A 144,179-nucleotide genomic window follows, 5' to 3' on the forward strand; every position below is an offset into this window, starting at 1 on the left:
AACAGATTTCCAGGAATTTCACAGAACTTCTGGAACACATATATGTATACTAATATAACATAAAGAAGGCTTAGTGTTACTTCTTATTTGGCAATGTTTCCCATGTAATTTAACATATCAAATAAACCTAATTAGTTTAACATCTCTCTTTTTAAAGGAGAGAGAACAAATCTTTTGAGATGTTCTAGGGGCCCTGTGGGAAATCTCAAAGTTGGTTCAAGGTCAAAAAGAGTTTGTTTAGAATTTGATTTTTGTCAAAAACATCAAAAGATTCAAAACAACTTGGTCAAATAGGATCATACTTCACAGTGAAACAATACTTATTTATCCATTTAACCAAAGTAAAAATCGAAGACTTCACAGACAAATGCAAAGTTAAATAGTTGTTATTGGAAATTATTTTGGTAAAACACATAATCTTTGCTTTCTAAGAAAAATACCTAAAAGGTAAAGAAACTTTCACAATCTGTTATCAAAAGAAGACCAAAGCTGAGTAAAACTTTGTCCTTTTAACAGAGAGAAAACCAAATTCTAATTTTGTACCAGCTTACTTTTGATATTAAAATTTATTTAACTTCACTGAGTTCATTCTAATCTTAACCAAGCTGAACGTGCATAAAATTTCTTTCTCAAGATTCCTTTTCCACAAAACGTTTTTTGTTCTATGTTTTTCCTTTTCCCCATTCTGAAATACACAGTATTACTTTAGGACAAAATTACTTCCTTTTTTCTCAAGAAAAATGCATCTCCGTTCTTCATAGCTTTTCTCTTATCATAAATAACACCTTAATTTTTAGTAGAAATAAGGAAGTAAACTATTGTGAACTGTGTTTTTTATTAACATTCTGCAGTTTGACAAATCTATAAATGCCTTATGTAATTTCTAGAAACATATGAATTCTCATAGTACATTTTTCAGTGTGGGACAAAATTATTTATTAGTAGACCCAAGTATCTTTAGTTCCTTTGTAAAAGTGGATGAACCTATGTTCAGTAATGGATGTTTCAGTATTTTACCTTATTTGAAAATGACCTAGATATTTCATGATTATTCATCATTTATTTTAACTTTGCATAATTTTAAGGTTTCAGGTTACAGAAGAATTGGGGAAATTATTTTTTTAATTTACCTAAAATTTTTTATCCTGCTCATATCTATTTAATTTACTTGCTCACAACAATTATGTTTAGATTATTTATGAAAATTTCATCATACCAAGTCATTTTTCTTTCTTTTTTTTTCTTATCTTTATTGGAGTATAATTGATTTACAATGTTGTGTTAGATTCTGCTGTATAACAAAGTGAATCAGCTATATGTATACATATATCCCCATATACCCTCCCTCTTGAGCCTGCCTCCCACCCTCCCTATCCCACCCCTCTAGGTGGTCACAAAGCACCGAGCTGATCTACCTGTGCTATGCAGCTGCTTCCCACTAGCTATCTATTTTACATTTGGTAGTGTAAGTATGTCAATACTACTCTCTCACTTCGTCCCAGCTTCCCTTTACCCACCCTTCCGTGTCCTCAAGGCCATTCTCTATGTCTGCATCTTTATTCCTGTCCTGCCCCTAGGTTCATCAGAACCATTTTTTTTTTTTTTTTTTTACATTCCATATATATGTGTTAGTATACGGTATTTGTTTTTCTCTTTCTGATTTACTTCACTCTGTATGACAGACTCTAGGTCCATCCACCTCACTACAAATAATTCAATTTCATTTCTTTTTATGGCTGAGTAATATTCCATTGTATATATGTGCCACGTCTTTATGCATTCATCTGTCAATGGACACTTAGGTTTCTTCTATGTCCTGGCTATTGTAAATAGTGCTGCAATGAACATTGTGGTACATGTCTCTTTTTGAATTATGGATTTCTCAGGGTATATGCCCAGTATTGGGATTGCTTGGTCATATGGTAGTTCTATTCTTAGTTTTTTAATGAACCTCCATACTGTTTTCCATAGTGGCTGTATCAATTTACATTCCCACCAACAGTGCAAGAGGGTTCCCTTTTCTCCACACCCCCTCCAGCATTTGTTTGCAGATTTTTTGATGATGACCATTATGACTTGTGTAAGATGAAACCTCATTGTGGTTTTGATTTGCATTTCTCTAATGATTAGTGATGTTGAGCATCCTTTCATGTGTTTGCTGGCAATCTCTCTATATTCTTTGGAGAAGTGTCTATTTAGGTCTTTCACCCATTTTTGGATTGGGTTGTTTGTGTTTTTGATATTGAGCTGCATGAGCTGCTTATATATGTTGGAGATTAATCCTTTGTCAGTTGCTTCGTTTGCAAATATTTTCTCCCATTCTGAAGGTTGTCTTTTCGTGTTGTTTATGGTTTCCTTTGCTGTGCAAAAGCTTTAAGTTTAATTAGGTCCCATTTGTTTATTTTTGTTTTTATTTCCATTACTCTAGGGGGTGGGTCAAAAAGGATCTTGCTGAGATTAACGTCATAGAGTGTTCTGCCTATGTTTTCCTCTAAGAGTTTTAAAGTGTCTGGCCTTACATTTACGTCATTTTATTAAAATTAATTAATTAATTAACTAATTAATTTTGGCTGCTTTGAGTCTTTGTTGCTGCACGTGGGCTTTCTCTACTTGCAGCGAGTGGGGGCTACTCTTCGTTGTGGTGCGCGGGCTTCTCATTGAACTGGCTTCTCATTGTGGAACATGGGCTCTAGGTGTGCAGGCTCCGTAGTTGTGGCACATGGGTTTAGTTGCTCCACAGCACGTGGGATATTCCTGGACCAGGGCTCGAACCCATGTCCCCTGCATCGGCAGGTGGATTCTTAACCACTGCGTCACCAGGGAAGTCCCTACATCTAGGTCTTTAATCCATTTTGAGTTTACATTTGTGTATGGTGTTAGGAAGTGTTCTAATTTCATTCTTTTACATGTGGCTGTCCAGTTTTTCCCAGCACCACTATTGAAGAGGCTGTCTTTGCTCCATTATATATACTTGCCTCCTTTGTCAAAGATAAGTTGACCATATGTGTGTGGGTTTATCTCTGGGCTTTCTATCCTGTTCCATTAATCTATATTTCTGTTTTTGTTTCAGTACCACAATGTCTTGATCACTGTAGCTTTGTAGTATAGTCTGAAGTCAGGGAGCCTGATTCCTCCAGCTCCATTTCCCTTTCTCAAGATTGCTTTTGCTATTCGGGATCTTTGTGTTTCCATACAAATTGAACAATTTTTTGTTCTAGTTCTGTGAAAAATTCCATTGGTAGTTTGATAAGGATTGCATTGAATCTGTGGATTGCTTTGGGTAGTATAGCCAGTTTCACAATGTTGATTCTTCTAATCCAAGCACATGGTATATATCTACAACTGTTTGTATTGTCTTTGATTTCTTTCATCAGTGTCTTATAGTTTTCTACATACAGGTCTTTTGTCTCCTTAGGTAGGTTTATTCCTAGGTATTTTTTTTTTTAATTTTATTTATTTATTTATTTATGGCTGTGTTGGATCCCCGTTTCTGTGTGAGGGCTTTCTCTACTTGTGGCAAGCAGGGGCCACTCTTCATCGCGGTGCACGGGTCTATCACCATCGCGGCCTCTCTTGTTGCGGAGCACAGGCTCTAGACGCGCAGGCTCAGTAATTGTGGCTCACGGGCCCCTTTGCTCCGCGGCATGTGGGATCCTCCCAGAGCAGGGCTCAAACCCGTGTCCCCTGCATCGGCAGGCAGACTCTCAACCACAGTGCCACCAGGAAAGCCCACTGTTCCTAGGTATTTTATTCTTTTTGTTGCAGTGGTAAATGGGATTGTTTCCTTAATTTCTCTTTCAGATTTTTCGTCATTAGTATATAGGAAAGCAAGAGACTTCTGTGCATTGATTTTGTATCCTGCTACTCTACCAAATTCACTGATTAGCTCTAGTAGTTTTCTGGTAGCATCTTTAGGATTCTCTATGTATAGTATCATGTCACGTACAAACAGTGACAATTTTACTTCTTCTTTTCCAACTTGGATTCCTTTTATTTCTTCTTCTTCTCTGATTGCCATGCCTAAAACTTTGAAAACTATGTTGAATAATAATGATGAGAATGGGTACCCTTGATCTTAGAGGAAATGGTTAGTTTTTCACCATTGAGAATGATGTTAGCTGTGGGTTTGTCATATATGACCTTTATTATATTGAAGTAGGTTCCCTCTATGCCCACTTTCTGGAGAGTTCTTATCATAAATGGGTGTTGAATTTTGTTGAAAGCTTTCCCTGCATCTATTGAGATTATCATATGCTTTTTTTCCTTCAGCTTGTTAATATGGTGTATCACATTGATTGATTTGCATATATTGAAGAAGCATTGCATTCCTGGGGTAAACCCCACTTGACCATGGTGTATGATCCTTTTAATGTGCTGTTGGATTCTGTTTGCTAGTATTTTGTTGAAGACTTTTGCATCTATGTTCATCAGTGATATTGGCCTGTGATCTTCTTTTTTTGTGAAATCTTTGTCTGGTTTTGGTATCAGGGTGATGGTGGCCTCGTAGAATGAGTTGGGGAGTGTTCTTCTCTTTGTTATATTTTGGAAGAGTTTGACAGGGATAGGTGTTAACTCTTCTCTAAATGTTTGATAGAATTCACCTGTGAAGCCATCTGGTCTTGGGCTTTTGTTTGTTGGAAGATTTTTAATCATAGTTTCAATTTCACTGCTTGTGATTGTTCTCTTCATATTTTCTATTTCTTCCTGGTTCAGTCTCGGAAGGTTGTACTTTTCTAAGAATTTTTTCACTTTTTCCAGGTTGTCCATTTTATTGGCATATAGTTGCTTGTAGTAATCTCTCATGATCCTTTGTATTTCTGCAGTGTCAGTTGTTACTTCTCCTTTTTCATTTCTAATTCTATTGATTTGAGTCTTCTCCCTTTTTTCCTTGATGATTCTGGCTATTGATTTATCAATTTTGTTTATCTTCTCAAATAACCAGCTTTAGTTTTGTTGATCTTTGCTATTGTTTCCTTCATTTTTTTTTCATGTATGTCTGATGTGATCTTTATGATTTCTTTCCTTCTGCTAACTTTGGGGTTTTTTTTTGTTCTTCTTTCTCTAATTGCTTTTGGTGTAAGATTAGGTTGTTTATTTGAGATTTTTCTACTTTCTTGAGGTAGGATTGTATTGCTATATACTTCCCTCTTAGAACTGCTTTTGCTGCATCCCACAGGTTTTGGGTTGTTGTTTTTCATTGTCATTTATTTCTAGGTGTTTTTTGATTTCCTCTTTGATTTCTTCAGTGATCTCTTGGTTTTTTAGTAGTGTATTGTTTAGCCTCCAATTTGTTTTTATTTTTTACATTTTTTTCCTGTAATTTATATCTAGTCTCATAGCATTGTGTTTGGTAAAGATGCTTGATATGATTTCAATTTTCTTAAATTTCCTGAGGCTTGATTTTTTACCCAAGATATGCTCTATCCTGAGGACATTCCATGAGCATTTGAGAAGAAAGTGTATTCTGTTATTTTTGGATGGAATGTCCTATAAATATCAATTAAGTCCATCTGTTCTAATGTGTCATTTAAAGCTTGAGTTTCTGTATTTATTTTTATTTTCGATATCTGTCCATTGGTGAAAGTCAGGTGTTAAAGTCCCCTACAATTATTGAGTTACTGTTGTTTTCCCCTTTTATGGCTGTTAGCATTTGCCTTATGTATTGAGGTGTTCTTATGTTGGGTGCATAAATATTTACAATTGTTATATCTTCTTGGACTGATCCCTTGATCATTATGTAGTGTCCTTCTTTTTCTCTGTAATACTTTTTATTTTAAAGTCTATATTGCCTGATATGAGAATTGCTACCCCAGCTTTCTTTTGATTTCCATTTGCATGGAATATCTTTTTCCATCCCCTCACTTTCAATCTGTATGTGTCCCTAGGTCAGAAGTGGGTCTCTGGTAGACTGCATATATACCGGTCTTCTTTTTGTATCCATTCAGCCAGTCTGTGTCTTTTGGTTGGAGCATTTAATCCATTTACATTTAAGGTAATTATTGATATAAATGTTCCTATTACCATTTCCTTAATTGTTTTGGGTGTGTTTTTGTAGGGCTTTTCCTTCTCTTGTGTTTCCTGACTAGAGAATTTCCCTTAGAATTGGTTGTAATGTTGGTTTGGTGGTGCTGAATTCTCTTAACTTTTGTTTGTCTGTAAAGGTTTTAATTTCTCCATTGAATCTGAATGAGATCCTTGCTTGGTAGAGTAATCTTGTCTGTAGGTTTTTCCTTTTCATCACTTTAAGTATGTCCTGCCAGTCCCTTCTGGCTTGTAGAGTTTCTGCCGAGAAATCAGCCGTTAACCTTATGAGTGTTCCCTTGTATATTACTTTTCATTTTTTCCTTGTTGCTTTTAATAATTTTTCTTTGTCTATAATTTTTGTCAGTTTGATTAGTATGTCTCTGGGTGTGTTTTTCCTTGGGTTTATCTGGTATCATACTCTTTGTGCTTCCTGGACTTGATTGACTACTTCCTTTCCCATGTTAGGGAAGTTTTTGACTATAATCTCCTGAAATATTTTCTCAGAAGTTTTCTTTTTCTCTTCTTCTGGGAAGCCTATAATTCAAATGTTGGTGTGTTTAATGTTGTCCCAGAGGTTTCTGAGACTGTCCTCAATTCTTTTCGTTCTTTTGTCTTTATTCTGCTCTGTGGAAGTTATTTCCACTATTCTATCTTCCAGGTCACTTATCCGTTCTTCTGCCTCAGTTATTCTGCTATTGATTCCTTCTAGAGTAGTTTTAATTTCATTTATTGTGTTGTTCATCATTATTTGCTCTTTAGTTCTTCTAGGTCCTTGTTAAACATTTCTTGTATTTCTCCATTCTATTTCCGAGATTTTGTATCATCTTTCCTGTCATTACTCCGAATTCTTTTTCAGATAGACTGCCTATTTCCTCTTCATTTGTTTGGTCTGGTGGGTTTTACCTTGTTCCTTCTTCATCTGCATATTTCTCTGTCTTATTTTGTTGAACTTACTGAGTTTGGGGGTCTCCTCTTCATAGGCTGCAGGATTGTAGTTCCTCTTATTTCTGGTGTCTTCCCCCAGTTGGTGAGGTTGGTTCAGTGGCTTGTGTAGCCTTCCTGGTGGGGGGGGGACTGGTACCTGTGTTCTGGTGGCTTGGGTTGGATCTTGTCCTTCTGGTGGGGAGGGCTGCATCCAGTGCTGTGTTTTGGGGTGTCTGTGAGCTTAGTATGACTTTAGGCAGTTTCTCTGTTAATGGGTGGCATTGTGTTCCTGTCTTGCTAGTTGTTTGGCATGGGGTCTCCAGCACTGGAGCTTGCTGGCAGTTGGGTGGAGCTGTGTCTTAGTGTTGAAACAGAGATCTCTGGGAGAGCTCTCGCCAATTAACATTACATGGGGTTTGGAGGTCTCTGGTGATCCAATGTCCTGGGCTGGCTTTTCTTCCTCAGAAGCTCAGGCCCAACACCTGGCCAGATCACCAAGACCCTGCCAGCCACACGGTATGGATGATAAGGAAGAAAAAAATACCCAAAAACCAAAAACAACAAAGCAAACAAACAAACAAAAAACAAACAGACAGAACCCCAAAACAAATGGTAAAAGCAAAACTAAACAAACAAAATCACACAAAGAAACATACACACACACACTCGCAAAAAAAAGAAGAAAAAAAAAAAGGAAGAGCACATCCATACCAGTAAACAAACCAACAAGTGAAAACAAACACTAAAAACTAAACTAAGATTAACATAAAACCAGAAAAAGATCAAACTCAGAAAGCAAACCCCAAGTTCACAGTTGGCTCCAATGCCCACTGCCTCAATTTTAGGAACACTTATTATCTACCTGTCTACTTGTATTCCACAGATGCAGGGTTCACCAAGCCAGTTGCGGGGATTTAATCTGCTGATCCTGAGGCTGCTGGGAGAGATTTCCCTTTCTTTTTTTGTTCACACAGCTCCTGGGGTTCAGCTTTGATTTTGGCCCTGCCTCTGCATGTAGGTCACCCTCAAGCATCTGTTTCCTGACCCGACAGGAGGGGGTTATAGCAGCGTCTGTTTAAGGCCCTCTTGCTCACTCTAAAAATATGTTTATTTTAATTAAACCATGAAAGTTAAACTAGCTTTTATTTACTAAAAATTACCTTAGATCATGTGAACCTGTAAAGCATTTAGGTTTGTTTTTATTATATTTATAGGAAGTTTATGAATATGTACTGTATATAAGTGCTTAATTTTCTTTAGGCCAATTACATAGAGCTTTTTTACAGAATAATTTTAATAATACAATCCAGATGTGGAAAATATCATACATCTACAACACATATATTAATACCTAGACACAAAAATATAAAGATATATGCAAACAGAGACATTATAGCTTCTCTTTTAACATTTTAGCCATGAAATCAGGTAGTTATAAAAGAGGTTTGGATCCAAATTACATTTATGGAAGATGGAATAATTGAAGGCTACCCTCCTCAGATGGCTAAAGCTTTTTATTAATATTTGTGAAGAAGACACTTAAGATTTTTTATTTGCCTAAATTTCAATATAACCTTTGCCCCTTTTGTTTTTCTTCTGATGAGAATTATCTCCCCAAAGTTGGTATTTTAAAGAGATGACCTAGATAAGAGTTCCTGGAGCCACATTTCTGGTTTTTCAAAGATTTGTAAGATAAGGACAGTTGCTTTTAATTCCTTAAGGAATTATTAGGTTGCAACTTAAATGACATCATAAGTTGATTTATCCATAAATCCTTTTACAAGGGCTTTAGAAGATTTTTTCCCCCCTCCCTCTGGGTACATAGTTTTATTTTAGCTTAGAGGAGAAGTGCTAAAATCTTTTTTATAAGACTCTGTAATTTGGCCAATTTCTGACCACAGAGCTACTGTGTTGTTTCTAGCTGGGACAAACAGTAAATATTTCTGGCAGTATCGAACAACCCCTTTGACTCAAGAGGCATCACCAAAGGGTGCAAAAGATATTTTATTTTCCTCTATTTATTGGATACTACAGACATAGATTCAAGAGATGTGACTCTAATAAGAGTTCTCACCCTTAGCCAGCTTTTGACACTGTTTCCAGGATCCCATCTGCAAGCTCTGAGTGGAGTTTAAAGTAGGCAGTGTAGCTCTATTATGGCAAGGTTTTGTATTAACTTTAATTTTAGTTTCCCTTGGGTGTTTAAGGGAATAACATAGCAGTTTACTAGAAATCTCTCAGAGTCTCCTCAACTCTGGGAGGGGCCCTCCTTTGATGGTAGATATGGAGGTGTCTGTAAGGCCACTAATTGGCATAATTTTGTTTATGGTCCTGTAGTTTCTTGAGAGTGGAAAGACATTCCAGAGAGAAGATTAGTAAAATTAATACTCAAATAAAAGAGTGAAGCAGTAGGAGTTATGTCAGTCTTATAGTCTTTTGTTTTAAGTGTGTTCTTTATTATTTCATTAGCCTTTTTGCAATGAATCTTTCAATGAAGCTATTTTGGAATATTGAAGCTTTTGGAAGCTTCCACATACCAATTAAATTAGGTACCCCAGGGACTTCCCTGGTGAGCCAGTGGTTAAGACTCTGAGCTCCCAATGCAGGGGGTCTGGGTTCAATCCCTGGTGAGGGAACTAGATCCCTATGCCACAACTAAAAGATCCTGCACACCACAACTAAGACCCAACACATCCAAATAAATAAATAAATAAAATTTAAAAATTAGGTATCCCATTCTTGTTGATTAGGGAACCCTTATTTTCAAGTGCACTTCTTAAATGAGTGATCTTGTCTAACTGGAACATTCTCCATAATGATCATTGTAACTCTAGGCTGTTTTTAGTATAATTCTGCCATTTTTTGTAGTGACCTACAGATTCCAGGACTATAGTTTTTAGAAATAAAATAAGTGGGTGTGCCTGAAGGTGGCATGCTCAACTCTTTCAAATTTAAAAATCCCATTATTTTAAGTCTCTGGGTCTCTTAGAGCCAAACTAATACCTAAAGGGGATTTGCTACTGGGTTGAAGACTGTGGTGTTTTGCAGTTTGCCTCATTATACTGAAAGTTTCTTGAGGTTGGCAGGTGACCTAGTGTCAAACTAACCTATTCTATGACCAACTTATCCTAACGTGGGAATCTGAGTTAGTTGGCGAGTATTCTAATAGCTCTTAAGTGCTTGACCCATGCCCACAAAGTTTTCTGGCTTTTTCGCTTCTGAGATCCCCATTAGCAATAGGCCTTATCTACACAAAACAAGGCAAATATGTGCACCTTAATATATGGGCAGTATCCAATAGATGTTACTATGTCCTGGCCAAGAGAAGGCTCTGTGTGCACCACCAATGATACCTACCATGGAACCTTGGACTGGAGAAAGGATTGAAACAGCACACCTCAACAAATGGGGACTATGAACTAGACTGGGATTCCAAACAAATGGGGAATTGTGGACTGGAAAGTCAATTAGATCAGGAGATCGAGACAAAGAGAATGAAGCTCAAAACCAAGAGAAACTTACCCACAGCCCTCAGAAATGGTGAGAAATACAGAGAACTGAAAAGGTTCATGGATACCATACCTGTGTTCCTCATTTTCCCTGAAGCAATCAGAAGTTCACTTCAGATCCTTCCACCGCCACCAAATCTGTTAAAAAACAAAATTCAACTTAATAAATTTTTAAAGATCTTATTGGCTTTTTTCAACAATTCATGAATCAAGCAACATCTCATCTAGTAAATAGAAAGAAGCTCCAAAGAACTGACCAAAATGGCAGACTTTTATAGGCAGAGGGGGTGGGGACAAAGAAAGAACAAATTACTTCATCTTTCTTTGTGGGTGGAAGGGATTTATCAGGCAAATTACCTCACCATTGCTGACCAGGAAATTCCAGATAGACTGGTTTGAGATTATATTCCTGGGAGAGGTTGAAATTGCAATTAGGTTAGGTATAAAGTCTTGGTTTGCTGATGTGGGGCTTAGTGCAAATGTTTCTATTTTGGGTCTGTTGTCTCTTAACAGTACATAAATTTTATTAGCTCACTGCTTCTATATCTTCTGATGTAAGACCTCTAGCCCCTGAAGATTTGAAAAACAGGGGCTGTGCTATATTAAAAAAAAAAAAAAATCTCTATTTCCCTTTGCAAACTATTCCTATATTAGTAAGTTACGTTCATTGTGCCTTCTTATTTCTTTTTTAAAGATAAATTCTCTTGTGAAGGCTCTTCATTTTTTCTTCTAAATGGGTTTTTGTTTGGCTGATCCTTAGACTTGCTTGACATGCCCAGATATGTTTGAATCCCAGCAGTGGACACAGCTGGAGTTATTTTTCGGAAGACTCCTCAGAAAATAGACTTCAGCTGAGCCTGTCTCATCAGTTCATCCGAACATGTCCAAACGTGTCTGAGCCCCTAGCTGTTTCTGGCTATGCACCTATGATCTGGATTACATTTTCTGCCAAGATATATACAAAATACAATAGAAAAAGTTCTGTAAGAAAAGAGAGAGGGTAGAGGAACTAAGTTTGCCTGTAGAAGAATGGAGAAAGCTGGCAAGTTAGGCAATAGGAAAGTTTTTGCAGAAAAGCATGGACCTTGAAAGATATGTGTGATTTTGCCAAATGAAGAAAATGGGTAGAAAAGGCTTTGTAGGTACAGGGTACATGAGAGAAACCATGGAGTCATGAAAGCATGTGATATGTTGAAGAATAAACAAATAATATTATTCCTAGAGAACAAAGATGACCAATGTGATGAAAATAGAAAAATATGTTTAGTCAGATTGTGAAGAGCTTCTTATGTTGTGCTAAGAGGCTTGAATTTTATTCTATAGGTAGTGGAGGCATTATAGTTTTTAAATTTTTAAAATTTTTTCATTGAAGGTTTTTTGAGTTGGGGAATTGCATTACTGAGTATTTTAGAAAAAATAACTGAATACTGTTAAACTAAGGGAATGTCAATGGGATTGAGAAAGGACAAATGTAATCAAGATCCTTGGAGGCAGCATTGACAAGGTTTAGTGACATAGACTAATTGTTTGTAGTTAGTGAAAGAAAAGTAGGCATAAAAGTTGATTCTGAGTTTCCAGCTTTGTTCACCTCTCCCTATAGAAGAAAAGCTCTTTTCTGCTTGACCTTTGAGACACTTGCAGCATTCAGACCAGACTCCCTATTGTAATTGCCCTCCTCCCCCATTGCAGTAGTCCTTGTTGTCCCTCTTGCAATACTCCTTTCGAATACAGTCTCTTCTTCCCCAAGTCCAGGTTTATTTTTTATTTGATACCATAGCACCCTGACACTTATCACCTTGTGATAAGTTGTTTCATGTCTGTCTTACTATAAATTCCATAAGAGCAAGTACTATGTCTGTTATTTAGCAGGTAGCATCAAATAGGAGCTCAATAAATATTTAATAACAGAAGAGTACGTGAGTAGATGCTGTAGTAAGAATGTATGTATAATTACAAATACTTTGAACAGAGTTTTAGGATTAAGTGCCATATAATGGCTCTGTTATCAACTAAAAGTTTTCAAGAGAGCAGGTAATAAGTAATGGTTCTAGTAATTTCCTTTGAGAAAGTTTGGCTTTTTATGTAACTAAAGATGACCAGAGACTGACAATATTACCTACCCCCCTTTCTTGTAGAAAGATGAAGCTTGCCATTGTAGACTGTAGGAGAGGAAAAACCTTCTCTCTACCCTTTTAGGATAAATGGCTCAGGCCTGCAAATTAAATTGATGAAACACAGATTAACAGACTAAAAGACATGCAATTTTGATTGATGTTAATATTTTTATGTGCCTGGGGGTTTCACAGAAAAGAAGTAAAAACCCAAAGATGTGGTTACACTCAAGAGCTTATATACCATTTTAACAAAGGACAATAAATTATGGAGGAGTGACTAGACAAGGAAAAGGGGATTTGGGCTTCTAATGGTGACAATTTGTGGGAAAATTGCTAGGAAATACATAGGGTAACTGACAGAAGATAATGGTTATTTTGGTAAGCACTGTTTGTGCACACTTACCTTGACATCAATTCCCATCTTTGGTGATGAGTTTCTTTCCCCTATTTGGCAAAATAATCCATTTGCCAAAGTGGCACATTTTGGGGTGGCATATTCTGATTCCCATCAAAATCCTTTCAAAAGACAGAATTTGGACATTTATGTTTTGAGATATAGTTTGCTATTGCTTCTTTTAATCAATGAGAAGATGTTTTCCAATTGTTTGTGGATTTAAAAAGTAAGCCAAAAAGATAAAATTAATTTTTTTTCCTATTGTTTCCTGGTAGAATAGACTCACACTTAACTGTATGCTTTGTAAACTGTTCAGATTAATCCCAAAGATTATATTTAAGGTAAAGAGCTATTTGCTGAGTATTTAAGAGCCCACTAAGCTCATTGATCTCATTGATATCATGGCTCAGTTTTCAGAATGAGCTTGGTCATTAACAATGTAGATGACTTGCTACTGGCAAGAACTTTGTGTGTTGCTATGCTGGCTTTCAGCTCCCTTTTTAAGAGAGCTAATCAGATTTGCATACTTTTTTCATTGTGAAGACCTTTATTGCTGTCTATAAACTTTTAAAATATGTTGGGCATAGCAGCAACTTTGCTCAGTTGTTCCTAGTCTCAGTTCATCCATGCTTTAATTGTTAAATGAAAGTAGTGTTGCTGAACAGAAAAGGAATATCTCAATTTGAGGAAAAAGAAGGACATTTCTATTTTGAAGGTAGTCAAAACTGAAATATTGTAAAAGATTTACAAGCAAATGGAATGACACTACTTTGTGATTTAAACAGTACAAAGGATAGGAACTAGAACTATTCAATATGACAGTCAAGTTCAAGAAGCATAGTGTTCAGTTTTTTAACTGGATTACTAGTGAACAAGGCAAATTTAAATGTAGCCCGGTTAAAGGACAGGGGGAGAGGAGATTCACAGAAAGCCCCACACTGTATTTATAATCACAACTGGGACTGGTGACCTAACCTCTAAACCAGTTACTCAGCCGCTATCTATTTCCACATGAACAAGATGATAAAGATTACTGAATATATTTGATATGCACAGAACGAAGCCAATGGGTTCATGGCAGAGGAATAGTTTGGGCTATGTTTAACTGTTTTGGCAGAAAAATGAAAATGATAGCAGAATTTGAGTGGTAGTTTCAGACTTAGTTTTCCTACTAAAATGTGCCATTGAATATATTTTATTAGTACATCACAATAATTTCAGTGTAATTTTTCATGACATAGCCAATCATGGCTCAGGTAACTACAGTGGTTTAGGACAGACTGTGGGATGCCTAGACCTTCAGGCAACTGAGTCAGCTTCAGGTTTTGCCAGACCTCCAAGCAGAGCTGAAACTACAAAATATAGCATTGTATTCCCAGAAAAAGACTCAGTAATGGAGAAAGAGAGAGAGAATGGGAGACGGATTCAAACATGAGATAATGGGATATACCAACAGATGATCAAAACACACTGATGCGAGTTACATTGGAAGATCAAAGAAGCTAGAAGGTTGACGGCATTCCAGGAAATCTGCCAGAATGTATAAGGTTCTAGCTACCAAGCTAGGGTTTAGGGGAAGCAGGCAAATCCCAGGGATGGGCATTACTGGTAAGAAAAAGAGGGCCCCAGTCCTATAGAGATCTAAGTATTAGGCATATTAACAAAACAGGAACTCAAAGTGTAAGCAGCTCCTTTGCCCCTTTTCTGTTTGTTCATCCCTGTTTTCCTTAGACCTTAATCATAAAGATGAGATCATTAGGCAACATTTAACTTAGCTCCTGATTTCTGCTTTTCTAAATGTACACAAAACCTTACTTAACCTGTTGATTCCTTTCCTGGATTAGAAGGAATAAGAATGAAGAATTAAGTAGTTAAAGAATGATTGACTCTCTACCTCTAGTTTTCCCTTGGTAAATTTGCAGGTGGACCACACGGGCAAGAGAACATCTAATAGAAGGTGGACCATGCAAGCAAGACAGCGTCCCAAGGAAGATTGGGAGAAGTCAGCAGGCCTGCACGCAATGGAAAAAGGATGAAGAATCTGACCTCCTGCCTTAATGATTAACTGAGATTTTTTCCCTTTTTCCCTTTAAAAATTGTCATGGCTGAGCAAAATCTTTGGAGTTGGTCTCTGGACGTTAAGTCCACCTTCTCCACAGATTGTTGGCTTTTCTGAATAAAATATGTTTTTTCTCTACCAAAGTTTGCCCCTCAATTTATTGGCTGCTGAGTGGTGAGTGGCCGAACCTACATTCGGTTACAAAGAAAGAGCAGAAGCTTGTTTTCAGAACAGGCTTAGGCTGCACAAGTGGAAAGATCACTCACAGCTAAGTGATGGGCTAGAAAATCTTCATTTCCTCTGTATTATGGACAAGATTGGTCCTCTACTGTAGGCTATAAGGGTCAATCAGTGAAGTTGTGGGGAAATTAAGGCCAAAAAAAAGTGGGACAAGGCCAAGTCTGACATTCAGAACCAGAAAACAAAAACTCATCAAGAATGCAGAGTAAAGTCAAGTAAAGGTGGCTTTAATTTGTTGGATTTCACCATCTGGTATTTCATGAAAGTGATGTGAACACAGTGAACATATGTAGAGGACAGCCCCTTTCCTTGTACACTCACTTTCATTCCTCCTTATCAACTCAAGGACTATGCAAGTATCTCTTCCCTTCCTTGTTTCGTCTGTTTCTTCATCATTACTGTATCATTCCCAACAGTATGTACATATGTGGCAATATTTCCCACCTTGACACAGTCTCTCTTGATGCTATATCCCTTCAAGCTACTATTACCTTTCTTTGCTCCTGCCTTTAACAAAACTACCCTAAAATTGTCAGTTGTCACTGTCTACTTCATCCTCTTCTGTTCTCTCTTGAACTCACTCCAGTCAGGTTTTTATCTCCACCACTCCTTTGAAGGAGCTCTTGACAAGTTTACCAATGATCTCCATGTTCCTAAATCCTACACTCAATTCTCAGTCCTCATATTACTCACCCATGAGCTGCATTTGACATAATTTGATTACTTCCTCCTTGGCTTTTGGGAAAATGTTCTCTCTTTGTTGTCTCTGAAGGGTAGCAGAATTTGCCACACTAAAATATGCCACTTTGGCATAAAGATTATTTTGAGCTGACTGTAACTGAGAAGAAGCAGATACAGGAAAACCTCTCTGCCTTCCTGTATTTGCCTCAAAGGAGGACACAAATTTACAAAGGTGTCCCTTCTCCCCTCTCTACCAGGGAGGACAAAACTTAATCGCTGGAGAAAATTTTAGACCCTTAGCCTAAAGAAAGTACCAGGGGAATACCAAACTTTACTAACTAGGCTTGATCTACCATTAGTTTCCCATATATTTGCCTTCCCACAATTTGCCTCTCTTAGGAGTCAAGGTTTTTTCCTTTGTCTTGTCACTTCTCTAAAAACTTATCTTTCATTAAGATACAATATAAACCCAAGCCCTAGCTATTCCTTTAAATTACTCATCCCTGAGTTTCTCCTCTATATATGAGCTATATATGTTAATAAACTTTTGTTTGTTCTTCTTTTGTTAATCTGTCTTTTGTTACAGAGACCCAGCCAAGAGCCTAGAAGGGTAGAAGGAAAAAACATTTTTTCTTCTTTATATCTTCCTATTTATTGACTGCTCTTTCTTGGCATACTTTGCTGGATCATCCTTACCTTCCAGATATCTTAAGTGTTGGAATGCCCCGGGGCTCAGTTTTAGTATTTCTTAAGGCATGTGACTTTCTGCTTGAGGACTTTCTCTGGCCACAGGGGTGTGTTCCACCTCTAACTTCAGCAGGCTGCCCCTGGAAGTTAACACCCCTGAGAACAGCCTTTAACAAATTAGTAGGAATGAGTGATTAAATACCCCCATTTCCTCACTTCTTGAACAGGACAGCATTAAGGCATGTTCTACAGTTTCTCAGAATTCTCCTTCAGCTGGATGGGCCTCAGCTGTCCTCAGGAGTAACCTGCTAATGAATGTACCCTGCTTCTCTTCCCTGTCTCATTTCTCCACTTTCCAATTGGTGCTTCCTGGGCTCCTCAGTAAACGGACTGTGAGACAGAGATGTGTATACAGATTTCTTTCTTTTTTTAAAATAAATTTATTTATTTATTTATTTTTGGCTGTGTTGGGTCTTCCTTGCTGCTCACGGACTTCCTCTGGTTGCGGCGAGCGGGGGCTACTCTTCGTTGCAGTGCGTGGGCTTCTCATTGTGGTGGCTTCTCTCATTGTGGAGCACGGGCTCTAGGCACGCAGACTTCAGTAGTTGCAGCACGTGGGCTCAGTAGTTGTGGCTCGTGGGCTCTAGAGTGCAGGCTCAGGAGTTGTGGTGCACGGGGTTAGTTGCTCCGTGGCATGTGGGATCTTCCTGACCAGGGCTCGGACCCGTGTCCCCTGCATTGCAAGGCAGATTCTTAACCACTGTGCCACCAGGGAAGTCCCTGCAGATTTCTTGAGCAGTGCTCTCAGGAATGACACCTGTAAGGCTGTGAGAAAAGCAGAATTGGGCAGAGGGAGAAATTAAACTGCAATGCAGATTCCCCATAGCTAATTCTATGGGCAGCTCTATAACTAGGATGTCCTTCAGAGTTGTCTCCAATGGAGACAAAAGTGATCAGGATGTTGGACCCTGAATAAACCAGTGATTATATGAAGATTGCCCCTGGGGAGGGGCTATAACCCAGGCAAGATAGCTCTTGACTGAGGACAATCCTTACAGAGGGACTCAGCTGTGTGTCTTCAGTAACAACACTTCTGGCAGCTAGGGGGAAGGGATATAAAGGCTCATCACAGAATCAACTACAGTCTACCCCTTGTGCTGCTTGAATTCACTTGTTTCATATGATTTTTGCCCATCTGGGAAAAGCTCCTCCAGGATTCCAGTTGGTTTTATTGGTATAATACAAAATATGTATGGTCTTTGTACCCAGTTCCTGTCACAGAGCTCCCCAAACTCTTAGAATTTCCTTAGTGACAGGGATATCCTTTGTTATTTATAATGAACCCCTTTCAACCACAGACAACACCTGAGTTTATGCTAATGAGGTGACTCTCGGTGGGACACCAAGATAGCTTTAGTCTGGGAGCTGGCCATGAGAAAGACTAAACATGAGATTAGAGGGTTAGAACTTTCAGGCCCATGACCTGAAATCTGGAGAGGTGAGGAGGGGCTGGAGATTTTCTATCAAAATTCTTGAACAATGAGATTCAGAGGGCTTCTGAATTATTGAACACATTGAAGTGCTGGGAAATGGCACACCTGGAGAGGGCGTGCAAGCTCTGTGTCCTCTCCTGCCATACCTTGCCCTATGGATTTCTTACATTTGGCTGTTCCCAAATTGTATCCTTTATAATAAACTGATAAACATTAGTGAAGTGTTTTCCTGAGTTCTGCGAGTTGGTCTAGTGAATGATTAAACCTCAGGAAACGGTTGTTGGAACCCTAGAATTTATAGCCAGTTAGAAATATGGGTGGCCCCTGGGACTTGTGAATGACATCTGAAGTGGGGGCAGTCATGTAGGACTGAGCTCTTAACCTGTGCGGTCTGTGCTAACTTCCAATGTCAGTGTCAGAATTTTTTTTTTTGGGGATTTTTGAATTTTATTTTTTTTTATACAGCAGGTTCTTATTAGTTATCTATTTTATACATATTAGTGTATATATGTCAATCCCAATCACCCAGTTCATCACACCACCCACCCACCACCACTTCCCCCCTTGGTACCCATACGTTTGTTCTCTACATCTGTGTCTCTATTTCTGCCCTGCAAACCAGTTCAGTGTCAGAATTAAATTGAATTGTTGCACACCCAGGTAGTGTCAGAGAATTCACTTTGGTGTTGGAAAAAAACCCATGTATTTGTTGTCAGACATAGAGTCAGAGAAAACACCACCACAATCTCTTTTCTTTGAAAAACTTAAAAAAGGAAGGTTAGTGGTACAAGCTCTTGTTGCTGTAGCTATCTTGAAACCACAACTGATACTTCTTATCTCCCTTCTCTTCTATATTTTCTAGAACCCCTCACCCTCAGCTAGTTCCCTGCTTGTCCAGAGGGCATAACTGGTGAGATGACTCATAACCTCTACTATGAATTGAATTTTATTCCCCCCAAATTCATATGTTAAAGCCTGAACCCCCAGTGTGACTATATTGGAGATTAGGGCCTTTAAGGAGGTAATTAAGGTTAAATGAGGTTATAGGATGGGGCCCTAATCTGATAGGATTGGTGGCCTTATACGAAGAGGAAGAGGGAGAGAGAGAGGTCTCTCTCTACCTCTCTATGTGCATGTGCCTAGCAAAGGCCAAATGAGGACAAAGTAGCTATCTATAAGCCAGGAAGAGAGCTCTCACTGGAAACTGAACTCTGACTGACCTTGATATGGAACTTCTAACCTTCAGAACTGTGACAAATAAATCACTATGTTGTTTAAGCTACCCAGTCTATGATATTTTGTTATGGCAGCCTGAGCAGAATAATACACCTTCATCCCCAAGAGATATGAGTTCTATGCCACTATGCCTTTCTCATTCTGTGACTTCTGCCCTTGTTTGTTCATTATCAAAATTATCAGGGGAGTACAATGAAGCAGTGGATCAACAGGGTGCTCAAATATATTCTTCCCTGTCCCCATTAGTAATAGTAGTCCTACCTCCTCCAGATAATGAAGGTTGAATTCCCCTGCCAGTATGGTAACTAATTTTCTTGCCTGCTGGTTTCTTGGTGCAAGGAGCCTAAAGTAACTGGAGGGCAGCTGTAGCTTAAAGTTCAATGAGGTTTTTACTATGTCCCTGGGAACCAGGGCTGTTAGACCCCTAAAAATATCCATGCTCTAATTCCTATTATCTGTGACTATGTTATTTAACATGACAAGTGGGACTTTGCAGATGTAATTAAGGATACTAATCAGTTACTCTTAAATAGGAAAATTATCCTGGATATCCAATTGGGCACAAACTAATCACATGAACCCTTAGAAGCAAGACAATATTCTTTAGGTGGCAGAAGAGGAAGTCAGAGGTTTGAAGCACGAGAAGGACTCATCGTGCTGTTGCTGGTTTTAAGATAGAGGAGGCAACATGACAAGGAATGTGGACAGCCTTAAGGAGTTGAAAATGGTTTCCAGCTGACAGCCAGCAATGAAATGAGGATTTCAACTCTACAACCATAAAGAACTGAATTATGCCAACAACCTGAAAAGCTCATTTGTAGATTCTACCTCAGAGACTCCAGATAAGACCCCAGGTTGGCTGGCACTGTAATTTTTGTTTTGGGAGACCCTAAGCAGAGAAAGCCAAACAAGACTTCTTACCTACAAAACTATGAGATAATAATTTGTGTTGTTTTATGCTGCCATGTTTGTGATAATTTTTACAGCAGAAATAGAAAATGAATGTATCCAGAGTCTGAAATTGTGGAGATAGGGAGCACATATTGCCCAAGTGGGTCATTGAGGGTAATGGTAAGCAAGGCAGTTCTTACTTTCACCCTTGGTTCTCAGAGTCATATATATATATTACACTTATTGAGGGCTTAGTACCATATAATGGTCATTGACTTAGGTTATATACTATATCCTAGAAGATGGTATCACATCCTTGTAAGAAATGGTCTCAAGCTGGTGTTTCAATTGATTCATTGAGAGCTACTCCATCACCCTAAAGGCCAGCAGCATTTAGACTGTGCAGTATGTTATGGGATCAGTGAACAGCATGGGCATGGCCCTACTAATGAACCTGCTTTTTTGTAAAGTTGGTCCCTTGATCTGCCACAATACCATGTGGGATCCTGTTGGTGCAGAAAACACTCTGTGAGTTCTCAGGTAGTGATGCGTACTAAGGTGAGAAAGGCAAGCCCATTCCGAGGATACATGTCAATGGTACTCATTAAGAATTGGTGTTCCTTCCAGGGTGGAGGGCATCCAATGTAATCTCCTTGCCATCAAATGGCTGATTGGTCTTCTTGAGGGAAGGTGCCATAATAGTGACTCAAATTTGGTCTCTTCAGCTAACTGGTTATACATTCAGCAGCAGCAGTAACTAGATCAGCCATGGTTAGTGAGACTACACAATATTTAGCCCATACTTAGCCTCCATACTTGCATTCTGGGCTTCTCCATTCATGTGCCTATTGTACCAGACTGGAGTAGTCTAACCGATCTAGCTGTGCTTTTCTGTTTGTTATCTAGTGACTCTTCCATGTTGGATGCTCTCTGGCAGCTGTTAAACTGCAAAATAAATATCTTCCCATAGGTACATCCACTGTTGCTTTCACCGAACTCTTTTTCTTGTTCTTTTAATCTCTTTACTTCTAGGCCCTCGAACAATCAGCCAAGCTCTTTTCTACTGCCCAGGAATCTATGTATATTCTAACCTTGGGCCACTTCTCTTTTCTCATGAAGTGGATAATCTGGTACAACACATGAAATTCTGCACGTTAAGAAGATTTTCTCTGATGGCTGTCTTCTGAAACCACCCTTGGGTAGGGCGCTAGTGCAGCCAGAGTTTATTTAAGCTTCCACCCATATACTAAGGTGGTCCAACCATGAATTAAGTTCCTCCTTTTCCTTTCTTGATTAGCTGATCATAAGGTACCTCCCCCGTCTGACCAGAGGTATGAAGTTAGGGAGAGGGACTGGTGTAACAGTAGTGAATATTTTGGGGGTACGAGCCACCTGCTCATGTAGCTTGCATGTGACTCTGGCTCTGCTGATCCTGAATGTACCACCTCCAAATAGTGATGGACTGATCTTGGTCCTGCCTGACCTTAAGATTTGGTTGATCTGAAAGAACCCAGGTTATCATGAGCAGTTTTTAATGCATATGCATCTTTCAAAAGTTATCCTCAGGTAAGGTACTGGGCTGTGAGGTACTGGGCTGTGGGAAAGGCACAGCAGCTGACCACAAACTTCATTAGTTTATTTTCTACATAGCTGCTAAGGATGTCAAATTAGGCCACTTCTCTGTTCAAAACACCTCAATGACTACCCATGCCACTCAAAATAAAATCCAAAGTCACTGCAATGACCTACAAGGCCCTTGTGTGATCTGGCACTTTCATACATCTCTGCCCTCATTTGAAACCACTCTCCTCTCTCACTCTGTTCTAGCCACACAGGCCTCCTTGTTCTTTGAATTTACCAATCATGCTCTTATATCAGGGTGTTTGGACTTAGTGTATAATTTTCCCAGAACATTCTACCCCCAGACATCTGCATGGCTTACTCTATTACCTCATTCATATTTCTGGTCAAATGTCTCTATATCAGAGAGGAATTGCCTGACCACCTTAGCTAAAAAGGTACTTCCCATCTGTGCTATGAAACATTTCCTTAGTTCTGCCTTAGATTTCTACAGAGCATTTAGCACCACCTTTTGTATCATATAATTATTTGCTTATATACATTCTGTTTTCTCCTATTACGTTATAAGCTACAGGAGCACAAGAATTTTTGTTTGTCTTGTTTAGTATTGCATTCTAGCACCTAAAAATGTGTCTTGAATATTAGGTCTGCAATACATATTTGTTGAATGAATGAATAAATGAATGAATGCATTTGTCATTCTTTTGGGCTGCCTACATAGCAGCCAGAGTTACCCCATTAGAATATGTGAGATCAGGTCACTCCACTGCTCAAAACTCTCCAATAATTTTCCATCTTAGAGTGATAGCTGAAGTCTTGTTCTTAGTCTATAGGGCCCTACATAATCTGATCTCATTTTTCTTGCTTACCTTCTTTTAGTCATATTTGCTTTTCTTTGAACATCTCAGGTCTTTTCTGAATTCAGAGCCTTTGGACTTGGTGTTATATCTCCCTGAAATGCTCTTGCCCAGATAGTTGGATACCTTTTTGCTGCCTTACCTTCTTTGGGTTTTTACTCAAATGTCACTTGTCAGGAAAACTTTTTTTGGTCATCTTACTTAAAATTACAATTCCTCTCTAACTTTGACTATCCCTTTTACTCTGCTTTATTTTTCTCCCTAGTAATTATCATCTAATATACTATATATTTTATTAATCTGCTTATCGTTTCTCTCCCTTCACTGCACTGTAAATTCCATAAGAGTGGGCATTTTTTTCCTCTTTACACAGCTATGTTTTCAGCACTCAGAACATTGCCTCGCATATGGTAGATACTTATTACATATTTATGGCATGAAGGAATTCAATTTCTAGAGACAACAGTGTCAGTCTAGTGGCATAATCCAGCATCCTGGGTGTGTAAATTTCTGTATTTGTTTCCAGTGGCAGAGGCAATAGCATTGAGAGTAGTAGTGGATTTGTCACTGGACCAATTCTGTGGCACAATTTTTTTTTCTACATATTCTTCATTACAGATTATCTAACTCTTTTGAGGATTCTGAGAACTGCTCAATATTCTTGAATAAACTTCTTGTATGCTTAACTAGCCAAGTTGGTTTCTGTTGCTTGCATCTGAGAAAGCTAACTGATATAGACATCAAGATTATTCCAGCAAAGATTAGTTGCAGCAAAATATATTCTAAGAAATATGGGAAATCTGGAATTGGTTCTGTGTTTGGTTGCAATTGAAGGTAGTGAACATCCAGATAGTATTTAGAGATGGGATCCATTGTTAAGTCCAAAGGTAAAATTATTCCTCCATTGGGTTTTAAGATCTCTATGTCAGCTGAGCCCAGAGTTGTAGGGCTGGGAGGAAAAAAAATTATAAAGGGGTCCAGAGCAAATGAAGGCTGCAAGGCGAGTTGCTCTATCACTTGGAACATATAACCCAGAATAAAGGTACCCATGGCAAGTTGAGATGAGAGACGGATCCTGGGATAAGCCTTTTGTAGCAAGGAGAACCACAATGCAGACCCAACAGGTTTTAGAATAAAGCTATATTTTCTTTTTCAAATCCCCTTTCTCCTTTGAGAAATAGCTCCTAGCTTGCTGATCTGGGCTCTGGTAGAGACTGAAAACCTGACCATGGACATCAAGTACCTTATATGACCTGAGCAAGCCATCATGAGCTAGGTGTTATTTGATCCACTAAGTCATAAACTTGGGCATACAACCGCATTCCACTATTCAGAGGAGGTAGTATACACAATATTGGACTTGAATAAGTCCTGTAGGCATAAGTAATTTGTGTGAGTGGATGATTCACACTCCCAATATGCGTATTTTGGTTGCACTGTCATCCTTCTTATAAATGACACTTTTGACTTCCTGGAGACTTGTTGATGACCAGCTAACTGAATAAAAAAGAATGAGCCTGGTTTATAGATGGCTCTGAATGATGTGCTGACACTAGGCAAAAAGTCGACTACTGCAGTATTACAGGCTCACTTAGAGGTTACCCTGAAAGACACTGACAAAGGGAATTCCTTTCAATTGGCTGAAACTCAAGCTGTATATCTCATCGTCCACTTTGCCTGGAAGGATATATGACCTGAGGTGTGGATCATTACTTATTCATGGGTAGTGGCTAATGGTTTGGCTGGATGATCAGAGAATTTGAAAGAAAACGATTGGAGGATTAGTGATAAAGAAGTTTGAGCGAGAGGCTTCTGCATGAACCTCTCAGAATGGGCACCAAGTGTGAGAATGTTTGTGTCCCATGTGAACAAAAAGCTTTTATTCCAAGGATGTCCCTAAAAGTCATCCTTGGAATAAAAACTTTTCAATAATCATACAAAAATAATCTTACCTTATAATAACAGTAAGGGTTTTTCCTCCAGTCTCCCTAGTGCTTGCTCGCAGGTTATTATAAGGTGATAGCCATAGTGGCAGGAATGGAGTTTTGGCCTGATATCAATAGTATTAAATCTCTCTCACCAAGGTTGGCCTTACTGAGTGGCCAATTTGCCTACAGTAACAGCTGAGCCCCAATACAGTCAGCCACCTAGAGACACATGGTTACAGTGGACTCTGTCATGAAGAGGGCTGTGTTTCCCTTGCTGGCATAAAATATTTTGATATGTTTTCCGTGCCCATCATGCTTCTTCTAGCACCATCATTTTTATACTGAATGCCATATAAACATTCATAGTATCCCACACAATATGGCCTTCAATCAAAGAACTCACCTTTTATAAAAAGAAGTAAGGGAATGAATTAGCTGATTCCCATATGATTCACTGTTTTTTCCATGAACTCCATCACCCAGAAATAGATTGATTTGTGGAGCAGTATGCCTTCTTGGAGGCACAGTAACTGTGCCAACTGAGAACTGATCATGTGAGATTCAGGTACTATTCTATGGGATGCACAGAAGTATTTGATATGAACCAATGATCAAGGTATGGTACTGCATCTCCCATACTCATATTACACAGCTCTGGGAACCAATGGGAGAAAGTGGGAATGGTATTTCACCTAATAAAGTACTTATATAGCAACTCTAGGGTTTGTTGATTGAAAGATCTCAGTACTCAAAAGAGGAAAATTTCTACCAATAGAGTTTACACTGAATTGAAAAGTGAAAGAAATATCAACTGGCCATAGAGTAAACAGGCCAAAAATGAGGTTACGTTATTAACTCGAATAAGGTTGTCATTACAAAACTGAGGTAGACAGAAGTAGCATCCATGAAGGAGGTTCTAATATTATTATGTCCAGTGGCCAGTGATAAAACAAAATATAGGGATCCTGATCAGTCAGAACCACTAAGCTTAGATCTTTCACCTGACCTGGTAAAGAGCCCTAGCAAGTAGAGGTGCTGAGAAAAAAGGGAAGATTAATGGCCAGTAGAGCAAGGAAGTAGTTAATACCATTTGTGGCTTTGTGATTAGATGCAGAAAAGAAGATTACAGCATTGATCCACCTCATTTTCCTTACTGTGCTATATGCTTTTGCATAGTTTAACTAACCTCTACCTCCCCAAATATTTTTCAGGTGTGTTAATAATTATTAAAATTATGGGGTGTCTTGGTTATCATTAAATTTACCAATTATAATATTGAGAAAGTGTTGTGATGCAAAGGGAGGAACAAGGGCCATTACCAAGACATCATGGATTTAGAGCTGCATGAAGTAAGTGATAAGAACTTTTGGTTGTCCAAAAGTTTTGTCTTAGTCCACTCAGGTTGCTATAACAAAATATCACTAAACTGGGTTGCTTATAAACAACACAAATTTATTTCTCACGGTTCTGGAAGCTGGGAAGTCTAAGATCAAGGCAGTGGGAGATTTGGTGTCTGCTGAGAGCCAGCTTCCTCAGGATGCCTGTCTTCTCACTGTATCCTCATGATGGATAGGGGCGAGGGAGGTCTCTTGAGCCTCTTTTATAAGGGCTCTTCCCTCATGACCTAATCACCCCTGAAGACCCCATCTCCTAATACCATCACTTTGGGGGTTAGGATTTCAACGTATGATTTGGAGGAGGGGCATAAACATTTAGTCCATTGCATATCTTTTGGAGAGATAAGGCAGTTTTGGTTGTATAAGGAACAATTATGTTGTATTACATTAGAATGTGGTATTATACAGTGGTTTGGGACCTTGAGAAAATTAATCTTTTTTGACCTCAGTTTTCTAACTCATAAAATGGGAAACATAGTACTTACCTGATATGGTTATAGTGAAAATTAAATGAGTAAATATAGAGTCAGTCCTCTGTATCTGTGGGTTCCTCATCAAGTGCATATGAAGAGCTGACTGTACTAAGCCATTTTATATAAGGGACTTGAGCACCCACAGATTTTAGTGTCTGCAGGGGGTCTTGGAACAAATTTCCTGCAAATACTAAGGGACAACAGTGAAATGCTTAGACAAATACCTAGCACAAATTCAGAGCTATGCAATCCTAGATAAAATAAGGTATGGAAAGAACAGTGTATGCTGATGTTAGGTAGTTGCAATAGTGTATCTTAGTGGTCATTTGTCATTGTGTTTTGGCCACTCAGGATCTAACCTTATCTTCTTATGTTTATGAAATCCTCCACCACAGGAGACAAAGCTAACATCCCATTTACAGAAGCTGAAAAGTCCAGGTACTTCCTTTCCCAGCCTCAGTGTAGCTAGGACTTGGGCACATAACTTAGACATTGCTAATCAAATGACCCTCCCTCTAGCTTTTGAATAGGAAACAAGTGATGTAAAAAAGGAACTGGGTGGAAATCATCTTGGCAGGGGTAGAAGTGATGACAGCTTCACTCAGTCATTAGAGGCCCAGAGGCAGTGAGTGCTTCTAAGAGAGACAACCCAGTGCCTTCCTCAGTGGTCTGTCTGGGCCCTTTTGCACCAGCAGAGATGTCTTCACTAAGTTAACTCTGCAGTGTGATTAAGGGCATTTTTGTTCATTGCACAGTATGCACACCCAGTTTTTAGGCTCTTTCAGAGATACTGAACAAATAATAAAATATATTTTTATTTCTCAATAGAAATAGTTTTGTTTAGACAAAAAAATTTTGTTTCTTACAATTCAGATCATTGGCCTATAATATATTTCAGTTGTTCAACTTAATGAATATCTTAGAATTAATAATTTATTTTGCCTTTGAGTAAATATGATTGGAAAAAACATACTGTTTGAGAAGATATTTACCTTTATTAAATTAAATTACAAAATTTTATTTCTTGTGTTTGAGAAAATTTGGATTTGCGTCATTACTGGCTGAATATGTGCCTAATAAATAAATGTGATTTTCTTAACAGCATTCCTAAGATGTATTCATTTTATAGAATTATTTTCAGAACTACAGAAACACTGCCATAGTGTGAAGACCAGAAGATGTTTCAAATGTATTTAAAACACTTTTATAATGCCAAGATTTTCATAGTCGTGCTTGTGAATTTGGCTCTTGTCCAAATGTATTTTGATAAATAAAATATTCTCCATGGTCTAACTGATCTTCTTCTATTCCATTCTATCATGAAATCATGTCCAGAAACTGGGACACTGAAAGAAAGAGAGTATAATAAATGAAGGGTTATTTTGACCTTATTGCAAAGTCTAGAAGAAAGCGAATGTTACTGAGAGAGAAACATCAGAACAACAAAAAATTGTTGGTTAATTAATAGTTTCATCTTTAAACATTCTTTCTCTTCAGTTTTGCCTCATGTGAAAATCCCCCATTAAAATTTTACTGAAATGTTAATATCTCTTGCTGTGAAAATTCGTTTTAAACTGTCCTTAATGATTCTAATGTGAGAGCGAGAGCTCCTAATATATCTTAAAACAATTCAAGACAAGGACAGCTGCAAATGATAAATTTAACTTACTTTAAACTTTTCTTTTTATTTATTTAACTATTTTAATTAACATTTGACTTTTAGGTGCTTGAAAAACAGGACAAAACACTAAATAATTATTCTTATCAGTGCTATTCAATTTTCCACTTTCCACTGATGACCTTTTATATTAGGCAAATTTATGAAAGGCTATGGTGTAGTTTTTCCATGATAAAATATTGTATTAACCTTAATTTTGAAAAGAGCACATTTTTTTGCAGGAGGGAAATATGTAAGCATGTGGATTATTTTTCTTCGTTTATAACTAGCAATTTGTTTCTGTGGGATTTGTGTTGCTGTTGGAGTACTCAGTGCACCTACATTCATCTATTTTTTGTGCTGACACATGGTCATAGGCTGACTATAAATGGAAAATAGGCTCATGCATTCTTATTTTGCTAAAATGTAATGTTTACTGACTTGTTTTCCATCAATGCCATAAAAGGGGCTTTTCACGTGGAAATATAAATACCCTTGCCCTCTTTCTTTCAGCTCTGCTCCAGTCTTAAAGTCAGTAAAACCCATGTTTACTATCTTCTCTAGTAAAAATAATGCAACGGTGAGAAAAAAATATAATTGCACACCATTCACTTTAATGCCATCATTACAATAAGAGTTTAATTTGCCATCATTTGATGTTTAGTAGCAAAATGAATATAGTTCACTTTGACACTGCCCTGATTGCAGATATCCTAATGAATAGTTCTATGATTGATTGGCTTGATGACATCAGAACAATTATAGGCCTGTACAAGCATTAAATAGCCAAATTGTTGGGGGGAAAAACACACCAAAGCCTGGAGTAGAATGTAGATGGAGTTGGAATATAAGGAGTACAATAGAACCCTTCTTTATGGAAATGTGCTTGGAACAATTTCACAGGAAGCAGTTGCTGTTAGACACTATTGCTATAGCTGAAAGAACAATTTTCTCTTTTGTAACAACAACAACAAAATGCACTCCCCCAGCATCACACCCTCTTAGTTTAGGCTGTCAAGGGAGGTTTTTCCCAACAAGATCATCAATTCTATAACACAATTATTTTTTCTGATATTATAAATTAAAAATCAATGCATTAACAGTCACTACCTTTGAAAAATAGACAAAAATCCAAAGGCAGGAGTTACGTGTGCCTAACTGAATGAAATACAACTTGATTTCATCAATGAATTATGCTGTTCTTTATTCATCACTATTCCAGATGTGAGCTTGAAGAAAAGTTTACAGTGCTTCATTCTCAGTCTCTCTTCCCCTCTCTGTGTTTCTCCCCTGCTCTCCCTTCACACACACACACACACACACACGCTCACACATGTGTGCACACACACACACCCTACACAATTAGTTAAAACCAAACTAAATAATTTGGGTCAAAGCTTTCTTAAGTTTTTGAAGTTCTCTCAGGATCATACTCAAATGTTCCTGCCATAGCTTGGATACACAACAGCTGGAGGTATGGACTAGTGGAGCTGTATTGAAGACTAGGTCATCATTTCCGTAATTCCAGCCCTTAATGGGTTTCTAATTCAGCTGTGCTAGAGCACAATATGTGCTGATTTACATGTCTTCAGTTGACACAGACATTTCATGAAAATAAAACACTGGATATGTATTACAAGGCAGCTTCCAATGCAAAAGATTAATCTTCTGTAAAAAATGAGATCCACTCTTCAAAAGGCTAGATATAACTCATGTTGTACATTACATATCTTAAATCATTATATGAAAGATCAGTAAAAGCACAATAATGTTATTCAATTATTTTTTAATTTCCCAGAGAATGGCTCGACCTGCTATGAGTTGGAGATATTGGAGACAGTACAGTGGAGGCTGAGTCCTGGAAAATAGTACAACATCATTACCCCTTACTATATTTTAGTTGACACCAATGATATACTATATCAGTGGTTTCCCACACTTGGATGCTCATCAGAATTAATATGAGAGCTCATTAAAAATCAGGATTTCTGGGCTTTACCCAGACTTACTGAATCAAAATCTTTGGTGTCATGTGCATGGAATCTGTATTTTCTCCAGCACCCTCAATCCCCAATGATTCTGACACAGCCAGAAAGACCCATGCTTGGGAATTTCTCTTCCTGAGATTGAACATCTAAGCCCAGATCCTATTCTTGGCAGCAAAACTGATTTGGTGTCCATGCTCATAATACTACTTATCTTCTCCATACCTCAGTTTCCCCATCCCAATGTGAAGAGATACTGCTAAATACAAATAACCACCTTAGTACTCTGGGCCTAAGAACATCAGAAAGAGTCTAAAAATTATAGTACATTTAGGCTATGTTTACCAAAATGAAAACTTCTCAATATAGGGGCTTGATTATAGTTTTTAACATTATGAAATATACAGGTTGGTGAATTTGGGCTTGTTTAAACAAATCCCATAAAAATTAGAGCCAAGAGCAATATTGCAGTTGAAGATGGCTAATTTAAGAGCAAATGAAGATCTTTTCATGAAGCAGGTAGTAAATCTATGAAAGTAATTAGAATGATAAATGACTAACTCCAAAACATAAATACATTCAAGAAGAGTTTTAATAAATTGTGGAGGATAAATCCATAATGATTTGTTATGGAAGATAAGAAACCTTTGAGATGACCCATATTAAAGCAAATATGGGCAGCAATGGAAGTGCAAATACATGTTTTTCAGTTTGATAAAAATTCTCAAGACCAAACCACAGGGGGCTAAGATATAGTTAGACTACTTTTAAATCAATGAATTTAAAGAATTTTGAGATTACTGAATATTATCTTTCTTCTACTACAGAGTAGATTGATATACAAATCAAACAGTCTCATTGATTTTTAGAACTCATTTAATGATTTCAGTGTGGAAACTGAAGGGAATGCTAACAAATTTCAGAGGTATAAGTGCAAACTGAAATGAAGCAGCTCAATTTTACTTCTTGCGTAATGCTGCGTCATCAAAATCAGACATATGAATGGATCATTAGGTTATTAAAGTTGTGCCTTTTAATTTGTTCTGGTACCTGGTGTTCTGGTTAACTTATGATGATTGGTAAATGTACTGGTAAAGTGCCTTGGGTCATCTGCATAAAACTTGGGGATGTAGATGATATTTAAGCTAGCAGTTTTAAAAAATATACTTATGCAGTCAATCTGACTTCTATTTAAATTTTGGACAGAAAGTAGGTATATATTTTTTTATTAATTCTAAGCAGTTCAGTAATCCATATTGTGATCATGGGTATGTGTGGTAAGTACATGGTATAATGTCTGCAATACTGACCTCACACCTGCCTCTTTAGCCTTCAGCATTTCTCTGCATCTATAATTCAAAGTAACAATAACATTTTTTGAATATGTATCTCAAATCAATAAATCACATTTCATCTCTAAATTCCTGGAGTGCAACAGACTCGACTTTGGTTCTCCTGACCCCCAAATTGCTTCCAAATTTTGCTGAAAATTCCTTTCACATTTCTTTAACACTGGTGTTGACTTTTAGTTCTGGGATTATGAACATAACCTAAAATGAATAGAAAGAATTTATAAGGAAGACAAAATGAACTCTTTGTTGTCTCCTACCTTATACTTTTACCAAACTTTTTTCCTGAGGATAAGTCAAGTATAATTGGAGTCTTTTTTTTTTTTTTTTTTTTTTTTATTTCATTTATTTATTTTTGGCTGTGTTGGGTCTTCGTTGCTGCGCAAGGGCTTTCTCTAGTTGAGGAGAGCGGGGGCTACTCTTCATTGCCGTGCGCGGGCTTCTCATTGCAGTGGCTTCTCTTGTTGCAGAGCACGGGCTCTAGGAACACGGGCTTCAGTAGTTGTGGCTTGCGGGCTCTAGAGTGCAGGCTCTGTAATTGTGGCGCACGGGCTTAGTTGCTCCGCGGCATGTGGGATCTTCCTGACCAGGGCTCGAACCTGTGTCCCCTACATTGGCAGGCAGATTCTTAACCACTGTGCCACCGGGAAAGCCCCTTTTATTTTTTTAAATTTATTTATTTTATTTATTTATTTTTGTAATTGGAGTCTTGATGGTTGGTTATCTTTTTTTCTTTGCTGTGTGTGTCCTGAGAGTTAGAGTAAACTGAGAAAATGATTAAGTATTAAAATATTTTTCTAAATAGTTTTTCTTGATTTCCTATGGATCACTGTGAAGGTCAAGGCTGTATGTACCAGTAGAGTTAATCTGGCTCTGCAACTATACAGTAATATTCAACACAAGAAACTTCTGTGCCTGGTGGATCTCCGACTCTGCCAGTTGCTGGGAAATGGTGGATTGAAGGACTTTCAGAGTGGTTCATAACTTTGAAAAATCAATTATCAGTTAATAGGGCCTTTAGAATACCCTAGTTTCTAAGCATGGCATTCTGCCACAAAAACACTCAAAAACTTTTTGCTGTTATAGTTAAATTGTAGACAAAAATCCATTCTAACTCCTCCTGTTAATCAATGCTGGGACAAAGCCTAGGATTTTGTTCACTTAGAAGCAGACACATTTGATCTGGAAATGCCTTGCTATAAATGTCCGGGTATGTACCAAACTTCCAATTTTGATTAGGTCTTTCACTTGGTGTAGTGAACAATGCTCATATTTTCTTTTACCCTATGAAAAAAAGCAGGTGAAAATGTAAGGAAGAGTTGATTGATACTATAAATTAACATATAAATGAATATATACATATGATACATATATATATATAACTGATCTCATATATATATTATGGTTACACGTTTGCGTATGTGTATGATTTATGAAGAATTAAAATAGATCCTAAATTGTTAAAATCAGGTTCTTGATGGTAAAACAAAACTTGTTAAAAAAAAACGTTTCAACTATAAATTTGTTGTGAACTGGCCTACATACAAGAATTGAAAAAAGAGTTCACAATGACTATAATGATGGTATGTGTATATAAGAAGAGAAACAAATTGATAAAGGTGATAAGAGCTGTTACAAAAATTATCAGAGTTAGATTGCCTCCCTCCCTCCTGCCATCCCAGTAAATGCAGTTAACTCACTAACGGTAAAAAGTGGTCCTAACCCGTGGAATCCTATCTTATACTCTGACAAAAATTTTTGTCAAGATAAGACTCAGTGGCATTTAATGTCACTGACTGTCCTCTTCTGCCTAGGATTGAAAGGTTTCCCCTGTTGTGGGAGTTTCAGTGCTAAAATTGGGACAGGCCTGGGCAATCAGGGATGGTTGTTCACCATGGGTCTGAGGACGTCTTTTCTGTCTCTGAGCGGGAACACATCTCGAGGGATGGGTCTACAGATCTGTGGATATGTTTAAGACCATGTTACACTCCATAAAATGCATTATCTGTATTTGAAATCTTAAATGATTACTTCTCTCCCAGCCTCTGACTTGCCCAGGAGGCAAGTTAAAAGAAACAATAGAAGACCATGATTTGGGGTCAAACAATTTAGTACACTTGGAAAATGCTTACATCATGTAGAAGTGACAACAGAGTTGGAAGGAATCTTTAACATCTTTTATACACCTGATTTGATATGAGTTTATTACAGGGCTGAAGGTATACTACTGGCTCAGCTAAAAGTACCAAGAATTATTCAGTCCCAAATAATTTTTTTTAACATCTTCAGAGATAGCAATATCATATTAATGAGCCCAGTGGCTATCTTAGGGGTGAAATCTATAAATACATGATTTTTGTTCATGTTCTGGGTTTTTATTGCTTGAATGACAAACTAGAATTAATGCTACATAAAGATATTAGCAAAGTCCCGCAGCATCTAACATCAAAAAGGTGGAGAAAAATAATGAAGACAAACCCCATTGCCTAATAGATATCTCTGGATCTCCAGCACCTAAAATAGTTCTTGGCACATACTAAGGCCTCTCTAAATATCTGTGAAATGAATGAATGATCAACAGCTATGACACCAAAACACATAAATTAAATCTATCAACAGATGTTATTGAATTCCTGCTAAGTGCAAAATCTGAAAGTCCATTTGTTTTGCTTATCCGTTCCTCTCTATTATTCTTTGATCATTTTTGTTTATGTATGTCAAAATTCTGATCTGTTTGGAAGTACAGGTATAATCTTTTAATTTCTAGCCTAACTAGTAATGATGGTGTTAAAAGTCTCAGAAGAGTCATTTTTCTAAAATTCTGGACTGGAAGCTTTGAACCCCTAATTATTATATTATCTAGATTTATGACACTTTCTAAACATGATGCTAGAGCCAACTGTGGTCCAGTTTAATAGCTATATAGTTCATACCACACTTTCCCATTTCATTGATGGTTATATTAGCAGGGTGGAATTGAAAACCTCAAAAAAAAAAACCCCTATTTTAGTCTATTGAATCTGCTGCAGAAAGAGGTAAGTTTACTCTGATAGGATTTGGTTTTCACAAAGCTATTATGGCTTTTAGTTCATTTCTTTTCCCATTTAATTTGCCTACAAATAGATTTGAGGGCAAATTTTGAATGTTTTAAAAATATATATACAGGTAAAGAAGTTAAACTTAGATGCCTATCATTTCTAGTATCATCATTTTCCTCTTGGAGAAAATGTATAAATATACTACTGGTATGGTCCCACAATAACTTTGACCTAATTTTTATAGAAACCTGGAATAAAAATCATCAGGGTCTGCAGATTTGAATACTATGTTTATGTCTGAAAACTGTAGCACAGTCAGCATAGTCATTTTGTTTCCTCTGACAGTTAATAGCATTCTACAACGTGACTGCTTGTTAAAAAGAAAAACAAGGTTTGCATTTGGTCGATCCGTTTTTCTATAGAGTAGCTTTGTAGGAAATGGACTTAAATAACAATGAGCCAAACTTTCTAACCACTGGGTTAAACAATAGTTCTAGGTAGACCCCTGAAGCACTGGCAAAAGAAGATCTACTCCCTGCTATTCTTGAAAAGAGAGTATGTGTTTCCTGTCATACAAAGGGAGACTCATGGTAATATGTTTCCCAGCTTTTCCTATCATCAAACCCAAAAGCACCCAAGAAAAACATTTTTCCTTTCACCAGTGCCTTACTAGATAATTCTCGCTACCAACCTTTTAACGTACCTTTGTCTTTGAATTGTGTATTAAGTATTCCAGCATTATGATTTTACATTCCTTAGACATTTACCACCCTATGCTTTTGCTTTGTATTATAGCTATTTGGATGCTAGTCTGTCAAATCCTTAATAAAGGGGAAACAAAAACGTGCTTTAACATCATCATTTCATTGTCCATGTTGCCTAGCACATGCAACCTAATCAAATGTGAAAGACCATTTGTCGGTCCAATATGCTGTGACTCACTGGCCTAGTTCCAGAACAGGAAGGAACCAAACCAGTCACTTATATGACTATCTTTATATATCATGGCAGATTAGAATCATCATGTGTTCTATTCAGGCTTGAATGACTTTAGAGAACCAGGAAACAAAGGGAGATAGGCTACCTGAGTAGAGAGTATAGAGCATCTAAGAGCTCAGGCTGTGTAATCAGGGCAACTTGGGTTTGCATCCCTTCTCTTCAACCTGCTTACTGAATGACCTTAGAGTGACCTAGACTTATGTTAGACTTGATCACAGAACAAATGTTAACCAGCGTATCGTTTGTCACACAGTCTACTAGTCCAACAGCAGAAGAGGTTGAAGAGTGGGGATATAGACAGAGCTAAGCTAAGGTTATGTGTGAAAGGAGTCATTAGTTTGTTACATGAGTTTTGACTGAGCTATATCCTTTCCCTCTGATTGAGTTGTACTAGGGAGAAACCAACTGAAAATACTAAGAATTAATTATTAAGTCATGTTTATATATTTGTATCTTTCATATATATTCATCTATTTAGTTAATATTTAGTGCTTTAATTATTAAGCTGTTTTTGAACATTGTTTATGGAAGAATATTCTTTGGCAGCCAAAATATATTCTCACGTATTACCATCTGACCAAGAATCAGAGAGTCATAGAAACATGAGAGAGCCTCCATCTCCTGAATCACTCGTGGTGTTTTTGAAGTCAAAGTCCTTAAAACCGGTAAGAGGACAGAATACTTTGCCTACTTAAAATGTCAACATGTAATTCATTCCCTGAGCAGTTTAGTAGATGATTCTATATCAGAAAGTCCTTCATTTCAGTCCTGGAAGAAAAAATAATAAAAATTCTCCTGCTATTCGGAAAGGTATTGAGAAACTATCAAAAGTTTTACAGATTTGAGATTAATTTCATATGAATAGTAATGTGAAGGACTGGATGAATTAAAAGGACTTGAGGTCCAAAATATTTAGAAAGCTTTGTTATTGGACTGCCAGGAAGTATAATGATGTTCAGAAGGTTTACTGCTTGATTTTAATCATGAAAGGGGTAAGAAGGACTTATTGACATATTAAAATGGACTCAACTTTGGTCTCATCTAATTTCTTATCTAATTATTTGATACGGCCTGTGGTTGGAAAGAAAGTAGCATTATGTCATTTACATTTTGCAAAACTGAACTATCACTGGGTTACTTTGGAAAGGCCTGCTGCAGAGTTTCCTTTTCTCCACTGAAGATTGTCCACCACCCCATCAGCAAATTATGTTGAATTAATTTGTTAGGGACTAAAAGAAATAAGAAGAAAACACTGAAGGAACATGGAATTCAATCCCATTTCACATTTAATGAGCTTCTACAATGCTCTACCTGTGAGCACCCAGGAGATGCCATAGTAGATAAGTACTAAGGATCCAAAGTGAAGAAGACATAATTCCTGCCTACAAGAATCTTATAATCTCAAGTTAGAAGGAGAAAGCAGACTACATAGTGCATATTTAAAGTATATTTAAGTAGATAAGTTGAGTGAGAGAGTGAGAGAGAGAGAGAATTTGGCTGGTGCACTAATCCAATTTGGCTTGTCCACTAATCCATTTAGTGAGCAAGGCCCTATAATTAGTATGATAATGAAAGACAGGAAACTGCAATTCCCTCAGTGTCGGTTCCCACTTACCTCTCACAGTGTGAACATCTCTCTGTGCTGTCTGTGATTCTCAAGTGTAAGGGTTATATTTTTTATACAATTTGGTCCCTACATGCAAGGCAACTAACTATTTCACCTACTATTCAGCCTGAGGGATAACCTTCCTAAGACATTTATTTTCAAGGTGAATTTGAAACTAATGTGAGGTTTTCTTTTTTTCTTATATTTTTAGGCTTCCACTCCCCACATAAGGTATGATTTCATTGTATAACTAAGTAGGAATATGATCATAAAGGTACACAAAGAGGGAGTAAATTCTTCCCAAGCATGGGAGCAATGAAGGCTTCAAAGAGGATGTGGCCTATGAAGGAAAGATCTCAAGAGCATGATAAAAAGGAAGCCGATTATAGGTATAGGAAGGAAAAACTTTTCCTTGATCCTCTTAGGGTCTGGGGCTGGACCTGAAAATTAAACTGACAAAGACAGATTAACAGGAAAAAAGCATACAAATGTATTTAATATATGCTTTACATGACACAGGAGCCTTCATAAGGAAATGAAGACCCAAAGAAACAGTTAAACCTGACCATATTTATACTAAATTTGATGAAGGGTAGAAAGTCATGGGAAAATGCGGTAGGACAAAAGAGTATTGAGGTAAGGATAGTAAACTGGGGGAAACAGTAGGGCTTGTGTCTTCAGATTCTCATCTTCAGAGATAAGGATGCTCCTTTCCTCTGGGTATGGAGAGGATACCTCACAAGAGGGTTTTATGGCCTGCTTCAGCGAATAAGGGGAAGTTAGAGAGTCCCTGTACCTGCCATTTCTCAAATTCCTTCACCTTAAAATATTCCATATGCCAAGGTGCCATATTTTGGAGTAGCATATTCTGAACCCCATCATAGGCAAAGTGAGTAGTTTACTATTATGCAAAAATATAAAGCACTCAATGCATGACAAGTTTGGGTACTATGAGTATACTGGGCTTGGTAGTGGATAAAGCAGTTGAGGAAAGTCATGAGAGACAAGGCTGAAAAGCCAGGTGGAGTTAGATTGTGATGGTCCTTAAATGCCATGCTTGAGAAGTATAGCTTCTGCCCTGAAGGTGATGACTGTCAGTAAGGGCTTTTAAACAGTAGAGTGATATTACCATATTTGTATTTTAGAAAGGTAATCCTTACCTGCCACCTCATACCTCTGGCCTGGCAGAAGCTGCTTCTCACAAGTAAGATAGAAAACCATGAGAAGAGAGCATCTTTTGGGAACAGTGAAAATACGGATACCTGAGTATTCAATGGCCAAAAAGGATGCAGGTGAGCACAGAATTTAGATATTTTCACCACACTTCCTGGGGCAGGGGATAATAGTGACATTGGCATTTGAATACTTCTGTGAAAGGATGAGACCTTCCTGGGCGGAGGTAGTAGGTATCAGCTGCTAAAGACAGAAGCCTAGAATCATAGATTAGCATAGCTAGAAGGGGCACTAGTGATTATCCAGTTTAGAAGTAGACAAACTATGGCTTGCAGGCCAAATCTGGCCTGTATTTTTTTATGACCTTTGAGCTTAGGATAATTTTTACGTTATTTATTTATTTAATATGTATTTATTTAATTTATTTATTTGGTTGCCCCGGGTCTTAGTTGAGGCATGCGGGATATAGTTCCCTGACCAGGGGTTGAACCCCGGCCCCCTGCATTGGGAGCACAGAGTATTAACCACTGGACCACCAGGGAAGTCCCGGATTTTACATTTTAAAAGGGTTGTAAAAGGGGGAAAAAGAAGAAAAATGTGACTAAATATATGACCCACAAAGCCTAACAAATTTTCCATCTAGTCCTTCACAGAAAAGTTTGTCATAGTCTAATTCAACCTCTTTGTGTTATAGGGAAAAACTGAGGCCTATTTATTCATCATATACCTACATACATATATATGAAATGGCCTTCTCTGAAAGATCAACCTTATGCCACTGACTAATTTTATTTTCAAAATATTTAGGTTCACATTTTTTTTTTGAGGGCATCAGGGAGGGCCAAATTTGAATGTCCTTGAAAGGCAGGCATGTTCTATGGTATATGGTACACATTTGTTACATTTTCTAACATAGACCAACACCACCCCTACCCCTTTCCTATTCTTTGGTAGCAGTGTCTTTAAATAACCTGGGGGAATTATTGATTTTCTGAATAGTTTGTGTAGAGTTGATCCCACCCAAGCCCCAGGTACAGGAATATGCTATTGGCCTAAGCCAATCAAGACATCTCATGCCTCTGGTCATAATTATTGGAATAGGGATGGACACAAGATCTAGCTCAGAGTACTGATTATCAGTCCCAGTACTTTATGTTAACAGTTTTAGAAAGAAGAACACTCATTTTCTTTTCTGCTATATTTGAACACGGAAGAAAAAGCCCTAGAAATATGAACAGCCATCTTAACACAATCAGGACATGAGAATCCAGTCAACATGAAGGAGAGGAGGATTGAGAAACTGAGAGACAGAGACTGATGACACTGTTTGGAACCCCTGGATCAAGCTATACCTGAAACATATATTCCTGGACTCTTGTTTAGGTGAACTAATAAATTCCTTTTTGATTAAGTTGGTTTGAGCTTGTTTTCCTGCCATTTACAACCAAGAGTCAAATTATGTGATTGGCAATCTAAAACCCATTGACAAGACCTAGCTTACTGCCTATTTTTGTACTGCTTATGAGATAAGAATGGTTTTATCCATTTTTAAATGATTGGAGGACTTCCCTGGTAGCGCAGTGGCTAAGACTCCACACTCCCAATGCAGGAGGCCTGGGTTCAATCCCTGGTCAGGGACCTAGATCCAACGTGCATGCCGCAACTAATAGTTTGCATGCTGCAACCAAGGAGCCAGCGATCCGCAACTAAGACCCGGTGCAACTAAATAAATTAATTAATTTTTAAAAATGATTGTAAAAAAAGAATATTATTTTGTGACACATGCAAACTCTGTGAAATTCAAATTTCAGTGTCCATAAATGAAGTGGTATTAGAACGCAGCCATGCTTATTCATTTATGAATCATCTATGTCTGCTTGTGTGCTCTAACAGTAGAGTTGAGTAGTTGTAACAGAAACTGTATGACCTACAAAGCCTAAAATATTTACAATTTGGCTGTTTACAGAAAACGTTTGCTGACCTCTGGTTTAACTAAAATGGTGATGTCCAAGAGTTCTTTTTATTTAAGCTTCCTATTGGTCTCCTAGGGAGATGGTAATGGGCTCATTGAAATTTATGGTTCTATCTAAGACCAAGAATTGAAGTATAGGCTGGAAGAGAGGGGTAAGGGGTCACTTCTAACCACTGAGGGAATAATTCAGTGGGTGAGGAATTTATTCACTATCCTGTAAGAGAAATTGTCTTACAGGAAGAGAGAAGAGAGAATTTTGAGTAAGTTGTTAAATATCATTAGGTGAATGTTTTCTGGCCTAAGCCCTGGAGAAGCTGTTTTACATTTCCATCTTTAGAGGGATTGAGTGAAAAGTTGACATTTATTCATTCTCTACAATGTTAGATATTGTGCTTAGGTTTTAGTCTCATATTATGTTTGATTCATCCTCAAAATAATTATATGAGCTAAGTCATATTATTATTCCCACTTTTATGATGAGAAAACTGAGACTTTACCCTGCTCTACTCAGCTAGTAAGTACCAGAGCTGAGATTTGAGCACAAATCAACTGGGCTCCAAAATCTATGCTCTTTCTGCTGTATCATGGGGTGGACAAATCTGAATGAACAAGACAAGCAGAAGAATTCTAAAAGTCTGGGAACTGTAAGAAACTGAGTTAGACTGTTCTATTTGGAAGCCTTATTGAACAAGAATTACAAACTGATGGAAGAAAGTCCATCTCCAATAAAAAGTAGCACTTCTGAGAATGAAAGGGGACACTGTAAAAAATTTTGCTGGGTCAAGAGAATTAATCTGAGATTGTCTTGGGCTAACCAGGATGTATAGTGATCCTAATTAGTAGTTACAACAGCCATATGGTTGTGGGAGGAGTCCTGAAAATCAGGCATTGATAAACGACCAGATTATACCAAGGTCAGCTGAGAGCACTGGAGTAGAGGCTACATTGGGATGGAGCAGATAAATGCACACTAGCAGCTGCTCAGGACAATTACAGTGCTGATCCCCAAGAAGGCTTTGCTAGGTGGTAATGGAAGGACACAAAGGGATGGGGTATTGTCAATTTTTATTGAGCTCAGAGTCAGAAATGACTGTCATTGTAACTCAAACCCACCTTCATTAGAGACCTCCAAGCTGGGGAAATGTGGATTAAACTTACCACGAGGAATACTCCCTTCCCTCTATTTTCAAGAATGATGATAAAGAGACCAGTGTAGGTTTCCAGCTTTTAGCTAGCTTGCAGGTAGCTATTGTGAGGATTCCTCTGAGACATACCTGGTAGGGCTTCTCTGAAGGAATAGCCGAACAATGATAGCAATTGTCAGCTTGCCATCCTTCTAGTCCCAGACCTACTTGCCAGGCTGTTCCAGTCCTGTGCCTTTAAACTGAATTACAGGCTCACCACCCTCTCACATGTTTTCCAAGACAAACAAAAACTGTTTTTATTTAGCCTTTTCGCCTTTCTTATATTTCTTTCCTCTTTTGATGGTGTCAATTTTCTTTCATTCATTTTTAGCCTCTGCCCCCATTCTTGTCCTGCTGTCTGATCTCTAATACAACTGCTTTACAAGGGGTGCCATTTTGAAGATGAGGAAATGAGCTTTTCTATTTTTCTGATAATGTACTCGTAACCAAATAAGGTAGCAACAGGAAGAAAGGCATTCTCTTCACCTGTGTGTTCCCTCCCATTCAAGATTTTTTTTAAATCCGTAAACATTTCTTATGCTATCAAAACCCATAATAAATTTGTAGAACTTGACAGCTGCACATTTATTGGCAAACACCACTTTGAAAGGATGTGTCCCTAGAGGATCAGTCTTGACAGTGTTTTTAACCAACATGCCTTGAAACACTGGTACAGACATCAGTCGATGAAAGCAAAGCTCTGTTCATGGATTGTGTTGATTCTGCACGCCCATTCACCCTCCATGCCAAACCATCATTTGGTTATTCATTGCAAGTCCCACCAGCCTGCACACTGCTTTCCTAATGGATTTGAGATACCATCTTATATATGCCAACATCTTGTATAATACGCAGATTTGATATGCCTTTACCCCTAGACTCCACGGCTTGAGATTTAAATGTGACAATGCTATTATGTTACAGTTTATCTTGAAAAACCACATACCTCTGGCTAGGCAAGACAGGCAATCTGGTACCAAGGGTATTTGGGGGTTTCTTTCAAGCACATTATCAGGAGATACTGCAGGAAAAAAGTAAAGAGCCAGACCTGATGGGGTAGAAAGTCAGTCCTCTAGGCAAACAAAATTGCTTGGTCTTTACCACTGAATGGCGTTTTTCAAGAACACACAGAATAACAGCCAGAGCAGATACATAGGAGACTTTTCATAGGCAACATAAAGGATAGCCAAGAGAAAATCATGATTCTGCAACTATCATACTACTTAAGATGGAAGGGAGTAAAATGCTGCTAAACTTTATAAAACTCATGTTGGTTGGCTTTCTTTTTCAAAGGAACCACAGAGGTTCCTCTTTCAGAAGCACTTCCTTTCCCTTTACTTTAGATGCCTTAGTAATGTGCAGTAAGGGAGTTGTGTGCATTAATGATATTCCTACTTCCAATCAAATTGTGGTTTCTAGATTACTGCTTCCTCCTCGATTTCTCTAATAAGTGGCATCTATGCTGCTTAGCAATTAGATCTAAGAGCCTCAGAATGGTTTGCAGGTTTGCCTGGCCTGAAGTGTGGAGAAAGGATTGTAGATAGAGTGCCTTATGCTATCTCCCAGTATTTTTGTCTACATGCCAAATTAAACGAAGTTGAAAGCTTTGTATTATTAATTTGAAGAAAACGGCTTTGTGATACAGTGTACTCAATGTCTGAAACATTTTAAATATATTAGTACCTACTATAAGCTATGCATGTTAAAGCCTAGTTATTGAAAAAAATGACCCAAAATGCTTGAATTTAAATGATTTAAAGGGTCCAAGAAAGAATCCCATTTGGCTGTCCCTGATTTGATAGTTCAATAGGTGATGGCATCTTCCTATCCATTAAACATCTTATCAGATTTATTCGTGTTAGACGATAATTTCCCAAATATATTGAAACATCACCACTATTTTTAGTGATGCATACATAATTTAAGGAATCTTCTTAAAAGAAAGTCAATTAATCTTTTGATAGCCAGGAAATTATGTTGTGGTAAAAATTAACAATTTTAATGTAAGTAGAGAGTATAATTTTAACTACAACCTTTTACCACCACCTCTCTTAGCCTTTGCTTGTCACTTTCTGTGAGTATATATAAGTTGTTTGATATTCCAAAAGCGTATATGTGAATGTGCAAGGGACCTATTAAATGCTGTTCTCAGTTAACCACAGTGATTTGTATAAACAATAACAAATATAGAAACAAAAGAGTAAAACAAAAAATGTGTTCTTATTTCTTAGAGTTTGTCTGATAATGATGCTTTCAAAACTTCTAAAACTGTCAGAAATAGTTATGCTTTACTATACATGTGTGAAATTGCAGTTTAAAAATATGGAATTGCTTTGGTCTTTTTGATTTTGCCCAGTATAAAGAAATAAATACATTATTTGAATGAAGGTAATGATATTTGCAAAGTCATGGAGAAATAAACTTCTATAGAATCTATAATGGGCATTTTTGCTTTCTATGGTTAAACTTTTATTATGTCAAGGCCCTACATGAAAACTTAAATGTTCTTTCTGCCAAGTTCAAGAATATTTTTTATATGCCACCTGTCAGTTTCAGGACATATAATTGGAAGTCAGATTTTCTATGGTTACACACCCAGTTATTCTGTGTATATGGTAGCTGTTTTCTGAATACATAAAAATATCTAGATATTGTTCAGTATTTTCAGTTTTCATTGGGGTGTTTGGTATCACCTAGATCTAGCATGATTCTCCAAAGATGCCAGTTTAGATATTTACTTAAATAGAAACTACTAAGATTTGAAAAATACAGAAACTTTTTTTTCAATTCATTTTATTGAAGTATAGTTGATTTACAATGTTGTGTTAATCTCTGCTATACAGCAAAATGATTCAGTTATACATATGTATACATTCTTTTTCATATTCTTTTCCATTATGGTTTATCTCAGGATATTGAATATAGTTCCCTGTGCTATACAGTAGGGCCTTGTAGTTTATCCATTCTATATATGAGTTTGCATCTGCTAATCCCAAACTCCCACTTCATCCCTCCCTCACCAACCGCCTCTGCCTTGGCAGCCACAAGTCTGTTCTCTATGTCTGTGAGTCTGTTTCTGTTTTGTAAATAAGTTCACTTGTATTACTTTTTTTAGATTCCACATATAAGTGATATCATATGATATTTGTCTTTCTCTTTCTGACTTACTTCACTTAGTATGATGATCTCTAGGTCCATCCATGTTGCTGTGAATGGCATTATTTCAGTCTTTCTTTATGGCTGAGAAGTATTCCATTGTGTATTTGTATCATATCTTCTTTATCCATTCATCTGTTCATGGACATTTAGGTGGTTTCCCTGTCTTGGCTATTCAAAAATACAGAATCCTAACTTAAAATATCACTGCATAACTTTACTTCCAAATAGTCATCGAATGTTATGGGTACAAATTATTTGACATTTGCATTTCTTATTTCTCAACAGTCCTGCAAAGAGGTTAGTGGATAATCCACTTTACATTTAACATCTGAGGAGGCTGAGACCCAAAGAGATACAATTGCTGGATTCACCAGACATTCAAGTAACTATTCTACAGAAAACAGCATGAATAAAACTGTAATTCCTTCATTCACTCAACAGTTATCAATTGATTGCTTATTATGGATGAAGCACTATGAAAACTGTGAATCATACAAGGAAGCAGAACATGTTCTTCATTCTTAGAGCTCTGTTTGATAATGGTTAACTCAAAGTTTCTTAGGGTGTCACAAACAGATACGTTTTATCATACTTGTGTAGAATTACTGTTTCTAGAAGCATAGAGTAAATTTAAGTTAAATACATTTACAGATTATAATGTATTAACATTTTAAGGAATAAGGTGATTAAATGCAAATGGAAGGTACAGGCATTAAGTAAATAATGATTTAGTCAAAGAGTATCCTCTAATTTCAGCTTCTAATCCATAGGCCTGTTATGAAGCTCCATCTCAAGAAATCTTAACTGAGATAACTTCCCATCTTCTCCATATGACAAAGGTGTTCAACATTTTCAAACGTACTGGCTATAATAATAATAATTTGTTTTATCTCCAATCTTGTAAATTTCCTGTGATTTTTGACTCTGCTGGTTTTTGTGTCCTTTACTAACTGAACTGCCAAATGCTGCTATTTCATCTCTCTCTCTCTCTCTCTCTCTCTCTCTCCCTCCCTCTCTCTTATTCTCTCTCTCTCTCTCACACACACACACACACATACACACACACACACACACACACACACTCACAGACTCTCACCCTGTGTTTTCCTTTCTCTCCCCCTGCAGATCAACTTAGTTTTTGGACATCTCATTTAACTATCATACCTTCTTCTCAATCTTTAATCTCTTCTTTAACCTTTACCAACATTATATTAACAGGGACCTTGATGGCTCATTTCCTACTCAAATCTGAATGTATAATATGATCTTGGAGATCTACACCTATTCATTACATCTCATCTTCAATTCTGCCCAAGTAACCTCTTATTCACAAATTGTTTGCTTTTTTTTCCCTGTAGTGTATCTAAATTTATTTCTAGGTTTTAACCATCTTAGAACATTTTGTTGATGATTTCTGTCTCATAAAGAAAGGCCATAATCCATGTACCAGAGTAGAATGGATTCATCTATTCTTTCTTTGATCTTAGACCACAAAGTCCTGGTGTGGTAAATTGTATTTCCGTTGAGAATAAATTGACCCCAATCTGTAGGAACCATCCATAAGGGATTTCTTTGCTCCATTGATACCAGCATTGACCATGTGACTTGCTTTGGCCAATGAAGTATAACTCTCTTCCAAGCAGATGCTTTATGAGCCAGCATGCGTTATTCTATGCTCACCTTCTCTCTCTACCATGAGATCAGAACTATCCTAGAAAGGGACTTATCTATTAATCTGAGTCCCAGAGTAAATACATCATGGAGCATAGCTGCAGCTGGCCATCAGTAGACCTGTAGTTTGAATGAAAAAATAAATTTTGGTTGTTTTAAGCCAGTGAGATTTTGTGATTGTTTGTTACTACAACACAGAGTAACTTAAGCTGACTGATAATATGTGCTTATTATCTGTAATTTGCCTGTGGTAGTTAGAGTGGCATCATGAACCTGAAAGTAAACAACATGCATGCTGCAATACCTGCTCCTTTTCCTGATGTCCAACTTTCTGTGTCTTTAGTTATCCAGGTGGGAAATCTTGCTATAACTTTTTATTTTCTTCCTGTGTCCACCCACCATTCCTTCCTTAGTTATGATCCTGTACCAATAAACTTTCTGAAAGCCATATGTTCTAATTTTAAATAGTACTCAGGTCTCTTGCTCCTAACTCTTTCCAGGAAGTAGTAGCTCCTGACATGGGTTAAGAGTTACAATTAGAAAAACAACACCTCACATCAAGTAAGCATGGAAAGGGCTAAGTACCAACATTGCCTTGTTTAATGATAGCAATGACACTAAGCTTGGTGTACTATTGCTATTATAGTCCCTATTTTAAACATGGAGAAACTAAGTCAGAGAGAGCTGTAAGTATTTTGTCTAAAGTCACACATAAGTGTCGGAAATAGGATTTGAACCCAGTCGGGCTGGCATCAATGTACCATCATTTTCACCATTGCTCTAAACTCTTTAGTAGGATTTGTAGGGGATGGTGCTTCTTCTAGAAAGAGGAAAAGGTATAGCAAAAGCTTTGCCTTCTCTGGGAGCTTCTCTGTCTCTGTCTCTGTCTATCTCTCTGTCTCTCTCTCTCTCTTTGACAGAGGACCTTCTCTTCCCCAAACTGACCCACCTAGAAGGCCCACCTTCTGATTTTCCTTGGAACTTGGCCATTTTTCTGTGGTACAATGGGTTGACTCTGGTTTGGGTGGGGCCCAGGGGCAGAAGAGAAGGAAGTAGGTAGTTCTCCCCGAGGTTGAGAAAGGAGGGATTTTTTTTCAGCATTTTGTGCTTCTCACAGTGAAATGGTAGAATCTAGAGGGGTAGGGTCAGAGATTCTTTTAGGGACAAAATCAAGCTTTTTAAGATTCACATATGGCCCATTCCTGACCCCAGGGAAGGAGTTTTGGGGTCAAAACTCTGACCAGGAGATCTGCATGCATTTGGTTGGAGTGTTCCCCGTACATTTAATCTTCAGGAAACTGGCTCCAGCAGAAAGCTAGTTGAGGATTTAGGGGCCTGAGGACCTTGCAAAATGTTCATCAGAGACAGGTTAATACAGTAGTCTTTTTCTGTTTTTTTTTTTTTTTTTTTTCTTTCCCATTGTCATTCTAGTCTGGGCCATTATCTCTCATCAGGTTATTGTAATAGTTTCTATTTTCTGGTCAGATAACTTCACCTGCTTCCTGCTGATGATTGAAAGCATTCTAAAGTACTTTGCTTGGCTGCAACCACCCCTTTCTGTTTTACTTCTTACTTTTTCTTTCAACACTTTACATTCCACACATGTTCTGTATTTCCTGCTTCAGTTTCTTTGTAGAAACTGTTTCCTCTGCCCAAAATGCCTCCCCTTCCCCCCTTCCACATATTCAAATTCTCCAAATGCAGATTCATCTCCTCCAGGAAGACTTTTCTGATTCTTTAGCCTAATGTAACCTCTCATGCCTCAGAAATCCAACAGAAATGGTCCCTTTTTCTCTCATGGTACCTATCAATTATTACTTTGCAGTTAATGAGCTATGTTTTAGCTACTTCATAGTAAGATTATACACTTCTTGAGGACAGGGGCTACTTGGCATTTATCTTTATATTCCCATAGCTCTTAGCCTTTGTTCCTTCACCCACTCATTTATTTATTCAACAGCAGCAAACAAAATAGAGACGGTGCCCGTGTTCATGGAGAGAATATGAAATGCATTAAGTACACATAGTAAGCCTTCAAATACTTGTTGAGTGAGGGTTAATCACAACTGATATATTTACTGGTCTCTATTAAAATTAATAGGCTCTTAAGTAAAAAGAAATATCATGTTTATATTTAAAAGTACCTCAAGGTGAATACAAAGGTCTACAGGATTCATTTAATGTTTATAATCCACAAGGAAGTTTAAGACACCATAAATTCAATGAAAGTTGATAGTAACAGATACTTTAAAACATTTAAAATATTGTTTTATTTATTAAACCTGTCTTTTTTTTTTAAATCCATGTATGAGGGATCTATTATGAATTCTGATCAAACGTTTTCTCAAGAATTTGTATCTAATAGAATCAGGGTCTCAAGATTCAATCAGCCATACTCAGCACACAAAATGCTCTCGATTAATTTTACTATTAAAATGAAATGGTATATTGGCCCAGGGATTTTGCCATTTAAACATTAATTCTAATGGCACAAAAGACAGACCTAGCAGTCTGACAGAAATTAGTGGAGCTCTGGTGTGATATGCACAAATTATAAAAACAAGAACAACACAAAGGCAGCCAACTTAAAAAAAATAGTATTTTAAAGACAACTCCTGTCTTTCAGCCTAAACAATCTTGATTACTTTGAGAACTACTCTTCTAGGTTATCTGGGATAATCCCCACCACTCCTTCAAAATGAACCATAAAAAGCATCATAAAATGTAAAGTTTGCTGATTTTAGGATCACTTGACCCACGGACCCTGGCAAATCCAGTTGGGAATCCTAGGAACAAGCAACTCTCATGTAGCCAGGAAGGAAGCAGGATTGTCACCAAAGTATTACTACTATTGACCTTCAAAGCATCCCACCCCTGATCACCTTCCCCACTGATTAATTGTTGTTGTGAGCTAAATGTCTGTGTCTCCCCAAATTCATATGCTGAAACCCTATCCCCCAATGTGATAGTATTGTTACCGAATTGGTCAACTGGACCCACACTGGGGTCCTAGCCTGGGCCAAGACATCTTTTCTTGGCCAGGGAGGTTCTTTTTCTGATCAGATTTGAGCAGCCAATAAAGAAACTGATGCTGAGACTGGAAAAGTGCAAGCTTTATTCAATGGCCAAAGGATGGAGAAGTGGGAACCTAGTTTGCAAATTAACTTCTCAACCCAATTCGGGTGGAGATACCAAATATATAAGAGAATCGAGGTAAAAGGGAGGGAATTGGAAAGAGTGGGAAGAATATTCATGACTTATCTGAGAACAGGGATGTAGTTTGGACATGGAACTGATGTGACTCTCCTTTCAGTCCCTTATGGGTTTTTCCGGTTGTTGGCATGGCAACTGCCAACTGTTATGGTGCTGGTGGCTGTGTCATTTAGCATGCTAATGTATTACAATGAGTGCATAATGAGGTTCAAGGTTTACTGGAAGTCAAATGTTCTGCCATCTTGGGTCTAGTTGGTTTTAACCAGTTCTTATTTTTTTCTCTTTGCAGCTTCCTCCTGAAACTTAGATAAGAGTAATCGGTTTTTATTCGAGGGAGGGGCAAGGGTTTGATTCTGAGGCGACAGACTTGGTAACAGTGTTAGGAGATGGGGCCTTTGGGAAGTAATTAGGATTAGATGAAGTCATGAGGATGAAGCCCTCATGAATGGGATTAATGCCCTTTTAAGAGTCACAGGACCACTTTCTTCCCCTCTCTGCTCTCTACCATATGAGGATACAAGAAGTTAGCAGTCTGCAGTCTGAAAGAAGGTCCTCACTAAAACCCCACCATGCTGGTACCCTGACCTTAGACTCCCAGACTCCAGAACTGTGAGAACTAAATTTCTGCTGTTTATAAGCCACCCAGTCTATAGTAGTTCGTTATAGCAGCCCAAACAGACTAAGACAGCTAGTGATTAAAATTTCTTAATTAAAAATTCAATTTTTTCCTTTTTTAAAAATAATGTAAGTATTCCTGGTGTGGCTAACAGATAAAAACCTATCTGTCATTTATGGGAAAGTGGAATGGTTCTCAAACATCAGGGGGCATTGAAATCCCCCGGAGGTCATGTTACCACCCAGAATGCTGGACTCCATCCCTAGAGTTTCTGATTCAGTCAGTCTAGGGTGGGGACTGAGAATGTGAATTCTTAACAAGTTCCCAGCAGATGCTGAATTTGCAGGAATCACCCTTTATTTGAGAACCCCTGGTTTAGTGTAAATGAGCTATCAGATAGTTTCCTGAGGGCAGATTTTGAAAGCTAAAGAGAGAGAAGGAGAGCATGGAAGGGGGAAGGAAGAAAGAAAAAAAGACAATCAGAATCACTCTAAGACAAGCTTCACTTTACACATTTCCGAAGGCCTGAACTAGTGAGCAGAAATCTTTGAACTGCAATGTGTAGTTGTGGAATTGGCACAGTGCACTCACCTGTAGAATAGAAAATACAGCTTCCTAAATACAATATGCTTTACACCTTAAAAGGGGAATTTCAATAAATGGGATAAATGCTTATTTAACAGTTTACAAATATAGCATGCTTTTCCAAGTCATTTGGCCTTTAAAAAGTGTGATTGCTTTTTTTGTCCAACAATAAAAGACGACTTTGTGCTATTTCCCCCATGAGTACTGCTGTTATTACTTAATATTTATTAAGTAGCCACCATAGTGGCTTTATTCTTACAAAAGGGGTTTTTCTTCTTTACATTTGTGTGTTCAATAAGATTTTCCTACTGCCCATCAAACTGAAACCATATTAAACAATACAGAGCAACTTGAAGCAGACTGTGGTATAGGAATTAATGTCCACGTTTCTGTATTTAGAAAAACTGAGAACAACAAACCATACATTTCCTCCTTTTAGCTTGAGCCTATTGTATCTATTAGGAATGCAGCTGCAAATGCATCCAATCAATTAAACAGGTCACACACTGATGAGCCTTAAGATTTATTGGTTAGAAACAAAATGTAGGAACATATCATGTCAAAGGAAGTAGGAGCCATAGTTTAAAGGAAGATAAATTAGACCTCAAAGGTAATAATCTTCAGAAAAGTCATTTTAAAGAGACACTGTACATGTTGGATCTGATAACTTGTAGAGAACAAGAATTATAATAGTGCTAAAGGGTGAAGTTGAGAATTTAAGGACTACAGAAAATTTAATAAAAAAGAGTCATGCTTTATAATGTCGATTAGGAAACTGCAAGGATAGAATTCACAGTCCTTAATTCTAGTTTTTGGAAAAAGAAAAAATCTATTTCGTGATAAGACATGATAACAATTCTAGCATCTCAAAATAATTCATCATTTCTAGTTCAAATGTTGTAAAATGAATCACAACACAAAATATATCTTCAGACATATAGAGCTTTCTTTTCCCTTTCTCCTTGGATTTCTCTCTACCAAATATGTGAATGTAAAAAATATGGAAGAAGAGACTAAGATAGAGAATCAGCACATAGAACAAGTTGGAGAAAACATCCATTAGGTTCTGTTACAGGTTGAATTGTGTCCCCCCAAAAGGTATGTGGAAGTCCTAACCTCTGGTACTTTAGATCATGACCTTATTTGGAAATAAGTTCACTGCAGATGTAATTATTTAAGCTGAGGTCATACTGGATTAGAGTGGGCCTTTAATCCATATGACTTATGTCCTCATAAGAAGAGAAGAGACACAGATACATAAGGAGAAGCCACGTGAAGACAGAGGAAGAGATTGGAGTGATGCATCTACAAGGCAAGGAATGCCAGGGATTGGCCACTGTCACAAGAACATAGCAGAGAGGCATGGAACAGAGTTTCCCTCGGAGCCCTCAGAAGGAACCATTCCTGCTGACACCTTGATTTTAAACTTCTAGCCTCCAGAACTTTGAGTGAATAAGTCTCTGTTGTATTAAACCACCCAGTTGGTGGTACTGTGTCACAGCAGCCCTAAGGAACTAATACAGTGTCTTTCTCAAAATTTTGTGTTTCAAGATTCGTTCACAAAGGGTTAAGCCTTACACATTGACTCATATTGCACCACTCAAGCCAGTCAAAATCTTTAATAAAAATAAAAATCATGAATAGATTAGATGTGTATTTATTGGAACTGTTCTCAAGAATGTACACATAGCAGTGTAATAATAGTTTATGCACATTCTAATGCATATTTTACAAATAGAAATGAAAAAGGAGATAAAATTGAAATAAAAGTACCTGAAAATATTCTGTATTTAATCTTTAATGGTACATAAAGCATTTTTGTTCTCACTCATATGTTATTATAAATGTTATACATAATTATATTTTAGTGAGAGTTATCTACTCAAGACTGGATGTCGTTCATTACTTTAAATTCTTGGTTTAACAGTTTGTGATACAGTGATTTAGTGGCCTGATTCTAAATTCAGTATATTTTCATACCTGGTTTTAATGGTTGTAATAGTTGAAAAGGTACTTCAAAAAATATATGGATCTAAATGAAAGGAGTGTACTGTTGGTTGCACGTCCTAAATACTGATGCTCAATAGTGAATTCCAAGCACCAATTTTGAACAGTTTTTGGTTAAATTAGGTGCTTTTGTTTTTAATCATTTGGAAGTAAATTGCAGACATCATAGTGCTTTGCTCTTATATATTCAGCTTGCATCTACCGAGTATAAAGACATTCTCTTACATAATCACTCTACTTTCACAACTAAGAAAACGGCAATAATCCCCTAGTATCACCTAATACATAGTCCATATTAAAATTTCCTTAATTGTCCCACAAATATATTTTACAGCTCTATTTTTTGAACCAATGTGCAATCTAAGTTCATACATTATAATTTTTGTGTTTCTTTAGACTCTTTTAGAAAAGAATACCTCTCTTGTATATTTTTCATGATACTCATTTTTTTTTAAGAACCCAGAACTGTCGTCCCATAGAATGCCCTGGATTCTGGATTTATCTGATTGTTTCCTCCTGGTATTTAACTGTAAAAATCTCATGTATTCCTTACATACTGCAAGTAAGGTCTCTAGAGGCTTATTAGATTAAGATGAAATACTTCAGCAGAATATTTCAAAGGTGATATTTGTTCAATTCAACTTGCATCATCTTGGTCGGCACATTAGGTCTGGCTGCACCTATATGAGTGACACTAAGTTTGATCACTTGTTTAAGGTGGTGACCTCCAGACCCCTCCACTGTAAAGGTCCCTTCCCCTAGGTGCACTTCCACATGGTGAATATTCTTTTCTGCAACAATCTTTCACCTAATTGCTTTAGCATTCGTCAGTGATCCTTGCCTTGATCCATTTTTGCTTCGGAGGTTACAACACAGTGGTTTTCTAAATCCATTATTCATTTTATATTTAATTTGTTAACTGGCATTCTATAAAGAAGAGCTCTCCTTTTATCCACCTTTTTCCTTTTTTTTTCTTTTTTGGAGAGAGTATCACTATGGATTAATGGGTTTTATTTATTCAGTGTGTTGCAATTAATTATAGATATTATTCTTTTGAATGATCAAAGTGTTACAAATATGGCCAGTGGAAGCTTCTTCCAGCCGGATCCTGTATTCTTCTGAAGTGACGTGTCCCTGTTCATCTCTGAGTACCTCTTTGCTCTTTATGGCACAAGATGTCTCAGTCTCACCCTGCCTCAGACCTGGAATCACCATTTCTCAAAGGAGCCTTGGTTCCTTTGATTAGGAAATTGAATTGAGAAGTGTGCTAAGTGTGTTAATGCTTCTGGGGTGTCATTGCTTCTAGGACTATCTATGTCAGAGCTAGGAGAAATACACCCATTTTTAAGTGCACAGTTCAGTTGTGTTAACTATATTCACATTGGTGTGTAACAGATCTCTTGAACTTTTTCATCTTGCAAACCTGAAATTTTTTAAATTTTTAAAATTTTATTTTTATATAATTTTTAGAGGTTACTTTCCATTTATAGTTATTACAAAATATTGGCTACATTCCCCGTGTTGTACAATACATCCTTGAGCCTATCTTACACCCAATAATTTGTACCTCCCACTCTCCTACCTCTGTTTTGCCCCTCCCCACTTCTCCCCACTGGTAACCACTAGTTTGTTCTTTTTTTTAAAATTTATTTATTTTATTTATTTATTTTTAGCTGCCTTGGGTCTTCGTTGCTGCATGCAGGCTTTCTCTAATTGTGGAGAGTGGAGGCTACTCTTCGTTGTGAAGTGCAGGCTTCTCACTGCAGTGGCTTCTCTTGTTGCAGAGCATGGGCTCTAGGCACAAGGGCTTCAGTAGTTGCGACTCATGGACTCTAGAGCTCAGGCTCAGTAGTTGTGGTGCACGGGCTTAGTTGCTCCACGGCATGCGGGATCTTCCTGGACCAGGGATTGAACCCATGTCGCCTGCATTAGCAGGCAGATTCTTAACCACTGCGCCACCAGGGAAGTCCCAACCACTAGTTTGTTCTTTGTATCTATGAGTCTGCTTCTTTTTTGTTATATTCATTACTTTGTTGTATTTTTTAGATTCCATATATAAGTGACATCATTCAGTATTTGTCTTTCTCTGTCTGACTTACTTCACTTAGCATAATGCCCTCCAAGTCCATCCATGTTGCTGCAAATGGCAAAATTTCATTCTTTTTTATGGCTGAGTAGTATTCCACTGTGTATATATATACCACATCTTCTTTATCCATTCATCCATTGATGTACACTTATGTTGCTTCCATATCTTGGCAATTGTAAACAATGCTGCTATGAACATTGGGGTGCGTGTATCTTTTTGAATTAGTGTTTTTGCTTTTGTTTTTGTTTTGGATATATCCCCAGGAGTAGAATTGCTGGGCCATATGGTAGTTCTATTTTTAGTTTTTTTGAGAAACCTACATATTGTTTTCCACAGTGGCTGTACCAACTTACATTCCCACCAACAGTGTAGGAAGGTTCCCATTTCTCCACATCCTTGCCAACATTTGTTATTCGTGTTCTTTTAATGATAGCTATTTTGACAGGTGTGAGGTGATATCTCACAGTGGTTTTGATTTGCATTTCCCTGATGATCAATGATGTTGAGCATCTTTTCATGTGCCTGTTGGTTATCTGCATTTTCTCTTTGGACAAATTTCTATTCAGTTCTTCTGCCCATTTTTTAATTGGGTTGACAAACCTGAAATTCTATATCCATTGAACAACATTTCTCCATTGTTCCCTCTCTACAGCCCCTGGCAACCACTATTCTACTTTCTATTTCTGTAATTTTGACTACTCTAGATATCTAATATAAGTGGAATCATACAGTACTTGCATCTTTGTGTCTGGCTTATTTTACTCAGCACAATATCCTCAAAGTTCATCCATCATGTAGTATGAGAGAAGATTTCCTTCATTATAAGAAAATATTACCCCATTGTATGGATATACCACATTTTCCTTTATTCACTCATATGTTCATGGACATTTGGGTTGTTTCCACATCTTGGTTACTGTGAATCTTAGCTGCAATGAATATGAGTGTGACATTCTGCTTTTAGTTCTTTTAGCTATATACCCAAAAGTGGAATTGCTTGATCCTATGGTAATTCTATTTTTAGTTTTGAGGAACCTCCATGCTATTTTTCATATCAGCTTTCAGTTCACTTTTTTTTTAATTAGAGTTTTCTGATGCATCTCTTTTTCTTAACTCTGAAAATATAGATGCCTAACCATATATATACATGTACATTTATTTACTTTATCCTATGACACACCTAGATTAGTTTCAAAATTATAATCAATATTACTAACAACAAGAAATCTACTGAGCTTTCTTTGCAGTTCTTTTGTCTTTGAAATATATCCAATTAAGGATGTACAGTCAGGATACTGTGTCAAAAAATACTTTAAGTAATCATTTTCTTTATATGGTTATGCTTGATACATATTTATGCTCATGTGTTTCTATTTGTGCTTAAAGGTTTATACTCCTTAAAATTTATTTTGTTTTTTAAATAAAGCATTTGCATAGTTCAAAAGTCAACACTATATAAAAAGATATACTCAAGGAGGAGACTTGTTTCTTTCTCTATGCCTTCCACTTCATTTTCCCATTTTTATTAGTTTAGGATAATTTTCTAGTTAGTCCTTCCATCCTTCCTGTATTTCTTTTTGCAAGGATAAGCAAATCTTCCTCCTTTTCTTTACTTCGTTGGTTGCATGTACCTCATTGTATGAAGGTATCATAGTTTATTCCATCAGTCCCCTATGAATGGATAGCTAGGTTGTTTCCAATTTTTGTTATTGCAAATAATGCTTCAGTGAATAACCTTGTGCATATATTTCATGTTTTTGGAGTTATATCTTTAGGGTAGATTCCTAGACATTGAATTACTGGGTCACAAAGTAAAAGCATGTAATTTTGTTAGATGTTGCAAAATAACCCACCATGGGGGTTTGACATTTTGCAGAGCCACTAGAAATTTAAGAGTCCTTATTTCTCCGCATCAAGCTAATAGACTTAGTTGTCAGCATATTTGAAAAATGCTATCTCAGTGTAGTTTCAATTTTAATACCTTATTAAATGTGAGAGCATTTTTCACATGTTTAAGGACCATTTGTTTTTCTTTTTATGTAAATAGTTTATGTCTCTTGTCATTTTTTTTTCTATTGTGTTTTCAATTTTTAAGGATTCACATATATGTGTATTATTTGCTTTTATAGGTGACACCCATAGTTTCAGCCATAAAGTCACATAATGTTGGAGATATTTCCAAATATTCCTTTTTAAGATGTTCTCTCCATTGTGTGAATTTCTTTTGAAAATCAGATGTCCTTTCTATTATGGGTAAAATAACACTTTTCTTTTGAATGTGTTCATTATTTTTAAAGTACATTCTAAGTAACACATAACTGAAAGTCTTTTGTCATCAGAATAAGATTGGCACACTTGGAACACTTATCTTTTAGTAAAAGAAAAATGTCTAATATATATTTAAGTTCTACAATTCCGTAAGTACCTTATCACAGGATAATCAAAGAACCTCTACAATACAAAATAGTTTTGGGCCACTCACCATATCTATATTGAAGAGATTCTACTATTTAATGTTTTTGTAAAATTAACTATGTTGATGACATCCTGTAAATTATAAGCAAACTATTTTTCTTTTCATACCCCAAGGGGTTATTTTACACATACAAATTTGGGGACCACTTTTACTTAGAAAGCCAATGACTGTTCAGGCCAAGCCAGAGATCATAGCAATGTCCCTAGAATTAGTCTAGATGGTCTTTGTCTCTTGTTAACCTCAAAATCTTTTCACATTCTACTTTGTAAGTCTCTACATCTTGAAAGTCACACCTTTGTATTTCACTTGGGTTTAAAATATCGATTTCAGTTAATCTTGCTGAGGGCCTCACATACAGTTTCAGAATATCTTCCTAAAGAAGGTACAAATTTTTATCTGCCCACATTCTTTCTCCCTTTCTTCTGATAAAGAACCCCTTTTATGTTTATGAGTAAAAATTCATAAAAAATTCACCTGGTAAACTTTCAGTTCAGTGATCCTCCACTTTCCTGCCATGGGGGTGGACACATGGGCCAGAAATGGTCAGTCAGAGCACTTCATCACTGTAGATAAAGTGATCAATTCAAGGTTGGTCATGTGATACAAACTAGACCAATCAGAGTTCTTTATAGTGATTGGTATCGATTTTGATAGAAAATGAGTCTCTAAAATGGATCTTTAGTCTTCTGAGAGACTGAGTACTGAAAACTAGGTAAGTCAGGAACTGCAAGAGGATATTCTTGACATATTACAACCTATCTCAAAATGAATCTAATGCAGAGCTAATCAGAGATGAAAATACAGACATTGAATCTTGAGTTCATTGCTGGAGCACCTGGGATCCAGCCATGCCTGAAGTGAGACTTATTCTCATAAATTTTAGTTATGTAAGCCAGTAAATTCCCTTTTTAGTTTCAGCAGGATTAAACTTTTCCTTTGCATACAGTTATCACTTGGGAGTGGCTGCCTGGCCAGAGACTATATTTCCAAGCTACTCTGGCATCTAAGTGGGGCCTTGGTACCACTTACTGTCAATGGAAAGAACCAAGCAGGGCCAAGGATGTAAAGAAGCAGGTGTGCCTTCTCTGTCTGCTCTCTCTTACCTTTGTCAGCTGGATACTGATGATTCTGGGGCCCTAGAGGATGCTATAGCTACAAAGTGAAGGGTATCAGAGTGCCTGAATCATCACCATATGGAAGGCCAACATCTGCACTGGATTATTATGTGAGTGGAAATAAATGTGTGAAGCCACTGAAATGTTGAGATTTATTTGTTAAAGGAGCTAGTATAATCGTAACTAGTATACCACATACTGCCTTATATTAAAGATATTTCTTGGCTTGTCTTGTCTCACTATTAGATAAGATTACCCTGAGGGCAGAGACTGGGACTTCCTCATCTTTGCAGCCCCTGTGGCAGAGTACTCGATACATTGAATTGAATTGAATTGAATTGAATGAAACCTTGGAGTGCCAAGGAAGTCTAGTTCAAAATAACTCAAGAATGGCTTACGCAAGTTAATTATGATTATACTCTTTTTAAAATAACAGCTTTATAGAGATATAATTCACATACCCTACAAGTCACCCACTTAAAATGTATAGTTTTTAGTATATACACACATTTGTGCAACCATTACCAAATCAATTTTAGGACATTTTCATCACCCCAAAAAGAAACTCCCTACACATTAAGAGTCATTCTGCATTTCCCTCTGATTCGCTTCTCCTCTCATACCTAGGCAAACACTAATCTATTTTCTGTCTTTATAGATTTGCCTATTCTGGACATTTCCTATAAATGGAATCATGTAATATGTGATCTTTTGTGTCTGGCTTATTTAATTGAAATATGCTAATTGGCACAATGTTTTTGAGGCTCATCCATGTTCTAGCCTATATCAGTATTTCTTTTTCTTTTCATTTTTTGTTTTTGCAAAAGAGTTCTGTTGTATGAATATACTACTTTTTGTTTATCCATTCATCCATTGATGGACATTTGAGTTGTTTCTACTTTTTGACTATTATGAATAATACCATTATGAACATTTGTATACGTGTTTTTGTGTAGAAGTATGTTTTTTTTTTTATAAATTTATTTATTTATTTTTTTTAGCTGTGTTGGGTCTTCGTTTCTGTGCAAGGGCTTTCTCTAGTTGCGGCGAGCGGGGGCCACTCTTCATTGCGGTGCACGGGCCTCTCACTATCACGGCCTCTCCTGTTGCGAAGCACAGGCTCCAGACGCACAGGCTCAGTAGTTGTGGCTCACGGGCCCAGTTGCTCCGCGGCATGTGGGATCTTCCCAGACCAGGGCTTGAACCCGTGTCCCCTGCATTGGCAGGCAGATTCTCAACCACTGCGCCACCAGGGAAGCCCAGAAATATGTTTTTATTTCTCTTGGGAATATACCTAGGAGTGGAATTTCTGGGTTGAAAGGTAACTATATGTTTTATTTTTGAGGAACTGCCAAACTTTTTCCAAAGCCACTGTTCCATTTTATATTTTCAACAGCAATGTTTGATAGTTCTGATGTCTCTACATCCTCACCAGCACTCATTACTGTCTTTTTTTATTATAATTATTCTAGTTGGTGTAAAGTGGTATCTCATTGTAGCTTAGATTTGTGTTTCTCTGATGACTAATGATGTTGAGTATCTATTCATGTGCTTATTAGCCATGTGTATATCTTCTTTGGAGAAATATCTATTCAGCTCCTTTGCCTATTTTTAAATTGGGTTGTTCATCTTTATGTTATTGAGTTCCATGTGTTCTTATAATCTGAATACAATTCCCTTATCAGACCTATGATTTGTGAATATTTTCTCCCATTCTTTGGACATCTTCTCATTTCTTCGATGCACGAAAGTATTTAATTTTGATAAGTCCAATTTATCTATTTTTCCTTCTGTTGCTTGTTTTTTGGGTTCCATATCTAAAAAAAACATTGCCTGATCCAAGGTCTCAGTGCCTCACAGCTATGTTTCCTTCTAAGAGTTTTATGATTTTGGTTCTTATATTTATGTCTTTGATCCATATTGAGTTAAGTTTTACATATGGTGTAGAGCAAGGATTCACCTTCATTCTTTGGCATGTGGCTATCCAATTGTCCTAGCACCATTTTGTTGAAAAGACTATTCTTTCCCTACTGAATTGTCTTGGCTTTTTTGTCGAAAATCAATTAATCCTAAACATGAGGTCTGTTTATTCTATTCCATTGATTCCAAAGATATCAATATGTCTATCTTTATGCCAGTACCATAAGTCTTCATTACCATAGTGTTGTAGTAAATTTTGAAATAAGGATGTGTGAGTTCTCCAACTTTGTTCTTTTTTATCAAGATTGCTTTGGCTCTTCTGTGGCTATTTCATTTCTATATGAATTTTAGGATAACCTTATCAATTTCTGAAAAAAAGGCAACTGGGAATTTGATAGAGAATCTGTAGATCAATTTAGGGGGATATTGTTATCTTAAATTATTTAGTCTTCTAATCCATGAGCATGGAATATCTTCTCATTTATTTGGTCTTGTATTTCTTTCAATGATGTTTTGTAGTTTTCCATGTAAAAATTTTGCAATTTTTGGTGCAATTTACTCTTAAGTATTGCATTATTTTTGATGTTATTATAACTGGAATTGCTTTCTTAATTTTATTTTTGGATTTTTATTGCTAGTGTACAGAAATACATTTTTTTGTATACTGATCTTGTATTCTGCAACCTTGCTGAACCTGTTTATTAGTTCTAATAGTTTTTTTAGAGAAGTCTTTAAAAATTTTCCGTATAGACTGTCATTTTATCTGCAAATAGAGTATAATTATACTCTTAACAGGCTGCAAGAAGAGTCCTTAAAAAGAACTTTCTGCTGGTTTAAGAATACCAGTTGTATAAGTATGAAGTAAAGAAGCCCCTTTGAAAAGTGTTGCCAGTTTCTAAGGCCAAGGGAGAGCTTTTCAGGATATTCTGCTTTCTCAAAAATATTATTTATGTGGAATGTTTTCTCTGGCAATCTATGAGAGAAACTTCTAAGTACTGAGTTGAAGTTAACTGGAAATCAAGATCAAATTGTTATATAGTGTAAATAGAATATTACTCCACCCATCTTATCTCATTAGAATAAGCATCCAGCAAGATATTCTGGCTGCATGAGATTTTTGATTATTTATACTTTCTCAGAAAACTTTCCCTACTGAAAACTTTCCCTTCTCAGAAAACTTATGAAGGAGAAAGACAACACTATTGGTAGACTACAGGAACCCATACCCTGAAAACCCTCCAGCCTTTAAACCACACATCACTGTCCTGATGAAGTGTCTACATTACTGTCCAAATAAATTATAGGATCACATTTGTGGGAGTTGCTCTGTAGAACACACCTCATTATGTGTAAATACTGTAAGAATGAGCTTATAGGAGCCAATCCCCCCTTAGCCCTGAAGGTTACAGGACAGCATGGTAACAGGGAAGAACATAAATTTTGGAATCAGGGGAAACAACAAAAATGAGTTTGAATCCTGTCTTTATTACCTACTTAGCTCTCTGAGTCTCATTTCTTTATCTATAAAATTAAGATGCTAAAATAATAATAATCTCACAGGATGACATAAGAGAGACAATCTATAGATAGAATTTTATGGATGGTGATAGGCTACCTCTTAGAAAGTCTAAGAAAGCAATCAATAAAAGTTAGATCCTTATACACACTAGGAGCAAAATAATGTTTAGGATAACCCTAGAGTTCACTGACAAGCCTAAATCACCATAATCCCTTGTATATTTCAGAGATATAAATATTTCAGAGCAATTGCATATACAGAGTTTTCCACATTTTATAGTGTACCTTGAGTAATTTGGTATCATACAGTTGCTTTAGTGGAAGTCATTCACATACACTAGTTCATGGACATGTATTCGTCTTCTCAGCCTACCTTCCTTTGGAGAACCGCTCTTCCCCATTGCATTGTAATATTTCTATGCTTATGTGGTTCTATTCACATTGGTCTCCCACATGGCCTTGGGACAGGAACAGTCCCAAAACTAGCCAAAAAGTATATCATGACTCTGACCAGAGCGATTAATTCAGTGATAGTCATGTGACCCAACACAGCCCAATTAAAACCTACTTTGGAATTTTTCAAGAGCTATTAGGAAATATGCTATCATTCTTCTGGAATTAGGAGCTGTAAGAATGACATGGCTTTGGGGCTACTAGCAACTATCTTGTTGCCACATAGAGAAAACCTCCTAGTAAGGAAGACAAATAGAAACAAGCAGAGTTGTAGTCAAGAGTTAGAGAAAGAAACAGTTAATGCTATTATTTGAACTGGATTAAGCTATACATTAAACATTTCCAGCCCCCCTGGACTTCTTAGTTATGTAAATCAACTAATTCTTATACTCTCCCCCTACCCCCTCAACAATTTATTCAGCTAGTTTTGGTTTGGTTTCTGTCTCTTAGAATTGAAAATGTTCTGACTGACACTGCATTCTTCGCAATACAAGCTTAGGATTCCTTCCACTACCCCATGCTGAGTCTAGTAGGTAATAATAGTGGCAAAATTACAAAATAGAGATGTAGAAGAAGAGAAAAAGAAAGGAAACAAGAAAAAACAGTTAAAAAAATAAAATATACAAGGCAAAATGCATAAATCTCCATGATAGTAAGGGATGGAGACAGTGGTACTAACCAGTTCTTGCCATGTGGCACTCATGGCCCTTTTTCATAGCCTTTACCATGCAAATGGTCTGGGCTTAAGTCATTATTTGTAAAAACAAGATTACTACCAATAAGATATGTGGATGGTATTCTTGAAACTTAATGCAAATCTCTCTATTGTGGCTCTAATGATATTGAGGAGCTTCAAAGATAACTGATGGCAGAGTGATGGCAGATTGACTATGGGATGTTAGACACTGAAGCACGAAGTTGGAATTACTGTGCACTCTGCCACAGAAAAGCATGCAAAATCTTTTTAAAAGTTCACTATCAAAACTTTTAGCTATTTCCTGATGTTATTGATGAGAGGGGGGGAATATTAATTTAAGAAACTGAAGGCTTATGTGTCAAAGAGAAGGTGAGATTGGTAAGGGAAGGAGCTTTGGGAAGTAAATGGCTTTAGAAGCCAACCCAAATGGCATCCTTGGCATAGGAATAAGAAAGGAGGTCTCAGGGCAGGTGAGGCACACACAGAATTATAAGAGTACATTATGGAACTCACTTATGTGATTGGCTAAGTCAGGGGTCAAACAAACTACAGTCTTTGGGTCACATTGGCTCCCTGCCTGTTTTTATAGGGCCCACAAGCTAAATATGACTTTTACATTTTTAAATGGTTGAAAAAAGATCAAAAGAAAAATATGCTTTTTTTATATAGAAAATTATATGACATTCAAATTTCAGTGTCCATAAATAAAGTCTACTGGAATACTGGAGTGCCCATTTGTTTCAGTATTGTCTGTGGCTGAATTCAGTTTACCACAGCAGAGCTGGGTAGTTCCAAAGGAGACCATGTAGTTAAAAGTCTAAAGTATTTATTGCCTGGCATTTCACAGAAAAAAGAGTTTTCCAATCGCTGAGCTAGGACAACAGGGCCAGAAAGCCAAGAAGGGGTAGGAGGTAATAGTGTGGTTAAAAAGACAGGGTGTGGAGTCAAATTGTCCTGGTTCAGCTGGTTTAACCTGAACAAGTTACTTAATGTAGCTTAGATTCAGTTTTCTCAACTGTAAAATAGGGATGATAATACTACCTGCTTAATAGGGTTTTAATGAGGGGCAAGTGTCATAATCTCAACAAAGAATTTAGCACATGATAAGTGATAAAAATGTTGGCCATGGGGTGGACAGGGCATTGTAAATCTGGTAGGAAGGACTTGGGAGTCTTCTTGGCTTTCCATTGAATTATGAGTTATTTTGTTCCTTTACTGAAACATATAGTTCATGGGTGTGCTTTTATGAGTCACTATTAAGCTGAAAAAAAATGATTGGTGAGTAGCAAAGAATAACCTCTATTTGTTGCTTTTCATTTGCGAATTTGCCTATTACCTGCTGTGCATCGATTCAGTTGGCTGACTACTTATGTATATACAAGAATAAGATGTGTGTTCACATTGACAATGAGGAAGGACACTTGAAAATAAATGCCAAATATTCAATGCCTTCGAACCTCACTCAAATAATATACCACAGACAGAAAGATTATAGTTTACCTTTTATACTTGAGTCAGTGTATTTATTGATGGTTTTAGGAAAGAGCATATTTATTGCTAATTGTCACGACATTGTTCTTGGTCTCTATGATGAGCTCAAGGAGTGGAAAGTCATGGGGGATGAGAGAGTTATAGTGTCCTTATAGACTGGGTGAGGTGTTCTGTGGGGACCCAAAGACCTGGGCTAGTCTTTGTTTTTAGATGTCCATGTTTGTCTCTAGTGACATAATTCATTTCCAATTTTTATCTTCTTTAGTTGGAAATCTCTTACTGCCTGTACTTTGGTGACAGAGACTTCAGTGCATGAGCACATTGTAAATGAGAGTATAAAAGAATGTAAATGAGTTGTCTTAAGTGTCACAACCAGAAATGAAACTGGAAATAAATCTCAGGAGTTCCTATTCCCAGGTGTGATTCTCTTTCAGTTTTCAGACTCAATGAAAATTTAAGAGTTCAGAAAACATAATTTTATCCTTTCATTATAGAGAGAGGATGCCTTGAAAGATAGACAGTCAGAAGGCAGTCAGAAAGTTAGAAGGAAATAAAATAAAAACATCCTTCAAAGCTAAGTTGTCTAGGAAATAAGGAGAAGATCTGGTATCTTAAAAAAGATAAATCACAACTCACTACTGAGGGGTTATTGCTTAGCTCAAAGTTCCATTTTAATTCCCCTTACTTTACCTTGTTCCTGACTGTTATGGATCTGAAGTTAGAAGTGAATAGCAAGATATTTATGTTTTAATTACCGTAAAGTGCTGCCCACCTTAAGTAACTGGTTAAAATGACTGGAGATTTTAGAAGATAAAGTATAAAGAGATCAAGTTTTCCCACTAAATGAATCAGTCTTCTGCCTGGGTTTGGCATGGTAACACCAAAGTAGCCATGCTAAACCATCTCACGTTGAGTTGGAACAGGCATGGATTGTCACTTGTGGAAGACAGGGTCAATTAAGTTAAGGACCTTCTTCTTCTTGGCTAGGAAAACCAGAAGCTAGTGTTCAGGAGGGATCCTCTTCATCCAGCCTGACAACCATGTTAAATCTCAAAGCCTAGCAAAGGCATATATGAAGTGGTTCTTTAAAAATTTAGATCCAAGCACTAAAATGCCTTGAATTGTTGAAGCTATTTTTTTAAACTCTGCTTTAAAAAAAAAAAAAAAAGATAATGCTTTAAAAGTACTCAAAGGTTATACATTTAATGTCAAGAGCCATCTGAATGTGAATATTGATATCTTAGTTATACCGTGTGATGCTTTAAAAACCAAGTAATGAACAAAAGTGCTGTGCCACATCAACTTATCTAAATCAACTTCAGGCTGTTTACAAAAAAAAAATCTGTTTGCCAGACTGATCATTATTTTTCCAAAATGCACCCCCTTGTATAATGAGTAAATTATATATCAGACATATTGGTATTTAATAGGATATATCTGTTGTCCATATAGGATTTGACATAAATCACCAGTTTTCTAGAGTTTAATCCATCACAATTTCAAGCTTTGTTGACTATTGTCACCATTTTAGCTTTGCTCTTCTAAGGTTAACCGAATAACTCTGCAATTTAACATAAACATATTTAGTGGAATTGGACCATTGATTAAATTAAAACAAACAAACAAAAGAAATGATGGGCTGGTGAGCAGATTTTTATGTCACAATCTCCAGTACTTAATCATCTGGATCTCAGTTTACATTCATCTCATGTACATGTGTTTGCTGTTTGACTGGGAAAACCATGCAGAAAAAGTAACATAGAATCTATATTCTACCTTTTATAGATAACTATTTAGATATGATGGAGTATATTACTTTTCACAATTAAGCAAGCTCAAATAATTTTTGATAATAGACCCTGATGGGTCAAAAGGGAAAATTAGCTATGTTGGCATATTAAGAAGAAATTTGAATAACTTCACTTTAAGGCATGATATAAATGATAAAATGAAGTCACACAAATTACCTATTGACAATTAGAAACAAAGGCAACTGAATAGCTTAATTAGAAAATATGTGAGGATTTGTTAACTGAAATATTTTTTCTTGAAATATTAATATTACTTCTCTCAACATTAAAGGAAATACTTTTGACAATATTATAATGCTTCTATGTTTTGCTGAAAATTCCGGTGGGTGCCTGGAAAAGTTATTTGTCTATTTTGGGTACATGAAAGTCTCTTTTTGTTGTTTATATGTCCACTGTTTAAAGATTCTTCAGTTTTGTGTATGTTATTTACTTTAGCTTCACTAAGTAGAAAAAAGAGCTAACATTTTTGATCACTTATTAAATGCCAGCCACTTAACTTATTTATCTAATTTAATTTAATTTTCAAACCACCCTTTAAAAGATAAGCATTATCATCATCATCATCCCCATTTTGCTAATGAAGAATCAGGATTAGAGAGATGATGTGGCCAGGTGATATCAAATAGCTAGTAAATGACATAGGTTGGATTTGGACCTAGGAATAATTTTCTATAAGCCTAATGATTTATTTATTTTATAACACTTCCTTTATCTTCCTGTCTACTGAGCACTTGCTACATCCATGTTATTGTAGTAGGTATTCGGATGTTTGACAAGCCGCATAATAACTTTGCTTATAAAGAAAGGACTCATTCTTTATTTGTACCTTGTTTTTGTCTGCATTTTCTTAGATTTGCCATCAAATTTGCTGATGTTTTTTCATGCACTAGTATTTACCTTATATTTGCTGAGTCTGAGCTCTTTAGGACATTTGTTGGGAAAACATCTGAATTGAGAACATTATGTCAGGTAGCCAAAAGTCTCAGTTTCTTCATCAGGAAAACAGGGTACCTATTCTGCCTAATTATTGGTAAGAAAATCAATTTAGTGTGCATTAAAGGGCTTTGTCAATCACCATGCAAATTGAAGGTACCGTTGACACTTGGTTATCAAACAATTTAACAGTAGTAAAATTTGGTATTGCCAAAAAAAGTTGTTGGCAAATATATGTAAATCTTCTATATAAAATTTCTCTGGTGCATTTAAATGCAGTAGTGGGTCTCAGCAGTAAGAAAATAAACAAGTATAGCTGCCCAGAGAAATTCACATATACTTAATGATGGTTCCATGAATGGTACAGAAATTGCTGTCAGATATGAGGATATTCTATCCGTAGAAATTTGTTCTACGATTGATGCCATGTAAAGTGGTGTAGTAAATGAATTTTAATGCAAACTGGTCAATGTAGCTGAGCTTAGGATCAGCACATCCAAAATGTAGCTAACACTACTACACCCTTCCTGTTTCTGTATTCAGTTCTTCCAAGTTAACAGTCCTCAAATCTTTTTCAATGTAGGAACAGAGCAATTAAAAATCAAACTGGAGATGACCTACTTATTAGTGCCATGACTATACAGTTTATTATAAGCTATGGTAGCAGTGAATAACATTCAGCATACCCGTTTGTATATAAGTGAACAAAACCTCAAAAGATTTCTGATTTTACCTTGATTGGTGAATCTTTCCTGATTTCTGTTCATCAATACCTCTTTGAGAACTGACTTTCCTAGACTATTACTATGATTTAATATCTATTGAACTTGTCAAGCATTTGCAAAAGTAAAAGTAGACCTGGCTTGCTCACAATAAGCCTACTTATTTCTTATTTCTGCTTTGAAATAGACTTGAAAATGTGGAGAGGAATATTTCTAAAAATATTCGATGAAACTTCCAAATTTAATGAGGTTCTGATTTGGTTAAAGATTTGTAGGTTTCAGACTGCTCATTCCAATTTTATCTGAACAGGTTTGTCCATCCTTGTTATGGATTTACACTGATGTCTTGTAGCTTTCTAACATTTATAATCCATTTGTGATTCTATATGAATTTGCCAAGAACTCAAAAGTCAATTCTGTGAAATTTTTAAGGATTTCTTTCTTCCAGTTATCCCTTAAGAATAAGATTTCTTTAAGCTTTGCATAATTCAGAAGGGAGCCTAGGTTCTATTTGAGTATACCAAGACAAGAGTAATTTTGTTCTGGTGCTTTCCATTCAGCCTCTACTAAACACTGGCATTTGTATATATAAAGCAAATATCATATGACCACATCTTACTAGACATTTCAACATGAATATTTATTCTTTAGACTGATGCTGATAAATGTATGTCTCCTAGAAACCAAGTTTTAGAATCAACATGAGTGTCAGAAGTCTGCAAAAATTTAAGTCACTACCTTCTGAGAATCATCAAAAAGTTAATTTAAATTCATCAACTTCCATTGATACTTTTTAAATAAATTGATGTTTGTAAACCTTTGTAATTTGAGTAACAAGGCAAAAGCTATTCTCGTCATCTTTCTTTTTGTGCACAAAGTTTTCTGAATTCTTTCTTTTTCCTTTACACCACATTCCAAAGGGAGTGATCATCTATTCCTGGGAGCCATGTTTTCCAATGTGCTGTCTTTTCTTGATATCTAGAGGGTAACATCCTTGGTCTTTTAGGATCCTGAGGTTCTCTCAGCTTTGAGGTCAGAAGGCAGCACAGAGCCACGTTTTATTGTACTCGCCCCTGGATCTGTGTCAGAGAATACCTGGGGTCAAGAGTCAGCCTGGAAACTGATGACCTCTGAAACCTGGCTGAGATGTCTGAAGCTGGTAGGGGTCATGCAGCTGGAGAAGCTACTGAGGCATATAGACTGAATGGTGTGATAATGAAAAATGTGGGCTATAGTGGCAGACTTCCTGGGTTTGTAATATATTTTAAGCATTTACTACCTGTATGGACATGGGTAAGTTGTTTAATTTCTCTAAGCCTGTTTTGTCATCTGTAAAAGGGGGAAATTGATAGTATCTACTTCATAGAATTATTATGGAGACTTAAGAGATAATGTATGGAAAGCACCAAGAATAGTACATGGAACATAGTGCATAATTATACTGATAATAATAATGATAGCATAAGTGTATAACTTTATAAAATATCTTTATAATAACCTTGGTGTCACTCATTTTTATTTTGCATGGCATACCACGGTGTGTCTCCTTAGTTAATAATATATCCACTTAAGGACTTCCTGGATTGTGTTACTTTGAGACCTACAAGAAGTTAATGCCAAGATAGGATTAGAAAAGCAAGAGATTAATTGCAGAAAACACCTGTGAAGGATAAAGGTAGAGGGAGCTAGAGTAGACAGGGAGAGTCTTCAGAATGCACTGCCAATCTGACACCTGTGAAATAAGAGAAGGAATAAAGGAAGATTGGGCAACAAGATAATTAGACTGCAGCTTCGTTTTGAGAAAGACTTGGCCAGGCAATCTGGGAATCCCTGAACCACAGTTGCCTGCTAGAGGAATCCCCAGTTGGGCAGGAATGAGACTGCACTAGTACTCCTACCATGCTCCCCCATTGACTGGGAGAAACAGGGCATATTTGTGGCCTTACCCTTCACAAGGGAACACATCTGGAGGCTGTCAGTTAAGTAGGCACTTCATGGCAGTTTCTCTTGAAGGACATCTAAGTAGCACATCTCAATGCTGGATCCTGGATATTTTTGTATTACTATAAAACTATTGATTTGTGTTCTGGGATGCAGATAAGTTAATTGGGAATAGTTTGATCCTTTCTGGCCTGGATTTTAAGAATTGTTAGGGAGGATCACAGCCACGTTTAGTCTAAGGCCAGTTATTTCCCACTACTGAGGCAATATCTTTCCAAGTATTTGACCCATGAGCTAGGAGCTTTGCTAGTCTAGTTGGTGGGAACAGGCACTAAATGTTGGCCCTGTGAGAGTGCTGGATACTATTTCCTCTAATCTTTTCATGTGGTTCTTTTTCTGAGTCTCCTCACATGCATGCACTGATCGGCACTCTGCAGAATACTCCAAGAGTGATCTTCTGTTAGATCTCTGGGTTTTCCTCTCTGGGCAGCTCTCTTCTCTCCAGTACTGTGTCCTATAAACTCAAGCTGCCGTGGCCTCTCTAGTTCCATCTTCTGATCTCAAGTTGTCTGCCAGACTCAGCCAAGTTTTTCCCTCATTGAACCATGGCCTATAAATGCTCTCAAACCAGCAATCTGGAACAATCCTAGGGCTCACTTTGTCTCTTTCCTGTCAATCAGGGATCACTCTCCTTTGCTATCTGATGCTGACTGTCTTACAAACTGTGGTATCACATATACTTTGACTGGTTTTCTGATGTTTCAGGCAGGAAAGTAAATCTGGTCCTTGTTACCACGTCTTGGCCAGAGGTTAAAATTCTGGTTTACAATTTGAACATGGTACAAAATTTATATTGCTGATTCAGTTCGTCAACAAGATGGCCCATATTTTTCCAATTTCTCTAAACCTAAAATATCATACTTCTCACCTTATGTAGCACACACTGTTCTATTAGCACAAATTAAAATACTTTTAATGGGAAGGAAAGCAATTGATAATGACCTGAACCTCAAAAATTTCAAATTTGTTCCAGATACACTGGGAAATATTTATAATTTTCATGGCAATTCAGTAGTTGGCTATATGCAGAAAATAAATTCAAGTTAACGTTGCTTAAAGGCCCTGATATTATATTTTTTATTGAAGTATAGTTGATTTACAATATCAACTATGGTTATATAGTTGATATATAGTTCTATATATATATATATATATATATATATATATATATATATATACACATATAGTGTTAGTGTCTGATGTACTGCAAAGTCATTCAGTTATATGCATTTTTTCCAGATTATATTTCATTATAGGTTATCACAAGATATTGAATAAAATTCCCTGTGCTATATAGTAAATCCTTGTTGCTTATCTATTTTATGTATAGTAGTTTGTATCTATTAATCTTATACTCCTAATCTCTTCCCCCTTCCCTCCCTCTCCTTTTTGGTAAACATAAATTTGTTTTTTATGTCTGTGAGTCTGTTTCTATCTTGTACATAGGTTCATTTGTATTATTTTTTAGATTCCACATATAAGTGATATCATATAGTATTTGTCTTTGTCTGACTTACTTCACTAAATATAATATTCTCTATGTCTATTCATGTTGCTACAAATGGCAATATTTCATTATTTTTTATGGCTGAGTAATATTCCATTGTGTATATAGATAATACCACATCTTCTTAAGCCAATTGTCTGTTGATGTCACTTGGCTTGGTTCTATGTCTTGGCTATTATAAATAGTGCTGCTATGAATATTGGGGTGCCTGTATCTTTTCAAATTAGAGTTTTGTTTTTTTCCAGGTATATGCCCAGTAGTGGGATTGTTGGATCACATGGTAGCTCTATTTCTAGTTTTTTAAGGAACTTCCATACTGTTTTCCATAGTGGCTGCACCAATTTACATTCCTACCAATGGTGTAGGAGGGTTCCCTTTTCTCTACACCCTCTCCAGCATTTGTTGTTTGTAAACTTTTTAATGATGACCATTCTGACTGGTGTGAGGTGGTATCTCCATTGTAGTTTTGATGTGCATTTTTCTAATAATTAGCAATGTTGAGCATCTTCTCATGTGCCTCTTGGCCACCTGTATGTCTTCTTTGGGAAAATGTGTATTTAGATCTTCTGCGCATTTATTGATTTTTTTTTATATTGAGTTGTATGAACGCTTTGTACATTTTGGATATTAACCCCTTGTCTGTTGCATCATTTGCAAATATTTTCTCCCATTTAGTAGGTCGTCCTTTCATTTTGTTGATGGTTTTCTTTGCTGTGCAAAAGCTTTTAAGTCTGATTAGGTCCCATTTGCTTACTTTTGCTTTTATTTCTTCTGCCTTAGGAGACAGATCCAAAAAAAGATTGCTACCATTTATGTCAAAGAGTGTTCTGCCTATGTTTTCTTCTAGGAGTTTTTTCATTTTGGGTCTCACATTTAGGTCTTTAATCCATTTTGAGTTTATTTTTGTGTATGTTGTGAGGAAATGTTCTAATCTCATTGTTTCACATGTGGCTGTCCAGTTTTCCCAGCACAACTTATGGAAGAGACTGTGTTTTCTCCACTGTATATTCTTGCCTCCTTTGTCATAGATGAATTCACCGTAGGCGCATGGGTTTATTTCTGAGCTCCCTATTCTGTTCCATTGATCTATTTGTATTTTTTTTTTTTTTTTTGGTGCCAATACCATACTGTTTTTTTCTGAGTTTTTTGTTTTTGTTTGTTTTTTTAACATCTTTATTGGAATATAATTGCTTTACAATGGTTTGTTAGTTTCTGCTTTATAACAAAGTGAATCAGTTATACATATACATATATCCCCATATCACTTCCCTCTTGCATCTCCCTCCCTCCCACCCTCCGTATCCCACCCCTCTAGGTGGTCACAGAGCACTGAGCTGATCTCCCTGTGCTATGCGGCTGCTTCCCAATAGCTATCTATTTTACAGTTTGTAGTGTATATATGTCCATGCCACTCTCTCACTTTGTCCCAGCTTACCCTTCCCCCTCCCCATATCCTCAAGTCCATTCTCTAGTAGGTCTGCATCTTTATTCCCGTCTTGCCCCTAGGTTCTTCTGACCTTTTGCTTTTTTCTTTTTTTAGATTCCATATATATGTGTTCACATACAGTATTTCTTTTTCTCTTTCTGACTTACTTCACTCTGTATGACAGTCTCTAACTCCATCCACCTCACTACAAATAACACAGTTTCATTCCTTTTTATGGCTGAGTAATATTGCATTGTATATATGTGCCACATCTTCTTTTTCCATTCATCTGTGGATGGACACTTAGGTTGCTTCCATGTCCTGACTATTGTAAATAGAGCTGCAATGAAAATTGCGGTACATGACTCTTTTTGAATTATGCTTTTCTCAGGGTATATGCCCAGTAGTGGGATTGCTGGGTCGTATGGTACTTCTATTTTTAGTTTTTTAAGGAACCTCCATACTGTTCTCCATAGTGGCTGTATCAATTTACATTCCCACCAACAGTGCAGGAGGGTTCCCTTTCCTCCACACCCTCTCCAGCATTTACTGTTTCTAGATTTTTTGATGATGGCCATTCTGACTGGGGTGAGATGATATCTCAGTGTAGTTTTGATTTGCATTTCTCTAATGATTAATGATGTTGAGCATTCTTTCATGTGTCTGTTGGCAATCTGTATATCTTCTTTGGAGAAATGTCTATTAAGATCTTCTGCCCATTTTTGGATTGGGTTGTTTGTTTTTTTTGTTATTGAGCTGCATGGGTTGCTTGCAAATTTTGGAGATTAATCCTTTGTCAATTGCTTCATTTGAAAATATTTTCTCCCATTCTGAGGGTTGTCTTTTGGTCTTGTTTATGGTTTCCTTTGCTGTGCAAAAGCTTTTAAGTTTCATTAGGTCCCATTTGTTTATTTTTGTTTTTATTTCCATTTCTCTAGGAGGTGGGTCAAAAAGGATCTTGCTGTGATTTATATCATAAGAGTGTTCTGCCTATGTTTTCCTCTAAGAGTTTGATAGTGCCTGACCTTACGTTTAGGTCTTTAATCCATTTTAAGTTTATTTTTGTGTAGGGTGTTAGGGAGTGTTCTAATTTCATACTTTTATGTGTACCTGTCCAGTTTTCTCAGCATCACTTATAGAAGAGGCTGTCTTTTCTCCACTGTATATTCTTGCCTCCTTTATCAAATATAAGGTGACCATATGTGTGTGGGTTTATCTCTGGGCTTTCTATCCTGTTCCATTGATCTATATTTCTGTTTTTGTGCCAGTACCATACTGTCTTGATTACTGTAGCTTTGTACTATAGTCTGAAGTCAGGGACCCTGATTCCTCCAGCTCCATTTTTCATTCTCAAGATTGCTTTGGCTATTCGGGGTCTTTTGTGTTTCCATACAAATTGTGAAATTTTTTGTTCTAGTTCTGTGAAAAATGCCATTGGTAGTTTGATAGGGATTGCATTGAATCTGTAGATTGCTTTGGGTAGTAGAGTCATTTTCACAATGTTGACTCTTCCAGTCAAAGAACATGGTATATCTCTCTATCTATTTGTATCATCTTTAATTTCTTTCATCAGTGTCTTATAATTTTCTGCATACAGGTCTTTTGTCTCCTTAGGTAGGTTTATTCCTAGATATTTTAATCTTTTTTTTGCAATGGTAAATGGGAGTGTTTTCTTAATTTCCCTTTCAGATTTTTTGTTATTAGTGTATAGGAATGCAAGAGATTTCTGTGCATTAATTTTGTATCCTGCTACTTTACAAAATTCATTGATTAGCTCTAGTAGTTTTCTGATAGCATCTTTAGGATTCTCTATGTATAGTATGATGTCATCTGCAAACAGTGACAGCTTTACTTCTTCTTTTCCGATTTGGATTCCTTTTATTTCTTTTTCTTCTCTGATTGCTGTGGCTAACACTTCCAAAACTATGTTGAATAATAGTGGTGAGAGTGGGCACCCTTGTCTTGTTCCTGATCTTAGCGGAAATGGTTTCAGGTTTTCACCATTGAGGATGATGTTGGCTGTGGGTTTGTCATATATGGCCTTTATTATGTTGAGGAAAGTTCCCTCTATGCCTACTTTCTGCAGGGCTTTTATCATAAATGGGTGTTGAATTTTGTCGAAAGTTTTCTCTGCATCTATTGAGATGAACATATGGTTTTTCTCCTTCAATTTGTTAATATGGTGTATCACATTGATTGATTTGTGTATAGTGAAGAATCCTTGCATTCCTGGAATAAACCCCACTTCATCATGGTGTATGATCCTTTTAATGTGCTGTTGGATTCAGTTTGCTACTATTTTGTTGAGGATTTTTGCATCTATTTCATCAGTGATATTGGCCTATAGTTTTCTTTCTTTGTGACATCTTTGTCTGGTTTTGGTATCAAGGTGCTGGTGACCTCGTAGAATGAGTTTGGGAGTGTTCCTCCCTCTGCAATATTTTGGAAGAATTTGAGAAGGATAGGTGTTAGCTCTTCTCTAAATGTTTGATAGAATTCACCTGTGAAGCCATCTGGTCCTGGACTTTTGTTTGTTGGAAGATTTTTAATCACAGTTTCAATTTCAGTGCTTGTGATTGGTCTGTTCATATTTTCTATTTCTTCCTGGTTCATTCTCAGCACGTTGTGCATTTCTAAGAATTTGTCCATTTCTTCCAGGTTGTCCATTTTATTGGCATAGAGTTGCTTCTAGTAACCTCTCATGATCTTTGTATTTCTGCAGTGTCAGTTGATAATTCTCCTTTTTCATTTCTAATTCTATTGACTTGAGTCTTCTCCCTTTTTTTCTTGATGAGTCTGGCTAATGGTTTATCAATTTTGTTTATCTTCTCAAAGAACCAGCTTTTAGTTTTATTGATCTTTGCTATTGTTTCCTTCTTTTCTTTTTCATTTATTTCTTATCTGATCTTTATGATTTCTTTCCTTCTGCTAACTTTGGGTTTTTTTTTTGTTCTTCTTTCTCTAATTGCTTTAGGTGCACGGTTAGGTAGTTTATTTGAGATGTTTCCTGTTTCTTAAGGTAGGATTTTATTGCTATAAACTTCCCTCTTAGAACTGCTTTTGCTGGATTCCATAGGTTTTGGGTCGTCGTGTTTTCATCGTCATTTGTTTCTAGGAATTTTTTGATTTCCTCTTTGATTTCTTCAGTGATCTCTTGGTTATTAAGTAGTATATTGTTTAGCCTCCATGTGTTTGTATTTTTTACAGAACTTTTCCTGTAATTGATATCTAGTCTCATAGCATTGTGGTCGAAAAAGATACTTGATATGATTTAAGTTTTCTTAAATTTACCAAGGCTTGATTTGTGACCTAAGATATGATCTATCCTGGAGAATGTTCCATCAGCACTTGAGAAAAATGTGTATTCTGTTGTTTTTGGATGGAATGTCCTATAAATATCAATTAAGTCCATATTGTTTAATGTATCACTTAAAGCTTGTGTTTCTTTATTTATATTCATTTTGGATGATCTGTCCATTGGTGAAAGTGGGCTGTTAAAGTCCCCTACTATGATTGTGTTACTGTCGATTTCCCCTTTTATGGCTGTTAGTATTTGCCTTATGTATTGAGGTGCTCCTACGTTGGGTGCATATATATTTACAATTGTTATATCTTCTTCTTGGATCAATCCCTTGATCATTATGTAGTGTCTTTCTTTGCCTCTTGTAATAGTCTTTGTTTTAAAGTCTAGTTTGTCTGATATGAGAATTGCTACTCCAGCTTCCTTTTGATTTCCATTTGCATGGAATATCTTTTTCCATCCCCTCACTTTCAGTCTGTATGTGTCCCTAGGTCTGAAGTGGGTCTCTTCTAGATAGCATTCATACGGGTCTTGTTTTTGTATCCATTCAGCCAGTCTATGTCTTTTGCTTGGGGCATTTAATCCATTTACATTTAAGGTAATTATCGATATGTATGTTCCTATTCCCATTTTCTTAATTGTTTTCGGTTTGTTATTTTAGGTCTTTTCCTTCTCTTGTGTTTCCTGCCTAGAGAAGTTCCTTTAGCATTTGTTGTAAAGCTGGTTTGGTGGTGCTGAACTCTCTCAGCTTTTGCTTGTCTGTAAATGTTTTAATTTCTCCATCAAATCTGAATGAGATCCTTGCTGGGTAGAGTAATCTTTGTTGTAGGTTTTTCTCCTTCATCACTTTAAATATGTCCTGCCACTCCCTTCTGGCTTGCAGAGTTTCTGCTGAAAGATCAGCTGTTAACCTTATGGAGATTCCCTTGTATGTTATTTGTTGTTTTTCCCTTGCTGCTTTTAATATGTTTTCTTTGTATTTAATTTTTGACAGTTTGATTCATATGTGTCTTGGCATGTTTCTCCTTGGGTTTATCCTGTATGGGACTCTCTGTGCTTCCTCGTCTTGATTAACTACTTCCTTTCCCATATTCGGGAAGTTTTCAACTTTAATCTCTTCAAATATTTTCTCAGTCCCTTTCTTTTTCTCTTCTTCTTCTGGGACCCCTATAATTCGAATGGTGGTGCGTTTAATGTTGTCCCAGAGGTCTCTGAGACTGTCCTCAGTTCTTTTCATTCTTTTATTTGCTCTGCAGTATTTATTTCCACTATATTATCTTCCAGGTCACTTATCCGTTCTTCTGCCTCAGTTATTCTGCTATTGATCCCTTCTAGAGTATTTTTAATTTCATTTATTGTGTTGTTCATTATTGCCTGTTTCCTCTTTAGTTCTTCTAGGTCCTTGGTAAATGTTTGCATTTTCTCTATTCTATTTCCAAGATTTTGGATCATCTTTACTCTCATTATTCTGAATTCTTTTTCAGGTAGACTGCCTATTTCCTCTTCATTTGTTAGGTCTGGTGGGTTTTTACCTTGCTCCTTCATCTGTTGTGTGTTTTTCTGTCTTCTCATTTTGCTTATCTTACTGTGTTTCAGGTCTCCTTTTTGCAGGCTGCAGGTTCGTAGTTCCCATTGTTTTTGCTGTCTGTCCCCAGTGGCTAAGGTTGGTTCAGTGGGTTGTGTAGGCTTCCTGGTGGAGGGGACTAGTGCCTGTGTTCTGGTGGAGGAGGCTAGATCTTGTCCTTCTGGTTGGCAGGTCCACATCTGGTGGTGTGTTTTGGGGTGTCTGTGGCCTTATTATGATTTTAGGCAGCCTCTCTGCTAATGGATGGGGCTGTGTTCCTGTCTTGCTAGTTGTTTGGCATAGGGTGTCCCGCACTGTAGCTTGCTGGTCGTTGAGTGGAGCTGGGTTTGGTGTTGAGATGGAGAACTCTTGGAGATTTTTGCCGTTTGATATTACATGGAGCTGGGAGGTCTCTTGTGGACCAGTGTCCTGTAGTTGGCTCTCCCACCTCAGAGGCACAGCACTGACTCCTGGCTGGAGCACCAAGAGCCTTTCATCCACATGGCTCAGAATAAAAGGGAGAAAAAATAGAAAGAAAGAAAGAAAGAAAGAAAGAAAGAAAGAAAGAAAGAAAGAGGATAAAATAAAATAATGTAAGATCAAATAAAATAAAGTTATTAAAATAAAAAGTAAAAAATAATTATGAAGAAAAAAATTTTAAAAAGAAAAAGAAAAAGAGAAAAAAAAACTGGATGGATAGAACCCTAGGACAAATGGTGAAAGCAAAGCTATACAGACAAAATCTCACACAGAAGCATACACATACACACTCACAAAAAGCGGAAAAGGGGAAAAAATAATATATCTTGCTCCCAAAGTCCACCTCCTCAATTTGGGATGATTCGTTGTCTATACAGGTATTCCACAGATGCAGGGTGCATCAAGTTGATTGTGTAGATTTAATCTGCTGCTTCTGAGCCTGCTGGGAGAAATTTCCCTTTCTCTTCTTTTTTTGAACAGCTCCTGGGGTTCAGCTTTGGATTTGGCCCTGCCTCTGCGTGTAGGTTGCCTGAGAGCATCTGTTCTTCGCTCAGACAGGACGAGGTTCAAGGAACAGCTGATTTGGCGGCTCTGGCTCACTCAGACTGGGGGGAGGGAGGGGTACGTAGTGCGGGGTGAGCCTGTGGTGGCAGAGGCCGGCGTGACGTTGCCCCAGCCTGATGTGTACCGTGCGTTCTCCCGGGGAAGTTGTCCCTGGATCACGGGACCCTGGCAGTGGCAGGCTGCACAGGCTCCTGGGAGGGGAGGTGTGGATAGTGACCTGTGCTCGCACACAGGCTTCTTGGTGGCTGCAGCAGCAGCCTTAGCGTCTCATGCCAGTCTCTGGGGTCCACGCTGATAGCCACGGCTCACGCCCATCTATGGAGCTCCTTTAAGTTGTGCTCTTAATCTCCTCTCCTCGCGCACCAGGAAACAAAGAGGAAAGAAAAAGTCTCTTGTTTCTTCGGCAGCTCCAGACTTTTCCCCGGACTCCCTCCCAGCTAGATGTGGCACACTAGCCTCCTTCAGGCTGTGTTCACACTGCCAACCCCAGTCCTCTCTCTGCGATCGGACCAAAGCCCGAGCCCCCACCCTCCCCGGCGGGTTAGCAGACAAGCCTCTTGGGCTGGTGAGTGCTGGTCGGCACTGATCCTCTGTGCGGGAATCTCTCCGCTTTGCCCTCTGCACCCCTGTGGCTGCACTCTCCTCTGTGGCTCTGAAGCTTCCCCCCTCCACCACCCACAGTCTCCGCCTGCAAAGGGGCTTCCTAGTGTGTGGAAACCTTTCCTTCTTCACAGCTCCCTCCCACTGGTGCAGGTCCCGTCCCTATTCTTTTGTCTCTGTTTTTTCTTTTTTTTTTTGCCCTACCCAGTTACGTGGGAAGTTTCTTGCCTTTTGGGAGGTCTGAGGTCTTCTGCCAGCGTTCAGTGGGTGTTCTATAGGAGCAGTTCCACGTGTAGATGTATTTCTGATGTATCTGTGGGGAGGAAGGTGATCTCTGCATCTTACTCTTCCACCATCTTCTCAAATCCCCCCTACCATACTGTTTTGATTACTATAGCTTTGTAGTATAGTCTGAAGTCTGGAAGAGTTATGTCTCCATGTTTCTCAGGATTGCTTTTGCAATCCTGAGAAAAGCCCTTAAATGCAGGGTGAATTCTTACAAGGACCACAGAAATCAAGACAGACCTACCAGCTCTATAATATACATACAAGAATAATTTCATTTTAAATAATAGTGGCAACTGACTTGATGTTTTCACCATTTGAGGCTTTTGAGCAAAGGAGCCAAGGAGGACATTTAAGTATGAATAACAATTTGCAATATTGTAAATGGGCCACAAGAATTCTACTGTTTTGAAGTTTAAATTGTAATTTACATCTTAATGACTTTGACCTCATGCAGGTTTACCGTCTTGATTGGTGCCTGCTTAGTACTATGAGCCTGATCATTTGGAGTAATTTTCTGAGAAGTGTGTTTATACATGTACAATAATAAAATGAATGTTTCTTTGCTAAGGTTGTTATAGTTATTATAAAGCTAGGACTTGCCCGTATTTGCAATGTTGAAGAGTTTTATTTCTGTCTTTGCCTAGTGTTTCCAATGTCTGAAGTGGATAGTTCTTGTTCATTTAAGAGCTCATGTGATCTGACTTCAGAATTCAAGGATAGCCACAGGAGTTTGTGTTTTATATTGACTTTTCACAAAGTCTGCATTTTTCTGATGAAGAGAATGTATTGAGATCCTTGAGCTTCTCTACATGAGAGAAATGGTTATTTATTCACTGTATACAAGAAGAAGAATCCAATACTCTACAGTGTTACTTATCTCCAGATTGCAGAGTCAAGTAATAACTACCATCTGTAGAATTTTACCATTTTAATGATGAATGAACAGCACAATATTCTGTGTTTCAAAAATATTGTAAAGCTATGTCTTCAAAGTCAAAACCATGGTTGAAAAGTGAAAGCAAATTTCTTTTAAACATATCAAATTAACTCATTTTCAGTGAATTGATGACATATTTTGTCATCATATAGGTACTAACTCACCCATTTTATTTTTATAAGAAATAAAACTAAAATGTTCAATGACTTTTCTTGAATTCTAATCACCACTAACATTCTGAACAAGATGCAGGCTGGCCTCTCAGGCGTGGTGACACAATCATTCACATCATCTTTGTGTCTGTCTTCCTCATTTTTAAGCTTTCTTTGTGTAATTCCTTCTCAATAAACTATTCCAACATAGTAGGTAAGTTCTCATTTGAAGTAGAAGTCTACAACAGCTAAAAGCAAACAAAATATTGCTTGTAGGAATTTCAGGAAATTCAGCAATGAAGCACTGTAAATAGATTAATTCCTCAAATCATCTTCAATAAGCCACTATCTTTACATTGACAATTAACATCGTTGTTTAAACAATATAATGATGGATCAATTTTCCCAATATTTGCAAAATTAGTATCTGGATGTTTTATGTCATGTACAGTTCCATAAAGTCAGAACTCAATGCTTTAGGGTGGCAAATAAATTCAAACCACTTCTCAAGGAAATAGAGGTCCAAATATCCAAATCAAATAGAAACTTTTGCAGTTAATTTTATAGATATTTTTAAAAAATCTAAAACATTATAATTTATCTTTCTTCATTTCTTTAAGCACAAATTCCTGAACCCTGGGTGTATCCTACCTGTCTCTGCCCCTCCTCAAGATCTAGTCCTAACCTATTTTTCCACCGGTCACCTAGTATTTGACAACATAAATTGTGATCCAGTCTGATACTTTTCCCCTGTGCCCCTGCCACTGTTCTTTCTATATTTCTTTACTTATGTATATCTTATTCCCCCTTCAAAATCCAGCTCAAGCCTCCCCTTCTCTGTAAACATCTTCTTAATTTTCTTAGCTCTTCTTTACTCCAGGTGTGATCTGTGGATAAACAAACCAACATCGCTAGGGAGCTTGTTAGAAATGCAGAACCCTGGGCTCCCTCCCAGACCTTCTGAATCAGAATCTGCTTTTTCACAAGATCCCCAGGTTTTTGCATGTAAATGAACATTTAAGACCTCTTCTTCAGCCCATAGTGATCTCTCATTTATTTCACATTTCCACAGTAGTTCTTGTCTATATTTTTACCAGATTAAACTAATTAGTTTTTCATGGGTGTGTCTTGTCTCTTCACTTAGAATACAAGCTTCCTAAAGGCAGCCACCAGGTCTTATCCCTCTTAATAAACCTGATGGAACTTAATGCTTTATTTCCCATGCTGTGTTTTCATTCCGTGTTTCAACTTGCAGGTACTTCTAGTGCATGATGTTGTTTTCCCTTCAGATGAGAGGAATGAAAATTCTACTGCTTAGCTTGGTACCTAGCACATAGTGAGGAGTCAAATAAATATTTGCTGAATGTTTAAATTGCTGAAATTAATTTTGATGAGATGAACCTGGTCTTCAATTTTGATTCAGTTGTGCTTCTTCCCAGTCATGTTCTTGGGAGAACAGTGCATAATGAGAATATTAACACAGTCTTCAGCCTATAAGGCTTCTGGGGACATTTACTTGAATTCTAATTGGGCTATTAAAACATTACTAATCATGTTCCTAGAATAGCTCTTTAATCTTCAGGGTCATTGAGCCTAACAGCAATCTTTCACCCTTCTCTGCAAATTAGTATACTGAGATTTGTTCAACTGCTAATTCTGTCTCACTATAATATGGTGGTTAAACATATGGGCGTTGGCATCAGATTGCCAGGGTTTTCCTCTGGGCCCACCACTTCCTACTTATGTGACCTTGGGTGCATTACTTTACATCTCTGTGCATCAGTTTCTGTGTCTAAGTGGTGAGGATAATCATATTCTTTACATCATAGGGTTGATGTAAAGATTAATTTAGGTAATACATTTTAGATGCCCAGCAGAGTGCTTGATGCATATTAAGTCCTAAAGAAGTAGCAGAACCTATTATTAAGAAAACACACGTCCAGGAACTCTGCATTCCTGAAATGCTATTCTAGAGTTTCAATCATTTATATGTAGGTAGCGTGGGAGCGCTTTAGATAGGTTTCTATTCTGTCCTCTTTTCCTGACTCAGTATTTAATTTATGTTTGCTGGCTGGGATGGCTTCAGGTGCTACATAACTCTGATACATGCTGTAAGGATATGTGTTTCTATTCGTGTTTTCATTGTCCATTCCCTAGGTACAGGTACAATATTAAAACCGAGTGCTGACTCATCCCAGAAAAGACAGAAGACTCCTTTCCCAGTTCAGGTGTAACTGACTCAGTCAATTCAAATGACCTTCCAATAAAGGGTTGAGTAAGCAGATGGGAATTGGGTTATGTCCAGAATGCTTAAGACCTTGATCGTTGCCATACCACTAAATAAAACAAATACGGAAGATGAGATTCTTTTTAAATGATGTAAATGATACCTAAATAATGTCATAATAGTAAATAATGAGGCTTTATAATTGGGCATAATATAAATGATGCATTCCCGGGCAGTGAGCATGTGCATTACAGCTTGGCAAGTTAAATATTTTCTAAAATCCTTGTTGGAGATTTACAAAAATCATGCCTTTTCATCTACAAAAGAGCAATTTTTAGAATGCTGTTGATTATGTAACAATGTTGCTGTCTAAAAACATAAAATATTTGCATATTCAATTAATCAAACAGTACAGTTGATTCTTTATCATACTGTATTCAAAGCTGGAAACACTGGGGCTTCTCACCCTTAAGCAGCAGCCTTAGGGTTTTGCAAGCTTAGGGTAAGTTTAATTAAAGTCAAGGGAGAAAACCAATTAAGCACTGAGAAGTGCTGGCATCTCTCATGCACTCTAAAGACAAAAATACCATTTAGAATAAGATGATGCTGTAATCTCAGTATAAATGCCATTGTCTACTTCAGTAATTCTGGTGGCCCAGGTGTTCTGAGCACTTTGAAGAGCAGCTAGCTTATGAGCTTTCAATTCATAACTACATTGAATAATTTCCACTCACTTTAAATCTCCTCTGATAGGAAGTGCTTAGAAGGGAGACTGCATAAGTACAAAGAGTGACCATACTTTAAGTCCTCGAATACACCTATATTAAAGTGTGTCTTCAAAGAGCATTTAGATTCAAATCCTATTTGAGTAGGTTTGGAAAGCAGAGGGTTAACATTTTCCATCACTGCTACATGCAAAAGTGATGCACGTAAATGGATAAAGGTATCCAGCTTAATGCAATGAAATTCGTGTCATATTTATATTTTAGTGACTTTTGATGCAGTGTCATTACAGTTCCCCATCACTATTGTGCAGTACCGCCCACTGGGAAAATGGTAGAGCAGAATAATGTGCTGCTATACAGCTTGCCAATCAACCATGAAACCATAGAAAGAAGCAACTACAAGCATTACTTCAAGTGTAGTCCTGGGAAGCTGTGAGGGATGAGAGGGATGAAGCAGTCAATGGCAACCAAATAATGGAAGCTGATTAAATGTGATTTACTGGGATTTATTTTTTTATCTTCATTTCTCTTCCTTGCAAGTATTAATTGCAATGTAGAACATGAATATGGAGAGTACATTACAGAAAGTCAGGGCTATTGCTCTAACTTGTGACAAGCAAATCAGCTATCTGGGGAATGTAGTACAACAGTGTGGAACCCTCTGCACTTTGGTGTGACCTCTGATGGAGCCTCCAAGCTAGTGAGGTCAGTTGATTTCACCCCTGAGAAGTTTTGCAGATGTTCCTTTAGTGGTATCTAGCAGATCTTTCTGCAGACTGCTTAGGAAAAAACACATATAAATGCCTTACAATCAAGCAGCATTATTTTAATAGCCATTTTTAAGCTCTTAGGTTAATATGTTATAAACCTTAGCAGTGGAGAAAATTTTCTATGGTTACTGTTTAGTACAAATAGAAGTTGCCCCATGTTTGGAAATTGTTAACAAATCCCACTGAGGATTTTAACTAATCCTACAGCATTGTGGTGATATCTAAAAACGATGCTGCAAGCGACCGAATATCACAACTCAAATATGCTTGCAAGGCTAGCTGGTAACACATTTCCAGTTTCTGAAAAAGAAGGCTTTAAAATTATTAATAATTTCTAGGTCAGGCAATGTGGTGTAGAGGAAAACACAGTAGATGTGGGTCAGGACCTCTAGACTCTATTCTGTCTCTAATTTTGATGTATAGATTGGACAGGTCCTTCAAGTCTCTGTGCCTCAGTTTTCTATTTGTATACATCAGAGAGATGGGCAAAACAAGTTCTGAACTCCATTTCAGTTCTAAGTATTCAGAAATTCCCTTTATCAAAGCTAGCTTCTCATGAGGCTGCAACTGTGATGTTAACAAAATGCCTGAAAAGTGACCATCAAATTTTCAGAGAGAGGCCGGGAATGGAACAATTAAAATTAGTTCTATCCTGTTTAAATTGCAGTGGGAAAAACAAATTTCAAGTTTGCCATTATCCTACTATTTGTTTGTAAACATGATACATCTTGATAGTTAGCCTAATGACTCAGGAAGCACTTCCTGTGTAGCTTTCTACAAGGGACTACCACCCACATCCAATGTGTCACCAAGTCCCAATGATCATCCAATTCCCTTGACTATTTTGCTGTTGCCTTTCCCACCCACATACCTCAGAGACTGAAAGCTGAGTGAAATTCTTAATTGCTATCAGCAAAATGCGCATGTATAGGAATAAGCATGTTTTTGACTATCAATTCTAAACCCAAGTAATCTGGATTTGGGTTGTAGAACAGAGAGTGAATATCAGTTGGCAGCGGCCAACAGAATCACTCAGGACTGGCTGATGTACTAGACAAGAGTGGTGACTACAGTAAATTGACACAGGTTCAGGTTTGGTCAGTTGTAGATTTTTGACAGAACCTTGCCAATACATAATGTTTTCATATGACTTCCATTCATAGCAAGACAGTTAAGAAGAAATTTAGAATGCTAACTCTACACTGCTTTCTGCAAATACATAGAAAATTTATATCACATCATAAATCACAAAAATTCAGAGTTTAACATAATACAAAAACCTACATCACCAGAATGCATTTGATTTTAATAATTTCCTTATACAAAGGAAAGCAAACATAAAAATGAACACATGCAGGAAGTCAAGAAAGAGACTTACAGCTTCAAAGCACGGTATGGCAGCAAGTGCATATGTTCTTTGTGTATAAGTCTAAAGGACCAGTGCTGCCATTCCAAGCCTTGCAATTTAGGACATTTGCTCTGGGTTTGGCTCTATCATAGGCTATATAAGACCTCAAAAAGTCATTTAGCTTGTCAATTCTTAGGTTTACAGACCTCATTCACTTAGCCATTGTGAAGAAATGACTGTGTATCTTTGTTTAAAATTTAGTATGTGCCATTGAGTTTTTACTTAAATCTTTAGAAGAGAAAAGCCAAAAAAATAGGCAAGGGAGTTGGCACCTATACGAAGTATCTGGAAATGAGTCAGGTCAAAAATAAAATGCTAGGAGTTTGCCAGGTGACTAAATGAATTACCTTTAGTATTTGAGGCAAAATAAACATTAATGAGAAAAGAAGACGGGATGCAGACAAGTGAATGGATTCAATTGCCATCTCCCAAAATTCAAATGAAGCTGTCCATAGAAGTTGCTCAGTACCTAGAGTCATGAAATGTGCTTTCTAAGATTTTTTTTTGTTCTTAGCATAAGAGAACGAGCAAAGGTTTTTCTATATTCTGATTAAGAGAAAGGAAACAGTATATTTCAAAGAAACCTTTTGGAGAAAGCCAGTTTCTTCTCTCTAAAAAAGTGAGGTGGGGGATGAGGGTGGGAGAGATATAGTAGGACTAGACCCAAAGTGTTGCTTCAAAACTAATAGGTGTGCAAATGAACTCAATTAGTGTAGTCTCTATGATAAACTGTAAGAGAAATAGGAAACATCGATGTTTCTCAAACTTTAAAGCAGCTGGGAGTGAACAAAGAAGAACGAAGATGCATCCAAACCCAAGAGGAATAAACTTGATGCCTGGAATCATCATACATAAGAGAAAATTAAATTTTGGTTTAAAATACAGACTTTTTGAACTTCTAATCACAATTCTTCTGAAAGATATAAGAAAACAAAAGCTCAAAAATAAAGTTTCCACTGCCATCAAAAATTAATTTATTGTAAAAGCTAGTGGCAGAATCTGGTACCAAATCTCGCTTTAGTCAAAATTCATTAATTCAGCAAATATTTTTCGGGCACATTTTGTGTGCCAGACATTCTTATAGGCACTTGAGAGTATGGCAGTGAATAAAACAGACAATGATGCCTGCTCTCAGGGGAGAAGATAATACACAATAAGTAATATGAAAACTATATAGTATGTTAGAAGGTGATAATCACACTGGAGGAAAAAATAAGAGTGTGGTAAGAAGTATAGGTAGTGTAGGTTGTGATTGGAGTTATAAATAAGGTAATTTGGGTAAGCTTCATTGAAAAAGTGACATTTGATCAAAGACTTGAAGGGTATGAGGTTGCAAGTATGTGGATATCTAAGGGACAGCATCACATTACCAAGGCCTTAAGGAAGAAATATCCCTGGCGGATTTGATGAACAGAAGGACATCAATGCAACTGGAGCAGAATGAGTGAGGGGAAGAGTGGCAGGAGATGAGATCAGAGAGATAAAAAGGAAAGAGTTCACATAGGAACTTGTAGGCCATCATGAAGACTTTGATTTTTACACTAAGCAAAATGGAGAGCCATTAGAAGGTTTTGAACACAGGAGTAACTTGATATGGCTTCTGAAAAGATCACTTTAGCTTCTATGTAAGAATAGACTGTGGTAATAAAAACAGTAGACATGGAGAGGCCAATTAGAACAATATTTCAGTTATTCAGAGGTGGTGATTATATTCAGAGGTAAGAGGTGATGATGGGTTGGATCAGGGAAGCAAGAATTGAGACAGTAAGAAGTAGTCAGATTTTGATATAATGTGAAGGTAGACCGAGATGAGAGATTGGATGTAAGGTACAAGAGAAAAAGAGAAGTCAAGGATGACTATGATTTGGGGCCTAAGCCACTAGAAGAATTAGAGTTTCCATTTTCCAAGATAGAGCAGACTGCGGGACTCTCTGCTAAGGTTTGCAAAGGAAAGTAAGAAATTTCATTTTGGACATATTAGGTTTTGGAATGCTTATTAGATATCAAGTGGAGGTGTGAGTAAGCAGTTGTACAGAAATTAGTACAGAAATCTGGAGAAAGGACTGATGGAAGTACAACTTTGGAAGTTAGCAGCACATAGATGGCATTAAATCCATGAGAAGAGAGGAGACCACCTAATGAGTGAATATAAATAAAGAAGAAAAAAGTACAATGCCAAGCCCTAGGGCATTCAAATATTTGGAGGTTGGGGAGAAGAGGAGGAACTAGCAACAGATACTGAGAAGGGGCACACAGTGAGGTAGGAGGAAAATCAGGAGAGTGTGGTACCCTGAAATCCAAGTGCAGAAAATCTATTAAGTGTGTCAGATGATGCTAGTTGGGGTTTCTCAGCCTTAGCACTATTGACATTTGGGGCCAGAGAATTCTTTGGTGGTGGTGGTGGGGGAGAGGGGGTCCTTTGCATTGTAGGAAATTTAACAGAATCCCTGGACTCTACTTATTAGATGCCAGTTTGGTCCACCATCCTCTGGACACCAGCCCTACAATCCCTTGAATTGTAACAACAAAAATGTCTCCAGACATTTGGCACCTGGTGTGCAAAATCACCTCTGTTTGAGAACTGCTGTGTTAGATCAAGTAAACTGAGGACTGGGAATAGACCGCTGAAATTAACGACATGGAGGTCATTGATGACCTTCAGCACTTTCAGAGGAGTAGCAGGGGGTGAAAGCTGAAATACAGTGGGTTTAAGAGAGAATTGGAAGAGAGGAATTTGAAACAGTAATGTATAAACAACTCTTCAAAGAGTTTTACTGAAAAGGGAACAAATAAATGGAGCATAATTTAGTGGAGAGATCAGGATTAATGTTTTTTCCTTAAGATGGGAGAAATAATCACATGATTGTATGATGATGGAAGGATCTCAGAGAGAGGAAAAAATAAAAGAAGTGGAAGAGGATTGTTGGATGGATCCCCTTGTATAGTGGAAAGGACATGGGATTTGGTGCACAAGATGGGGGAGAGACTTTAGATGATAACATGGATATTTCATCTGTAGTAGCAAGTGGGAAGGCAAGGAATATGGTTGTAGATACTGGTAGGAGGGTTGTTATAGTGTGGGTGGGAACTGTGGGAATACTTTTCTGATTGCTTCAATTTTCTCAGTGATGAAGAAGCAGAGTCATCAGCTCTCATGAGGATGGGTAGTGAAGTGTCAGGAGTTTGAGGAATGAGAATAAGTATGATATATTCATCTAAGAGAAGGGGACAATTAAAGTTAGGAAGTTTATTATGATTGATAGGCATCACTGTGTACTTGAGATTCATGGTCATGAATTTAAAGTGAGCTAGTTAGTGTGAGTGGGTATTTTTCTTTAGCCAGGTTCAGCTGCAAAGGTATAGACACAGAGTAGGCAGAGAGCTGGTGTATTAGTCAGCTCAGGCTACCATAACAAAAAAAACATAACAAAAAAGTGGGTGAGAAAAGGCAGGGAATAGTACCCTATATTATATACAAGTCAATGATTATATTAATTGATCATGGATTTAAGATGGGTAGAGGGAGAGAGGAATTCAAGGAAGTGAAGAATGGAAAATATAGAGTAGGATGAGTGGATTGGAAGTCTCAGTTCAAAGATTGTTGGAGTTAAAGTATTTTAGGTTATAAAATTAAAAAAAAAATAGGAGGTGGTCGTTGAAGAATAGGAAGTTGAAATTGAGATTTGGGGGGCAAGGCAGTTATTGTCAATGACAAGTTCTGAATTATGATCTTGCAGTGGATGCTTTAATGTGTTGCTACAAACCTCCTTTCGGAACAAGGACACTCATCTTCCCAGCTTCTGGGAGTGTTGTCTGCTGAGAGTTCAAATATTTGAGTCCTTTCCTGGGCACTGCCCTCCACTGAAGGCAGCTGCCTTGGCCAAGGTTATGCCCCTACATGGGGGCAGCCCACATTCAGTGAATGGTCAGTTTAAAGCTCTGAGGGGGCATCTCAGCTCCAGAGCTCCCTGTAAGTTCAAATGAAGCCTTCATTACTACTAATCTGCAACTGACCTTTCTCTGCACAATCTTGCTTCTTTCATTGCCTCATAGGTGTTGTTTCAGAGAGCAGCCCTGGATAAATTTCCTGCACTCAAATATCCATCTCAGAGTGTGTTTCATGGAGAGCCTGACATTGCATCTCAGGTGCTAGGCATGCTCTGAAAAAGTAGACTTTAAAATGGGATATGGTATCTGGATCACTCATCAGCTGACTGGAAATAAGAATGCTGCCACTGGTGGGAGGTGGTGTATGGATAGCCTTTGGCATGTTATAGCAAAATAATTGTTAAAATTCTCAGGGTGCAGGGGAATGCATTGGCAGTGGCAATAGCTCAGGAGTTTGGAAGGAATGATAAGGACAGTGGACAATGGACGGTTGTGGCTGAGTGTGACAGATGCATGGGGAAAACAATGAAAGGCTGAGGGTGATTAATCACCAATTTAAGGTGAAGTGTGAAAGTCAGAGGGCCTTGGAAGCATTTAAAGAGACTTTTACTTTCTATAGCCAGAGGATAAGACCCAGGACTTAATTATAATGACAGTGCAGGTCCAGGTAAGGGTCATGTTCCCATCTCTGGCATGTTTATTACAGAAAGGAGGAGCCCCTAGTTGAGAAGGAGAGGAGGCCTGAGATGTGGGATGGGGACATCTGGTAGACACCCTTGACTTCTACAACATGGATGGACCTTGAAAACATGATGGTAAGTGAAAGAAGTCACAAAGACCATATATGGTCTCTATTCATGGCAGGGGGACAGGAGGATGGCTAAAGGGCACAGTGTTTCTTTTTGATTGATGAAGATATTCTAAAATAGACTGTGGTGATTGTGGCACATATCTGTCAATATACTAAAAAGCATTGTATTGTGCACTTTAAATGGGTAAATTGTATGGTATGTGAATTGTACCTCAATAAAGCTGTTTTTGAGACATCTTGAATTCTGATTCCCCTGAATTCTCTGGACTTGCAGAAGTGATCTGCTCCTCCCTCTTAAAGGCAGTGTTCTCACCTTGCTTGATAATAATGCAGAGTCTTTTTTTTTTTTTTTTGGCCGCACCATGCGTCTTGTGGGATCTTAATTCCTCGACCAGGGATCGAACCCAGGCCCACAGCAGTGAAAGCCCGCATCTCAACCACTGGACCACCAGGGAATTCCTGCAGAGGCCTTTATTGCAAGAAAAAGAAAGGCCCTTTATGGTCTTCCCTTAACTCCCCTCCTAGTCATCAAACCAATATTTAGAGTTATGTCACATCTAAGCTGGATGTGGAAGTGTGGAGCATGGGAAGGGAGGAAAAGACCAAGGCAAAGTCTGAAGAACCTAACCAACAGGTGCTGGGATCTGATACAGTATGTATGGGACTGTATCCCGAGGATGCTGGATCAAGGGAGGTTGTGCAAATATCTCAATTCTCAGTTAGAGAAGTGAGAATTTATCGATATTGACACATTCTCTTCTAATACAATTTAAACACCCTGGCAAGGATCCTGGATGATGGGGCTAATGTGCTGCTAGGATGGCACTTGGGATTTTGGATAAAGTGATGGTCCAAGGTAAATGAAGTAAAAATTTCAGAACTGCCATGGAAGATGATGGAAAAAGAGATCAAAATGCTTAGTGAAGTGGCCATGCTAGAGAGGATTGATTCTGAATGACCAGAAAATGCACCAGCTGTCTATGTTCCTCCAGTAAGGTCTGGAGGATACACCATGGATCAAAGTAATGAGGAATGTGTTGGTGAAACAGACACCATGAGAACTGAGAAGTACAGTGGTTGCCATTCCCTGTAGGCAAGGACTGATAATAAGAGTTAGTCATTGAACTGAGTCCCCTGAAAATAATAGTAGATCAAGGGATCCTGAAATAAGAGGTCAGGTTGTTGTCTTAACCAGAGACAAGGTGTGCACAATTATTATAACAAGAGGCAGGGTTGGAGTGGTAACCAGTGGGCCTTACCCACGGTGTCCTACAGAGATGGTTAAGGAGCATAGTACTCCCCAGCAGTTGACTCTCCTTTTCTTTGTCTTGGGTTGGGTTCCCTGGAAGCAGAGCCCGAGGCCAGAATTCTTGTACAAGAGCTTCATTGAGGGAAGACTCTCTGGAGGGGTCTATAGGGAAGTGAGGGAACCAAGCCAGGGCAGAGGAAGTTGCTGAGAAAAAATTATAGCTTCCAATAGATATTTGTCAAGCCCTCACCCTGTGCTTGCCCTGCCCAACCAGTGCCTGATTCACCTACATGCTACTCACATGACCGACCTTCCTACATATTGCCCCAGGTCCCAGCTAGTGATTGTTCTTATCAAAGGGGCAGTGGGCGGCGTGCCCCTCTACTGGTTTCCCCGGTAACTAATGAGCCTACCTGACATCAATTACCCTGTAACTGGTAATCTCCCCTTCCTACTAACACCCCCGCCCCCCCAGCCCCAGGAGCAAAGATTGCCTCTCTGTCCTGCCCACCATCCACTGCACAGGGTGGGGTGTCACTCCAGGACCTTGCTTCAGACGTGTAAGCTCCCCCATCCATTAAACCATTGATGTCTCTGTTGCTGACTCTGGGCTCTTTCTTCAGTCTTGAAGCTGGGCAATCACAGGTCTTGTAGGCCTATGAGGTGCAACCCTACACACACATTGGTGGGGGAGATTTTGTGAAGGTCAAGAAGATAGGAAAGTGAGAACTCCATCCAAACAAGTCCTACACATGCAGGTACCTCCAGCATCACTTCAAACCCTCTCAGCCTCACCTCTATTGCAGCCCCAATCAGAGCAGCCAGTTCACATGGAAACAGGTGCTCTCAGTTCCTCACAGGTGTAGCCTGATGGTACCTCAATTTGGGCCGGCACCTTGAGTCTTGGTCTTCCTACCCCAGAGCTTCTCTGAGGCTGAAGTGTGAAACACCCATTGAAACCTATTCACATTCAAGCTTGTAACACCCAGTTGTGTGGGGGAATTAGAGCCCCCTGTAGGCCAACTTTTGACTCATAAGGGATAAATGTTTATCCCTTTCTTTCCCTAGGTAGATGATTCTGAGATGCATTTCAGAAGGCTCCTCAGAAGTCCTCTTCAAGATCAAGCATTCACCCTGTAATGATGGGAAACTGTCAAATTTTCAAAAAATTTTCCAACATGAAAACTGTAAGGTAGTTGGTACTTTATTCAAACAGTTGCAACAGACAGACAAATGAATTTGGGGGATGATACGGGTTTTACAGGGAAAGGAGACAAAAACAGCAGAGTGCAGTTGCACGATTGGTGGCCTGATTTGGTCAGGCAGATGTTGCAATCTTGTCGAAAGAAGTTGTTTTTCTTTGTGATGTGGCCCATTTCAGGCCATGAAGTCCTGGTCTCAGAATTGTTCTCTTCTCAGTATTCCTCAAAAGGAGGAATTTAGAGGGAGTGAGTGAGTCTGTTGGTCCCAGAGAGGAAAGGAGTCCATGAATGTTCAGATCAGATAATTTCAGTTCTCCAAATCACCTTATATAAGGCTCTCCCTCCTTCCTTTTTCACTCTCTCTGTCCCTTGCTCCTGGCCTCTGAGATTCAACTACTTCCATCAGCCTTTGTCTCTATCTCAGCCTCTGCTTTTAGGGAAAACCTGTGCTGAGACAAGGGATGAGAGTAATCCATTCTTACTTTATTTAAAGGGCCTAGATACATCACTGTTATATCCCACATCAGACTTCCAGCATGCCCAACCAAGGCAGTTACATTTTAACTCCCCTATTTATTGAACAAACAATTCTAATTAATCAATTCACCATCAGGGTTAAAATACAGCATAATTTGATGATTTGATGTACTGTATTGCAAGAGAAACTGTCATTCATGAAACTACTTCCTACCTATAGCATGAGTTCTGTTTTAACATGGTAGATATTTTTCTTTCATTTTCTCCTGCTTTTATAGAGGTTGTATGGATGAATTCAATTTTGTAAATCCTTCCAGCTTCTCAGCTGAAAAGAGCAAGATGTAAATATTTGTATTATTATTTTAACGGATTCAAGAAAAAAAACAATCAAAACAAACAAACCAATCCTCTCAAATACCACCAGCTAAGGCTATTCAACAGCAAGAAGGTATCTGTTGCCTTCTGGTTGCTGAAACATATATTTCACTTCTTTCTTAATTACTTATTTTGTTGGTTGGTTGATTGATGTGGAGGACAGGATGTAGAGGACATTGAAAGAAATTCTACAGCATTAATTAAAATAATATCCCTTTACAAATATCTTGATGATAAAGATTAATTGACTTTTTCACTTTATCAACTGAGAGTTGTCATGACTTCAATCAAATTGCATCAGAATAACATCCCATTTGGCAGTCCTGAAAACAAGCACAGGGTAAGTGCTCAACAAATGTCTGTTAAAAGAATAAAGATGAGATGGATGAGGGGAATAGGTTTAGGGCTTCACTTACATGTAGAAAAGAGTATTGTTTCCAGCTTGCTTACTGTTCCTGATCCTAAGTATGAATAAAAGCTGGTGATGGTAATGGTTGAAACAGCCGCACAATGAGCAAATATCCTTAGACAATATCTACAGTTGTTGAAAGCTTTTTCGATGACAAAAAAGTGCCATTTGTGTAATTTTCAATTTTCACTTGATTTTTATTTTTACCCTTTAAGAACCTTTTAAACTATTGCTAATTATTTAAGAAATGAGACACAGCTTGTGATTGTTTCTATAGCATTGGCAATATTAATTTTCCTGCCAGAAAAACTGTCTGAATATCTTTTGTGAAATAAATGGTGTTTACTTATTAATCAAGTGGATTTTTTTTCCTTTATTGGTTCATTTGATTTTTTTTTTTTTTCAATTAAAATGGTGATTTTGCTAGCAGAGTATAGGTTTGTGAGGCAGGCCCATAGAAGCTGTTTTTTTAGTTCCTTTCACTGTGTAGTGCAGTACATTGCCACCAGGATCACACAGACCTGGGTTCCAAACCCGATTCTGCCTCTTCCTGGTGAATGATTTTGACCAAATGACCTCTCAAGGCCTCAGTTTTCTCATCCATAAAGTGACTATCACATTGACCTTCTCTTCGAATTGCAAAGGTGAAGCACTAACCACAGTATCTGGCCTGTGGCTTAAAATGTGATAGCTATTTTGATTAACGAACAATTCAGCCCTATGCTTTTTCAATGGAAATGTAATTTTACAACCATTTCATTACATTTTCTATACTTCACAGTAGAATAAGTTATGCTGTTATCTTTTTTTTTGCCATGTAAAAATGTATTTCTTATTAACAGTTTCTTTTTATTAAGACAGTCCATATGACCCAGGAGCTAGATGTTAAAGGGAAGATACTAATTAATTGTTAAATTATTTTATCACAGTAGCAAAATTTTCCCCCAGTTTTATTGAGATATAATTGACATATAGCACTGTGTAAATTTAAGGTTTACAGCACGATTTGACTTACATATATCGTGAAATGATTACCATAATAAGTTTAATTAACATCGATCATCTTATACAGATTTAAAAAAAAGAAAAAAAATAACATTTTTTTCTTGTGATGAGAACTCAGGATTTACTCTTAACAACTTTCATATATAGCATACAATATGTTGTTATTTTGAAATAAAGTTAAAGTATTAGTTTATATCATTTTAACAACAATTATGGAGCATTTACAGTGAGCCAGGCACCCTAGGGCTACAGCATGGAAATTACAAACTACAAAAGTGATACATACACACAGACAATATATGTATATCTCTCTATATATTTATATGTATATATAATATATATAGTTAGTATTTTGTAGCATATCTTTCTAGTCTTTTCTATTTTGTAAATATTCAATGTTTATTTTTTTAGTTGGGAGTATACCATGCATATTCTTTTGTAAACTGCTATTTTCATGTGCAACATATAGTAAATAGTTCCCTTTGATCTAAAATACTCTTCTACAACATGATTTTTAAATACTACCTACTAGAACAGTGTAACACATATCATAATCTATTTTACCAATCCCCGATGGTATTTGTATTGCTCTTAAAACTTCACTTTTATAAATAACACGGTGACAGATGTTGACACCATCACATCCCATTTCATTTTCAGCAGATGAGTTCACAGAGGAAATAGCAGCCATCAGAAGGGGATGTCCTTATCATCTCATCACCAACTTTATGACTTACTTGCAGCCCCACACATTATTTCCTTCTTTCCTAAGTCTTGTAGAATCTGTTTCCTTTTGCATTTTCAGAGAACACTTCTTTGATTATTTCTTCTTTCTCCTGTATATGAATTTTCTTCCCTTTCTCTAGGTCAACATTTCATCATACTTACATGTTTGCCATCTTAAAAAACAAAAACAAATAGGAAAAATCTCCTTCACTAACCTCATGTCTATCCCCAGCTACTCTCTCTTCTCTCTCCAATTTCTCAGCCAAATTTTTCAGAAAATATGTTACAGTTGTCTTTACTCAAAACAGAAACTTGGGAAGTGTTTTTCTATTTTCGTTTTGAACACCTCTCTCTTTCTCAAACTCATATCTAATCAATCAGAAATTACTACCCATTTTACCTTCTAAATAAACTCGAGTCCATTTACTTCTTTTCATTTCTACTATTTTAGTTCATACCATTACTCTCTCTTGCATGGACCACTGCAGACTTGGATTCTAACAGTTCTCCCTGCATCTATGGTTCCTCTCTTTCAAAGGTTTTTTACTAACAGAAGCCAGAACAACCTTTTTAATGGCAAATCTGATCATGTCAACTCTGTCCCCTCCCCCCAAGACAGATGCCTACAATTAAACTCCTTCAATGGCTTCTCACTGCTTTTCAGATAAAAAACAAATCCTTAGCTGCATGATCTGCATGATCCCGCCTCTTTTACCCTCATTTCTTACCATGCTCCCCCTTATTTTCTATACCTAGACACACTTACCTTCTTTTAATTCCATAGATATGCCATGTTTCTTCCTGTCCCAGATCTTTGCAAATACCCTCTCCTTCACCCAAAACACTAATCATCACAGTATCCTCACTCTGCTATGCCTAGTTGATTTACACATATCCATTATGTTTTAGTTCATGTCATTTCCACAGAGAAAACTTCCAGGTCACAGTCCCTCTATTTCACGTATACTCATACATAACTCTTTCCCTTGTCAGAGCAGCAACCTAGTATTTATTTACATGACTCTTTTATTAATATCTGTCTCTCTCACTAGATTGCAATCTCCATGAGAATGAGGATAATGTTCTTGCTTACCATTGCATCTGCAACATCTAACAGTACCAGACTAAGAGCAGGTGCTCAATAAATATATCTGTTGACTAAAAGGACAAATGGATGCCAACCAGGATTATACCCCCATAACTGAAACTGCTTTTCTTAAAGATGTTAATAACCTTGTTACTAAATCTGATAGATGTTTTAAAATTCTTATTTCACTTGGTTGCTCAACAGCATATGAGAATTTTTTTTTAACCAGTGCTCCCTGAGAAATTTTCTCCCTTTTTTTTCCAAAACAATGATTGTCTTGGACTGCTATGTTTATTCATTTTTCATGGCCTTTACCTAGGTCCTCTTTCTCTGCTCATTACTTAAGCATTCATGGTCTACAGGATTCTTTTCTTCATCCTTTTCACTACTAATTTATATTCTTTCAATGGATGATATCATCTGCGCTCGTTGCTGCAATTAACATGTATGTTCTGATGACTCTCAAATCTACATCTCCAACCCAGATATCTTCCCTGACCATTGGACCTGCATATCCAATGGCCTACTATACAAATTTACGTGGCTGTTTTATAAGCACCTTAAATAGAACATGTCTAAAATTGATTGTTTTGCTTTCCACACTCAATTTCCCATCTCAACAAATGACACTGTTATCCACCTAGCTTATTAAGTTAGAATCCTGGTAGTCATATATGACTTCTTCCAACACATCAAGTCAATATCCATGCCCTACTGAATCTATCTGTTGAATTCCATATTGACCCTCATTCAGGCCACCAAGATTCTTGCCCAGATTATTGAACAAGCATCTTAAACTGTTCTCCCTGACTCTGGTTTTACACTCTTTAATCATTCTTCTTTTGTTTTTTTGGTAACTAGAATCATTTAACCCTACTTTTTATCATGCTACTCCCTTATTTGAAAGATTTCTTCATTGGTCTTAAGATAAAGCCATAGCTCCTTTGTAGAATTTATAAAGTCTTTCCTATTTCTTGAGCTGTATCTCTTGCCTTAATCTACTGGCATTTGATTTTCCAGCCATGCTAAGCCTCCTTTCCATCTGCTAGCATGTCATGTATTCTCTTACCTCAAGGCATTCATGCATGATCTTCTCTTCCTCTCCCTGCAGTACCCTCAAACAACTCTTCACCCAGCTAAATCCTACTCATTGTTCATATCTCAACTTCAAATCACTTCTTCTAGAGAACTTTCCCTGATCCACACTGCCATCAAAGTCTAGGTTATGTACTGCTCTTCTGCGCTCCCATGACTTGCTCTTTTTCTCCTGTATTGCTACTTATTATATTTAACTGTAATTATATCTATTTACTCATTTTTTTTCCATTATATTGTAAGCTCTGTGATGACAGGAATTATGACTCTTAATAACATTTACATCCCCGGCTCCCTAGCACAGTCCCAAGCACAATTCAGATACATAATGTATATTGACCGACTGAATGAATTTTCCCAATGTAATATGTTTTATGACTATGTTTCAGAATAGTGAAGGAAATTAGGATTATAGTGATACATTTTACACATATTCTTATCTTTTGTTATTAACACATCTATTTTTTAGATAACAAGAGTTAAGGGCCAGGTTTGCACAGGTTCTATTATAGAATTACATTCATGTAGGAAGTTAAATGCTTTGTGATCTTTCACAAGAGACATATTTTGGGGACATTAATTCCCTCATCTGAAAAACGAAGGTCATTTAAATGGGTAAACTCTAATGTTCCATTCCATCTATGATTATATGAAATCACAGGTATGTTGATACGACCCAAAAACAGTTAAAACTACAAAAACAGCAACACTGAGTATTTCATAATCGTGTAATAAAGTTTTTTGGTAGGGAGGGGGAGGGGTTTGATTATTCTGGTAAGCTAAGAGTGCTCTATTTAAAAGTTCTCCTAGTAGTCTAACTTGACCGCATACAGAATGGCAAAAGAAGCCTAGTCAGGTGATACTGTAAGTCAGAGTTCTGCAGCATAAACCACAGGTGCTGAGAAGCAACTTTACTGAAGAGAATGTAGGAGGACACAAATTTAGCAGCCGTAGAACTAAATAATGCAAAGATAGCTAAATTGGAGAATGATGAATGATGTCAAAGTGGTAAAATCAAGAGACCAGGTATTGCTACACAGCTGTGGCTCCTGGTTAAAAATGGCTGACTGCTTCCAGAAGCCATTGAGGCATAGGAAGTATAAAACTTCCCTCACTGAGGCAATGTATCAGCTGCCCAAACCTCCTCCTCATCAGTCGAGCTTGTTGGCCTTTGACTCCACACAACATTGTTATCAATGATACTTCAGAAACATCTGTTCTCGAGCTGTCCATTACTGCAATGGCAGACAGCAAATCTAATAGCACCAAAAAGGAATGACAGGAGACACTTTAACGTGCAGTAGGGGTGGGAAACAACACAATAACCACCATCAGAGAATGCCAAATCTGTCAGCATTTCAATGCCTAGCTAAATTACTAGCACACAATTGGAAAAATTCTTCTGTATTCATGATGTCATTGACAAATAAGTCAATGAATGACTTAAATTATTGCCCTACACAAAGTATATGATGTTGCCTATAAGTCAAAATAAGATTAAGTTGAATATGATGGTGAGTCACTTGCAGTGCAATTTAATACTTTTTATTTGTACAGGATACTTAGAATGCAGATTTAGATCTAGTGCTATTTTAGCCCAATATTAATTTCCTCATTCACTCATTTGTTCACTCATTCACTGTTTCATTTATTCAACAAATATTTGAGTTCCCACTCTTCTAGGTGCTGAGGATGTACCAATGAATAAAACAGATCAAAATCCTTACCTTCTAACACACCATTGTAAAGCAATTATACTCCAATAAAGATGTTAAAAAAAATCCTTACCTTCATGGGGCTTATATTCTAGTGATAACAGAAAAAGAAAATCAAATAAATAATATATATAATGATAAGTGTTTTGAAGAGAGGTAAAAGCAGATAATGGGAGTTGGAATGGAGGAGAGAAGTCTACAGTTTTAAATAGGGAGACAGAGAAACTTCTCTAATAAATTGACAGGACTAGACAAGAGGTGAGATAAGAAAGAGAGGTTTGTGGGGGAAGAACTTTTGAGGCAGGGGGAATGGTAATGCAAAGGTCCTGGGGCAGGAGTGAGCCTCCTGGTTAGAAGGAAAACAGGGAGTCCAGTATGGCTGAGTTAGAATGAGATAGGGAAAATGAAACAGGATTCCATCCTAACTGTCATAAAACTAATTTTCTTCTCTACCTTGAGATCTTCCTAGCTGAAAATGGCCTGTAAAAGATAACATTCTCTTTTCCATATGCTTTTTGGCAAAGGCAAGTGTGTTCCAGGAAGCTGTTAGGGATGAACTTTACTGAAGAGGAGAGTTACTGTGTGCAGATGCAAGTTAAATTTACCATTAGTGAGACGATGTGTGAGCAAATTTCTTAAGTTTGGAGAGATTACATCAGTGAATGTAGAGTTGTCCCAGTTTCTTTCTTTCTTTTTCTTTTTTTCTTTCTCCCTGCTTCTGATGGAGATTTGAAAGAATCAATCTGGAAATGTGGGGAATTGATCTTAGCAGGAGGCTGGCATAGTAGGCCTCTCATAGGAAGAATTCTTTAGGGTGGCAACCTTTTTTGAGAAAAGGAGCTGTGTTTTGGCTCCCCAAAATCAAGAGACTTCTGGAGCAGACCCTATGTGTAGGGAATGGGGGAGTGGGAAATGAAGGGAGTAAAAGCAGGATGTGGTGAAACATGTTGACATGGAGGGCGGGCAATGTGGAAGGAGGATGATGTTTCTATGGTGATCCATAGACTGCAAACATTCATACCTTCCTTTCCTCAAATTTATGTATGTATTGTATGTATGTATATATGTATTTTCCCTCTAATTTTATTGAGATACAACTGACATACAGCACTATATAAGTTCAAGGTGTACAGCAAAATGATTTGACTCACATACATCATGAAATGACTACTACAATTAATTTAGTGAACATGCATCATCTCATATATATACAGAATAAAAGACATTTTTTCCTTGTGATGAGCAATCTTAGGATTTACTCTCTTAACAACTTTCATATATAGCATACATCAGTGTTAATGTTATTTATCATGTTGCACATTATGTCTCTGATACTTGTTTATCTAACAACTGGAAGTTTGTACCTTTTGACTGCCTTCATCCAATTCCCCCTCCCCCCACCCCTCGCCTCTGGTAACCACGTATCTTCCTCAAATTACTTAACGATTGTGGGAACCCAAAAGTCACTGTTAAGCTCTGTGTTCATTCGTTTCTTCTTCTATATTTCTCCGAATTTTTATAGGCAGATAAAAATAACATGGCTAATCTTCATAATAATATTTACCTATTCTTTCTTTTTTCTTATTAGAAAAATGTATACCGAATGGACCTTCTAACAGAGTATATAAAAGAGTGATCCCAAAGAAGAACAACAACTAAAAAGGTCAGCCATTTAAACTGGTGTGGACAAAATTTATATTCTGTTCAAGCACTTTAAGGTTAAGATTTTTCTACTCAATGTTCACTTTTCATTGTGAAAATTGCTCTTAGAAACAAGAACCATTTGGGAAACCAAAGTTGATTTTACCTCCTACTAAACGATATTCCCAGCCTTCTAGAATCTCTGCAACCCTCTGCCCCCACCCTCTTCAGCTTCTCTTAATGCTCCTTCTTGGAAATGGAAAAACATAACACCAAGTGTTCATTTTTCTGAAAATATATCTTCCTCATTTTAACTTCAAATCGTTTTTTGAAGGTCTGGAGGATGCTGCATCAGCAATCAAAAAATCAAGAGTGTTAGAAAAACATTTTGTGAAGTACAGGACCAAGTAAAGTGAACACTCAGCAGGCACATTCCTGCCTTTCTGTGTCACAGTTTGCCAGCGTGTTGTGCACAAGTATGATCCATGTGACTCCTCCACAGTCTGTGTGTGTTTGAAGCAGTACTGCTGGCATTCAGAGATGGGTTGTGCTACCTATTTTAGGCATAGGAAAGAACTAAGACATTTGCCTTTGAAAATACATGGGAAAAGCTATGTACTCTAGTCAACACCTGTGGCTATTATTTCAACTTCATTAGTTTCAACTCTTCATTAGTTTCAAAAATATGCATCCTTGATGGGATATTTCTAGCCCCTCTTATTCATTGTCTTCATAGGATATGAATGTTCTAGTGATTTGACTGTGAGCAAAGGTATTTTTAGAATTGGTGGTCGTATCAACATTTTTATTCAAACAGCTGTTAAAGAGACAAACCAGAAAGGAAAAATTATAGGTAAGTCAGCAGTAGCTAAGGAGATATGGAAACATTTACTCTACAGCTCTTTCATTTTTAGCCTGCTAATTTTCAGGTGACTGTTTCTTATATATGACATTAATTCAAAAATTTTGGCTTACCAAGAATGTTGTGAGCATATTCTTGTGAGAAGTAACTGGTAAAAACAGATGAAAAACAATTGACTGGAGATGGAGACACAGTGACGTAATACTTGTAAAACGGGGACAAAACTACTTAATTGAATAATTTAATTGGAAATTATATACGTTTTAACACAGGGCACTGTGAAAAGTTACAGTAAAGGTCAGACTCATATTTACAACTCTCTTCAGCATTTCCTCTTGTATATTTCACAAACCACTCAAATTCAGCATGGACAAAGCTGAACAAATCATCACCTTCCTCAAACTTTGTCCTCATTCAGCACTTTATATATCCAATTATGCAAGCAAGAAACCTGGCAGTCACCCTTGACTCCTCTCTTTTCTCTCATACCCCACAACTAATTAGTCATAAAAATCCTGCTGAAATATTATACAAAGAGTAATAGAATGGTTGCCAGGGAATAAGGAGAGGTGGAGGTGGGAAAGAATCACGGGAGTACATGGGACTATATAAAAGGGCCACATGAGGGATCCTTGTAGTGATGGAAATGTTCTGTATCTTGATTGTACCAACATCAATATCCTAGTGGTAATGTTGTATTAAAATTTTGCAACATGTTACCACTGAGGCAAATTGGGTGAAGTACACATCGAATTTTTCTGTATTATTTCTTATAATTGCATGTGAATATACGATTATCTCAAAATAAAAAGTTTAACTAAAAAAAAGTCCTGTCAATTTTTACACCTAAAACATCTCTCAAATCTTTCAAATATGTCTGCTTTTCTCATTCTCACTGCCACATCTTGGTCCTAGTTACCATGATTCCTTACCTAAACTGTGGAAATACTCATCTAACTTAGTTATCTCTAATCACAATAATCTTTAAAAACCGCCTTGGGGCTTCCCTGGTGGCACAGTGGTTAAGAATCCTCCTGCCAATGCAGGGGACACGGGTTCGAGCCCTGGTCCGGGAAGATCCCACATGCCGCGGAGCAACTAAGCCCGTGCACCACAACTACTGAGCCTGCACTCTAGAGCCCATGGGCCACAACTACTGAGCCCATGTGCCACAACTGCTGAAGCCCACGCACCTAGAGCCCGTGCTCCACAACAGGAGAAGCCACAGCAATGAGAAGCCCGCTCACTGCAACGAAAACTAGCCCCTGCTCACTGCAACTAGAGAAAGCCCGCGTGCAGCAACGAAGACCCAACGCAGCCAAAAAATATAAATAAATAAATAAGTAAATAAATTTATTAAAAACAAAAAAACTGCCTTTGGATTCTGACATTCTCTTTCTTAGAAATATGTAATTGCTTCCCATTGCTGTTAGGATGAAGATTAAAACCTTTCATATGGCCCTTATGCGCTCGTTTCATACCACTTTTCATCCACTCTGAATTGGACCCACATAGACTTTCAGTTCCTGCAATGAACTCTGTTCCTCCCCATCTCAGGACCTTCCCCCATGCTCTTCCCTCTGCTTGGAATTTTCTTTCTCTTTCTCCCCTTCTCAGATCCCAGTCTAGGGCAGATGCCCCTGTGATGCACTCTCTAAACATCTCTAGAGTATTGGTCAAAATTGTAATTAAATAGTTAATTTTGGAAGTAGTTTTAACTGTCTTTTCCACAAGAGTACAGGATGTCTCCTACATACAAACAAGTTCTGTTCTGAGAGTGCATTCGGAAGTCCAATTTAAGTCCAACAAAGTTAGCCTAGGTACTCAACTAACACAATCAGCTATATAGTACTGTACTGTAATAGGTTTATAATACTTTTCACACAAATAATACATAAAAAAACAAACACAAAAAATAAAGAAACCATTTTTAATCTTATAGTACAGTACCTTGAAAAGTACAGTAGTACAGTACAACAGCTGGCCTACAGGTGTTGGCAGCGAGTGAACAGGCAAGAAGAGTTACTGACTGGAGGAGGGAGGGGAGGTGGGGGATGATAGAGCTGAAGGATCATCAGCAATAGAAGATGGAGGGCAAGTTGCAGTTTCACTCACACCTGACACTGATGGACACAAGTTCGCATCTTTGAAAGTTCACAACTTGAAGGTTCGAATGTAGGGGACTCACTGCATAAGTTCCAGGAAGGCCAGTACCATTTGTTTGTTTTTCACCATCATATTCCCAAGTGCTGATCAAACACCATGTACATAGCAAATTTCTTAATATATATTTTTATTGAATGAATGTTGAGTGCTTTACAGTGAGATGGCATCATTTAACTTACCTCAGATATTGTATTTTGACAAGGCCCATATTTTTTTTTTTTTTTACTGCAATGTCTCAATAGTCAATCAGATATAGGTGACCAAAAGAATATAACCCAAGTGTATCCATTTGAAAAACACAGGTATATCTATTTTCTAGATAATTTTCAAGGTTCTACCTTCACGTATTTTGAAGACATGACAGATATGGTAACTAAATCAGGGGACAATTTTTTAATTTTCCCTTCCCCTCAAGATACAGGAGACACATAGGAAAGTGCAGAAAAAGGCATGAAAGGCAGTTGTTTCCATGGCCACCCGTTAAAAGTATGTTTTTTTTTTGTCCTTAGATCACTCAGATCATATTTAGTATATACTGAATCACATACGTTGGTGCTATTATGTGAATTTCCTGTGATTTCCACTGAAAATTCCATGTAGCATCAGTACATCATTGTAGGGCAACACTTTTTTTTTTTTTTAATAATTCTCTTTGAGGAGTTTTTTTTTTTTTTCTTTTTAATTTTATTTATTTATTTATTTATGGCTGTGTTGGGTCTTCGTTTCTGTGCGAGGGCTTTCTCTAGTTGTGGCAAGTGGGGGCCACTCTTCATCGCAGTGCGCGGGCCTCTCCCTATCGCGGCCTCTCTTGTTGCGGAGCACAGGCTCCAGACGCGCAGGCTCAGTAATTGTGGCTCACGGGCCCAGCTGCTCCGCGGCATGTGGGATCTTCCCAGACCAGGGCTCGAACCTGCGTCCCCTACATTGGCAGGCAGATTCTTAACCACTGCGCCACCAGGGAAGCCCGGGCCACACTTTTAATGCATTTTTAAGTTGTATGATTTAGACCGTGGACATAAATGTGAAATTTGCATTTGCTGGTCTTTTCACCTCTCATGTCAGAGCCCTATTTTCTTTTGTCATTCCCATAGACAATTTCCATCAATGTAGCATTCCTATGCTATAGTTCTATCTATATATTAACATACTAACTGATTTTTAAGGAGAAACTTCCTTCAACAGAATTTGCTTTTCAAATAGAACTCTTTTGGATGCAAAGGCTTCAAAATTTAAAGAAATAAAATTGTAGGGATGAATGACTGCCATTAAAGTTGATATTTTTGAGCTGTGGACTTAGTCTGATAAAACTTACTAATTCTCTAAAAATAACAAGAAGTGAAGTAGAAAGTAATATGCCAGAAATATTTGATGCTGGAGCCTCAAAGCAACTCATGGAAGGCAATATTTTATCTGGCTTTTATATATTATGCATATCCATTTCCTTAAACTTTTTTTTCTTTTTAAGTCTTCAAATGTATTTTAAATGTAATATTCATGTTTAATACTAATTGTTGATATTTATATTATACCAAAATGTATATTTGTTTAGACAAATCTACATAAATTTGTTCAGTGTTCATTATCAGTTCTTACTATAACATTTTATCAAGATTTATTGTTTCCTTTCTTCATAAAAAATAGAACAGCTTCAGTTACCTTTCAGGAGGAATACTTAGAGAATATACATCTCAAGTCTTTGCATATCTGAAAATATCTTTGTGGATATGATAAAGAGCCAATAATTAGAAGTCTAGAAATAAACACACAGTCATCAATTTGGGAATTTCAATAGATGGGATGGTTTTAGCTTTTAAAGGGTTAAAGAGATTAAAATAATAAATTTCAAGTTACACTAAGGAATTCACTAATAAACAGTTACACACAGCCACTGGTGCTCACATTTCTTTAGCCAAAGCAAGTCATATATGCCCATCCCTAACTTCATGGAAGGTGGGCAAATGATATCCTACCATAAGCCCAGAAAGAGAGGGAAACATAACTATTTGCAAACAAACAATCACCATGTATGAGAGAGAGCGAGATAGAAAGATAAATAGATAGATAGAGATCTTATTAAAAAACTATATATATATATACGTATATATATATATATATATATACGTATATATATATATATGAGATGTATTGCTAGGTTTATATATATATATGTAAGAGATGCATTGCTAGGTTTATCCTAGTGAAACATTCAAATAAGTGACCCCATAAACTTCTAGAGGGGAAGAGTTTACTTTCAAAAGAATAAAATCAGCTTCTATACACACTTCTCTACAATACGAAATATTATAAAACAATAGAGCAACATCCATCAGAATTAAGAGAAATAATTACTTAAATATTTTCATTGGATTAATCTGTAACATTTTGTTTTGCACTTTGTCCCACATTTCCTGTTTTTCTTTTTTCCTCCTCATTTCCTTCTTTTAGATTTATTTTTTCTCCTTCCATTTTTTCCTCATCACCATCTTGAAATACATATTTCTATTTTATTATTTCAGTGTTTATCCTAGAGTTTTTATAAAACCTAGTATTTTGAGATAATTGTAAGAAATAATACAAAGATTGTCAGAAATAATAGAAAGATATTCCATGTTCACTTACTTACCCATTTCCCCGCAATGGTGGTGTCTTGAAGAACTATGATACAATATCAAGACCAAGATTCTGACAATGATACAGTCAAGGTGTAGAGCAGTTCATCACCGCAAGGATTCCTCCTGTTGTCCTTTTATAGCCACACCCACCTCCTTTCCCACTTGCCTCCATCCATGACAACCACCTACCTGTTATCTATGTCTATAACCTTATCATTTCAAAAATGTTATACACATGGAATTACAGTGTGTGACCTTTAAGGACTGACTTTTTATACTCAGCATAATTCCCTGGAGATTCATCCAAGTATGAATGTATGAATTTCTTCATATTACTGAGTAGAATTCCATGGCATAAATATACCACAGTTTGGTCATTAATCTGTTGAAGGACATCTGGGTTTTTTCCAGTTTTTAATTGTTAGGAATAAGGCTATGATCAAAATTTGTGTACAGGTTTTTTTGTGTTAACCTAAATTTATACTTATCTAGGATTAATGAATAAGGGGTACACTTGCTGAGTTGTATGGTAGTTGCATGTTTAGTTTCATAAGAAATAGCTGAACTGCTTTCCACAGTGCTTGCACTATTTTATATTCCCAGTGTAGTTTCTTCATGTTCTAGCCATCTTTAAGTGTTATCATTATTATTTTACCCATTCTTACAAGTGTGTAATGATATATCATTGTGACTTTAATTTGCCTTTCCTTAATGGCTAAAGATATTGAGCAATTTTTTTTTATTAATAGACTTTATTTTTGTAGAGCAGTTTTAGATTCGCAGCAAAATTGAGTGAAAGGATACAGGGACTTCCCATATATCCCTGCCTCTACACATACATAGCCTGCTCCACATTCAACATCCCCCATCAGAGTGGTACCATTAATTACAATTGATGGATCTACATTGTATGGATTTTGACAAATGTATAATGATATGTATTCACCATTACAGTATCACACAGAGTAGTTTCATTGCCCTAAAAATCATTTGTGTTCCACCTATTTATCCCTTCCCTTCCTCCAGTCCTTGGAAACCACTGATCTTTTTACTGTCTCCATAGCTTTGACTTTTCCAGAATGTCATAGAGTTGGAATCATAGAGTATATAGCCTTTTCAGATTAGCTTCTTTCACTAAGTAATACACACTTAAGTTTGCCCCATGTCTTTTCATGGCTTCATAGCTCATTTCTTTTTAATGCTAAATAATATTCATTGTCTGGATGTACCACAGTTCATTTATCCATTCACTTACTGAGGGACATTGTGCTTGCTTCCAAGTTTTGGCAATTAATAATAAAGCTGCTATAAACATCTGTGTGTGTGTTTTTTTTAAACATCTTTATTGGAGTATAATTGTGTGTTAGTTTCTGCTTTATAACAAAGTGAATCAGTTATACATATACATATGTTCCCATACCTCTTCTCTCTTGAATCTCCCTCCTTCCCACCCTACCTATCCCACCCTTCTAGGTGGTCACAAAGCACCGAGCTGATCTCCCTGTGCTATGCGGTTGCTTCCCACTAGCTATCTATTTTACGTTTGGTAGTGTATATATGTCCATGCCACTCTCTCACTTCGTCCCAGCTTACCCTTCCCCCTCCCCATATCCTCAAGTCCATTCTCTAGTAGGTCTGTGTTTTTATTCCTGTCTTGCCACTAGGTTCTTCATGACCTCTTTTTTTTTTTCCTTAGATTCCATATATATGTGTTAGCATACTGTATTTGTTTTTCTCTTTCTGACTTACTTCACTCTGTAGGACAGACTCTAACTCCATCCACCTCACTACAAATAATTCCATTTCGTTTCTTTTTATGGCTGAGTAATATTCCATTGTATATATGTGCCACATCTTCTTTATCCATTCATCTGTCGATGGACACTTAGGTTGCTTCCATGTCCTGGCTATTGTAAATAGAGCTGCAATGAATATTTTGGTACATGACTCTTTTTGAATTATGGTTTTCTCAGAGTATATGCCCAGTAGTGGGATTGCTGGGTCGTATGGTAGTTCTATTTTCAGTTTTTTCAGGAACCTCCATACTGTTCTCCATAGTGGCTGTATCAATTTACATTCCCACCAACAGTGCAAGAGGGTTCCCTTTTCTCCACACCCTCTCCAGCATTTATTGTTTCTAGATTTTTTGATGATGGCCATTCTGACCGGTGTGAGATGATATCTCATTGCAGTTTTGATTTGCATTTCTCTAATGATTAATGATGTTGAGCATTCTTTCATGTGTTTGTTGGCAATCTGTATATCTTCTTTGGAGAAATGTCTATTTAGGTCTTCTGTCCATTTTTGGATTGGGTTGTTTTTTTTTTTTTTTGTTATTGAGCTGCATGAGCTGCTTATAAATCTTGGAGATTAATCCTTTGTCAGTTGCTTCATTTGCAAATATTTTCTCTGATTCTGAGGGTTGTCTTTTGGTCTTGTTTATGGTTTCCTTTGCTGTGCAAAAGCTTTTAAGTTTCATTAGGTCCCATTTGTTTATTTTTGTTTTCATTTCCATTTTTCTAGGAGGTGGGTCAAAAAGGATCTTGCTGTGATTTATGTCATACAGTGTTCTGCCCATGTTTTCCTCTAAGAGTTTGATAGTGTCTGACCTTATATTTAGGTCTTTAATCCATTTTGAGTTTATTTTTGTGTATGGTGTTAGGGAGTGTTCTGATTTCATACTTTTACATGTACCTGTCCAATTTTCCCAGCACCACTTATTGGAGAGGCTGTCTTTTCTCCACTGTATATTCTTGCCTCCTTTATCAAAGATAAGGTGACCATATGTGCGTGGGTTTATCTCTGGGCTTTCTATCCTGTTCCATTGATCTATATTTCTGTTTTTGTGCCAGTGCCATACTGTCTTGATTACTGGAGCTTTGTAGTATAGTCTGAAGTCAGGGAGCCTGATTCTTCCAGCTCCATTTTTTGTTCTCAAGATTGCTTTGGTTATTCGGGGTCTTTTGTGTTTCCATACAAATTGTGAAATTTTTTGTTCTAGTTCTGTGAAAAATGCCAGTGGTAGTTTGATAGGGATTGCATTGAATCTGTAGATTGCTTTGGGAAGTAGAGTCATTTTCACAATATTGATTCTTCCAATCCAAGAACACGGTATATCTCTCCATCTATTTGTATCATCTTTAATTTCTTTCATCAGTGTCTTATAATTTTCTGCATAGTGTGTGTTGGTTTTGTGTGGACATAGTTTTCAACTCCTTTGAGTAAATACCAAGGAATATGATTGTTATACTGTATGGTAAGAGTATGTTTAGTTTTATAAAAAACTGCTAAACTGTCTTCCAAAGTGGCTGTATCACTTTGAATTCCCACCAGCAATGAATGAGAGTTCCTGTTGCTGCAAATCCTCATCAGCATTTGGTGTTGTCAGTGTTCTGGATTTTGGCCATTGTTACACATGCGTAGTGGTATCTTATTGTTGTTTTAACTTACATTTGTCTTTTGACATTTGATGTGGAACATTTTTTTATATGCTTGTTTGCCATCTGTATATTCTTTTTTGGTGAAATGTCTGTTCATGTCTTTTGCCTATTTTCTAGTTGAATTGTTTAGTTTTTTATTGTTGAATTTTGAGAGTTCTTTATATAGTCTAGATAGTAGTCCTTTGTTGAAAACGTGGTTTGCAAGTATTTGCTCCCATTCTGTAACTTGTCTTTATGTATTCTTAGTGAAGTCTTTTTCAGAGCAAACCTTTTTTTTTATTTTGATGAAGTCCAATTTATTGACTTTAAAAAAATGGATTCTACTTTTGATGTCAAGTCTAAGAACTTTTAGATTCATCCTGAATCCTAGAGATTTTTCTCCTATGATTTTTCTAAAAGTTTTATAGTTTGACATTTTACATATGTTTGTGATCAATTATGTGTTCAATTTTGTATAAGATGTGAGGTTTAATTCAAGGTTCATCTTTTTGCCTAAGGATGTCCAATTGCTCTGTCACAATTTATCAAAAAGGCCATCCTTCCTCCATTTTATTGCTTTTCACCTTTGTAAAAAGTCAGGTGGGCCTATTTGTGTGGTTCTGTTTCTGGTTCTCTATTCTGATCCATTGATCTCTGTGTTTATCTTTCTGCCAACACTGAATAGTCTTGATTACTATTTATATACATATATACATTATATCAACTTTCTCGTCCTCTCCTTTCACACTCTCTCTCTCTCTCTCATATATACATACATACATACACACACACACACACACACACACACACACACACACACACACACATATATATATATATAAAGAACATGTAGTATTGGATGAGAGATAAATATATATATATATTTTGCTCTGATGTCAACTTTATTAGGTATAATATAGACATTCCTGCTTTCTTTTGATTAATTTTATATGGTATATCTTTTTTCATCCTTTTAAATTCAACCTACCTATGTCATATTTGAAGTGAGTTTCATATACAGTTGACATTTGAACAATGTGGAGGTTAGGGGTGCCTGTCTTCTATGCAGTCAAAAATCTACATATAACTTTATAGTCTGCCCTCTGTATCTGAAATTCTGCATCCATGGATTCATCCAGCTGCAGACTGTGTAGTACTATAGTATTGAAAAAAATTTGAGTATAAGTCGATCTGTGCAGTTCAAACCTGTGTTGTTCAGGGGTCAACTGTATTCATCATGTTGTGGTATCATGTTTTTTTAATCCACTTTGCCAATATCTCCTTTTCCTTGGTGTATTTAGACCATTTATATTTAAGGTAACTATTGATATATTAGGGCTTAACTCTGCCATTTTATTTTTTGTTTTATGTTTGGCTCCTTTGTTTCTTTTTTCTTACCTTCCTTTGGGTTATTTGTTTATTTATTTTTTTTCCTTTGGGTTATTTGAACATCTGTTTTAAGATTCTATCTTGACTTATTAGTAGTTTTATTGAGTATATCATCTTCTTAGTTATGATGATATAATTATCATATATATTGCCTCCAAGTGGATATATAAGATCAATTCCCTACTGGGCCACATTGCCATCAGGGAGTGTGGAAGTGGAGGGCTAACCTACACCATTTTGTTGCTGCAGGGTGGGTAACAGAAGCTCAGCTACCCACTAGACCTCAGTAGCACCAGGGGAGGGGAGTAAGGGGAAGTAGAGTACCAACTAGCTACACTCTTCATAACTTCCAATGACTTGATATAATATTGGGTGGAGACTTAACTCCCCATGGAGCCCCCTGACCCTAAGGCAAGGGGAGAGCAGAATGTCACCAAGCCAATCTCCCATTATTGGACCAACTTGTTGGTGTAGGGTGGAACTGGAAACTCATATTACCATTGAGTCCTAGTGACAACTGAGGGGGGAGGCAGGTGGCATGTCAGCTAGCCCTGTTTTACATCACCCCCTTCAGTCTTGTTGCTGCTGGGTAGGTGTGGTTATTCAGCTTCCCAATGGACTTCGTTGATCTCTGGGGTCGGGGGAAAGTGGAGTGCTTACTAGCACTGACTTGCGCCACTTTGTTCAGTCTCATGACTGCTGGGTAGCAGTGGAGACACAGCTCACCATTAGAGCACATGGACACTACCCCTGGCGGGTTTGGGAGCACTATATGATTCTCCTGAGAAGGAATGGAAGATCATTCCTCTGTTTGACCCACCAATACCACCTGTCAAGGTGCCAATACTACCTGTTTCCATTAACAGTGTACGAAAGATTAGCTCCCTGTTAGGCTCCACCAACACCACCCAGCAGGGGAATCAAGGCATGCTGTCTGCTCCAACAGGGCTGAAAGATGGGATGAAGATCAATTCCTCACTTGCCCCTGCTGAAACTACAGTAGGAGTGGGTGATGGGGGAGTAGTTCCTATTGGTGTTTGACTGGAGTAGGGTGGTGTGATGGACTGAATTATATCCCCTCCCCCTCCAAATTCATGTGTTGAAGCTCTGACCACCAATATGATTGTATTTGGAGATAGAGCCTTTAAGGAGGTAATTAATAATGAGGTCATAAGGATGAGGCCCTAATTGGTAGGACTGGTGTCTTTATAAGAAGAGGAAGAGAGACCAGAGATCTTTCTCCCTCTGTGCACATGTGCACAGAGGAAAGGCCATGTGAGGATATAGCCAGAAGGCAGCTGTCAATCCAGGAGGAGAGGCCTCATGGAAAACCAATCCTGACCTATGATCTTGGGCTTCTAGCCTCTAGACTGTGATAGAAAATAAATTTCTCTTTTTTAAACCACGCAGTCTGTAGTATTTTGTTATGGTAGGGTGATCTATATATTTCAATTAGATCCTGTTTACTGGTTATATTATTCAGTTCTATATGCTTGCTGATTTTCTGTCTGATAGTTCTATCAGTTAGGATGCTGAAGTCCCCAACTATAATTATAGATTTGTCTTTTTTTCCTGTCAGTGCTATCAGCTTTTGTTTCATGTGTTATGGCAGCCCAGGGCAGACTTTTACAGGCAGGTACAGCCAAAATGTCTTCCAATTGTTAGGCCACCATTTCCTAGTCCTTTGGTTACGTAGAGCAGGTTTTTCTTGGAGCTTTTCTTTTCCTGTGCCTGTTGGTACTTCTGGGTTGGGGGCTTCTGTAGCACGCTGTCTGGTATATATGGGGGATAATAAGGAGACCCAGAGAACTCACTACTGTATCCTTTCTCATGTCCTGAGGTCCCTAGGCAGCTTGTCTTCTTCTTTCCATCTGTCAGGGATTTCCTATGCTTGTTTGTTGTGTTATGTCCAGTGTAATTTTAGTTATAAAAGGAAGGACCTGGAAGGAATATGACTGCTCTGTCTTGGTGGTAGCTATAGTATGTTTCACTAATGTTATCAAAATCTAAAATTAATAAGTATATTTATCCTTCTCCCAAACATTGCAAGGACATCGAAGACTTTAACTATGATCATTTTACTTTCAGTTCTTTATTTTATTGGTTTAAAAATATTAAACTTATAATCTCTGTCTTATAATTGCAATATCTAAACTCTTTGATGGTCTAAAGTCATTGTCATTGGTTATTGCCGACTGCCACTCAATTCATTGCTTTTGTGTGTGTGTGTAGTCAGAGAAGTGTTTGTTTTATTTACGCAAAAATGTTAACAATGTTCATCTCTGAGTGATGAAATTATGGATAATTTTATACTACATTTTTATACATTTGATTATTTTCCAAATTTCCTACTATAAGTATAGATTACTTTTATAGTCATATAAAACCATAAATCTTTTTCTTTTGAAGCTAACATTTCTCATTAGAAAGCTAAGCTTATTGAATATGCCAGATATCCACTCAATTAAGTGAAAATGATTTTAATTAAACAAATCATTAACTTGGAGAATAAATCTGTATATGAAAGTACGATTGATTAATTTGCTAATTTTTTATCCTGTTGTGGTCATTACCCTGGGCTTTCCTTGGTGAGGTTGTCTATAATGAGCCAACATGCAAATATTTTCTCTCCCATAATTGTGGTTAAATCGGGACAACTAAAGTCAATAAAGTAAATGTTTAATTTAAAATGTATTTGAAAGAAGAGCCCCAGTCTGGCTGGATTTGTTAGTTTTGTGTCAGATGGTGAAGAGACCTGTAAACAGAAATGCTGGAGAGGTTTGAGGGAAGAACACAGGATATTAGTGGGAAGATGATAAGAATCTTTATGGTAGTTACTGGTAGAAATGTTAGAAACACTGCTGTGGAACAATATAGCCAGACAGAAAAGTACCATATCTTTAGAAATCCTCAAGGAATGAGCTTTTTCTGCCTCCTTTAATATTATCTTTTGGAGTTGAACACCCTAATTAGGCCTTATCACATTTCTGTAGGGTGAGTATGGATTTGGTGTAAGTCATATCCACAAAGCCTTCCACATTAGTTGGCCAGTCAACAGGATGTGAACCTGAGGCAGCTTCTTTGATCTTTGCTTTTCTGCCTACTGCTAGTAAGCCCTTAGGCTGGCATGCTTAGTGGTCAGCTCTCTTGCTTTTTCCCCATCTTTCTATGGCACGATATTGAATCTCAAATGTTTCTATTTTTTTTTAATTTTGGGGGGCTCTGTTAAAAGGTAGATGGTGCCATTCCATTTCTTTCTTTTTCTCCTCATACTATCGTATCATTGAAATCTTTTTTAACATTTAAAATGAATTTAGGATTGCATCAAAGTACCTAGACAGGGCAAAATAATCTGTGAATACATATAAAGTTCTTTACAGGGACTGACATTTAGTAGATATTCAACACATATTCCCATCTGTCTCGATTAAACTTCTAGAGAGAAGAAATGTCCTCTACGTTATTTAATTTACTTTTTAATTCAACAAATGTTTTAATTCAACAAATATTGTATTCTCTGCATAGTTTATATTCTGTTCATTATTTTTTTCTACTATTTTTATGATTAGCAGACTAGACGTGTCATTACCCATAATGTAGAAATATGATGATAGTGCACATATATCCATTGTGCATAAAATGAAGCAGTGCAGTATAGGACAATAAATGCTTGTCTTTGAAGACCTATGTGATTATCCGGCCTGCTCCACTTTATAGTTGAATGACCATAAATCAATCATTTATTCCCTTTGAATCTCAGCTCATGTACAATAATGGAGTCAATGATACAGACATTGACTGTCTAATAGAATTGTTACACATAGCAATTTACAAAACATTTAAAAAATATGTGCCAAGATTTTAAAGTGCTATACAAATGTGTTGTGTATCTAAATATATTAGCTACTCACTTAATTTTAAAGGTTTCATTTTATGCTGAGGTCAAAGTTCTTTGAAAATGTTCCACACAATATTTATAGTGTACAATAAGTGTAAATGATTACTTTTTTTATAGGTGAGGAACTTTAGTCAGAGAAATTAGGCAGGAGGATAAACTGAGAATAGAATTTCAGTCTCATTCTCAATCTGATATTTTTATGTGGTAGGCCATATCTTCCTCTTCACCTGTTTCTGAAAACTAAAATTAATGAAAATGTCTTAATGAATAATGAAATGAAAATAACAAGTTATGGAATGTTCAGCTGTAGAGTTTGTGAAACTATATAGTAACCTCACTGATAGGCAAACACATCTTGTCCAAGAGTGTACATTTCAGTTCAGAGTTCATAAATGAGAAAGCTTAATTTAAAATGTGGTCAAATATATAGTACAGTACAGAATCTTGTCCCCTTCTCAGATAATAGGGTACAGATTATATGAAATTAAGAGTTCTTTCCTATTTTAAATTCAATCACCAAGCAATTTATAGAAGCTTAGTTTAATCTGGAAGTATCAAAAACCTAATACAGTTGAATTACCTATTAAACAATTTAAGACATCTGTTATCATAAATGATATTAAAGCAATGAAGAGGTCAAAAAAATCATTTGGTAGTTGTTTCTTTGAGACCAAAGCCACATACCACAAAGCTGATCAGTAAAGGAACAACAAAGAGGATGTCTGTGCTTTGTAGATGTTCTGACCACAGTATTCTCTTTTAGATTTAATCTCATTGGCAAAACACAATACAGTAGCTGCTTTAGTTACAATGAATTTTGGTTATGTCACTTTGAATCACACTCTAATTGTCACAGAAAATGAAGACAATGAAAAAAAAAAGCCTGTGTTCATTTCAAATATATTCATGAGCCATAGACCCAGGGCATTGTTTTCCTGATCATATCCCCAAAGACGTCAGTCAAGCCTTTTCAAATCCAGCCATCTCTTTTGTCAATAAGCCTGCTTAAGAGATGAGATGATTTTGATTCAAATTCAGTATCAAAATATCAAGCCAAACATAATAATCTCAAACATTACCTCTGCATTACCTCTAACTCAATATGCAGAAAACACTTACCCCCTGACATTTCAGAGTAATACATCAGCACCATCTGTCCCTGGGCTCTGCTTCTTCTCTCCTCCTTACACTCTGTTCAAGGGCATTCATCATGTTCCTTCCATTAGTGCACACCATAAAGATGTGTTGTTTTGACACCTGTATGTCAGCCAAAGTTACACTGCAGGGATGCCAAAATACCTTATCATATTGTCATGAATGCCAGCCCCTTTTTTCCCCATTGAAAAGCTCTTTGGCTGTCTGGAGAAAAATGGCTGCACATAAACTTACCATTATTGGTTGCATTTTGTTTGAGAAGAACCCAATGTCAACTACATTACAGCTTGATCTTAGAGTGATTTCAAGCATCAATAGTGAGCATGAGAATGGAGAAATATAATCCTGTCTTCAAATATGACAGTGCCCCAAATTGTAATTAATTTGACAGCTTCTGAATATAGGGTTTATATACTGCAGATTAGTTTTATTCCTTGCAGAAAAAAAGTGTATTATAGTACACAGATTTAACAATTGTGACTCCACTAATCCTAAATGACCTTGAAAATTGTTGCTATGTGGTGATTAATATTTTATAATCATATTCAATAACTCTGCTTTAGAGGAGAGAGTTAACATAGCATGCAGCCTATGTTTCTCTAGTCACCATTCCATCTTCTATAACACTTCAGAGGTGAGACAAACTTTATTCCTCTGAGAAAATGCTTCCTCCCAGGATGTGATGCAATTGAAGAGTAAGTAAATGGGGCTAAAAGTAGTGATATACATGGTTTTCAGGATTCCCTTACAATACTTCTAGATAGGAAGATTTGGGATGGTTTTATGGAAGGAGCAGAGACAAATGGTTAGGAATCTTCACTTGTTATCCCATATTTAATTCTCCCAAAAGTTCTGTTTTATGGGAAGAAACAGTCTCAGAGAAGATGAGCAATTGAGTAACTTTTCTGAGCCACATATTCCCCATCTGGATAAAGATTAGATACCTCTAAGACATCTAATAGTTATGGCAGTCTGTGATTCTTACTTATTCCCACCTCACCCCCTTTCAGGATCTGCCACACCTCAGATTCCAGAATACTACAGAGGTTGTTGTTGTTGTGTGTGTGTAGGGGTGGTGGGTGTGCTGGGAAGGGGAGGGGTATATGAGACCCATGAATCTTGCTTTTTGTCTTCTTCTAACTTTGATGCTTTGGCTCATGCCTTGCACCTCAGTATCCCCAATCACTGGATTTACTGCCTGGAATGCAAGTTCCCTAGTGTCTAGGTCTCCTGCCAGTGGACTTGTTGCCTTGTAAGTGCTTCTAAAATACCTAAACAAGAATATTTTCAATGTCATGTCTGCCTGAATTCCCATTACTTAGTTATCCTCTGCTTTCCATGCTGGCCTGATTTCAGATTTCAAATCTTCCTTTAGATTTATAATCCAGTGTTCTGAACCATGTGTTTGAAGTAAACAAACCCTAATATTACTGAGTTGTCTGGATTTTTTTCATCTTTCAGTTTTACCTCAACTTTTCCCAGTTTTGCCTCCCTTAACTGCAGTCTGATTCCCAACTTTGACAAAGTTAATGGTCAAAGTGCACATTTTTTCTGATCTTAATATTGATTGGTGCATGTATGAGTGTGTTGTTAAAGGGGGGAAAAAACCCCACTCTTCCTAATGTCCACCCTTCTTTATCTTCTTTATTACATTATCCTAAAAGATCTGGTTTTTAGGAATGATTCTGTTTGGGTTGTTGGAACTATAGAGACTTATGAACCACTTCTGCAACGCTTAGTAGATTGTCTCATTAGAAACACAAAAGACCAGGTAAGGTAAAAGAGAAGAAAATGTACCATGCCAATATTTTTTAAAAACCACAATTAGAAAACCAAATATTTTACTTTTTCTGAATATATTTGTAAGACATTCTGAAGGCTAAAACATAGTTATCATTAGGTTAGAATTTTTCTTGATTAGGTTATAAGTGGAACACTATAGAAGGATGAATGAGTTCACATTACAAGTCATTTTACTTTTGCAAATTGGATGTAAAATATAGAGTTTACATTTAAATTGTAAAATTAAAAATGTGTCAGGCAACTTAGAGAAGTATATGGCACTTATATTGCAAGTCCCTTAATATGACCGTTTAGTTTATATGACCACCTGTAGTGCCTATTCAATGTGAGGATAAGTTTTAATTGAGGTATGACAAAAAATGTTTTTGGAAGAAAATGAATTACAGGGACAAAAATATGTTTAATCAAAATAACATCAATGGATTCCACCTAGGAACATTATCTTTACTTGTGATTATATTTTTCTGGAAAATAAATGATAAAATTGAGAATTGTGACCAAAATTACAAAACACAAGATGTTTTAAGAATAAATGCATTCTTTTTCTTTAGGGGTTTACACAACCATTTTGTCTCATTATGCCTTATTGGTGTAAACCCCTGAAGCAAAACTGCATGTATTATTAAAAATGGCCACCAGAAATCCCTGGCCGACCAACATCCTCCCTGCAATTTCTGCATCACCCTTATTTAACTAACAGTGACAGTGGCATTTATCTTTTCCTAGCCTAGGAATGCAAGCATTGTTATCTACAATGTTTTTATTTAAACTATTATAAAAAGCATATCTTTGTCATATTTAATATCTTTTGTGCTACCAACAAGAAAGACTATTTTCCTTTAGATCAAAGAGTCTTTATAATAATCTTCTATAAAAACAAAAAAGCAAAATCAATTCTGTGATGTGAGAACATATTTTTTTTCCATTATACTCCAACTCTAAAAACTGATCAAAATTATAGCAAAGAAACCATTTTTCCAGGTTTGAGTTGATATTTTAGAAAAGTACACACACACACACACACACACACACACACACACACACACACGTCTCCTAACTTGATTTTAAAATGAGGTTGAATCTCCCAATATACACTATGTGGGTTTAGGCAATTGCCCATATCAAATTTGTGAAATGTATTGATTTTTAATGAAAATATATTGTAAGGGTGGGAGTACCATAACATTTCAACTATCTTGCCTATAACCAAATAAAGTGAAGTGTGTTTGTTTTTAAAAGTACTCTTAGCTTATCAGTGCTGTTGTCAAAAAGAAGGCATAGTCTCAGGCAGAATACAGGTGTCGACATTTTTGGATTTCATTTTCTCTAAATAGGCTTCTTTTTGAATAAGATTGCATTCAAAGGCTGTCTTTCAAGACAGTTCTATTTCTCTTTGAAGTGAGAATTTTCTGTTCCTACGTTTGCATTTTTAAAAGTATTTTAGAAGGAAAAGATGTCATCTCCAATCAGTGACGCAACACTTACTAACCTGGAAATTTAAAGGCAACCACGGTACTCTATAATTAATATACTTCAAACTTTCCTTCAACTACTCTTCAGAGTGGCATTCTGATAAACAAATCCTTTGAAAACTCACAACCAAGAGTAAGAGTAGAATACTTATTTGGATCTTGTGAACAGAATTAGAGAAAAGGAAAAACACTTTTATCATGTTTCTGAAAATAACTGATCAGATAGGCCTGATTTTTTCTTCATAAGTAGAAAAGGCCTGGGATTCCTCATATCCATTCCATTTCACAGCTCTAGCACCATGCTTATATTTAAGTTTCTCCGGTCAAATGTTTTCAAAATGGCGGTAGCAAATAATTCTGCTTTTGTTTTGTTGTTTGTTTTTTGGCGAGTCTTCCTGAAAAATCTGTTTTTACATACATATGTTTCAAGAGAAAATTAAGGACATTTTAAGGGCTTTGCAGGGAAATATAGAAAAAATGTTAGTAGAGATGACAAGTCTATTAACATTACCACCTTTCTTTTGATGTTTTCTTAATTTCTGCCCATTGAGGAATTTAGAATATGTCACCCCAAAATATGCCACTATAGCATGTTGATCATTTTGAATTAATAGCAGATGCACGAACAGCACTCTGACCCTACTTTTGATTCCTGAAAGCAGGGGATGAAATTCTTATATGAGAGATATCCTCTCTATACTAGAAGGAAAGAAACATTCTTTTTTTAAAAAAATTTTGTATTAATTTGTATGAGTATAGTTCCTTTCTCATCAAGGATGAGAAACAGAGACCAAGAGGATTCTATACAAACAGACCTTGTTAAAATAAATCTTATCTTCCTTCAGCCTCTCCACATAATTTAACTACTTTTCCACAATTGCCTCTCGCAATTCAACCTACTACAAAAGCATGTAGGTTTGACATTTCTTTGGGTCTTCATTCCTTATAAGGGCCCCTGTGTCACATAAACTTAATATAAATGTATATGCTTTCCTCCTGTTGACCTGTCTTATATCAGTTTAATTCTCAGGCTCAGCCAAAAAACTCTAAGAGGGCAGGGGTAAAAATTTGCCTCCCCTATACCCATGTAAGAATGTAAAGAGAAGAAGACTAATAATTATTAATTAAATATTGTCAAAGCATGTGAGGGGAAAATATCTGTGAAAAAACAGGCTCTTTTCTATTTTTTTTCCTTTAGTTTTCCAGTCTGGTGGCTCTAGTACATCCCTGGCAATAATCAAGCCAGGGCTCCTGAAAAAATGGCTCTCTTTGGGCCTGTAAGGCAAATGTATGTAACTGCTCACCTGTTCTAACAAAACTGCTACTTGGGAAGTTTAGTTAAATCTTGAATGGATAGTGTTTATTATTTTTCCTTTTCTGCTAGCTCTTTGTGCAGCTATATAGCCATTTACTTTCTCTTTGTGTGAGTTCATACGTTTATAAAATCTGATACCTTCCTCTCAGATGTCTTAACAAGTGGAATGCTTGTGAAATGCTTGGAAAGTTGTGAAAGCTACTTCCTATTTAGAACACGTAATAATCAGCATCTTTCTGCTTTGAGAAATTAAAATACTTAGTCAAGATTTTAGTAAGAAAAATCATCTTAGATTGTAGTACTATCACCCGAAGTAAGGGTCAGCAAACTATGGCCCAGAGGCCAAATCTTCCCTGAAACCAGTTCTTGTAAATAAAGTTTTGTTGGAACACAGTGACACTCATTTGTTTATATACTATCTATTGCTGCTTTCACACTGCAACAACAGAGTTGAGTAGTTGAAATAGACTGTAGGTTCTGTAAAGTCTAAAATATTTACTAATTGGCCCTTTATAGAAAAAAATTTGCTAACTGCTCACCTAATCAACATTATCTTGAGTTCTGTTGAGATTATTCATGTGTCAAGATTTGCATTAAGAAGTATTCATTTTATAACAGATAGGCCCCTATATACTGTTTACTATAAATAGATATACATTAATTCCCTTCTCTCAACCCTACATCTTCCCTTTAAGAACTGGGACTTTATGAAAATCTATCAGGAATTCCCCTGCGGTCTGGTGGTTAGGACTCAGTGCTTTCACTGCTGGGGCCTGGGTTCAATCTTTTTTTGGGAAACTAAGTTCCCACAAGCCACATGGTGTGGTCAAAAAAAAAAAAAAAAGAAAATCTATCATCTCTATTCCTACACTGGTGCTGTGAAAAATCTGTCTCATTAACTCATTCATTCATTTATTCATTCATGTTTACTTAGTAATTACTATGTCAGCCACTGTGCTAGATGCTTGTGCAATAGTGGTGAAAACCTCAGAGACAGTCCTTGCTTTCCCAAAACTGACCTGTAAGTTCTATGCATTCCTTCTCATGGCCAATCTTTCCTGCAACATCTTCCAATTATTTCCCTCCCTACCCCTTGTGGGTCAGACTGGACTATTCACTAACCTCCAAAGGCAATATTGTATTATTCTTTCCATCTGGAGTACCTCTCTGTTCCACTGCCAGCTGTCAAAATCCTACCGTGGGTTTCCTTGTAAGATGAAAGCCTGGCTTGTTTTTTAGTTTTTTCTTTCAATCCTCAAATTTCAAGAAGTGGTATATAATTGATATAAACAAGTAGTAAAGCTATGATTATCTCCCCCCGCAAAACAAAACAAAACAAAAACCAATAATGGTGGACTAGACTCTGTGAGAAAACCTTGAAAGAAGGTGAAGGCCAATAGATAATCAGCTTGAAGAAAGAAAAACATAACACAAAAACGTATGAGGGACTATTCTACTATAAAACACAGGAGTAAACACCATGCTTGTAGAAAGGTAATACCAGGAGTAAGAAGAAACTCAAAGGCAACCAACAGAAAGGATAATTGGAGTACCACAGAATGGGAAACTGGTCACTTTGGCCACTGCAATTTACATCCCATCTGACATTTGGAGTAGATAGTAGCTGTGTCAGTGTCTACTTTTAGGCAAAAACGGGTTTGAGAGGTGAGGAGAAACTCCTCATGATACATGAGATGATTTTTTTTTTTTTGGTAGTACACTGACTTTTTTTTTTTTTTTTAGTATTAGTTGTTTTGTTTGTTTTTTTATACTGCAGGTTCTTATTAGGCATCAATTTTATACACATCAGTGTATACATGTCAATCCCAATCGCCCAATTCAGCACACCACCATCCCCACCCCACCGCAGTTTTCCCCCCTTGGTGTCCATATGTCCATTCTCTACATCTGTGTCTCAACTTCTGCCCTGCAAACTGGCTCATCTGTACCGTTTTTCTAGGTTCCACATACATGCATTAATATACGATATTTGTTTTTCTCTTTCTGACTTACTTCAATCTGTATGACAGTCTCTAGATCCATCCACGTCTCAACAAATGACTCAATTTCGTTCCTTTTTATGGCTGAGTAATATTCCATTGTATATATGTACCACATCTTCTTTATCCATTCGTCTGTTGATGGGCATTTAGGTTGCTTCCATGACCTGGCTATTGTAAATAGTGCTGCAATGAACATTTGGGTGCATGTGTCTTTTTGAATTACGGTTTTCTCTGGGTATATGCCCAGTAGTGGGATTGCTGGGTCATATGGTAATTCTATTTTTAGTTTTTTAAGGAACCTCCATATTGTTCTCCATAGTGGCTGTATCAATTTACATTCCCACCAACAGTGCAAGAGGTTTCCCTTTTCTCCACACCCTCTCCAGCATTTGTTGTTTGTAGATTTTCTGATGATGCCCATTCTAACAGGAGTGAGGTGATACCTCATTGTAGTTTTGATTTGCATTTCTCTAATAATTAGTGATGTTGAGCATCTTTTCATGTGCTTCGTGGCCGTCTGTATGTCTTCTTTGGAGAAATGTCTATTTAGGTCTTCTGCCCATTTTTGGATTGGGGTGTTTGTTTCTTTAATATTGAGCTGAATGAGCTGTTTATATATTTTGGAGATTAATCCTTTGTCCGTTGATTCGTTTGCGAATATTTTCTCCCATTCTGAGGGTTGTCTTTTGGTCTTGTTTATGGTTTCCTTTGCTGTGCAAAAGCTTTGAAGTTTCATTAGGTCCCATTTGTTTATTTTTGTTTTTATTTCCATTACTCTAGGAGGTGGATCAAAAAAGATCTTGCTGTGATTTATGTCAAAGAGTGTTCTTCCTATGTTTTCCTCTAAGACTTTTATAGTGTCCAGTCTTATATTTAGGTCTCTAATCCATTTTGAGTTTATTTTTGTGTATGGTGTTAGGGAGTATTCTAATTTCATTCTTTTACATGTAGCTGTCCAGTTTTCCCAGCACCACTTATTGAAGAGACTGTCTTTTCTCCATTGTATATCTTTGCCTCCTTTGTCATAGATTAGTTGACCATAGGTGCGTGGGTTAATCTCTGGGCTTTCTATCTTGTTCCATTGATCTATGTTTCTGTTTTTGTGCCAGTACCATATTGTCTTGATTACTGTAGCTTTGTAGTATAGTCTGAAGTCAGGGAGTCTGATTCTTCCAGCTCCATTTTTTTCCCTCAAGACTGCTTTGGCTATTTGGGGTCTTTTGTGTCTCCATACAAATTTCAAGATGATTTGTTCTAGCTCTGTAAAAAATGCCATTGGTAATTTGATAGGGATTGCACTGAATCTGTAGATTGCTTTGGGTAGTATACTCATTTTCACAATGTTGATTCTTCCAGTCCAAGAACATGGTATATCTCTCCATCTGTTGGTATCATCTTTAATTTCTTTCATCAGTGTCTTATAGTTTTCTGCATACAGTTCTTTTGTCTCCCTAGGTAGGTTTATTCCTAGGTATTTTATTCTTTTTGTTGCAATGGTAAATGGGAGTGTTTCCATAATTTCTCTTTCAGATTTTTCATCATTAGTGTATAGGAATGCAAGAGATTTCTCTGCATTAATTTTGTGTCCTGCAACTTTACCATATTCATTAATTAGCTCTAGCAGTTTTCTGGTGGCAGTTTTAGGATTCTCTATGTATAGTATCATGTCATCCACAAACAGTGACAGTTTTACTTCTTCTTTTCCAATTTGTATTCCTTTTATTTCTTTTTCTTCTCTGATTGCCGTGGCTAGGACTTCCAGAACTATGTTGAATAATAGTGGTGAGAGTGGACATCCTTGTCTCGTTCCTGATCTTAGAGGAAATGCTTTCAGTGTTTTCACCATTGAGAATGATGTTTGCTGTGGGTTTGTCATATATGGCCTTTATTATGTTGAGGTAGGTTCCCTCTATGCCCACTTTCTGGAGAGTTTTTATCAGAAATGGGTGTTGAATTTTGTCAAAAGCTTTTTCTGCATCTATTGAGATGATCATATGGTTTTTATTCTTCAATTTGTTAATATGGTGTATCACATTGATTGATTTGCATATATTGAAGAATTCTTGCATCCCTGGGATAAATCCCACTTGATCGCGGTGTATGATCCTTTTAATGTGTTGTTGGATTCTGTTTGCTAGTATTTTGTTGAGGATTTTTGAATCTATATTCATCAATGATATTGGTCTGTAATTTTCTTTTTTTGTAGTGTCTTTGTCTGGTTTTGGTATCAGGGTGATGGTGGCCTCATAGAATGAGTTTGGGAGTGTTCCTTCCTCTGCAATTCTTTGGAAGAGTTTGAGAAGGATAGGTGTTAGCTCTTCTCTAAATGTTTGATAGAATTCACCTGTGAAGCCATCTGGTCCTGGACTTTTGTTTGTTGGAAGATTTTTAATCACAGTTTCAATTTCATTACTTGTGATTGGTCTGTTCATATTTTCTGTTTCTTCCTGGTTCAGTCTTGGAAGGTTATACCTTTCTAAGAATTTGTCCATTTCTTCCAGGTTGTCCATTTTATTGGCATAAAGTTGCTTGTAGTAGTCTCTTAGGATGCTTTGTATTTCTGTGGTGTCTGTTGTAACTTCTCCTTTTTCATTTCTGATTTTATTGATTTGAGTCCTCTCCCTCTTTTTCTTGATGAGTCTGGCTAATGGCTTGTCAATTTTGTTTATCTTCTCAAAGAACCAACTTTTAGTTTTATTGATCTTTGCTATTGTTTTCTTTGTTTCTATTTCATTTATTTCTGCTCTGATCTTTATGATTTCTTTCCTTCTGCTAACTTTGGGTTTTGTTTGTTCTTCTTTCTCTAGTTTCTTTAGGTGTAAGGTTAGATTGTTTACTTGAGATTTTTCTTGTTTCTTTAGGTAGGCTTGTATAGCTATAAACGTCCCTCTTAGAACCGCTTTTGCTGCATCCCATAGGTTTTGGGTCGTCGTGTTTTCATTGTCATTTGTCTCTAGGTATTTTTTTATTTCCTCTTTGATTTCTTCAATGATCTCTTGGTTATTTAGTAATGTATTGTTTAGCCTCCATGTGTTTGTGTTTTTTACGTTTTTTCCCCTGTAATTCATTTCTAATCTCATAGCGTTGTGGTCAGAAAAGATGCTTGATATGATTTCAATTTTCTTAAATTTACTGAGGCTTGATTTGTGACCCAAGATGTGATCTATCCTGGAGAATGTTCCGTGCGCACTTGAGAAGAACGTGTAATCTACTGTTTTTGGATGGAATGACCTATATAGATCAATTAAATCTATCTGGTCTATTGTGTCATTTAAAGCTTCTCTTTCCTTATTTATTTTCATTTTGGATGATCTGTCCATTGGTGTAAGTGAGGTGTTAAAGTCCCCCACTATGATTGTGTTACTGTCGATTTCCTCTTTTATGGCTGTTAGCAGTTGCCTTATGTATTAAGGTGCTCCTATGTTGGGTGCATATATATTTATAATTGTTATATCTTCTTCTTGGATTGATCCCTGGATCATTATGTAGTGTCCTTCCTTGTCTCTTGTAACATTCTTTATTTTAAAGTCTATTTTATCTGATATGAGTATAGCTACTCCAGCTTTCTTTTGATTTCCATTTGCATGGAATATCTTTTTCCATCCCCTCACTTTCAGTCTGTATGTGTCCCTAGGTCTAAAGTGGGTCTCTTGTAGACAGCATATTTATGGGTCTTGTTTTTGTATCCATTCAGCCAGTCTATGTCTTTTGGTTGGGGCATTTAATCCATTCACGTTTAAGGTAATTATCGATATGTATGTTCCTATGACCATTTTCTTAATTGTTTTGGGTTTGTTTTTGTAGGTCCTTTTCTTCTCTTGTGTTTCCCACTTAGAGAAGTTCCTTTAGCATTTGTTGTAGAGCTGGTTTGGTGGTGCTGAATTCTCTTAGCTTTTGCTTGTCTGTAAAGCTTTTGATTTCTCCATCAAATCTAAATGAGATCCTTGCCGGGTAGAGTAATCTTGGTTGTAGGTTCTTCCCTTTCATCACTTTAAGTATATCATGCCACTGCCTTCTGCCTTGTAGAGTTTCTGCTGAGAAATCAGCTGTTAACCTTATGGGAGTTCCCTTGTATGTTATTTGTCGTTTTTCCCTTGCTGCTTTCAATAATTTTTCTTTGTCTTTAATTTTTGCCACTTTGATTACTATGTGTCTCGACGTGTTTCTCCTTGGGTTTATTCTGTATGGGACTCTCTGCGCTTCCTGGACTTGGGTGGCTATTTCCTTTCCCATGTTAGGGAAGTTTTCGACTATAATCTCTTCAAATATTTTCTCTGGTCCTTTCTCTCTCTCTTCTCCTTCTGGTACCCCTATAACGCGAATGTTGTTGCGTTTAGTGTTGTCCCAGAGGTCTCTTAGGCTGTCTTCATTTCTTTTCATTCTTTTTTCTTTAGTCTGTTCCGCAGTAGTGAATTCCACCATTCTGTCTTCCAGGTCACTTATCCGTTCTTCTGCCTCAGTTATTCTGCTATTGATTCCTTCTAGTGTAGTTTTTATTTCAGTTATTGTATTGATCATCTCTGTTTGTTTGTTCTTTAATTCTTCTAGGTCTTTGTTAATCATTTCTTGCATCTTCTCAATCTTTGCCTCAATTCTTATTACGAGGTCCTGGATCATCTTCACTATCATTATTCTGAATTCTTTTTCTGGAAGGTTGCCTATCTCCACTTTATTTAGTTGTTTTTCTGGGGTTTTTTCTTGTTCCTTCATCTGGTACATAACCCTCTGCCTTTTCATCTTCTTTATCTTTCTGTAACTGTGGTTTTTGGTCCACAGGCTGCAGGATTGTAGTTTTTCTTGCTTCTGCTGTCTGCCCTCTGGTGGTTGAGGCTATATAAGAGGCTTGATGGGAGGCTCTGGTGGTGGGTAGAGCTGACTCTGACATTTTTTTAAATTAATAGTTATAAGTAACTGGCATAGTAACCTATGATTTCATGGATATAACTACTTAGAGTGAGTTTAAATTGAGTTAAAAGTGAATTAACTTAAATAAGTTATTAATAAAATAAAATTATAGTGGTGTTCAGATATAAAAATTGTGAAAGTGATAAACAAATGACTTAAGTTTGAGAAATACTGTACTAGAATATGTATTACAACAAGAAGAAAAATAAATCCAAGTTGAAAAAGTCAAGTATAAGAAACAATGATGAATAAAGGACCAAAGGGTAACAGATTATGCCACCCCAACATATGCCACTTTTGGCATAAGCATTATTTTGAGCTGAAGGCAATTGAGAAGAAGCCAATGCAAGAAAAGATTTTTCCCCTTGTTTGTCTAAGAATAAGACATAAATTTACAAAGGCATTCCTCATCCCCTCTCTACCAGAGGGCAAAAGTTTACCAGAGAAAACTTTAAAGTTTTACCAGACAAAATTTTAGACCCTTAACAGCCTGGAGAAAGCACCAGAGGAGTCTACATAACAAACTTTACTAATTAGCCTTTACCTCTGCCCTTGTAGATCTAAAACTGCTTTCCTTTGTCCTGTCATTTCTCCACAAATTTATTGTTTTTTATTGAAAATGCCATGTAAACTGGAATTCTAAGACAATTTGGGTACTTATTTCTCCCTGGGTATCTCCTATGTATGCATGAGGTATACATGTTAATAAACTTCTGTTTGTTTTTCTCTTGTTAATCTTTTATTACAGAGGTCTCAGCCAAGAACTCAGAGGGGTAGAGGAAAAATTATTCTTTCTCCTCTACAGAAACTAATACAAATTGTTAAAACTGATAACTGTTGATGGTAAGAAAAAAAAAAGTTAAATTCAAAACTGGAACTGAACTCCACATTTTAAAAGGGGAAGAGGAAGGGGGAAAGCAGGAAGAAAAGAGGTATGTAGGACTTCCCTGGTGGCGCAGTGGTTAAGAATCCGCCTGCCAATGCAGGAGACACGGGTTCAAGCCCTGGTCCGGGAAGATCCCACATGCCACGGAGCAACTAAACCCATGCGCCACTACTGAGCCTGCGTCCTAGAGCCCACGAGCCACAACTACTGAGCCCGTGTGCCACAACTACTGAAGCCCGTGCACCTAGAGTCTGTGCTCCACAACAAGAGAAGCCACCGCAATGAGAAGCCCGCACACCACCATGAAGAGTAGCCCTGGCTTGCAGCAACTGGAGAAAGCCCGCATGCAGCAATGAAGACCCAACACAGCCAAAAATAAATAAATAAATAAAATTAAAAAAAAAAGAGGTATGTAAATATGTGCTGCATTTCCTGTTTTTGGTTGAGGGACAGAAAATAAATACCATTGAATACTTTTGAAAATCTAGGTTTAAATGTTTGTATTGTTGTTGAAACCAAGTTCCTGTGCCCCAGGCACGGTAAGGCCAAACAAACCTAATGTTGGCTTTTGGAGCAGAGAAAGATTTATTGTAGGGCTAAGCAAAAAGAATGGGTAGCTTGTGCTCAGAAGACCAGAATTTCCCAATGGGTTTCAGGGAAGAAGTTTTTATAGACAAAATTTGGGGGGAGGGCTGCAGGGTGTGTAACCCTCTTCTGATTGGTTTGTGGTGAGGTAACAGGGAGGTGTTCCAGGAATCTCAGTTATCAGCCTTCTTTTTCCAACCAGTCTGGGGTCCATGTGCTTGTGGTCAGTCTGAAGTTACCATCCTCCACCTGGGTGGGGGGCCTTAGCTCCTGTAGAAGAACTCGGAGATATGTTTCAAATTGTTATGCACATCCCCAGAGGAGGAACCAGGACCAGGCCCCATGCTGCACTATTGTTTCTTTCTGCATTTCCTCACTCTCCTAATTAGTAACTGTTGAATCTGCCCTTTGGAACTCAGGGAAGGGCTAGGAGGCTGAAACCTTTTTCCTACAAACAGAAATGGGGGACATGGAAAGGCTTTTGTACTTGGAAGGGCCCCACAGGGTCCTGCTTGCTTTCAATCCCCCCTTTTCTTTGATACTCCTCAATCTTGAGGGGAACAGATGTTGGACAAGAAAGGGAATAATGTTTTGGTTAGAAAGGTTAATCATAAACTCAGCAGAGAAACTCGGTTTTAGGGGGACTCAGTTTCAGTATTAAAGTTTAAGGATAATCACTAGCAGAATACACATGTAGAGAGAAACACACATAAACCTAAACAGAAACATATTTCAAAAAATTAAGAAAAAACATGAATTAAAGAAAAAAAAAACTAAATGCATAGATAATAGCAAGGACAAAATTATACATTGGGAATAAGACCAAATATATATAGGCATAATATAAGGAGGTTAAACTCTCTCAGATTGGCTAAAAAAGTCCAACTGTTATTTACATGAGACACAAGAAGTTTGAGAATAAGAGATGAAAAATATACTAGGAAAATATTAATAAAGAAATGCAGATGTGACATTATTAATATCAGAAAAACAATTCAAAGCAAAAAGTGTCAAAAGGGCACAGAGAGAATATTTCATACTGAAAGAATAATCCATCAAAATATATAACAGTCATGAACTTTTATTACTTAATTATGTAGTTTCAAAATATATCAACAAAAACTGATAGAATTTCAATGAGAGCCAGGGGGAAACACTTAACTTTGCATAATGAGGTCAGGAAAAGCAAAAAAAAAAAAAAAAAAAAAGAATTTCAATGAGAAATCTGCAATCTTAGTGAGAATATAACATATATCACTAAGTTTCTAGATCAAATACATTAAAAAAGTGAGAAAAATATAGAGTATTTGAATTTAACAATTAAAAAATTCAATTTAATAAACATATAAACACATAAACACACACACATACAGTTGTACTGTTGCAGGAGAACAGGGTGTGAGAATGGTCACGTCCCAGGTCTCAGGTGAGTCCCTGGGATGGGCCACCAAGTGAGGGCCCATAGCTTCGTGCAGAAAAGAATATAAGAATGAGCCAGGGCTTCCCTGGTGGTGCAGTGGTTAAGAATCTGCCTGCCAATGCAGGAGACACGGGTTCGAGCCCTGATCTGGGAAGATCCCACATGCCACGGAGCAACTAAGCCCGTGAGCCACAACTACTGAGCCTGAGCTCCGCAACGGGAGAGGCCACGACAGTGAGAGGCCTGCGCACTGCGATGAAGAGTGGCCCCTGCTTGCCGCAACTGGAGAAAGCCCTCGTACAGAAACGAAGACCCAACACAGCCATAAATAAATAAATAAATTTATAAAATAGGAAAAAAAAAAAAAAAGAATGAGCCATAGTAAAATGAAAGCAGGTTTATTTAAAGAGATACTCCATAGACAGAATGTGATCTGTCTCAGAATGTGAGAGTGGCCCTGGGATGATTAGTTTTTATAGGCTAGGTAGTTTCATAAGCTAATAAGTGGGAGGATTATTCCAACTATTTGGGGGAAGGGGTGGGGATGTCTAGGAATTGGGCCACTGCCCACATTTTAGCCTTCTATGGTCAGCCTCAGAATTGTCATGGCACTTGTGGGTGTGTCATTTAGCATATGCTAATGTATTACAATGAGCATACAGTGAGGCTCAAAGTCTACAGGAAGTGGACTCTTCCTCCATCTTGGGCTTAGTAGGTTCTAACCAGTTTTTTTTGTATCCTCAATGGCTATGTTATTCTTTTAAAAGTTGTTCCATGCCCCCTTCCCTCCCATCTCAGTACCTGTAAAAAATTACAGATTATTTTCAAGCACATGTAAAATATTCTCAAAAACAGACCATATACTAAACCTCTAGAAAAAAATCTCAACGAATAAAAGAATTAAAATCTTCTAGGCCACTTTACCCTTCTTGACCACCACACAATAAAATTAGAAAGGAATAACCAAAATGTAACAAGACAAAAGAAAGTCTTATATACCTGCAAATTTAAAAGCACACTTTGGAATATCTCTTGGGTTAAAAAGGAAATAAAAATGAAAATTACAATTTATTTAAAACTGAACGACACCACATATCAAACTGGTAGAAAGGGACCAAAAGGAAATTTAGGGGAATATATATATAGCTCTAATAAAATGAATTTATTAGAAAACAAAAGTACAAAATAAAACAAACTTTTGACTCATGAAGCTGATAGAAGAACCACAAAATACATCCCATTAAACTGAAGAAAGAAATTAATAAAGATAAGTGCAGAAATAATAGAAAACAAAACAAAATAGAGACTTCATCAATAAAACACAAACTAATACACTGCAAGGACCAAAAAAATAGACAAACTGTTGTTGAATGTAATTAAGGAAAAAAGGAAGGGAAATTCAAATAAACAGCTTAAGGAATAAAAAGGGGACATATTTATTTATTTATTTATTTTTATACATTTATTTTTATTTATTTATTATTTTTGGCTGTGTTGGGTCTTCATTGCTACACACGGGCTTTCTCTAGTTGCAGCGAGCAGGGGTTACTCTTCATTGCAGTGCACGGGCATCTCATTGCAGTGGCTTCTCTTGTTGCGGAGCATGGGATCTAGGCATGTGGGCTTCAGTAGTTGTGGCTCACAGGCTCTAGAGCGCAGGCTCAGTAGTTGTGGCGCACAGGCTTAGTTGCTCCATGGCATGTGGGATCTTCCTGGACCAGGGCTCAAACCCATGTCCCCTGCATTGGCAGGTGGATTCTTAACCACTGTGCCACCAGGGAAGCCCAGGACATATTTTAAGAAGAAATTAAAACTGCTTATTAACTCAGGCTATGGAAATGCTATATTAGAACACTGATGTGGTAAAATCACCAAGATATTTGTTGAATAAAATAAATAAATTGCAGATCCCATGCAAAGTATGATCCCATTCAGGTTAAACACAAAGCAAAGCAACATTGTGTACGTAATCGTGTTAAAAAAAAATCTGGAAGGACTCATTTCCTAACTGATAATAGCACTTACCACTGGGAGACAGGATAGGGCATTTGAGGTAGTTTGCAAATTGTGTCCTAGTCTTGTAATATTTTAATTATTTTACCAAGGGAACATATTCATTTATTATTTGTTTAATTAAACATTAGCCTAAAAAAAACGCAATCACAACAAAACAGTAATATTGACCAATTAACTTGTCATTATGATTGGATTATAGACATAATGGAGAGAGTTTAAGGAAACAATGAGGCTAAGAGGGGCAGGCAGGAGTCAGATAAAAGGTCCTGCAAAATATTCAGTTGGCCAAAAAGTTTGTTTGGGTCTTTCCATAACATCTTACCAAAAACCCAAACAAACTTTTTGGCCAACCCAATATTGTTGATTTTTGCCACAAAGGTGAAATGGGAGCAGTTGAAGAGTATTAAGAAAGATTTGTGTTTGAGAAAATTAATCAGATGCTAGAGAATATGTTTGCACATGAATGCATTTGTAGTAAAGAAGTTATTTGTGAGCATACCTTATTTGCCTGTCTAAATTGTACATTTTTGAGAGCAGGGCATGTGTTTCATTATTTTGGAATTCCACCACAATGCCTAGCCAAATGTTTTTTTGTAAGTCAGCATAAGAAAGTTTGTTAAATCAGATTTGAATTGTGGTGCTCTGATTCCATGAAAGTGAGAGTATTCACAAAAGTCTATAATTCTCCTTAATTCCTAACATATTATCAGAGTGGTTAGAAGGATTTTGTGATTCTTAGAGAAAAATATTTAAAGTGCAAAAATGATCAGTTATTAATGACAACCACTGCTGAATATTGTGGTAAGTGAAACTGAGCAGGACCCTGTGGGGCTCCTGGGCATGGAAGCCTTTCCATGTCCCCTGTTTCTTGTTTGTAGGGAACAGACTCCAGCCTCCATAACCTTCCCTGAGTTCCAAAGGGAAGATTCGAACAGTTGTTAATCAAGGGAGGAGCAGCCAATAGACCACCTGAGGAAAGATTAAAGGAACCAGAGAAGCTCATCAAGAAGATTACCTGAGACCAGATTAGAGGAGTGCAGGCCCTGCACACACCCTAATCTTATCAGCAACCCCACCCCTGAACTGATGTCATAAAACTCCTCACCAAACTCCCTGGGTCGGGACACACAGTTTTTGAGGCAGGAGCCTGCTGTGTCCCCCTTTGCCTGGTAAAGCAATAAAGCTAGTCTTTTCTACTTCACCCAAAACTCCGTCTCTGAGATTTGCTTCGGCACCGGTGCCCAGAGGCTGAGCTTTTGGCATCACAATTTTTCCTGGCATTCAACATTGCAATTTAGAATTGTAGTACTTACTAATAGAAAATGAAGATATAGTTAAAGTCCTATGCTTCACTATGGAATCTAAATACCTCATTTCAAGCTATATGAGAAAAAAAAAACCTTCACAATGTTTCAATATGCTTCAAAAATGCTAATTGTTCTCTATGCTATTTGCTTGATTCAAGCAAGGGGCAATCCATATATTAACCATGTGAAGTAATGGGTGCACAGGTTGAAATTATTGCCTACACTGTAGTTCCCCATGGCTAATTTAGGGTTCAAGCAGGTCTAAGGGACCAATGAGTCCTTGATGCATAACTGCAGTGATTTTTGTCTTTTAAAACATTCTGAATCAAAGAAGAATTTGCCCATCAGAATAAACCGCTATTACAAGCAAAGTTCTCTCACTGGTAATTGTTAATGAATAATCTGACAAGGAGCTTCTTACTGTTAGGTGGTCTGTCATCTACAAGGCTCTCACATCAACCATTTCTGGACTTATGCTACAGTAATGATAATTTAAAAAATGAGTCATTTTACTAAATCTCATGTAATCCTGATATTTTGTGTTAACTTTCTTTCCTTTTAGTCATAGTCATGTTCTTTGCTCAAGACTTAAAGCAATTCAAACAGGTCAGTGAGACCTGAAGAGGAACCTATGCTCTAAGGCCCTGGCATCTTCCTTTGAGATCTTTTAAGTATGTTCTAGAATGTTCTAGTTTTAGTATTCACTTCATACTACTAAAAGGTAGAAAATCATTGTTGTCAAACCCTTCTACTATCTTTTTTTCCCCAGCTTTATTGAGATATAATTGACGTATAATGTTGTGTAAGTTTAAGATATACGATGATTACTCTAATAGGGTTAGTTAATACTTCTATCATTCTATCACCTCACATAATTACCTTTTTTTTTTAATGGCGAGACCACTTAAGATTTACTCTCTCAACAACTTTCAAGTACATAATACAGTGTTGCTAACTATAGTCACCATGCTGTACATTATATCCCTAGAACATAGTCATCTTATAACTGCAAGTTCGTACCCTTTGACCAACATCTCTCCATTTCCCCCACCCCCAGCCCCTGGCAAACACCATTCTACTCTCTGTATCTGTAAGTTTGGCTTTTTAAGATTGCACAGATAAGTGAGCTCATACAATATTTTTCTTTCTCTGCCTGAATTATTTCCTTTCTACTATCTTTTGAGAGATTTTGTTAATACATATGACAAAGCAATTGCCTTATACTAGTAAGGTTCTCAAAATATTTTATAGAAAAGTTACAATGCTATTTTCCACACACTTATGGAAACATCTCCACATCATTCAAACTCTTTCAACTATTCAACTATTGAACACAGTTGTCTCTCCTGTATTGACATAATTTGTGGGGAGGAGAAAACAAACAAATAAATAGACAAATCTACACCCCTCTCAAAAATAAAAGGAATAAATGCAATAACCCTTTCCTCTGATCCCCTCTTTTTTTTAATTAAATTTATTTATCTATTAATTTATTTATTTTTGGCTGTGTTGGGTCCTTGTTGCTGCATGCAGGCTTTCTCTAGTTGTGGCGAGCGGGGGTTACTCTTCGTTGTGGTGCACGGGCTTCTCACTGCAGTGGCTTCTCTTGTTGCAGAGCATGGGCTCTAGGCATGGGGCCTTCAGTAGTTGTGGCTTGCGGGCTCAGTAGTTGTGGTTCACGTGCTCTAGAGCGCAAGCTCAGTAGTTGTGGTGCACGGGCTTAGTTGCTCCGCGGCATGTGGGATCATCTCGAACCAGGGCTCGAACCCATGTCCCCTGCATTGGCAGGCAGATTCTTAACCACTGTGCCACTAGGGAAGCCCTGATCCCCTCTTATATCTTTGTTTGAATGCTGGTTTGTAAAACGTGCAGAAAGTGAATTGTTAGATGATGTTCATCTTGTAGCTTTATTCTCTAACAAACTCTGAGGAGCTTTCCTGGAAGGGACAAAGAAGGAGCAGTTACTTTGCTCTATAGAGAAATTCCTCTTTATACTTACAGCAAACCACATGACAGAAAATGAGCCAAGAACTCAAAAGTTAATGATAATGTGTAATACCTAAGAGTAAATGAACTATGTGCAAGCCTTTGTTTGCTATGGATTGTCTCTTCCCCAGTAGAATTACTATCCAAACAGAAGCCAAAGATATTTTTTAAAAAATCCCTTCTTCATTGGGTACCCTGAAATTTATATCCATTCTCCCAATTTATGTTGCAATTAAATTTGGGGCAATATAACTCTACAAATAATCACACCAGTTTTTCCTTTTTCATTAAAACAAGTGCCATCTCCACAGGTAAAGGTAGGGTATTTATATACATATATGTATATACCTTGATTTTTAATTCAGAAGCAAGCTCATCAATAATGCATGCATTCTCTTGTCTTCATTGGTAGTTTGCCAAAGGTGTATGCCTCTGCATAGGCCACAGAGAAAGAGTTAAGTAGAGAAACAAAACAATTAGCCCTTTTCAATGCCCCAAATAAGTGACAGTAAGGTAAGGCAGAGTGGGTCGCCTGCTGTTTGGTACTCATAATAAGTATTTTTAACTGCATTCATTAACTTATTATGTTATAAATAATTATGCGGATTTTAAATACAAAATGTTAGTTTCCATGGAAGAAGATCCATTATTGTAGTGTAATTGTCCAGATATTTTTTGTTTGTTTTGAACCTATGTAGCACTAAATTCTATCAAAAATGTCTTTTGTTAATACAGATGAAATCATTTTAATGGCAGCACCTGTCTTTTTATAATGTTATTTAGGTAATTTTGAACCTATAATTGGTCTATGCTTAAGAAAAATATGGAAATTATAATAAAATGATTGACTTTTTTTAAGAGACGAGAGGAGAAAGAAGAGGGGAACAAGTCGTACAAGTACCCAAGACACTGATCAGGAGGATAGCCCAGGGATGGAATAGGGTTCCAGCTTGGGGGTGAGGGCACAGGGCTGACAGACAAACAGCTCCTTTCCTTCACTCTTCCCTGCCTGCTGCTCTGTTTCTCATTGATTATTCCTGTCTAATGGAGCAGGAATGAAAGCAGACTAGAGAACTAAAAAGGAGGCTGGAGGCCTGCTGTGATATCAGCCCAGATGTGGTTGTCCTGACCCTGACTTTGGGGGCCTATGGAAGGCCCCCTTGCCCACTTTGTCCTGGCTGACCAAGAAAAGAAGGAGACAGGGAACGATTCTCCTTGAACCCATTCTCCCTTCTCTGGGCACTGAACTTTGGGCAGGTGAGAGAGGTGGTCCTTGTGTGAGGGGACCAGCACGACGTGAGCTCCAGGGGTTTTTCTGCTTGCTCTTTTTGGTTGGTTTTTCCCTGACCTCAGTAGTTTCCTAATGTGCATGAGCAGATCAGTCTATAGCCAAAAAACTCAAGGGAAACCTTCATAGATCTTCAGAACTCTCTTTTTCTGGGCGGCTCTCTCCTGTATGGTACTCTGCCCTATGAATTCTATCTGCCTGACTTCCCTGAATGCTGAAGTTTGTCTCAACTTTGGGAAACTGTCAGGCTCTGTTTGGGTCCTCCCCTCCCTGTTCTACAGCCTGGGCACTCTCCAGACATTAAGCCAGGATAATCATAGGGTTTACCTCATTTTCTCCCTTTCTTTTGGAAATAACTCTTCTGGACTCTCTCTTGTCTGATGTCTGAAAACCATTGTTTAAATATTTTTTCTTGATTTTTAGTTAAGGCAAGAGGGTAAATCTGGTCCTTCTTATTCCATTATAGATTGAAGTGTAAGTCTAGTTGTATATTTTGATGTGACAAATGAGAAAACAAAATCCACAAATTGACTCAGATTTTGGTTTGAACTACCATTTTTAAATCATACATATATAGAGTTTACAAGAAATTATCCATATCCTTTGAGTTCTAATCACAGATTGCTTTGCATTCCTGTTGGGTACCGAACAAAATCTTACAGCAAATTCTGTTTCCTGAATCTTAAAGCTAAATTAGTTCTTCCAACCTATACATAGAGCTGAGAATGTGTGTGTCTATGTTTGTTTCTTTAGTGTTCCCTGTAATCAGTTCTCAAGACCTTTCCCCAGATCCAATTTTTTGTAAATGTGCCATGGTAAATTGTAGCTGCTATATTAAGTCTTTTTCTTGACTCATTTCACTCTTTACTATCACAGACTTAAATTAAACACCTGTTTCATTCAAATATATATATTAAAATAGAATTTTGTTTGATTTAGTTGTATATATGTCTTTCTCTGTGTGTGTGTGTATATACATATACACACAGAGGGAAAGACACAGACACACACACACAAAGTTAGACAGAAAATTAAACACATGATCTTAGCCTACCTGTGTGAAAAATGTAATTTATTTGAATTGCAATAATTTCAGAGTGATCAAGGTGATGGAGTTGCCTGCTTTCTATATGTGAATTTATTTTCTTTCTGCATTTTTACCTTTCTTCCTCAGGTTTTCCATAGCTTCAACACTACTGCTCTGCTCTGGCTATGCATGCTGATTCTTGGACTCTCAGCCACTTTTTACTCTCTCTAAACTACCAGAATGATGAAATCATGAATGCTGAGTGACATTTAATAAAATGGTACTTTATATTACAGTTTTCTTATTTGTGATTTATGACAAGGATATACCATGCAGAAAATCATTTCGGTTTCTACCTTCTTCTATTTTGTGTTTCCACATGCTTTATTAAAAATACCTTGGCATAACTGGCCTATCAGATGACTTTTGAACCTAGACATAAATCTTTGTTTTTTTAATTAATTTTTGTTGGAGTATGGTTGCTTTACAGTGTTGTGTTAGCCTCCACTGCACAACAAAATGTATCAGCCATACACATATAGATATCCCCTCCCTTTTGGACTTCCCTCCCATTTAGGTTACCACAGTACACTAGGTGAGTTCCCTGTGCTATACAGTATGTTCCCATCAGTTGTCCATTTTATACATAGTATCAATAATGTATATGTGTCAATCCCAGTCTCCCAATTCTTCCCATCCCACCCCTTTCCCCCTTGGTATCCATACATTTGTTCTCTTCTAGACATAAATCTTGAGTCTAGTGGCAGGGAGGGGGAGATGGGATTCTGTCACCCTGGCCGAGATGTTTACCTTTATGTAAATGTGCAAAGCTTTGTGTTCAGTTGGGGTCCCATGAGTGATGCTTTAAAATGACATTTTCCAAAGTCAAAGAGCATGTCCACACTGGGAATGGAATTAAAATATGTGGTACCTGGCAGTGATTCCCTCTGATATTTGTGTTCCATATTTGAATATGCAGTTTAACAATATTACTGACTCACATGTTGAGAGCACTGAATTTGTTTCTAAAACAAAATAAGACATGAGACATCATTTACAATTTTAGCAAATGTTCTGTTTTTAAAAAATTAGGGACATTTAGCCCTATATCATGCATCTGAAATCCACACTATGTATTTCATTTGGAAAACCCACAAGTCCAATTTATATTAAACCATATCCTATTTTACAAATTCATTTTACTTCCTATGCAATGTGGTTTGCAATGAAGAGTGAAAGTCATCTGTATAGACTTTTGGCTATATAACCAATCTTCTAGGAGCTGATTTTATTTATTGAAAACTAGCTGGATATTATAGTTGAACTCTTTTAGTCAAGTCCACTTCCCAAATGTGAATCAGGCCATAATTACTCACTATACAACATCCTTTTTATATATCACATAAGCTGATTTTTCCTGTCATTTTTTTATATTCAAAGTTTATTATATTCAAAGTTTATGAAAATCAAATTGAGAGCTACATGATGCCAACGACTTGAAATATGGAAGTCATTCAAGAGCACTTTTCATTTGGTCTTGAAAACTATAATTTTGGAAACAAACTGTGGAAACAAAATTATTTCTTAATTGGAAATAAACCAGAGCTACCTAATACAATCAGGTCCTAAGAAGCCATCAGGAAAAAAATAATTACATCTGGCTATGGGAAATGCTATTGAATCAATCAAAGCAGGAGTCATGTTGTCTTTTTGGGACTTATTTTTACTTATCAAGAGGGACATAATTTTGTTGATCAATAAACATTACTGATTGTCAGATACTGAGATAAAAATATATTAAGGTTATGATCCTTCTTGAAAATTTTCTAAAATCTTTTTGGAGATATTACATATATGAAAAAAGAGGAACAATGATACAAAGTAAAATATACTACTACTAATAATATATCTAGGAAGACAAGATGTAATTCCCATGAATTACATGGTGAGGAAAGTCTTCATAAGTAAACTGGCATTAAAGCTGGATCTAGAAGAATGAATGGTTATTAAATAAATGAAAATGAAGGAAAGCATTCAAAGCAAAAGAAATCAAATGAGCAAAAACACAGATAGATGAAGAGGTCACACCTCCGGGACAGAGGAATCATCTGGAGAAGAAATGAGGAAGGTAGGAATTTTTAGTTTTTTCACTTTTGCGTAAGTTACTTCTTCAGTATTTATAATCAGCAACAAAGCAAGTCTAAGTTGTGAAGAACCTCCAATTCCAGGAAGTATTTTGTGCAATATAGAGTCCTGAATACTCTTTGAGTAGTAGAATGACAATTGATGTTTTCAGAAAGTTAATTTGGCAACAGACGATAGTGTGACTTGGACCAGAAAGAGATTTGCAATGAGAAGACAAATTTGAAGATTAAAAATTGATAGTTGCAGGTCTGTGGTTATTATGCCATGAGATATATTGTTATGAGTAGAATTTGAAAGGAAACGAAAGTTGCATAAAGATGGTAAGACTGGTTGATTGGTCTTAGTGAAGGCAGGAGAGGTAAGAGAAAATTTGGAAATGGGAGACAAATAATAGAGTAGGAAAATTAAATTTAGAGTTGAATTGTTTTTAAAGCTCTGTGTGACTCCTGAAAATCCATTTTGCCTTTCAGTATTTCTTGCTCCCTATGCAAAATAAGGAGATTTGGGTGAGAGGGTATCTTATGTCCCTTGTCAGTTCCAACATTCTATGATTCCAAGCACGTGAATAAATTGAATAAATGTAGGTATAATTGAAAATAGGCAATAAATGCCAAAAGAAAAGATATACAAACTGTGAGACTTCAGAGGAGAGAGACATCGTTTTGATCTGGGGTTATCTGAAAGTCTTTACAGCATTTTGTAGCATTCTGACTGGGTCCTTAGAAGGATAGTGTAGGCATTGGGTGAAAGGAAATCCCAGGAGAATAATGTGATCATGTATGATTAATATGCTGTTATTATCAAACAGTGATCAGTACAAAGTTAAAAGAACACATTTAATGATGTACATCATTTATAAAGGTTAAAATGATTCTTTTTGAGTTCCACTTATGGGACTATGTGTGTTACATATCTTGTTCGTCTACAACTTGCAGATAATTATGCCTACCTTGTGTGGTTTCAAATAGGAAAACATGATGTTTAGAGAGATTGAATAACTTACTTGAGATCATTAATTAGTAAGGGACAGAAATGGAGTTAAGAACCAGGGCTATGTGACTACTAAATATATTCCCTTTCTGCTTGACTGTGGCATCTTCCATTGTCCTTCATGGTAATTAGTCCTAAAACATTTAGCATTTTATGTGCATGTCTAAAATTCATTTAATTTTTACACAGATAAGCCACCATTTTTGTTTTTCTTTTCTGACTTAGAAATACAATAAATCTCATCATAGATAAGCATTAACAAAATTTATAATCAATTTTAATGCCAAGGAATACTAACTTTGCACCCTAAGTGAAATGTTACCCCCTTCCCCAAAAGAAGAATTCCATTCTTCTCATTAGTTTTCCAGTAAGAAGTAAAAGCACAATTGCTAACAGTTTCTGCAGATAGCAGGGAAGATTCAATCATCTTATATCTTAACCACCATATAGAGACACATTGATATTCATCTATTCACAGTGAAAGATGACTATTCTCTTCTTCCATCCCCAAGAACTGTGGTTCCCTGTTTTCCTCTCATGTATGCCCATTGGTCTAGTCAGTTCCCTATTCATGCTCATTGGCCCACACTTTCATTCACTGCTAATACAAACACATGCACACCTCTTATGAGAAGCCTATGGGTCATTTTTCAGGGCTCTTTGCTTGCCTGAGAGTGGACTCAGTAGGGTTTGAAACAATATAAATATTATATGATGAAGGAGTGAATTGCCTACCATACAGTGATAGCATATTCACTACACTGCAGAGTGATGGGTATACCCAGTCAGGGGATAATGGCATAGGAAAGGAGAGTAGGAATCTGGGAGCAGAAGTATGGGAATGGGGCAGTTAAGAGAGGGCCTAGTAGAAAGGAAAAACCTAGACCCCCTTTTCTATTTTCTGTCTCTTTGTCCCCCTGAACTTTCTGCCACCAACACCATCAAAAGTCAACTGTAATCCACGGGCATACCATAGAGCTAGAGTCAGCAAACCATAGTCAAGGGCCAAATCCAGCCTGCTACCTGTTTTTGTTCAGTCCATGAGCTGAGAATTATTCTTACATTTTTAATGATTGAAAAAAATCAGAAGAAACATAATATTTGGGGATGTGAAAATTCTATGAAATTCACATTTCAGTTCCAAAATAAAGTTTTACTTAAACACAGCCACACTCATTCATCCATTTTCTGTGGATGATTTTGTGTTACAACAGCAGAGTTGAGTAGTTCTGACAGAAACTCTATAGGATGCTCTTATTTCTCACTGCTACTATAAATCATAATGATGTAGTTATCAGCATTCTGAATGTCACATATATTACCTATCTGTGTGAAAAGACATTTTCAAAAATGAAATTCTTAAAATCTCATTACAGATCAGCATTAACAAATGAAATTTGTAGTTAATTTTAATGATTGGGAACACTAACTTTGAACCCCATGAAATGGGGTAAAATGAAATTTTACTGCTCCTTTCCCAAAAAAGAGTTCCATTCTTCTCATTAGTAGACTTACATTACAAAAAAATAAATGATGATGATTATATTTATAATTTTAATGTTATTATTATTATATTTTGAATTTTGTCAATAAAAAATTGAGGAAGTTTTCTCTTTTTTAATGTAAGTACTTTCATAATATCCTCAATTTTGCCTCTTGGCCTACAAAGCCTAAAACATTTACTGTCTGCTCTTTACAGAAAAACATTTGCCAATCCCTGATATAGAATGTTGGGGAACTTACTGGGAAAAGGAATCAAGAAATATTGGAAGTAATCCTGTAGTCTGCAAGCCATAACTAGAGATTTTTAAATTTGTTTTGTGTTCTTCCTTTGCTCTTCACTGTAATATTAGGAATCATGCGCTGTAGATTTGAAATAACTTAGGTGGCCGAGCAGCAGCAAAAAGGTGTGTGAGATTCAAATATCTACCTCATTAAAAAGTTGGAGCTGTTGCCCATAATTAACTCCTTCT

Source organism: Balaenoptera borealis (genome assembly GCF_965194805.1).
Source record: "Balaenoptera borealis genome assembly, chromosome: X".
Lineage (NCBI taxonomy): Eukaryota > Metazoa > Chordata > Mammalia > Artiodactyla > Balaenopteridae > Balaenoptera > Balaenoptera borealis.